Raw genomic sequence first — 144,179 nt, forward strand, 5'->3', positions numbered from 1 at the left:
TTTTATCTCTCTTAGTTCTGGGTGTTGGCTGGGCTCATCTAGATGATTCTTGTAGGAGGTTTCTCAGGTGGTTACAGTCTTGCAGTGTCTGAGGTTGTAATCATGTGGACATATGTGGTGATTGGTTTGGGAAAACTCAAACTGCTGGAGGGCTGGAACCACTGGGACTTCTTAGGCATATCTATGTATGTCTCCATAAATGATCATTTATCATGGAGGCTTTGGGTATGGTACAGGGATCCACGGTGCACAGGGAGACATAGAGATGACATGCGGAGAGAGAGAGAAAAAGAGAGAGTGAGACAGACAGACTGACAGAAGACTGAGACAGAAAGAGAAGCAGAGACAGAATGTGTTGCATTTTGTAACTGAGTCGTGGAGGTTAGGCTGAAACATTTGTGAGAGTTATTAAAGTTCAAGAGAAAGGAAATTACTTGATGGGAGAGCTGTCCATGTATTTGTAGTCATGTCTCAGAAACACTACAAGTGTAAGTATAGACACAAGCCAGCAGGGGTCCCTAAGCTATTGTAAAATTCATTTAATCTTGAAATTCAAACCACAGCAAAGTCATGAGGTTTTTGTGAGTTAGGATTTTTAGAACAATTGGAATTATAAATATATACTGAAATATATTTATTTATAATAACAAAAATACACAGTAGGTGTCCTAAAAAAAAGGCCCTTGTTTGCTATATTGTATAGTATGCCAGATTTCCAGTCATTCAAGTGTTTTGCTTTTTGTTTTAATTTTTAAATTTTATTTTATTTTTGGCTGTGCCATCAGGGATGCGAGATCTTAGTTCCCAGACCAGGAATCGAACCTGTGCCCACTGCAGTGGAAGCGCAGAGTCATAACCACTGGGCAACCAGGGGAGTCCCCAGTTCAGGTGTTCTGAATGAAACTAATATATTGATAACATGATATGAAAATCTTTGAAATTAATATCTTGAAATATTAAGAACTTAATATCTTGAATCATGTCTATTTCAACAGTTATTTAAAATCAAATAATTAATAACTGAAAACCTTACTGTGAAAGGTCAAGTAATGAAGAAGTATATAGAATAAAATTTAAATTCTCTTCATTGGAAATTCAGTATATTCTTAAGCTCACTTCTGCTGTGGTATACAAATTTACACATATTTACTTATATTTAATTTTATGTCCAAAGAAGAGTGTCATGCTTATTTTTTGTAATTTGGGGAACTTGTTCTTTATTTAGTAATGTGACATGGAGAGTATTCAGCAATATTGCCCATAACCTATCTGTTTTCTCTCATGACTATATAACCCATACTCATGTTGTAGGTAAGTGTGTTCACAAACTGATCGCCATTGAAGTGCTAGTGGGAATATTCAGAATACAATTATGAACATGTGCAAATCTTTCTGCATGACAGAGTCCTAGATGTAGAGTTGCAATGTAAAACAGTGGGTTTGCATTTCATGTAAAGGGTATTTCCATATTACACTCCCTCAAATTTAGTCCCACCAGATTATTTGTTCTGCAAATCAGTTGTAGGAAAATTATGTGTTGACTTAATTTCCATTTCCCAAAGTACCAGTGACCTTTGTCACCTTTTATATGTCATTGGCCATTTCACTTCCATGAATTTCCTGTTCATATTCTGTCCTTTCATACTGGAGTATTTGACTTTTCGTTAGAGATTTTTAGTCATTCTCACTGTACAGTGACTACCAGTCCTTTGTCTGTTACAAGTGTTGTCATATAGATTTGAGGAAAAGTATGTAAGCCTATATGCATGACTCAATATTTTCTACTATGGCAGCATATTATTATGTTTTCTATTAGATCTACTTTTCTTTAAACGTATGCCAATTATCTAGAGGTTTTCTATGAGAAATTCTATGGTATATATTCCCTTATAATTCCCCAGGCATCAATGTTTTAATTTATTTTTAAAATAAATTATGCTTTAGGCTGATGAATGCTTTGTCATATGATGTGAATGGTGGTCCCCTTGACCAATAAGACAAGTATGTGTTTTCTCACCGGAGCACTTTGGTGATAAAGTGCTTTCCAGATGTGCAGTTTTCAGGAATGCCTTCAGATTGCTTTCATTGAATCCACCAATTTTCCATAAAACTTATGTAATTTTTGTATTCTGCTCATTGTTACTGATTATGTCAGTCACAGTGAGCCTAGGTTTAAAGAAAATGACATCTGTATCATTTTTTGTTTCATGGTAAAGGATTGAAAGTTTACATATAAGTATTATGGGAGGAACTAGGAAATAGGCTCCTAAGGAAGAGACAAATGATGAGACATGCTCATTTAAACCGTTGTACAGTATATTGCAATATAGTAATCTCTAATTCAGTCTGTGTTCTACAAACACATTGAATTTCACAATCTATCTGCAAGTAGCTAGGTGATGCTGTGTCTTGTTTTACAGGAATATGTAGATATAGATGTGTATATAGATATAGATAAGATCTGTCGGTAGATTCAGGTTCATTTGGAATGAATGAAAATTCAGTAAGTCCCTTTAGAGTACAGGTTACATATTTTCTTAATATACAATTGAGAACTTAAAATGTTATCAAAGGCTGAGTATGAGAGTGAAAATAATCAGGCGACTATTTTTTAAGTTGGAAGAGAAAGAGATATATGTCATGAAATCAAAGATTTTCACCAATACCTCAATTTTAAAATAGGAAGCAGGTAACTAAATATTGTAGTCATATTTATAATTCCACAAACATTCTGCTGGCAAATGAGTTAAAATGGATGAAGGCACATGGCTTGCCATGGCTTTAGTTAAGTAGTGATGCTGACGTTGGATGCACAGTAAAAACCAAAAAGATTTAGTGGTCTCACAAATGAAATGAGGGGGTGAAACTTTTTATATAATTCCAATTATTGAACAGTTCCTGTAGCAGGGAAAAACTATAAAATTCTGCACCAAAAGGAAGTTAAAAATTCTAACTATCATTTGGATGCTATGAGTAGACTTATTGTTTTTGGGTCTATGCCCAACATGTGAAACACAGTTAAATTCAATCATTTCTTTTCAGTATAACTTTTGAATTAAAATAGTAAGTTTAAATACGTACCCATATAATTTTATTATTATTTTATTTTTCACCAATTTTTCCCTTGGCATGACATACTTCTATCTCAGTTAGAAAATCCCTTGAAAATGAATTTTGATCTGAGATGCTAAATTGTGAGGAGTCATTTTGTCACAAGAGGATGGGAACCTTATCATAACTCTTTCTTGCTGGAATAAAAACTGGAGGAGTTCCCTCTATGTGGTGTACCTGCTTCAGGACCCAAATATAGCTACTCATTTTTCCTCTTGTCTCCTGTTTTAGCAAACTTCCAGTAACAAAACAGACAACATTTTGTGATGACAAACACAGCAGATGCCACACAGGCCAGCAGGAATCCAATCACATCCAAAGAGTGGTACTGGAACCAGGTGAGGTCATGGACGGCTGGCCGCAGGTGCTTGGCTCCTTTGTGGCGCATGACAAACTCGATCCAGAAGACTGCTCGGTCTAGTGGCTTCACTGGCTGATCATGTTGAATGGTTGATAACCACATCATCTTCTCTTTGTACCTGAAGGAAAAGCAAATAGATGCCAATTTATAAAATGAGCTAGAAAAGATAAATATGTGAAATTTTCTTGTAGATGGTAACACTGAGTGCCACATTCTCCACAGAGTGGAAGAAAATTAGATTATTTTCTCCTGAAGTGATTACTGAGATCTTAGCTTATGGGTTAGAATTTGTTAAATCCATAGAATTTCAAGCCATAGAGAAAAGAGACAAAATGGGAGAGCACAAGAGTTTGTAGTGTGAAGAATGGAATGAGTTAAGTCCCAAAGGAAAAAAAGGAAGAAAAGGAAATCTATGATTTGTGTGTTCAAAGTTTGAATTATCTAGTGAGGAATTAGTAATAGCCCTGGTGGACCAGTTTTAAAATGCTGTCATAATCCAGAGATCGCAGGTAAATTTATGCTGAGGTTCAGAGACATGTCCAGGCAGGGCTGATGTTACGTGAGTGAAATAGTGGTTGAAAGTGTGTACGTGAATTGCCTCAGTTTGATTCCTGATTCTGACTCTTAACCTTGCTGCCTGATTTTTATTCTTTCTGTTCCTCAGTTTTTCATGGTTATATGGAATGGATAGGGATAGTACCCTATCTGATTATTTTGAGGAATATTGTATTGATTCTTAGAGGTATTCTTAGACTCTCGGTAAATGTCTGCTATTGTTGTTGTTGTTTTTCTTGTTAGTTATTTTACAATCTGGAGAATATTCAACAGTTCACTTTTAGGCTTTGCAGTTACATTTGTTTCTACAATTGTTAAAATCATCATGGACTAATAAACAAGGAAAACAGACAAATAAGGAGGTATGGCTCATGGAGTCTGAATCATAAAGTGCTGTAGCATGGCGCTGTAGCAAATTCCCTTGTGGTCCAGTGGTTAAGAATCCATCTGGCAATGTAGGGGATGTGGGTTCAAGCTCTGGTTGGGGAACTAGGATTCCACATGCCATGGTGCAACTAAGCCCAAACACCACAACCAGATAGTTGGTGGGCTGCAACTAATGAGCCTGTGTGCTGTGAAGCCTGCAGGCCACAACTAGAGAGAAGCCCACACACTGCAATGAAGAGCTCTCATTCCGCCAGGAAAGATTCCGAGTCTTGCAACTAAGACCCAAGGCAGTCAATAAATAAATAAATAAATAAATATTTTAAAAAAATGGAGTTAACTTCTCTCCATGTTCTATTAAAAAAAAGGGGGGGAGCACTGGGTTTCTGAGAGGAGGGCAGTAACCCAGAAACATTTTTGTAATACAGTAGGGAGCCACTGAAATGTTACAGTTACTTTATATGTGTTTAAAGGACTTAATATAATGTGTAGTGTATCACGAACATTCAGTATATGGCAATTAATAAGCTATCTTCATTTGTTTGACACCAGCTTTACATTATTGAAATAATGTATAAAGATACTAGAGATGTACATTTATATAAAAACACTAAATGAAAGATGTTTCTTAAAAAAAAGAAGAAAATGTACTTCTTATGCCACACATTTAGGACAACAGCTGTTCTAAAATTAAAATTAAATAACACTGCTTATAAAACACAAATTGCACTGTGCTATTATTACCAACACACTCTCAAAATGTTTTCTTTACAAAGTCATTATGAAACAAAAGGGGCAAATATATACATCATATTGTGATATTAATAGTAATTGTATTACTGAGATTCATGTCTAAACTTAAATGATTTGGAAACCAAATATTTGTTTAAATATTTATTTATTTATAATTTACTTTTATAGACTGTACCGGGTCTTAGTTGCGGCATGCTGTGGGATCTAGTTCCCTCACCAGGGATCGAAGCTTGGCCTCCTGCCTTGGGAGCACGGAGTCTTACACACTGGACCAGGGAAGTCCCTGGGAACCACATATTTTTGGTTTCAAAAAATTTGGCTTTTCCACAGGAATATCCCAACATATTTCTTCCAAATAACACAAAAGAAGCACAACCAAAAGAACTCAGAATATACTTACAGTTAGAGGTAGGATGTACATAGTTGCAATTGAGTAGATTAGAAAGTTCTAGTTGTTTACCACTTATCAGTGATGGGATCAAAATATTATTACAGACATGCAGATATAGAGAGTAATCTATTGGTTACCAGGTTTGGGGGGAGTAGAAATACATCGGTTGGAGAGTAGGAGGCAAAAAGTACTGGGAACAACATAAGCTAAAGGATGTGCTGTACAACACTGGGAACATAGCCATTATTTTGTAATAATTTTTACTGGAAAATAACCTTTAAAATTGTGTAAAAACTTTTTTAAAGAGAAGGAATATCCCAACATACCCCTTCCAAGTCAATAAGGTTTAAATTTTACAACTCTTCCAAATAAGACAAAAATGATCACAATTGAAAAACCTAAGAATATACCTACATTTATAAGTACCATCTGCACAGTCAAAACTGCGTAATTAGAAGGTGTTAGCTGTTTACCATCTATCAGTGATGGGGTCATGAGTATTCCTATAACATTCATGGTTCCCTACTTTAACTTTGTTCTCCATGCTTCCTCTTAATCCTTCTATGACCATTTCAGTGATCCTTCTCATTCTAATGATTAGGTCTTTCAAAATTTCTCCACTATCTTTAAACCACTGACAAATCTTTCCCCTCAAACCATGAAAAACATCTTAACGTGACACTCACAATAGGTTACTGCGGACTGTTTTCAAAGCATTGAGCAAATCTTACGCCTCACTGTGCTTATGCGAAGACTCACTGCTGCCTCCCTGGCCTTCGGATGAGAACTTCTCTAGAAATAGGAGCTAGTAAAAAATTATACTCACGAAGGATTGTTAATGACTTCCTTCAATGCAGCAAGGAAATCGACTCTTGTCATTGTTTCCAAATCCAACCTGACAGCTGCTCCCTTGGCCTTCATCTGAGCAATGTTATGAGGTTGATCAGCAAACAAAGGAAGGCCCACCATAGGGATCCCGTGGTAGATGGCCTCATAAATGCCGTTGCTTCCACCATGAGTTACAAAAGCTTTGGTTTTTGGATGACCTAGGATTGAGTGAATTTCAATAAAATTGTTCCTTTTAAGTCTTGGAAATAAAATGAGAAATGGGCATTATAAGGCAACTGAAAGAAGCAGTGTCTTTTTGGTAACAGATTATTGCACATATGAAATTGCTTTTAAATTGCTCTCAGAACTCAGAGAAGAGACTGCTATGCCTGCTGACAGGGTAAGTGAAGACTTCATGCAATAAGTGTTGTGGCACTTGAACTTCACAAATGAGTCCAGGATTGGCAAGTGGACAACTGCAAAGAACATTTGGGGTAAAAGAAACCACGTCTCTTTTACAAAAAATGGGCCTGAGGAGGGCATGTCAGAAATACATTTTCTTAAAGAAATTGTGAAGTCATTTTGTGTGATAAGCAGGGTGTCAGGGGAAAAGAAGGGTAATGGTGGTGGCATTGGAAGCAGAAGAAGGAAAAGCTATATTTTATCATGAAGTATTTTATCACTTCATGATTGTGGATTTGTTCTTACAGAAAATGGAGAGTCCCTGGTAATAAAAGGGAGCTGTTACTTTTAGTAGCATTTACCATACCCCTGCAGAGGGGAAAAGATAGGTATAAGGAAAGAATCCAGAGGCAGAGCAACAATCCAGGAAGTGATTGAGAAGTTCACTGTGGGAAGTAATAACAGCCGAAATAAAGATTCTGGCCATGAGGGATGTGACCATGCCAACTGTTAGTCATTCTTATTTTATCCCCTAGCATAGGAAATAAAAATAAAGTAGTAAAGTTTTCTTTTCGAGTGTTACAATACTTGCTTGATGAGTTTGTTTCCTACTGAAGTACTATCACTCTGCTCAGCTGTTTCTCACGTTTTCAGTATTTGTTCTGCCAAGTCTTACCGAGAAGGTCATTCTGGGGGATCCACTTATACAGCCGAGTATTGGGCCCTAGGGTGTCTGGTTTCTTGCCATCGTATCTCCACAGAACCTGTTAGGGTAAAGGAAACACCTTATCCATGAGTTCAACTTCAAAGTTACAGCATTAGAATTCTAAAGAGATCAAAATACATCTCATTACATGTCTTGCACATGAGTAGTAAGGGAATGAGGACAAGACACCTTAAGTGATGGTAACTATTAATACACTGACATAAATAGGAATACGTACTTTTGATGTACCCATGATGTGCACATGATGGCATAGACAAATGAGATTTTCAGTGATCTACTGAAATACTGAAAACATTCTTAGATGGTCTTATTTTGATTCCAAGAAGACAGTGACAGATTACAAATGATCTACACATTTATTTGCTTTATTTTAGGTACTAGGTATCGTTTTCAAATTTAATATTCACTGATTTATTTCTTCTTGCCTGTTATAGAAGGGAGTTTCTTATATTCACTCATCAATATAACAAGTTATTTTATTAGAATTTCACATTTTGATTGCAAAGAGGACAATGCATGCAATCAGCCACTTAAGAGAAATAAATATTTCTGCTTTTTTATAATTTATTAACAATAAGTTAATTAGTGCTGCCTAGGAAGTGTAACTTCATTTAGATTAAAGTTTTAAGCACGACCTCAGACAACAGTGGCAACTGGAATTTTTTTATGTGAATCCAGAGTATTACTACTATTACTAGGCTTGAAAATGTTTTACATTCAGAAAAGAAGAGCAGGTGGGTAATTTGTGAATGACAATAAGGCTGCTGAAAATGTTCCAAATTGCAATGCTAAAATTTATTCACCTGACCCTGAAGACTTCAACAATGAAGCACAAAGCATTGATAGCATTGATTAATGTGGTCTCTAGGTCTAATACTGAAATAAGGCATTTCAATTTTGGAACTCTAGGCAATTGTTATGAACTGGATTATAATTTACTAGTGTTTAGCTTCTCTTGACTGTGTGATCAAATGTAAAGTAACTTTAGTTTCTCAGCAAAATACTAGCATAGGTATTTAGGAGACGAGTATAATATCAGATAGCAAACTAAAAAATTAGTTTACAAATATCCCAAGACCCAAGAGGTATTTAATATATTAGAAAATAAGTTACTACTCAATTTTATGGAGAAAGAGGCAGCGGAGTCTTTTCCATGCCAGTCTTGCTTATGCTTGACTCCTTCTTAAAGTTTCTCTCCTTCCTCAATCAAGAGGAGTAATGTGATAGGTTAGAAGCAGAGTCCTTTAAGAGCTAGACTGTACAGTGCACAGGGTTCACCTTAAGGGCAGGACCTCATCTTTACCCTTTCTCTTCTAGCTTCCTGCTTCAGACTTTGCCATGTCCAGTCAACCAGAGAGGCTGATGTTTCTCTCTCTCTAAATCATTCTGGCTGGATGGGTATCTGGAAACAGACTGGGGAGTCCTGGCCATCCTTTCTGTGAATAGCACCCTGAAAAGCACACTGAATAAGGCTGTTGCAAAATTTAGGGGATGTAAAAGGGGCCAGGATTACCTGGCAAATATAACCTGCAAGAAGCACTCTTGATTTTTATCAATATTGTGTAACATTATTGCATGACTACATTTACTGTTAAAATCTAACTCCTGAGAACATCCGTATGTGTATCATTTCTTCAGGAGTCTTTAAAGGAAAAGGAGCAAATGACAAGGCAGAGTTTGGTGATTTCTTTTCCTGTTATTTCCTTTCTGTTATTACAATACAATTATAATAACAACATTCACACTGCATCTCTTAAATATTGTTCTTTTTGATTACAATGTTAATCTAAAATTAATATTGATCAGAGACACTCCCTGTACTACTTTAGCTCCTGCCATGTGTATTTTGGTTTTTATATATATCTGAGATAAGTTGGAGCTATCATAGTAGTTTACCTTCCTGATAGAAAATATCTAAAATCAGACCTTTTATAGAGTTTAACAGATTCATTAAATAGTTGTCCACTCAAGTTACTGTGTGTACCTTTTGTGGAATCTGGGCAAGGGCTGATGCAATCGTATTGGCTCTTTCTTCTGTCATGTTACTGACCATTGACCCCAAAGAAAACACCACAATACCATTTTTTCCAGAGCTCTGCACAAACTCTTCCATTTCCTGTGAAAAAAGAATTTGCCCCATCACGAAAGAGCGACAGCATAACAAACATTATTGAAGGGATTTCTACAAGCAACTAAAGAGAGAAAATCAGATATAGTCTGGAATTACTAAAGTAGTGGTTGTTGTTTTTTTAAAAATATTATGGTAAAATACACGTAACATAAAATTTGCTGTCAATCATTCCGAAGTGTATAGTATAGTAGTATTAAGTATATTCACATTGTGCCACCAATCTCCAGAACTTTTTCATCTTGCAAAACTGGAATTCTATGCTCATTAAGAAACTCTAGTTTCCTCTCTCCCTAACCCCTGGCAACCCTCATTCTACTCTGTTTCCACAAATTGACGAGTCCCGGTATTTCTTACAAGTTTAATTGTACAGTATTTGTCTTTTTTGTGACTGGCTTATTTCAATCAGCTTAAGGGTCATTTATGTTGTGACATGTGAGAATTTCCTTTTAAAGGTTGAGTAATATTCCATTGTTTGTATATCTGACATTTCCTTTAATGCTTTATCTGTTGATAGACACTTGGGTGCTTCAACCTCTTTGCTCCTGTGAGTGGAGCGCTTATGTACATATTGTCCAAATATCTCATTGGATCCTCATTTCAATTCTTTTGGATATATACCCAGAAGAGGAATTGCTGGGCCATATGGATAGACAGGTTTTATATTAGAAAGTGTGCATTACTCTTACATACTGTATAGTTAGTTTATAGAATGATTTCTCTCCCTCCCTGCCACCCCGCCCTATGTTTCTTGAACATGCTAAATTCACATCTTGGACTTTGGTCGGTTGCGTTATTAAATATTCAACACTGAAAAATTATTATTAAATTTTTTGAGGAAACGCCTTTGTTTTCAGTAAGGACTTTTTGTTTGTTTGTTTGTTTCAACAGACCTCATCCCCGAGGTCCTAGGGAAGAAAATGGGTGATATGAGGTCAATTTCTTCTATTATGTATATTTGTGCAAATGTGTTTGTGTATAAGCAGGAAATGAGACAGAGCCAGTACACAGTAGTGATGAGGAGATCCTGCTAAACAATATTATATTGTCTTCATCAATCATGTTATTAACTACTAACACAGATTCTTGGAAGGAAGCTACACTGCAGGGTTTAACTCACATTTAAATCTTTATTATTACTGGTCTACAAAATCATTTATTTATTCCAGACAGACTTTCTTGAGAATTATTTTAGATTAGTCATGGGTATTTCATTTCCATGACGGTTAGCTCTAGGAAAAATTTATGATTTCAATCATTTTATGTGTATCATTCACTCAGCTCTGTAATCCTTATTCCTTACCTTAAATTTTGCCATAATTTCCCAAACTCTCTCTCTAAATTACTAATCACTGACATTGAGGAGTCTGGTATTGTAGTTTGGAAGTTCTGTGAAACAGTGAGTCTTATTTATAACCCAGAAATATACTTGTATATTTACATATTTGAGCAACCATATTGCTGGGTTAGTTTATGTATGACACAGTTTGTCCTGAAGTCATTTTGTAAAATATTATTGATGTCACAGTAGCATGTGCTATACCCAACTGCTATGAAGGACCCTCATTATCACTAACTGAGTCCACCAGGGAGCACTTGCCCCACAGTCGGAGAGGTACCCCAGGGCTTGCTGCAGCAGAGATCTGGTCACATTTTGAATAGTTCACTTCAAGTTAAATAAAGCTCCTGGTGAATCTGTATTTGCCTGGAATTGCTTCTGAATTATTTTGTTGTGTATTCTTTGATCCTTTCTAATTAAAAAAATTTTTACTTGCTATAACAGAATAAGTCCACATTGCTCAATGTTTGCTATTAGAAATGTAGAGAAGCAAAATTTTCCTGAATATCTGGTCAAAACCATATACTCATCTTTTCTTATTTCTTTTTTCTGTTTTAAATGCATTATTCCTTTCTCTCTGGAGAATAACGACCCAACTCTTCCATCATAAAATGTATACTTTCTGATCTAATTATTGTGTATAATTTTGCAAAACTATTTTTTAACAGAAACGAGTAAAGAGGGAATTTTGCAAACATTAACTTTGAAGACTATATTTGAAGGGTATTTTTCAAAAGTATGGTTTCAACCTCTTGATACCAGTCTTAATGTTAAGGTCACTGAACTTTCTTAAGGCTCACATGATATATCCAGGTAATGTTTGTATTTCCAGGGACATGTAGTAACATTCCAAGTTACTTGTCTTCAGTGTTTTGTCTCATTGGCTTGCTATCCAAAGCTGCTTCTTTTGTGCTGTTAAAGATGCATCCATTTAGTATTATTGTAATCCATCCTATCTCTACAAATTAATCACTGATGTGGACTGGTTCATTTCATTCTCTGCATCTTTATGAGAATAATATAAGCTCATGCAAGAAAATATGCAAAAGTATGAAAAACTATATAAAAGGAAATAAGATTTACTAAAACTCTGCATCCAGAGATATTCTCAGTTTCAAATTCATATGCTTTCAGAAAAGGTTGAAATATATTTGACATATAACATTATGTAAATTTTGGTTTATAATGTGATGATGTGATACATTTATATATTGTAATATGATTGCTATTTTAATGATGGTTTGAACTTCCATAATATCATATAATAATAATTTCTTTTTTATGTGGCTGGATAAAGAAACATCTAGCCTCTTAGCAAGTATGATGATTATAATAAAATATTTCTGTCTGTATTCACTATTCTATATCTTAGCTTTCTAGGACTTATTTACTAAGAGATGCAATTTTGTATCCTTAAGCAACATCTCTCCTATTCTCCCACCACTCAGCCCCTGGTAACCACCATACTACTCTCTGTTATTATGAGTTTGGCACTTTTAGATTCCACATATAAGTGATATCATACAATATTTGTCTTTGTCTTTTCAAAAAGATAAAAAAGTTGAAAACCTTTAGCTAGACTAACCAAGAAAAAAAAGACTCAAATAAATAAAATTAGAAATGAACTGATATATAAAATACATAAGATCCTAAGAGACTACTATGAATAATCACATACTAACAACTTACATACCTGAGAAGAATGCTTAGCTTCTTAGAAACACAACCTATCGAGACTGAGTCAGGAAGAAGTAGAAAATCTAAACAGTCATAATGAGTAAAGAGATTGAATCAGCAATCAAAAACATTCCAACCCACAAAACCTCGGGACTAGATGGCTCCACTGATGAATCCTATGAAACTTATAGAATAATTAATGCCAGTCCTTCAAAAAACCTTTAAAAATTAAAGAGGAGGGAGAGAATGTTACAAACTCGTTCTATGAGGTCAATGTTACCCGGATACCAAGTAGATAAGGACATTACAAGAAAAGAAAACTATAGGCCAATATATGGACTGAATGTGGAAGCAAACATTCTCAGCAAAATATCAGCAAGCCAAACTCAAGAACACATTAAAAGAATTATATACCAAGACCAAGGGTGATTTATCCCTGGGATGCAAGGATGGTTTAATGTATCCAAATTAATAATTGTAATACATTGCATTAATAAAATGAAATTTAAAATAACTCGATCATCTCAATAGATGTACAGGAAACATTTGACAAGCTACAACATTTTTTCATGATAAAAACCCTCAACATATTGGGTATAGAAAACACGTAACTCAATGTAATAAAGGACACATATGACAAACTCAAAGCTAACATTATACTCAACAGTGAAAATTTGAAAGCTTTTTCTCTAAGATCAAGAAGAAAACAAGGATTCCCACTCTCACAGTGAGTCAACATAGTACTAGAAGGTCTAGCTAGAGCAACTAGGCAAGACAAAGAAATAAAAGGTATCCTGAATAGAAAAGAAGTAAAATTTTCATTTTTGCAGAAGACATGATTTTTTGTACAGAAAATCTCACAGATTCAACCAAAAACCTGAACTAAGCAACAAATTCAGTAAAGTTGCAGGATACAAAATCAACATACAGAAATCAGTTCCATTTGTACATACTAAGAATGAAACATCTGAAAACACTGTCCCGTTCACAATAGCATCAAAAACAAGAAAATAACTAGAAATAAGTTTAACCAAAGAAGTGAAAGATCTGTACGGTGATAACTACAAGACTTTGTTGTAAGAAATAGAGGAAAAGGGTAGAAAGATGGTGGCAGAGTAGAAGGATGTGGTGTGTGTCTCTCTCCACAGATGCATCAGGAATACATCAATAGATGGAACAATTCTCACAGAAAACTGGCTGAAAACTAGCAGAAGACCTTGCACACTGAAAAGGACTATAAATATCCCAACATAACTGGGTAGGATGAAAAAAGAAAGGAAGAAGAGGAGGAGAAAAAAGGGAGGGGAACTGCATCCCAGTGTGAGAGAGCCAAAGTAGAGAAGAGATTCTCAAATTCAGGCGAAACCCTGACAGGGAAACCCCCTCTTCAATGGGGGCAGAAGGGAGGCATTTGGGGCAGTCCAAAGAGGGTGAAGCAGCTGATCTGTGGCAGACGGGAAAGAGTGAGAGACATATAGAAGGTCTGTGCCACGGCGCTGCATGCCCCGGACTGAGACATGTGTTCACAGATGTGCAGAGGTTCTGGGAGCTGGAGGAGCGTGGGGATCAGAGAACAGGCCAAGGGTGAGAACCATTGTTGGCTGTGGGGAGACAGACTGAGGGAATGGGAGGAAAGAAATCCGCAGCAGGGAATGCCTGCCAGGGAAAACTGGGGTGCCACGGTAACAGGGCATTACTGCTGAGTCACACACAGGGGGAGGAGCCATTATTGTGGCCACTCTCTCAGCTCCTGCGAGAAACAGTAAAGGAAGACCCCTCTGGGCCTGGCTGTCCAGTGCCAGTTGACAAGTAATAGAAAATGACCCTCAAGGGACAGCCCTAGCATACCTGCTGATGAGAGCCAAAAAGTGTCTGGCCGGGGTGGGCCATCTCTAGGGACATGCCTCTTACAGCCGTGCCCACCAGCTTCCCTGTGTAGTTGGCACCACCACCAGGGCTCCCACAATACAAGCAGGGTGTTACTGATGACTCATATGCAGGGCAAGGAGCCACTATTGTACCTTCTCTCTCCTCACACACCAGTGCCTACAGACGAACAATAAAGGAAGCTCCACTGGTTGTAGGGTAATACAAAAAGACCCCTGATGGCTGGCCTTCATGCAGCTTATGCCGGTCTCCAGGAAAGAGCCACACTAAGGCCAGACTTCCTACACTCATGGCCACCGGCATCCCTGCACATTTGGCATCACCCCTGGGGCTCCCGCAATCCAAGCAGGGTGCTACTTCTGAGTCACTCACAGGGAGAAGAGCCACTGTCATAGCCTCTCTCTCCCCACATGCTGGCACCTGCAGATGAACACTAAAGGAAGCCCTCACAGAGGCAGACCCAAGAACTCCAAAGCAGCCTCAGGACCAGCATCCTGTGGTTGGACCACACACAGAGGTGGGTAGAAAATCAAAGCTGAACACCAGGAACATGGGGACTAAGGAAGAGGCTCTAGAATCTTTCCATCAGCTATACAAGCTGCAGACTAAATCCCTGCAATCAGCTAGGTAGACTCTATGTCTTTGGAATATCTAAGTAGACAATGAATGCTCCCACAAATATAAAAGGTCTATCTCTGGCAGTTGTGGACTTTGGGAGCAAGCACATGCAGAAATTGGGCCTGATAAGAGTCAAAGTGGAAACCATAGGACTCATAGCAGGTCCAGAGCCCAACCCAGAGGCAGAGGAGGGCCTCTTGGGGAGGCGAAGGTGGCCTGTGGCTCAAGGTGTGTACAAGGGCTCAAGGTGTGTACAAGGACACTTATAGCTGAAACCCCAAGGAAACAGAATTATTATTATTAGTTCTATTGATTTGATCCATTCTGTTGGTTTTGGTTTTGTTTTCTAAACAGTTTTAGTCATGGGATTTTTGTGGTTTATAACATTTTTTTAAATTATATTTTTTATTTTTATTTTTATCATTATCCATTTCTATATATTTCTATTCCTAGTTGGCTTTTCTGTGGTTGAGTTCTTTTTGCTTATCTTTTTTTGTCTTCTTTATCTTTAATACATTTCTAATTTATTTTTTTTCTTTTTATATTTCCATTTATAATATGCTTTTCTGTTGCTCTGTGTTTCATCCCATTTTATTTTATTTTACTTTATTATCTTATGTTTTTAAACATTATTATCGATCTGCTCTGTTTCCTTGCTTTATTCTTCAGTTGACACACTGCTTTGGGTTTTGTTTTTAGGTTTTATCTTATCTTAGTTCCAATGCTAATTGTTAGATTTTGTTTTGGGGATCATCAGTCTATCTGGTTGTTCTTTTTGCCCTTTGTTATATTTGGTCCTTGTTTCTCTTTGGTCCCTGTTATATTTGGTCCTTGTTTTCCCAGTTTCTCTGGGGTTTTGTTTGTCATTTTTTTCCTCTTTCTTTTCTCTTCCTTTTAACATTTTTTTTTATATGTTTCCATTACTATGTTGCTCTTCTGTTTTTCTGTCTTCTTTCCCCTTTCTCTCTCTCTCTCTTTTTTAAAAGCCATTCTTGTTGGTTTGTTTTGTTTCTTTGCATCATTCTTCAGTTGGCACTCTGCTTTTGTTTTGTTTTTTTGGTTTTGAATTTTTGTTGGTTTTCTTTTTAATTTTCTGATTTCATTCTGAGGTTCTTTTGTCTGGTTGCTCTAGTGCTTTATGTTTTATTTGGTTCTGTTTTGTTTCTCTTGTGAGTGTATGTGTTTCCTGGTTTCAGTATTTGGCTGTTTGATTTAACTTTTTACCATGAGTCTGGGACTTAGTTAATCTTTTTTAATACCCTTTATTAATGGGACGAGGGACCTGTGGGGTCTTGATTCCTTGACCAGAAGTCAGGCCTGAGGCTCTGGGGAGGGAGCACAGAGTCTAGGATGCTGGACCACTAGAGAATCCATGGCCATAAGGAATATTAATCACAGACACCTGTCACAGAGGTCTCTATCAGAGTCTAAGACCCAGCTTTGCCTGACTGGCTGCAGCTGCCAGTGCTGGATGCCTCACACCAAACTACAAATAAGACAGGAGCACAAACACACCCATTAGTACACAGACTACGCAAAGTCATACTAAGCCCACAGATACCCCAAAACACACCACCTGACACAGACCTGCTCATCAGAGGGAAAAGACTCAAATCCATCCACCAGAATGGAGACACCAGTCCCTCCCATCAGGAAGCCTACTCAAAACACTGGACCAACCTCACCATAGTGGGCAGAGAACAGAAACAAGAGGAATTATGACTAGGCAGCCTAGGGAAAGAAGATCTCAAAAACTGTGTATTAGACAAAATGTGATAGCAGAGAAATATCTTCCAGGCAGATGAGCAAGATAAAAACCCACAAGACTAAATAAATGAAGAAGAAGTAGGCAAATAGAGTGAAAAAGAATTCAGAGTAATGATAGTAAAGATGATCCAAAATCTTGAAAACAAAATAGAGAAAATACAAGAAATGTTTAACAAGGACCTAGAAGAATTAAAGAGCAAACAAACAGTAATGAACAACACAATAACTGAACTTAAAAATACTCTAGATGGAATCAACAGCAGAATAACTGAGGCATAAGAATGAGTAACTGGGCTGGAAGATAGAATGATGGAAATAACTGCCACAGAGCAGTAAAAAGAAAAATGAATAAAAAGAATGGAGGACAGTCTCAGAAACCTTGGGGACAACATTAAGCACACTACCATTCGAATCATAGGCTTCCCAGAAGAAGAAGAAAAATAGAAAGGGTCTGAGAAAATTTTTGAAGAGATTATAGTTGAAAACTTCTCCAACATGGGAAAGGAAATAGTCAATCAAGTCCAAGAAGTGCAGAGAGTCCCATACAGAATAAACCCAAGGAGAAACATATTAAGGCACATATTAATCAAACTAATGAAAACTAAACACAAAGAAAAAATATTAAAAGCAGCAAGGGAACAACAAATAACATATAAGGGAAAACCCATAAGGATAACCCATAAGCTGATCTTTCTGCAGAAACTCTGCAGGTCAGAAGGGAGTGGCAGGATATATTTAAAGTCTCAAAAGAAAAAACCTACAGTCACGAATACGCTATTCAGCAAGAATCTCATTCAGATTTGACGGAGAAATCAAAAGCTTTACAGACAAGCAAAAGTTAAGAGAGTTCAGCACTACCAAACCGGCCTTACAACAATTGCTAAAAGTACTTCTCTAGGTAGGAAACACAAGAGAAGGAAAAGACCTACAAAAACAATCCCAAAACAATGAAGAAAATGGTAATAGAAACATGCATATCAATAATTACCATAAATGTAAATGGATTAAATGTTCCAACCAAAAGACACAGACTGGCTGAATGGATACAAAAACAAGACCCTTATATATGCTCTGTACAAGAAACCCACTTCAGACCTAGGGACACATACAGACTGGAAGTGAGGGGTTGGAAAAAGATATTCCATGCATATGGAAGTCAAAAGAAAGCTGGAATAGCAACGCTCATACCAGAAAAATTGGGATTAAAATAAAGACTATTACAAGAGACAAGGAATGACACTACATAATGATCAAGGGATCCATCCAAGAAGAACATATAACAATTGTAAATATTCTATGCCCCCAACATAGGAGCACCTGAATACATAAGGCAAATGCTAACAACCATAAAAGGGGATATTGACAGTATCACAATAATAGTAGGAGACTTTAACACCCCACTTATATCAATGGACAGGTCATCCAAGCAGAAAATAAATAAGGACACACAAGCTTTAAATGACACATTAGACCATCTCAACTTGATATTTATAAGACATTCCATCCAAAAACTGCAGAATGTACTTCCTTCTCAAGTGCACATGGAACATTCTCCAGGATAGATCACATCTTGGGTCACAAATTAAGCCTCGGTAAGTTTAAGAAAATTGAAATCATATCAAGCATCTTTTCCAACCACAATTCCATGAGACTAGATATCAATTACAGAAAAAAAGCTGTACAAAATACAAACGTATGGAGGCTAAACAATACACTACTAAACAAGCAAAAGATCACTGAAGAAATCGAAGAAGAAATTAAAAAAAATAATTAGAAACAATGACAATGAAAACGCAATCACCCCAAACCTATGGCATTCAGCACAAGCAGTTTTAAGAGGGAAATTTATGGGAATACAACCCTACCTCAAGAAACAAGAAAAATATGGAATAAACAACCTAACCATACACCTAAAACAATTAGAGAAAGAACAACAACAAAAAAATCCCCAAAGTTAGCAGAAGGAAAGATATCATAAAGATCAGATCAGAAATAAATGAAAAAGAAATGAAAGAAAAAAAAAAAGCAAAGACCAATAAAAGTAAAAGCTGGTTCTTTGAGAAGATAAACAAAATTGATAAACCATTAGCCAGACTCCTCAGGAAAAGAAAGGCAGAATACACAAATCAACAGAATTAGAAATGAAAAGGGAGAAGTAATAACTGGCACCACAGAAATGCAAAAGATCATGAAAGACGACTACAAGTAACTGTATGCCAATAAACTGGACAACCTGGAAGAAATGGATAAATTCTTAGAAAAGTACAATATTGCAAGCCTGAACCAGGAAGAAATAGAAAAAGTAAAGAGAGCAATCACAAGCACTGAAATTGAAACTGCGATTAATAATCTTCCAACAAACAAAAACCCAGGGCCAGATGGCTTCACAGGAGAATTCTATCAAACATTTCGAGAAGAGCTAACACCTATCCTTCTCAAACTCTTCCAAAATATAGCAGAAGGAGGAACACTCCCAAACTCATTCTACAAGGCCACCATCACCCTGACTACCAAAACCAGACAAAAATGTCCCCCCCAAACCAAAAAAAGAAAGTTACAGGCCAATATCACTGATGAAGAAAGATGCAAAAATCCTTAACAAAATATTAGCAAAGAATTTCCAGCAGCACATTAAAAAGATCATACACCATGATCAAGGGTTTATCCCAGGAATGCAAGGATTCTTCAATATATGCAAAGCAATCAATGTGATACACCATATTAACAAACTGAAGGATAAAAACCACATGATCAACTTAATAGATGCAGAAAAAGGTTTTGACAAAATTCAACATCCACTTAAGATACAAACTCTCCAGAAAGTGAGCATAGAAGGAAGTTACCTCAACATAATAAAAGCCATATATGACAAACCAACAGCCAACATCATTCTCAATGGTGAAAAACTGAAAGCATTCCCTCCAAGAAAAGGAATAAGACAAGGGTGCCCACTCTCACCACTATTATTCAACATAGTTTTGGAAGTTTTAGCCACAGAAATCAGAGAAGGAAAAGAAAGAAAAGGAATCCAAATTGGAAAAGAAGTAGGAAAATCGTCACTTTGCAGATGACATGATATTATACATAGAAAATTGTAAAGGTGCTATCAGAAAACAACTAGTGCTAATCGATGAATTTAGTAAAGTAGAAGGATACAAAATAAAGGCATAGAAATCTCTTGGATTCCTATACACTAACAATGAAAAATCAGAAAGAGAAATTAAGGAAACACTCCCATTTACCATTCCAATGAAAAGAATAAAATACCTAGGAATAAACCTGCCTAAGGAGGCAAAAGACTGTACAGTATGCAGAAAAGTATAAGACACTGATGAAAGAAATCAAAGATGACACAAACAGATGGAGAGACATACCATGTTCTTGGATTGGAAGAATCAACATTGTGAAAATGACTATACTACCCAAAGCAATCTACAGATTCAATGCAATCTCTATCAAATTATTAATGGCATTTTTCACAGAACCAGAACAAGAAATTTTACAATTTGTATGGAAACGCAAAAGACCCTGAATAGCCAAGTCAATCTTGAGAAGGAAAGACAGAGCTGGAAGAATCAGACTCCCTGACTTCAGACTATACTACAAGCATACAGTGATCAAGACAGTATGGTACTGGCACAAAAAGAGAAATATAGATCAATGGAACAGAATAGAGAGCCCAGAGATAAACCCATGCACCTACGGTCACCTTATCTTTGACAAAGGAGGCAAGAATATACAATGGAAAAAAGACAGCCTCTTCAATAAGTGGTGCATGTAAAAGAACATATTAGAACACTTCCTAACACAACAGACAAAAACTGAGTGTTTTAAAGATCTAAATGTAAGGCCAGACACTATAAAATTCATAGTAGGAAACATAGGCAGAACATTCGATGACATAAATCACAGCAAGATCCTTTTTGACCCACATCCTATAGTAATGGAAATGAAACCAAAAATAAACAAATGGCACATAGTGAAACTTAAAAGCTTTTGCACAGCAAAAAAACCCATAAACAAAATAGGAAGACAACCCTCAGGATGGGAGAAAATATTCACCAACATAGCAACCGACAAAGGATTAATCGCCAAAATATACAAGCAGCTCATGCAGCTCAATATCAAAAAAACAAACAATGTAATCCAAAAATGGGCAGAAGACCTAAGTAGACATTTCTCCAAAGGAGACTGGCAGATGATGAAGAGGCACACGAAAAGATGCTCAACATCACGAATTATTAGAGAAATGCAAATCAGAGCCACAATGAGCTATCACCTCACACCAGTCAGAATGGCCATCACCAAAAAATCTAGAAACAATAAATGCTGGAGAGGGTGTGAAGAAAAGGGAACCCTCCTGCACTGTTGGTGGGAATGTAAATTGGTACAGCCACTATGGAAAAAAGTATGCAGTTTCTTTAAAAATCTAAAAATAGAGCTACCATATGACCCAGCAATCCCACTACTGAGTATATACCCTGAGAAAACCATAATTCAAAAAGATATATGAACCGCAATGTTCACTGCAGCACTATTTACAATAGCCAGGACATGGAAGCAACCTAAATGCCCATCAACAGGTGGATGGATAAAGAAGATGTGGCACATATATACAATGGAATAATACTCAGCTATAAAAAGGAATGAAACTGAGTTATTTGTAGTGAAGTGGATGGATCTAGAGCCTATCTTACAAAGTGAAGTAAGCCAGAAGGTTAAAAACAAATACCATATGCTAATGCATGTATATGGAATCTAAAAAAATGGTACTGATGAACCAACTAGCAGGGCAAGAATAAAGATGCAGAAGTAGAGAATGGACTTGAGGACGGTGGAGGGAGGGGAAGCTGGGACAAAGTGAGAGAGTAACATTGGCATATATACACTACCAAATGTAAAATAGATATCTAGTGGGAAGCTGCTGCATAACACAGGGAGATCAACTCGATGATTGCTGATGACCTAGAGGGATAGGATAGGGAGGGTGGGAGGGAGATTCAAGAAGGAGGGGGTATGGGGACATATGTATAAATATAGCTGAATCACTTTGTTGTACAGCAGAAACAGGCACAACGGTATAAAGCAATAATACTCGAAATAAAAAAAAAGAAAAAAAAATAGAAGAAAATCCAAGTAAATGGAAAGTCATCCCGTGTTCATGGATCAGAATAATTAACATTGTTAAAATGATCACACTACCCAAAGCCAAAGGCATCACACCTCCCAGTTTCAAATTATATTGCAAAGCTGCAATATTTCAAAGAATATTTTACTAGCCAAAAAAGAGGCATATAGAGCAGTGGAATAGCATACAGGGTTTAGAATTAAAACCCTGAATGTACAGTCACCCAACATTCAACATGGGAGACAAGAACACCCAAGTGGGAAAGAATAGACACTTCTTTCTCCTCTGAGAAAACTGGACAAACATATGCTAAAAAATTAAAATGAAACCCCAATCTTACACCACTCACAAAAATAACTCAAAATGTATCAAAGACTTAAACATAAGACCACACATCATAAAACTCCTAAAAGAAAACAGAGGAATGAAGCTCCTCAGCATTGGTCTTGTAAATGAGTTTTTCAAAATGACATCAAAACCACAACAAAAGAAAAAATCAACAAATGGGACTACATCAAACAAAAGCTTCTGCACAACAAAAGAAACAGTCAATGAGATGAAAATGCAACCTACAGAATGGGAGAAAAGATTTGTAACCACATAGTGAATGAGGGGTTAATAGCCAGAATATATATGGAACTCATAAGACAAAAAAATTCAATTAAAGAATGCGCAGATGAACAAAATAGACATTTTCCAAAAAGATGTCCAAATGGCCACCAGGTATAGGAAAAGATGCTCAACATTACTAATCATCAGGGAAATGTATTTCAAAACCACAATGAACTATTACCTCAAACCTGTTAGAAAGTCTACAACCAAGAAGAGAAAAGTGTTGGTGAGAATGTGGAGAAAAGTGAATGCCTGTACACTGTCAGTGGGAATGTAAATTGGTGCAGCCCTTACAGAACACGGTATGAAGGTTCCTAAAAAAATTAAAAATAGATCTACTATATGATTCAGTAATTCCACTTCTGGGTATATTGCCAAAAGGAAATAAAAACAAGATATCAAAGAGATATGTGCTCCCATTTTTATTGCAGCACTATTCATAATAGCCAAAGGAAACAAATGCCCATCAATGGATGAATCATAAAAAAGATGTTTAATACACACACACACACACACACACACACACACACACACACACACACACATGCTCAGAATGGAATGTTATACACCCAGGAGAAAGAAGGAAATCTTGCCATTTTCAACAACATGAATGGACCTTGAAGACATTATACTAAAATTTGTGTTCTCATTCTAATCTTTATTCTACTCCTATAGTTAAATATGCATTATGATGTTTTGAAAATTGTAATTCCAGATTATATTCTCTTTTTAACTTTCAAGAAAATTGTGATCTTATTATATTTATTATTTCCCAACTAAACATTTTATTATGGCTGATTTAGTGTAGTTAAGCATCTTTGAGAAAACATACATTTATACATACATTCATTTATATTGTTGAAGAAGGGTCTTCATTTTAGCTACAGCACTGGTGAAGAGCCTCAAAATTTACAAAAAAATTTCAGCATTTCATCTTGCTCATCTGATTGTCAGACCCTTAAAACTTTTAATAGTAAAAAAATTAAATGTATTAAATTATATTTTATTAAATTAATTTTTATTAAATTATTTTTATTAAATTATTTTAAATTAATAAAACTTTAAAATTTACCTTTAAAGCACTCCATGGGATATCTACTCTTTAGGACTTTGCTAGAGAGTATAAGCTTGATGTTTAGCATATTCTTTTCAGTTAAATTTGGAATTAGATCCAGGTGGCTGGCACATGTAATGACATTAGCTAGTATGTTTTCTGAATCACCGAGTATGGTCCAGACACATCTAGATATTTCGTGTGTACTAACAAAGTTTTTCCACACAACAACAATATGAGGTTGGTCCTTTACTATGAGTAAGTGTGGTCATACCTCTATGAACACCGTATTCTACTTTTCACTCATTGTTGCCTGTATCTTGCAACAACCTGCTAAATGGTCTCCTTTCCACTCTTGCCCCTTTATAATCCAACCCAGTGACTGCATCTTGTGTTTCTTTTTATTTTTTAAAAATTATGTAAGCGTATCTCTTTCATTCTTAATCCTTTCAAAGTTCTTCCCAGTGCCCCTGTTAGAGGTTTCACACTCCTTATGAATGTCTGTTTCCAGCTTACCTCTCCAGCATGATTTGCCTCTTTATTCAGCCTCTTGCTGTTTACACTAAACTGGGACATCTTGGAAACTGTCAATAACCACCTGCTTTTCTTTTGCATCTTCCTCCACCTCTGCCCTATCCCTTCTGTTTATGCCTGAACATCCTTCAGATCTCACCTTAATTATCAACGATACTTTCTATATTCATGCTGGATATGTTTTCAGCATTGTGGTCTTTCCTTTTCATAGTACTTTGTACACACTTTTTATTACTTGTTTGTATTTTGTCTTTCCAGATAGAGTGTCAGGTGGCAGAAACTGTGTCTACACCATTTCTCTATATTAGCACTGACTTATGGAATATGCTATATATGTAATTATCATAATATAATATAATATAATTTATATAATCATATATACATTATTTATATAATAATATAATATAAATATAATTATCCTTTAATGAATGTCTGATGCTTTCTTATGTGTTGAGTAATGAAGCCATAATTTAACTGACATATTCTCAGTGTCCCAAATATGCTAGTTTATTCTGTAATGATAATGAAATTCAGATACTTGTGTTGGTATAGAAATACATGAGTTTCTAACTGGAATATCGCTTTATCCAGCTTCCCACATCTGACACTGTAATCAAACATTCTAAACAAGGAATACAGAATTATTCCTATTGAAAATGCAAAGTCAACAAAGCACAACAAAGAGGAGTAGGTGACCTTAGGCAGAGGTTTGGCAGGTTTGCAGTGGAGGCCTCCAACAAATTGAAAATTTGGTAGCAGTGGGCGCGGGAATGCAAAATCCCAATAGGTTCGAATGAGCCATATTTCAGCTTTCCCCATTGTCTCTGATAATGTAGTGGGTCTTCCTGTACGTGAAAAAGAAAACAACAACAACAACAACAAATGTTGGATCAAATGAGAATATTGCCATGTGTGTCTATTAGGTAATTTTTGTAAAGGAGCTTGGAATGATGCGGTCAAAGATGTTTGAATGCATCTGTTCTTTGATAAAGCAAACATATATGTATGTGTATAATATATAACATAACATAGTATAACGTACTATAGGATAACATACTACAGTATAACATGATATAGTAAACTATACTGTACTATAATATGGAAACTGAGCTACACAAGTAGAAACAATTTCTAAATGCTGCCTAGATACTTGTGCTATAAATATGTGTGTCAGTTCTTCAATCTACCTGTCTTCATTTTTCAAGACACTTTATGAGGTTTCTAGTGACTTTTTTTAAGTTCGAAGAAGTTTTGTAAGTTGTATAGATAATGGCTTGTAGAAGTTCTAAGTGTTTCAATTTGCAGTTTATGACTTCCTGATGTCCTATACTAGTAATGGGTTACAGAGTTCTACCTTACCCTATAATTGTTTCCATAATGTTTGTAAGATTGATGGGTGGTTTTATATTTTTATTTCACCCTTTCACTTATTTCAGACAAAATTCTGTGACTTTATACAAACTCACCTTCGAAGGAAATAGGAAAGCTAGGACTTAATGCTACCAAGTAAAAACATGACTTACCTAGTACTTCACTGTAAAACTGATTCCATTTCTTCTCATTAAAGGTCTGAAAGCAGAAGTCAAAATAAAGTACATATATCATATTTTTAACCCTCTCCATGAATGTCATTGGATCACTTAATTCTGAAAACATAACAGGTACATAGGATGGTGGGAAAGGAAGTCTTCCAGTATACTTTTCAATTGAATAGCCAGGTGAGGAGTAGAGACTGTACATGAAAGGTATTTTAAGTATCTCAGCCAGCAGCTCACCACAGGGTCCAACGGCATCTGCAAGAACGATATCAAACTTTGATTCCTGTAGTTTTGTCATAAGTTTCTTGTTGGAAACAACTTCTTTACAGTTCTTCATAAGCATATCAGAATATTCCCAAAATAAACTTTTCACTGTTGACAAATTGGTCCAAAAGGAACTTTTTGCTGCATGTGTCCATTTCCTGATAAAAAGCTCATTAAAATACTCAAGATCATCTTTAGTGAAAGATGCAGGGAAAATCTCAAATTTGATAGCAGATGGTTTGTTGGAATCGATAAGAAAGGAAACTGAAGATGTTAGAACAGTCACCTCATGACCCCTCGTGACAAGTTCATCCAGAATTGTCTTCATGTTCATCCAATGACTATATTCCATTGGCCACACCAGCACCTTCCCACAACTCCCAGAGCTAAAGTAGCAAGTCAGCTGTATTAGCGGCAGAAGTGAGAGCCATTTCACAGACATCTTGTTCATAGGCAATACTTCAAAAAAATACTATATCCTCTTGCTATTGTGCATGCTTACATCCAGAAGAAATCAATCAGGAAGTTAAATTATAACTCCTACACCTCAAGTAAATATATTCTATGAAGAGTCAGCAGCTGTGGACAGCAAGTCAAAGGGCAAAGTGTAGAACACTTCATGTTTATACAGTGTGTTTAATTATGTTTGTCAGCGATAATATCAAAAAGTCAAATACTTTGCACATGCAAATCATCTATATTATGTAAGAGAAAAGGCTAATGTAAAAAAAAAGCAAGTGAGAGGCTCTGTGTCTGCAGTCTCCTTGACACAGAATTAGAGATAAGGTGACATCAACAAGATGCAGGGTTAGGAGGTCCCAGCACTTGTATCCCCCTCCAAAATAACAAAAACAATAAATGAACAATTACAACCTGATGTAAATTGCTTTGGGAAAAAGTTCTGGATTACAATAAAAAAGCAGCAGAAACCGTGCAGATTGCAAAAACTGAGGGTGACTATGTAGAAAAGGGTGGGAAAGAGTTTACCTGGATCACCCCATCGTCCAGTTCAGATATCCCTTCAGGGGATTTCTGCCCATGGAGAAAAATATAGGAGAAGAACTCTAGCAAGCCTCACCACCATAGACGTTTGCAGCCTTTGTTACTGAGGACTTCCACAGTCTTCACCAACACTGATTACAGATGATACGCAGAGCTTCTGTGTCTTTCCTGAGACTGAGAATGTCACTATGCTGAGACCTGATCTTGGGGCCCCATCTTTCCTGTACTTTGCTTTTCCTGATTGAGTTGCCATGGTGCCTTACCATCTACTCAACTGGAGCTTGTGCTCTGCGCCCTGCCCCCAGGTTCTAAGTCAGTCCTTTGACTTGCCATAACTGGGACAATGCTGCTATTTCTTTGGACCTCAGCCTGTATGCCTAGTTGTAGTTTTGACTGGCCATTACCTAGGCTGAGCTGTTGCTGTTTTACACACCTTTCCTGGGTCCTAGCTGGGTCATAGCTTTAACCTATCATTGCTGGGGCTACAGCTGATACTCAGCACCTCACCCTGGGTCCTAAGTCAGCACTCTGACCCACCATTACGACGGTCACACCACTGCTGCTCTGTACCCCACACATGGGTCCTGACACATGGCTCTAACAGGTCATCACTGGGAACAGGCTGCTGATGTTCTGACTTCCCTGGGGCCAGAAGTAGAACTCTGACCCACCATCCCCAGGCTGTGCTGTTACAGCACCCTGACCCTGGGCCTAAGCCATTGCAGAACCCTGGCATCTCAGGGTCTGTACCACGGCTACATACCTCCTTCCCGCCCCAACTCTCAAATATATTAACTATGTCATATGCCTAGAAATACAACTATATACATGTTTCATATTCTTGCTTTTTATATTTGTTAAGAGAAGAAAGGAAAAGATATATGCACTTATACTCTCTTACATAATTACTTATCTTTACCAGTGCTCTTTTTTAAATGGTGGTTAGAATTGTAGTCTGGGTTTACTTTCTTCAGCCAGAAGCCATGCTTCAGTTTTTTTTATAAGGCAGATTTTCCAGCAATGAATTCTTTTTTGGGGAGATAGGGGGCAGAGGACTATCTGGATTTTGCCCTCATTCTGAAAGATACTTTTATTTGAAAAAGAATTTTTGGTTGACAGTTTTGTCTTTCAGGACTTTGAATATGTCCTCCCACTGCCATACAGCATCCATTGTTTCTGATGAGATTTACATAGTATGTTGGCATTTGCCTGTAAGGATGAATTATTTTTTTTAGTGCTTCAGGATTTTCTGTCTTTAGCTTTCAACATTTCACTAGTGTCTGAGTATGGCTCTCCTATGTTTATCCTACTTGGAATTGGTTGGACAATTGGGATATGTAGATTAATATTTTTCATCATAATTGGGATGTTTTTAGGCATTATTTTTTTGAATATTTTGCTCTGCTCCTTGTTCTTCTGGCACTCCTCCTTGGTGTACGTTAGTGTGCTTTATTATGTACCACCATTGTCTAAGCCTATGTTCATTTCTCTTTATTCTTTTTCTCTCTGTTCTTTGGATTATGTTATCTTATTGATCTATCTGCAAGTTTGCTGGCTTTATCATCAGCTTCTCAAATCTACTGTTGACTCCCTCTAGGGAATTTTTCATTTCAGATATAGTCATTTTTAAATCCAAAATATCCATGTGTTACTTTTGTAAAGTATGATTTCTATCTCTTCTTTATAGACTCTGTTAAATGAGACACAGTTATTAACACTTTCTTCTTCAAGTACAGTTTCCTGAAGGTAGGTTGCATGCTTCCAAGATTTTACCTATTTCTTCTAAGTTCTCCATTTTGTAGGAATATAATGATTCACAATAGTCTCTTATGATCATTTATATTTTTTTATTGTAGTTTCTCATTTTATTTATTTGAGTGTTTTGTCTTTTTTCTAGTTTCCTTTGGGTCACTGAACACATTGACTTAGGCTACTTTGAAGTTTTGCCTGTTAGAGCCAACCATTAGGCCCTCTCACAGGCAGTTTTTACTGCTTGCCTTTTTCCACATGTATTTCACATGTTTGTATTTCTTTATATGTCTTGTGAAATCATTGTTAAACTGTTACACTTAGACAATGGAGTGTAGCAACTCCAGGTCTGTGTATTGTTAGTAGTATTCTTTCAGTGAGGACAGGAACTATTTTAGTGAAGTCTCTTTCCCCTACAGTGTAAAGCCTCTGATGCAGCTGTTTGGAGGGTGCAGCCTCAGGCATATTCACATTTCCTGGGCTGATAGTGGTTTCAGTAGGGCACTCTTTTTGACTGTCTCTTTCCTTACTGTTAGCTTTCACCAATTGTTGGGTGATTGTGCTATAGCTTTTGATAATATCTTGGAAAGATAAATTGCTCCAGAGCCCGACCCCCAAAAGTTCATTCTCTTTTGCAAGAATACTTTAGACGTCAGTGTTTGAGGTGTGTTCTGACCTCAAGACGGCTCTTAGCTGTGTCTTTCTCTGGTTTTCCCTGATAGGTTAGCTTGCCAATGGTTTAGCTTGTATCTGTCATGAAGCAACCAGCTTCATCTTAACTGCTTACTAACAAATCTTTCATAGCTTGAGGGCACACTTAGGCTTGACTTTCCTATAATGTGCTCCAAATGAAGTGAGTTCCTTGGGAATAGGTTGGAGCTGTCTGTTTCCTGTCCTGTGTCACCCTCTGGTCAAAGTCTCTGAACCTTGGCTTCCAGAGATGCAGAGAGAGACAGTGGCACACATCTCCCTCTGAGTGACATCTGTTCTTTGGGTGCAAAGCGTAGGCTCTATTTTTAGTTTTCCATTTTCATCATGGAACCTCCATGCTATGAATGAGCTGGGGCAACGACTTTTTGGGGTGCATTATTCTCAATATGCTGTGCCTGAATAGAACCTCTGCCCTGTGAGTGTGGCTTGGGGGTAAGAAGGGAGAACCTCGTTGGCCGCACTTGTTTGAAACAGCATCTGTAACACATAGCTGGGATGTGTGTGTGAGAGAAAATCAAGTGACTTGACCCTTCTAAGAAGATACCATAGCACTCAAATGGGAGCTGTGGGAAGTGAGAGCTCTGTGTTCTTTCCGAACCTGTTTGGAGTGGAGACTGTTACTCTGAGTAAAGAGGGTGAAAGGGAGGAGGGTGCGATTTAATTGCCATAGGCTCTTACTTATTTTCAAGTTAGTGTATTTTCTTGAAAAAATGTGTTTTTTATTTGCTGTACTTCTTAAGGACAATGTTTAGATGCTTTAAATAGTTGTATTAAAAATTATTTTCTCTAATTATTCTTGTTTCATGTGGGAGCTGGTCCATGGAACATGTCAGGCTGCCACTGAGGAACTGGAAGATTCAAGGTGTTCTTGTAAGTTTTCTTTGCATTCTGCTGCTTTAATGCATGCTGTGTTCTTGCATATATTCAGCAGAAGAACAATCAAGTAATTAAAAGTAAAATTTAATACATCAGATAATTTTAATTTAAGATCAAGGAGACATGTAAAAGGTATGAAAGGAACATCTGGTTGAAGTTATATTCTTGTATGTTTTTCATTTTTTATTTTTATTTTTTGGCTTTATTTATCATGCTGTACAATGATGCTACCTCAAGGCCACTTTGCTAGTGCCTAGGGGATGGGTGAATGGGCAGTAACTGTCTAGTTATAGAGTCTCTTTTGGGTGATGAAAATACTCTGGATCTGGATGGGGTGACAGTTGCACATCATTGTGAGTGTGTTAATTAAAACCGAATTGTAGACCGTATAGTGGTTAAAAGGTGAATTTTGTGTTATATGAATGTTACCTCAATGGTAAATGCAAATGCCTGGCCAGATTTGGCCCAGAGGCCATGATTTAACAGCCCTTGATCTGTAACATAAATTTGTTCATTTATTACTTATTTATTCAATTTACAATACTGTGTTAGTTTCAGTGGTGCAGCATACTGATTCAGTGTTCATGCAGATTATATGTCATTATACAGTATTACAAGACAGTGGTATAATTCCTCATGCTATACAGTAAATCCTTGTTGCTTATCTATTTTGTGTATAGCAGTTTGCATTTGTTAATTCTGCAATCTGTCCCTCTCCCTTTTCTCTCCCTTTTAGTAACCATAAATTTATTTTCCATATCTGTGAGTCTGTTTCTGATTTTTATGTAGAGTGTTGTTTTATTTTTGATTCTACATATAAGTGATCATATAGTATTTGTCTTTCTCTGTCTGATATTTCACGAAGCATAATATTCACAGTGTCCATCCATGTTGCTGTAAACAGCATTATTTCATTCTTGATTATGGCTGAGTAATATCCATTATACATATATACCCCATCTTCTGAAGCCAACTGTCTGCTGGTTGGGTGTATGGGTTTCTTCCAAGTCTTGGTTTTCTGAAGTAGTGCTGCTGTGGACATTGGGGTTCATGTATCCTTTCAAAGTAGAGTTTTCTTTTCTTCTGGATATATGCTGAGGAGTGGAATTGTTCGATCATATGATAGTTCTATTTTGAGTTTTTAAGAAACCTGCATTGAATTTTCCATAGCAGTTGCAACCGTTTACATTCCCACTTACAGTGTAGGAGTGTTCCCTTTTCTCTACATTCCCTCTAGAGTGTACTCTTTGTAGACTTTTTTGTGATCGTCCTTTTGACTGGTGTGAGGTGATACCTCCATTGTGGAGTTGATTAGCATTTCTCTAATAATTAGCAATGTTGAACATGTTTTCATATGCCCCTTAGCCATCTTTGTCTTCCTAGGAAAAATGTGTCTACCAGTCTTAAGCCCATGTTTTAACTGGATTGTTTATTATTTTGATATTGAGCTATATGAACTTTTTGTATATTTTGGAAATTAAACCCATGTCAGGTACATTGATTGTAAATATTTCCTTCCATCCATAGGTTGTTTTTTCATTTTGTGGATGGTTTCCTTTGCTTTAAAATCTTGCAAATTTAATTAGGTCCAATTTGTTTATTTTTGCCTTTATTCCTTTTGCCTTAGGAGACTGATCCAAAAACCTATTGCAATGATTTATGTCAAAGAGTGATTTACCCTTGTTCTCTTCTGAGGGTTTTAAGGTGTCATGTCTCACATTTAGGTCTTTAAACCATTTGGAGTTTATTTTGATATATATTTTCTGGGAATGTTCTAATCTCATTGTTTTAAATGTGCCTTTCCAGTTTTCCCAGAAGCACTTATTGAAGAGACTGTCTTCTCTCTGTTGTATATTTTTCCTGCTTTGTCATAAATTAATTGACCACAGATGTGTGGGTTTATTTCTGGGCTCTCTATTCTGTTCCATTGATGTATGTGTCTGTTTTTGTACCAATACCACACTGTTTTCACTACTGTAGTTTTGTGGTATAGTCTGAAGTCTGGCAGGGTTATACCTCCAGCTTTGTTTCTTTTCCCCAGGATTGCTTTGGCAATTCTAGGTCTTTTGTGGTGCTGCATAAATTTTGGGATTATCTGCTCTAGTTCTGTGAAAATTGTCCTGGGTATTTTGATAGGGATTGCATTAAATCTTTAGATTCCTTTGGGTATTATGGCCTTTTTAACAGTGTTAATTCTTGTAATCCCATATCATGGAATACCTTTACATTTCTTTGAAACATCTTCAATTACCTTCATCAATGTTTTATACTTTTCAGGATATAGGTCTTTCAGCTTCTTGGTTAAGTTTATCCCTAGGTTTTTTTCTTTTTTTTTTGGGGGGGGCAGTGCGATTTTAAAAGGACATTTTCTTAAACTTTCTCATTCTGATATTTCAAGAGTAGTGTATAGAAAAACAACAGATTTTTGTATATTAATCTTGTATCCTGCTACCTTTCTGCAATCATGTATTAGTTCTAATAGGTTTTGTGTGGAGACTGTGTAGAGGGTTCTCTACACAGAGTATCATGTCATCTGCAAACAGTGACAGTTCTACTTGTCTTCCGATTTGGATACATTTTATTTCTTTTTTTATCTGATTGCTGTGTCTTGTACTTCACATAGTGTGTTGAATAGAGGCAGTGAGTGTGGCATCCTTGTCTTGTTCCTGAACTTAGAGATAAGATTTTCAGCTTATCACTGTTTAGTATTAGGTTTGTTGTGAGTTCATTATTAATGACCTTTATTATGTTGAGAAATATTCCCTCTGTACCCTCATTGATGAGAATTTTTTATCATGAATAGATATTGGATTTTGTCAAGTGCTTTTTTTTTGTATCTAGTGAGATACTCATGTGATTTTTACCTTTCCTTTTGTTAATGTAGTGTATCACATTGATTGATTTGCATATGTTGAACCATTCTTTTGAGCATGGAATGAATCCAACTTGATCATGGTGAGTGTTCTTTTTCATGTGTAGGATAGCATGTTTTATATTATCCTGTAAATCATTTTTGCTGTTGTTTTTACAATATGTTTATCTACCTGTTATTAATTTCTTTTTTTTAAAATTCTTTATGGGAGTCTAATTGTTTTATACTGTAGTGCCATTTTCTGCTGTACAACACAGTGAATTGGCTGTATTTATACATATATCCCCATGTCCCCTCCCTCCCACAATTCCTTCGCACCCTCCCAATCCTCCCCTCTAAGTCATCACCAATCATCCAGTTGATCTCCCTGTGTTATGCAGCGGCTTCCCACTAGCTATCTGTATTGCATTTGGGAGTATATATATGTCAATGCTACTCTCTCACTTTGTCCCAGCTTCCCCTTTGCCCCACTCCCCAGGTCCTGATATCCTTTCTGTTCATCTGCATCTTTATTCTTGCCCTGCCACTGGCTTCTTGCTGTTCCATTTTTTTTTTTTAGATTCCATATATATGTGTTAGCATGTGGTATTTGTTTTTCTCATTCTGGCTTACTTCACTATGTATGATGGACTCTAGGTCCATCCACCTCACCAAAAATAACTCATTTTCATTCCTTTTTATGGCTGAGTAACATTCCATCATATATATGTGCCACATCTTCTTTATCCATTCATCTGTTGTAGGGTATTTAGGTTGCATCTATATTCATCAGTGATATTGGCATGCAATTTTCTTTTTTTTTTTTGACATCTTTTTCTGGTTTGGTATCAGGGTGATGGCAGCCTCATAGAATGAGTTTGGGAGTGTTCCTCCTTCTGCTATATTTTGGAAGAGTTTGAGAAAGATAGGTGTTAGCTCTTCTCTATGTGTTTGATAGTTTTGCCTGTGAAGCCATCTGACCCTGGGCTTTTGTTTGCTAAGATATTTTTAATCACAGCATCAATTTCAGTGCTTCTAATTGCTCTCTTCGTATTTTCTATTTCTTGCTCAATGAGCCTTGGATGATTTTACTTTTCTAAGAATTTATCCATTTCGCTCAGGTTATCCAATTTATTGGCATATGTTTGCTTGTAGTAGTCTCTCATTATCTTTTGTATTTCTGTGGTGTCATTTTTTACTTCTCCTTTTTCATTTCTAATTCTGTTGATTTGCATATTCTCCCTTTTTTCCTGATGAGTCTGGCTAATGGTTTATCAATTTTGTGTATGTTCTCAAAGAATCAGCATTTACTTTTATTAATGTTGCTATTGTTTCCTTCATTTCTTTTCCTTTATTTCTGATCTGATCTTCATGATTTATTTCCTTCTGCTCACTTTGTGGCTTTTTACTTCTTTCTCTAATTGTATCCCATAAATCTTGTATGGTAATTTCATTTTTTTTATTTGTTTTTTTTTTTTTTTTAGTTTGCTTTTCAAATGGGGTCATTTTCACTGTTTTATTGTCCAGATGACTTATTTATTCGGTATCATTTAGTCAGCTATTCATTGCTTATAGATGGCTTTTTATCTCAGAATTTGAATTGTCTATTTTTGTTTGGTTGATCTTTATAATTTCTAGCTCCTTGTTACAGTCATCTGTGCTTACATCTATAATTTTTATTAACCCAATTAGCATTTTTACTACCTCCTTCTTGAACCCATGGTCTGGCAGAATGTAGATACCTATTTCACTGTTTATTCTTTCAAGGGATTTCTCTTGTTCTTCTAATTGGGAGTGTTTGCTCTGCCTTTTCATGTCACTTAACTTTCTCTGTTCTATGAATTTAGGAGAAGCAATTCTCTACTGTGGTCATGAAGGGGTGTTTTAAGTGTAAGTGTCCCTGTGTAGACTGCATGTTTCTGATGTCTTTGGTGTGAGCACTGGTTTGGGAATGGATGTCAGCCACATTTTTCATCCAGGCATGCTGGCTGTTACCACCTTGATCGGGGGCATTGTTGGTGTTGTAGTGTCGAAAACCTGTGCAGGATGTGGGGCAGGACTACCTCTCTGCTACATGGCTGTCACTGCCCTGTCTGGGGTAGAATATGATCCTTGTTTTTGGGGGTAGAAACCCTGGGATTCAGGCTCATTCATGGTCTTTTCACATTGATTTTGTTCCTTACCCCAAGGACAGAGAGTGCTGAAGCCTGTGAGGTTTGTGTGCTCACAGATGTCCAGTGTAGCACCTTTGTATTCATCTGTGGCTCTACTAGTGTGCAGCCCAAGTTCATGTCCCCACCCTTGTTGTGGTTTTCCCAGGCATAGCACAATGTGTGTGTGGAGTAGGTAGGGCCAGAGCACTTGATCAGCTGGTAGATGGGCTATGGCATGCTCATCATAGTGCCTCTTGAAACAATGCCTAATAAGTGTCAACAAGGCAGCGGTCATGCCACCTGGACCACACTCAAGGCCCCAAGATTTATCTGCAAAGCTAGACTAAGTTTTTTCCCAGCTGACCCAGATCCTGTGCCATGCTGTTGTGTGAAATGAACAGGGCTGAGATATTTGCCCTGCTTGGATTCACCAGTATGGCTAGGTAACAGCTGCCAGTGTAGAGCTTCTCCTTGCTGTTTGTGGGCAAGCCAGTGCCTGTGCCCACTCTGAGAGCAGAGTCTAGGCTTCTCCACCTTGCTTTTGTCTCAGGAGTTCTCCCAGCAACCAATGGGCTTCTTTTTTCAATCTAGGACCCCAAGACTGGGACACCCATTGTGTGCCTCAACTCCTTAGTTCCCCAGGGGGAGGGCCCACCTGTAAGGACTTTCTATTTTTTTCAGATCGCTCCCAGGGTCAGAGGTCCCAATCCTATGCCTTTTTTGTCCTACCTGTTTACGTGGAGAACTTTCTTGCAGCTATATTTCTATAGGAGTTCCCCCAGGCTCCAGTTAGTTATCTGAGAAAATTATTCCACATGAAGATGTACTTCTGATGTGTTTGTGGGGGATGTGAGCTCTACAACCTCCTACCCTGTCATCTTGATCCAGTCGTATACCATGAATTTAATTCTTGCATATTTAATTTCTGCATATTGAACAGGAAATGCTTTTTATTATCATTAGAAACATGTTATATTACAAATGAAAGACTAAAATCATTGTGGAAATGATGTTATACATTTAAATGAGAATAGTTAATGCAAATTACATTTCACTCTATATAGCAACTATTTAGTGCTTTACAATGGTAATATATTCAGACTTCCACAATCCCATGAAGTAGGTGATACCATTACTTTATCTGCGTTTCACTGGTGAAGCAGCTGATTCTTAGGAAGGTTAAGTAACATGTCCGGCCCCACATAACTCTGTAGTAGCTTTTCAGCGAGGTAAATCCAGACTATCTGCATTCAGAGGGCAATCTCTTAACCATTATGGTCCGGTGGCTCCCCTTTCTGGGTCACAGTTCCTTTCAAAATGTAATATTGATAGTTTCCCATTATTAAGATATATCTTAACTATTAGGACGAAAGTATAATTATTGTTCCAGTTATGTATTAGTACAAAAAACTGCCCTTAAATGCACCATCTTAGAACAACAATACTCATTTCATTTTTCTCTGTCTTAGTTCTGGGTGTTGGCTGGGCTCATCTAAACAATTCTTATGGGGGGTTTCTCAGGTGGTTACAGTCTTGTGGTGGCTGGAGGTGTAATCATGTGGACATATGTGGTGAGTGGTTTGGGAAGACTCAAACTACTAGAGGGCTGGAACTACTGGGACTTCTTAGGCATATCTATGTATCTCTCCACAAATGATCATTTATCATGGAGACTTTGGGTATGGTACAGAGATCTATGGTGCACAGGGAGACATAGAGATGAAATGGAGAGAGAGACACACATAGAAAGACAGACAGACAGATGGGCAGAAAGACCAAGACAGAAAGAGAGGCAGAGACAGAATGTGTTGCATTTTGTAACTGAGTCTTGGAGGTTAGGCTGAAACATTTGTGAGAGTTATTAAAGTTCAAGCGAGAGGAAATTACTTGATGGGAGAGCTGTCAAAGTATTTGTAGTCATGTCTCAAAGACACTACAAATATAAGTATAGACACAAGCCAGCAGGGGTCCCTAAGCTATTGTAAAATTCATTTAATGTTGACATTAAAACCACAGTAAAGTCATGAGGTTTTTGTGAGTTAAGATTTTTACAACTATTGGAAATATAAATATTTTTTTATGATAATAAAAATATGCTGTAGGTGTCCTAAAAAAAAGGACCTTGTTTGCTATATTGTATAGTATGCCAGATTTCCAGTCATGTGTTTTGTTTTTTTTTAATTTTTAAATTTTATTTTATTTTTGGCCGCAATGTAAAGGATGTGGGATTAGTTCCCAAACCAGGGATCCAAACTGTGCCCTCTGCAGTGGAAGCGCAGAGCCTTAACCACTGGCCCATCAAGGAAGTCCCCAATTCAAGTGTTCTGAATGAAACTAATACATGGATAACATGACATGAAAATCTTAGAGCTTCATATCTTGAGATATTAAGAACCTAATATCTTGAATCAATATGTCTATTTCAATAGTTATTTAAAATCACATAATTAATAAATGAAACCATTATAGTGAAAGGTCAAGTAATGAAGAAGTATATAGAATAAAAATTTAAATTCTCTTCATTGGAAGTTCAGTATATTCTTAAGATCATTTCCGCTGTGGCATGCAAATTTACACATATTTACTTATATTTAATTTTATGTCCAAAGAAGAGTGTCATGCTTATTTTTTGTAATTTGGGGAACTTGTTCTTTACTTAATATATGACATGGAGAGTATTCAGCAATATTGCCCATAATCTATCTGTTTTTTCTCATGACTATGTAACCCATACTCATGTTGTAGGTAAGTGTGTTCACAAACTGATCGCCATTGAAGTGCTAGTGGGAATATTCAGAATATAATTATGAATATGTGCAAATCTTTCTGCATGACAGAGTCCTAGATGTAGAGTTGCAATGTAAAACAGTGGGTTTGCATTTCATGTAAAGGGTATTTCCATATTACACTCCCTCAAATTTAGTCCCACCAGATTTCTTGTTCTGCAAATCAGTTGTAGGAAAATTATGTGTTGACCTAATTTCCATTTCCCAAAGTACCAGTCACTTTTGTCACCTTTTATATGTCATTGGCCGTTTCACTTCTGTGAATTTCCTGTTCATATTATTCATTTATTTTCATAGTGGACTGCTTGATTTTTAATTGGAGATTTTTAGTCATTCTCACTGTACAGTGACTACCAGTCCTTTGTCTGTTACAAGCGTTGTCGTATAGATTTGAGGAAAAGTATGTAAGCCTACATGCGTGACTTAACCATATTTTCCACGATGGCAACATAATGTTCTACTTTTCTACTTTTCTATTATTTCTACATTTTTCTTAAAATGTGTCAATTTTCTTCAGGCATTCTATGATAAATTCTATGGTGAATTTTCCTATACTTCCCCAAGTATCTATGTTTTAATTTATTTTTAAAATATATTATGCTTTAGGCTGATGAATGCGTTGTCATATGACGTGGATGGTGGTCCTCTTGACCAATAAGACAACTATGTGTTTCCTCACCTGGAGCACTTTGGTGATAAATTATTTTCCTGATGTGCAGTTTTCAGGAATTCCTTCAGTGTGCTTTCATTTGATCCCTCACTTTTCCAAAAAATTTATGTAAGTTTTGTATTCTGCTCATTGTTACTGATTACGTCAGTCATAGTGAGCCTAGCTTTAAAGAAAATGATGTCTGTATCATTTTTTCTCATGATAAAGGATTGAAAGTTTACATATAAGTATTATGGGAGGGACTAGGAAATAGGCTGCTGAGGAAGAAACAAATGATGAGACATGCTCTTCTAAACTGTGGTATAGTATATTGTAATATAGTAATCTCTAATTCAGTCTGTGTTCCACAAACACCTTCAATTTCACAACGTATCTGCAAGTAGCTAAGTGATGCTGTGTCTTGTTTTTCAGAAATATATAGCTATAGATGAGTATATAGATATAGATAAAATCTGTAGGTAGATTCAGGTTCATATGCAATGAATGAAAATTCAGTAAGTCCCTTTAGAGTACAGGTTACATATTTTCTTAATATACAATTGAGAACTTACTTCCATTATCAAAGGTTGAATATGAGAGTGAAAATAATCAGGTGAATATTTTTATAGGTGGAAGAGAAAAAGAGAAATATGTTATGAAATCAAAGATTTTTCACAAATACCCCAATTTTAAATAGGAAGCAGGTAACTAATATTGTAGTCATGTGTCTAATTCCACAAACAATCTGCTGGCAAATGAGTTAAAGTGGATGAAGGCACATGGCTTGCCATGGCTTTAGTTAAGAAGTGATGCTGACATTGGATGCATAGTAAAAGCCAAGGAATTTTAGTGGTCTCACAAATGAAATGAGGGATGAATCTTTTTATAGAATTCCAATATTGAACAGTTCCTGCAGCAAGAAAAAACTATAAAATTCTGCATGAGAAGGAAGTTAAAAATTCTGACTATCATTTGGATGCTATGAGTAGACTTGTTACTGCTCTTGTGTCTATGCCCAACATGTGAAGCACGGTTAAGTTTAAGAAGTTCTTTTCAGTATTACTTTTGAATTAAAATAATTTCTTTTCAGTAAAAATCTCAGTACATACCCTTATAGTTTTATTTTCATTTAATTTTTCACCAATTTTTCCCTTGGCATGACATATTTCTATCTCAGTTAGAAAATCCCTTGAAAATGAATTTTCATCTGAGATGCTAAATTGTGAGAAGTCGTTTTGTCACAGGAGGATGGGAACCTTATCATATCTCCTTCTTGCTGGAAGAAATTGGAGGAGTTCCATCTATGGGGTGTACCTGCTTCAGGACCCAGATGTAGCTACTCCGTTTTCCCCTTCTCTCCTGTTTTAGCAAACTTCCAGTAACAAAACAGACAACATTTTGTGATGACAAACACAGCAGATGCCACACAGGCCAGCAGGAATCCAATCACATCCAAAGAGTGGTACTGGAACCAGGTGAGGTCGTGGACGGCTGGCCGCAGGTGCTTGGCTCCTTTGTGGCGCATGACAAACTCGATCCAGAAGACTGCTCGGTCCAGGGGCTTCACTGGCTGATCATGTTGAATGGTTGATAACCACATCACCTTCTCTTTGTATCTGAAGGAAAAGCAAATAGATATCAATTTACAGAATGAGCTAGAAAAGATAAAAATGTGAAATTTTCTTGTAGATGGTAACACTGAGTGCCACATTCTTTCACAGAGTGGAAGAAAAATACATATTTTCCCCTAAAGTGATTATTGAGATCTTAGCTTATGGGTTAGAATTTGTTAAATCCATAGGACTTCAAGCACCAGGGAAAAGAGAGGAAATGGGAGAGGACAAGAGTTTGCAATGAAAAGAATGGAATGAGTTAAGTCCCAAAGGAAAAAAAGGAAGCAAAAAGAAATTCATGATTTGTGTGTTCAAAGTTTGAATTATCTAGTAAGGATTTGGTAACAAACCTGGCAGACAAGGTTTAAAATGCTGTCATAATCCAGAGATAGCAGATAGACCTATGCTGAGGTTCAGAGACATGTCCAGGCAGGGCTGATCTTATATGAGTGAAATAATGTTTGAAAGTGTGTACGTGAATTTCCTCAGTTTGATCCCTGATTCTGACTCTTAACCTTGCTGCCTGATTTTTATTCTTTCTATTCCTCAGTTTTTCATTGTTATATGGAATGGATAGGGATAGTACCCTATTTGATTATTTTGAGGAATATTGTATTGATTCTTAGAGGTATTCTTAGACTCTCAGTAAATATCTGCTATTGTTGTTGTTCTTTTTCTTGTTAGTTATTTTACAATCTGGAGAACTCTCAACATTTTACTTTCAGGCATTGCAGTTACATTTATTTCTACTGTTGAAATCATCATGGACTAACAGACAAGGAGGAAGGAGGCGGAAGGAGGTATGGCTCATGGAGTCTGAATCATAAAGTGCTGTAGCATGGCACTGTAGCAACTTCCCTGGCAGTCCTGTGGTTAAAAATCTGTCTTGCAATACAGGGGACACTGTTTTGATCCTGGTCTGGGAAGTAAATCCCACATGCTGTGGGGCAACTATGCCCGTTTGTCACCACTGATACGCCTGTGTGCTCTGAAGCCCACGGGGCACAACCAGAGAGAAGCCTGCACACCTCAACAAAGAGCTGGCAGCCTGCAACGAAAGATTCTGAGTGCTGCAACTAAGATTCAAGGCAGTCAAAAAATAAATAAATAAATAAATATTAAGAAAAAATAACAGTGGAGGTAACCTCTCTCCCTGTTCTGTAAAATACATAGGGAGATCTCTGGGAGCACGGAGCTTTTGAGACGAGGGCAGTAATTCAGAAGCATTTTTGTAATACAATAGGGATAGACGACAATGACAGAGTTACTTAATACGTGTTTAAAGGACTTAATACAATTTGTAGCATATCATGAACATTCAGGACATGGCAGCTAATAAACTATCTTCATTTTTTGACACCAGCTTTACATTATTGAATTTAAATAATGTGTAAAGATACTGGAGAGATGTACATTTATATAAAAACACTAAATGAAAGATATATTTCTTAAAAAAAAAAGAAGCAAATGTGCTTCTTCTGCTGCACATTTCGGACAATAGCTGTTCTAAAATTAAAATTAAATAACACTGCTTATAAAACACAAATGTTCATTGCTATTATCACCAACACACTCTCAAAATGTTTTCTTTACAAAGTCATGAAACAAAAGGGGGAATATCTACATCATATTTGTGATATTAACAGTAACTGTATTATTAACATACATGTATATCCTGAAATGATGTGGGAACCAAATATTTGTTTAAATATTTATTTAGTTATAATTTATTTGTATAGGCTGCACCGGGTCTTAGTTGCGGCATGCTGTGGGATCTAGTTCCCTCACCAGGGATCAGACCCGGGCCTCCTGCATTGGGAGCACAGAGCCTTACACACTGGACCAGGGAAGTCCCTGGAAAGCACATATTTTTGGTTTCAGATAATTTGACTTTTCAACAGGAATATCCCAACATATTTCTTCCAAGTAACACAAAACAAGCACAACCAAAAGAGCTCAGAATATACTTACACTTATAGGCAGGATGTATATAGACGCCATTGAGTAATTTAGAAAGTTCTAGTTGTTTACCACTTATCTGCGATGGGATCAAAATATTATTACAGACTTGCAGATATAGAGAACAATCTATTGGTTACCAGGTTTTGGGGGGGGGGGTAAAAATACATCGGTGGGGGAGTAGGAGGCAAAAAGTACTGGGAACAACATAAGCTAAAGGGTGTGTTGTACAACACTGGGAACATAGCCATTATTTTGTAGTCATTTTTACTGGAAAGTGACTTTAAAAGTATGTAAAATTTTTTTAGAGAAGGAATACATACCCCTCCCAAGTCAATAATGTTTAAATTTTACAATTCTTCCAAATAAGACAAAAACGATCACAATTGAAAAACCTAAGAATATACCTACATATGTAAGTACCATCTACAGAGCCGAAACTGGGTAATTAGAAGGTGCTAGCTGTTTACCATCTATCAGTGATGGGGTTAAAATATTAGCATAGAAACATTGGAAAGTATTAAATGTAATGGGAATTTGAGATTGATTAAGTCAAGGTGGTTTACTGAAAAGAAACCATGTTACAAGAGTTTAAAACAGTTGAGGAGTTCACATGCTGACAGAAAGTAAAGTGGGCAGATGAGTACTCCTATAACATTCATGGTTCCCTACTTTAACTTTGTTCTCCATGCTTCCTCTTAATCCTTCTATGACCATTTCAGTGATCCTTCTCATTCTAATGATTAGGTCTTTCAAAATTTCTCCACTATCTTTAAACCACTGACAAATCTTTCCCCTCAAACCATGAAAAACATCTTAACGTGACACTCACAATAGGTTACTGCGGACTGTTTTCAAAGCATTGAGCAAATCTTACGCCTCACTGTGCTTATGCGAAGACTCACTGCTGCCTCCCTGGCCTTCGGATGAGAACTTCTCTAGAAATAGGAGCTAGTAAAAAATTATACTCACGAAGGATTGTTAATGACTTCCTTCAATGCAGCAAGGAAATCGACTCTTGTCATTGTTTCCAAATCCAACCTGACAGCTGCTCCCTTGGCCTTCATCTGAGCAATGTTATGAGGTTGATCAGCAAACAAAGGAAGGCCCACCATAGGGATCCCGTGGTAGATGGCCTCATAAATGCCGTTGCTTCCACCATGAGTTACAAAAGCTTTGGTTTTTGGATGACCTAGGATTGAGTGAATTTCAATAAAATTGTTCCTTTTAAGTCTTGGAAATAAAATGAGAAATGGGCATTATAAGGCAACTGAAAGAAGCAGTGTCTTTTTGGTAACAGATTATTGCACATATGAAATTGCTTTTAAATTGCTCTCAGAACTCAGAGAAGAGACTGCTATGCCTGCTGACAGGGTAAGTGAAGACTTCATGCAATAAGTGTTGTGGCACTTGAACTTCACAAATGAGTCCAGGATTGGCAAGTGGACAACTGCAAAGAACATTTGGGGTAAAAGAAACCACGTCTCTTTTACAAAAAATGGGCCTGAGGAGGGCATGTCAGAAATACATTTTCTTAAAGAAATTGTGAAGTCATTTTGTGTGATAAGCAGGGTGTCAGGGGAAAAGAAGGGTAATGGTGGTGGCATTGGAAGCAGAAGAAGGAAAAGCTATATTTTATCATGAAGTATTTTATCACTTCATGATTGTGGATTTGTTCTTACAGAAAATGGAGAGTCCCTGGTAATAAAAGGGAGCTGTTACTTTTAGTAGCATTTACCATACCCCTGCAGAGGGGAAAAGATAGGTATAAGGAAAGAATCCAGAGGCAGAGCAACAATCCAGGAAGTGATTGAGAAGTTCACTGTGGGAAGTAATAACAGCCGAAATAAAGATTCTGGCCATAAGGGATGTGACCATGCCAACTGTTAGTCATTCTTATTTTATCCCCTAGCATAGGAAATAAAAATAAAGTAGTAAAGTTTTCTTTTCGAGTGTTACAATACTTGCTTGATGAGTTTGTTTCCTACTGAAGTACTATCACTCTGCTCAGCTGTTTCTCACGTTTTCAGTATTTGTTCTGCCAAGTCTTACCGAGAAGGTCATTCTGGGGGATCCACTTATACAGCCGAGTATTGGGCCCTAGGGTGTCTGGTTTCTTGCCATCGTATCTCCACAGAACCTGTTAGGGTAAAGGAAACACCTTATCCATGAGTTCAACTTCAAAGTTACAGCATTAGAATTCTAAAGAGATCAAAATACATCTCATTACATGTCTTGCACATGAGTAGTAAGGGAATGAGGACAAGACACCTTAAGTGATGGTAACTATTAATACACTGACATAAATAGGAATACGTACTTTTGATGTACCCATGATGTGCACATGATGGCATAGACAAATGAGATTTTCAGTGATCTACTGAAATACTGAAAACATTCTTAGATGGTCTTATTTTGATTCCAAGAAGACAGTGACAGATTACAAATGATCTACACATTTATTTGCTTTATTTTAGGTACTAGGTATCGTTTTCAAATTTAATATTCACTCATTTATTTCTTTTTGCCTGTTGTAGAACGGAGTTTACTTATATTCACTTATCAACATAAAAAGTTATTTTATTAGAATTTCACATTTTGATTGCAAAGAGGACAATGCATGCAATCAGCCACTTAAGAGAAATAAATATTTCTGCTTTTTTATAATTTATTAACAATAAGTTAATTAGTGCTGCCTAGGAAGTGTAACTTCATTTAGATTAAAAATTTTAAGCACGACCTCAGACAACAGTGGCAACTGGAATTTTTTTATGTGAATCCAGAGTATTACTATTATTACTAGGCTTGAAAATGTTTTACCTTCAGAAAAGAAGAGCAGGTTGGTAATTTGTGAATGACAATAAGGCTGCTGGAAAAGCTCCAAATTGCAATGCTAAAATTTATTCACCTGACCCTGAAGACTTCAACAATGAAGCACAAAGCATTGATAGCATTGTTTAATGTGGTTTCTAGATCCAATACGAAAATAGCAATCAATTTTGGAATTCTAAGCAATTCTCATGAACTGAATTATAATTTACTAGTGTTTAGCTTCTCTTTGCTATGTGAAAGAATGCAGAGTAACTTTAGTTACTGAGGAAAAAGTTAGCATAGTTGATTAGGAGAAGACTACAATATCAAATAGCAAACTAAAAAATTAGTTCACAAATATCCCAAGACCCAAGGGGTATTTAATATATTAAAAAATAATTTACTACTCAATTTATGGAGAAAGAGGCAGCGGAGTCTTTTCCATGCCAGTCTTCCTTATGCTTGACTCCTTCTTATAGTCCTTTCTTTGTCAATCAAGAGGAGTAATGTGATAGGTTAGAAGCAGAGTCCTGTAAGGGCTGGACTGTACAGTGCACGGGGTTCACCTTAAGGGCAGGACCCCATCTTTACCCTTTCTCTTTTAGCTTCCTGCTTCAGACTTTGGCATGTCCAGTCAACCAGAGAGGCTGATGTCTCTCTCTCTAAATCATTGTGGCTGGTTGGGTATCTGGAAAAAGCTTGTTAGTCTTGATCATCCTCTCTGTGAATAGCACCCTGAGAAGCACACTTAATACTGTTGTTGCAAAATTTAGGGGATGTAAAAGGGTCCAGAATTACCTGGCAAGTATAACCTGCAAGAAACACTCCAGATTTTGATCAATATTGCATGTAACATTATTGCATAACTACATTTACGGTTAAAATTTAACTCCTGAGAACATCTGTATGTGTATCGTGTCTCATGAGTCCTTCAAGGAAAAGAAGCAAATGACAAAGCAGAATTTGGTGATTTCTTTTCTTGCCCACAATACTATTATCATAACAAAATTTACACTGCATCTCTTAAATATTGTTCTTTTTGATTACAATGTTCATCTAAAATTATTATTGATCAGAGACACTCTGTACTACTTTAGCTCCTGCCATATATATTTTGGTTTCTATATATATCTGAGTTAAGTTGGAGCTATCATAGTAGTTGTTTTCCCAATAGAAAATATCTAAAATTAGACCTTTTATAAAATTTAACAGATTCATTAAATTGTTGTCCACTGTGAAATTATTGTGTGTACCTTTTGTGGAATCTGGGCAAAGGCTGATGCGATTATATTGGCTCTTTCTTCTGTCACCTTACTGACCATTGACCCCAAAGTAAACACCACAATACCATTTTCTCCAGAGCTCTGCACAAACTCTTCCATTTCCTGTGAAAAAGAATTTGCTCCATCACTAAAGACTAACAGCATAACAAACATTATTGAAGGGATTGCTACAAACAACTAAAGAGAGAAAATCAGTTATAGTCTGGAATTGCTAGAGTATTGCCTGTTATTTTTTGTTTTGTTTTGTTTTAAATATTATGGCAAAATACATGTAACATATAATTTACTGTCAATGATTCCTAAGTGTATAGTATAGTAGTGTTAAGTGTATTCACATTGTACCACCAATCTCCAACACTTTTTCACCTGGCAAGACTGAAAGTCTATGCTGATTAAGAAACTCTACTTTCTGTTTCCACAAATTAACTAGTCTGGATACCTCTTATAAGTTGAGTTGTACAGTGTTTGTCTTTTTTGGACCTGGCTTATTTCACTCAGCTTAAGGTTTATTCATGCTGTGACATGTCAGAATTTCCTTTTGAAGGTTGAGTAATATTCCATTGTTTGCATATCTGACATTTTGTTTATTGCTTTATCTGTTGATAGACACTTGTGTGCTTCAACCTCTTTGCTCCTGTAAGTAGAGCTTTTACCTACGTGTTGTGCAAATATCTCATTGGGATCCTCATTACAGTTCTTTTAGGTATATACCCAGTAGAGGAACTGCTGGGCCATATGTCTAGACAGGGTTTATATTAGAAAGTGTGCTTTATTCTTACCACATACCATAGTGAGTTTATAGAATGATTTCCCTCCTCCTGCCCCACCATGTTTCTTAAACACATCTTGGGCTTTGATCACTTGTGCTATTAAATATTCAACACTAAAAAAATTAGTTTTAAATTGTTTGAGGAAACTCCTCTGTTTTCCGTAATGGCTGTTTTTTGTTTGTTTGTTTGATTTTGTTTTTGTTTTCATTTTTGTTTTTAACAGACTCATTCCAGAGGTCCTTAGGAAGAAAACTGGTGATATGAGGTCATTTTCTTCTATTATGTATATTTGTGTAAATGTGTTTGTGTACAAACAGGAAATGAGATAGAGCCAGTACACAGTAGTGAAGAGGAGATCCTGCTAAACAATGTTATACTCAGTCTTCATCAATCATGTTATTAATTACTAACACAGTTTTTTGGAAGGAAGCTACACTGCAGGGTTTAACTCAATTTAATTCTTTATTGTTATACATCTACTAAAGCATTTATCTATTCCAGATAGGCTTTCTTGAGAACTATTATAGAGTGTCATGGGTATTTCATTTCTGTGACTGTTATAGTTAACACCAAGAAAAATGTATGATTTGAATCACTTTATGTCTATCTGTCACTCAGCACTGTAATCCTTATTCATTGACTTAAATTTTGCCGTAATTTCCCAAACTCTCACTCTAAATTACTAATCACTGACATTGAGGAGTCTGGTATTGTAGTTTGGAAGGTCTGTGGAACAGTCCTGTGAGTCCTATTTATGAGTCCTATTTATAACCCAGAGATATACTTGTGTAGTTACATATTTGAACAACCATATTGCTGGGTCACTTTACGTATGACACCATTTCTCCTGAACATATATTGTACAATGTAATTGATGTCACAGTAGCATGTGCTACATCCCACTGCTGTGAAGGACCCTCATCAGCACCTAACTGAGTTCACCAGGGAGCACCTGCCAAACAGTGGGAGAGGTACCCCAGGGCCCTCTGCAGCAGAGATCTGGTCACATTTTGAGTAATTCACTTCAAGTTAAATCAAGCTCCTGGTGAATCCATATTTGCCTGGAATTGTTTCTGAATTATTTTGTTTTGCTGTCTTTGATCCTTTCTAATTAAAACAATTGGTATTTTCCATTATCGAATAAGACCACATTGCACAATGTTTTCTGTTAAAAATGTAGAGGAGAAAAAGTTTCCTGGATATCTGGTCAAAACCACATACTCATCTTTTCTTATTTTTTTTTTCTGTTTTTAATTCATTATTCCCTTCTCTTTGAAATATAGTGACCTATCACTTCCATCATAAAATATATGCTTTCTGGTCCCAATTATTCTGTAAATCCTCTTTGCAAAACTATTTTTTAACAGAAAAAAGAGGGCATTTTTTCAAACTTTAACCTTGAAGACTCTATTTGAAGGGCATTCTTCAAAAGTATAATCCCAACCTCTTGATACCAGCCTTAACATTAAGGTCATTGAACTTTAAGACTCACATGCTATATCCAGCTAATGTTTGTACTTCCAGTGACATGTAGTAGCATTTAAAGTTACGTGCCTTCAGTGTTTTGTCTGATTGGCTTGCTACCCAAAGCTGCTTCATCTATGCTGAGAAAGATGCATCCATTTGGTATTACTGTAATCCATCCTATCTCTACAAATTAATCACTGTTGTGGACTGGTTCATTTCATTTCCTGACATCTTTATGAAAATAATATAAGCTCATGGTAAGAAACTATGCAAAAGTATGAAAAACTATATAAAAGGAAATAAGATTGACTAAAACTCTCCATCCAGAGATATCCTTAGTTTCAAATTCATATGCTTTTAACCTAAATGTAAGGCCAGACACTATGAAACTCCTAGAGGAAAACATAGGAAGAACACTCTTCGACATAAATAACAGCAAGACCTTTTTTGATCCAACCCCTAGACTAATGGAAATAAAAACAAAAATAAATTAGTGAGACCTAATGAAACTTCAAAGCTTCTGCACAGCAAAGGAAAGTGTAAGCTCAACGAAAGGACAAACCTCAGAATGGAAGAAAATATTTGCAAATGTATCAACAGACAAAGGATTAATCTCCAAAATATATAAACAGTTCATGCAGCTCAATATCAAAAAAAAAACAAATAACCCATTCAAAAAATGGGCAGAAGACCTAAGTAGGCATTTCTCCAAAGAAGACATATGGATGGCCAAGAGGCACATGAAAAGCTGCTCAACATCACTAATTATTAGAGAAATGCAAATCAAAGCTGCAATGAGGTATCACTTCACACCAGTTAGAACAGGCATAATCAGAAAATCGACAAACAGTAAATGCTGGAGAGCATGTGGAGAAAAGGAACGCTCTTGCACTGTTGGTGGGAATGTAAATTGATACAGCCACTATGGAGAACAGGATGGAGGTTCCTTGCAAAACTAAAAGTAGAACTACCATATGACCCAGCAATCACACCACTGGGCATATACCCAGAGAAAACCATAATTCAAAAAGACACATGCACTCCCATGTTCACTGCAGCACTATTTACAATAGCCAGGACATGGAAGCAACCTAAATGCCCATCAACAGATGAATAGATAAAGAAGATGTGGTACATATATACAATGGAATATTACTCAGCTGTAAAAAGCAATGAAACTGGGACATTTGTAGAGAACTGGATGGGCCTGGAGACTGTCATACAGAGTGAAGTAAGTCAGAAAGAGAAAAACAAATACCATATATTAACACATATATGTGGCATATAGAAAAATGGTACAAACCAAGCAGTTTGCAAGGCAGAAATAGAGACACAGATGTAGAGAACAAACATACAGACACCAAGTCGGGAAAGCGGGGAGGGTTGGCGGGAAATGAATTGGGAGATTGGGATACCAAATTGTACACTCTAAATATATGCAGTTTATTGTATGTTAACTGTATCTCAATAAAAGTTCTTAAAAAATTCAAATGCTTTTAGATAGGGTTGAAATATATTTTACATATAACATTACGTAAGTTATGGTATATAACATGATGATTAGATACATTTATATACTGTAATATGATTGCCATTTTAATGATTACTCAAAGCTCCATAAAGTCATACAAGTATAATTTCTTTTTTTGATGCTGGATAAATTAACACCTAGCCTCTTAGCAAGTATGTTGATTATATTAAAATATTGTTGTCTATATTCACTATTCTGTACCTTCGATTTCTAGAACTTATTTTCTAAGAGATGCAATTTTGTATCCTTAAACAACATCTCTCCTATTCTCCCACCTCTCAGCTCCTGGTAACCACCATATTACTCTCGTTATTACCTATACTTATATTATGTATATTACTCTTGTATGATGTAATTACTCGTCAGTGCGAGTTTGGCATTTTTAGATTCTACATGTAACTGATATCATGCATTATTTGTCTTTCTCTATGTGTTCCAGAAAGATAAACAAAATTCAAAACCTTTAGCTAGATTAACCAAGAAAAAAAGATGCAAATAAATAAATTAGACATGAATGAGGACATGTTACAACTGATACATAAAATACATAGGATCCTAAGAGACTACTATGAGTAATTACATGCTAACAACTTCCATACCTGAGAAGAACGCTTAGCTTCTTAGAAACACAACCTACCAATACTGAATCAGGAAGAATTAGAAAATCTAAACAGTCATAATGAGTGAAATGATTGGATCAGTAATCAAAAACCTATCAACACACAAAACCTCGGGACTATGTGGCTCCACTGATGAATCCTATGAAACATTACAGAGGAATTAATGTCAGTCCTTTAGAAAATCTTTAAAAATTAAAGAGGAGGGTGAGAACATTTCCAAACTCATTCTACGAGGCCAGCGTTACCCTGATACCAAGGAGATAAGGACATTACAAGAAAAGAAAACTATAGGCCAATATCTGGACTGAATGTAGAAGCAAACATTCTCAACAAAATATCAGCAAGCCAAATTCAAGAACACATTAAAAAGATTATATACCAAGACCAAGTGGGATTTATCCCTGGGATGCAAGAATGGTTCTATGTACCCAAATTAGTAACTGTGATATATTGCATTAATAAAATTAAATTTAAAATAACTTGGTCATCTCCATAGTTGTACAAAACACATTTGACAAGGTACAACAGGTTTTCATGATAAAAACCCTCAACATTTTGGGAATAGAAAAACCATATCTCAATGTAATAAAGGACATATATGACAAACCCAAAGCTAACGTTATACTCCAAGTGAAAATTTGAAAGCTTTTTCTCGAGGAAAACAAGGATGCCCACTCTCACACTGATGCAACATAGACAAGAAGTTCTCGCTAGAGCAGGTAGGCAAGACAAAGAAATAAAAGGCATTCTGAATAGAAAAGAAGAAGTAAAATTTTCATTTATTGCAGAAAGCATGATTTTTTGTACAGAAAATCTCACAGATTCAACCAAAAACCTGAACTAAGCAACAAATTCAGTAAAGTTGCAGGATATAAAATCAATATACAGAAATCAGTTCCATTTGTATGTAGTAACAATGAAATATCTGAAAACACTATCCCATCCACAATAGTATCAAAAACAAGAAAACAGCTAGAAATAAGTTGAACCAATGAAGTGAAAGATCTGTACAGTGATAACTACAAGAATTAGTTTTAAGAAATAGAAGAAAACACAAATAGATGGGAAGTCATCCTGTGTTCAGGGATCAGAAGTATTAATTGTTAAAATATTCATGCTGCCCAAAGCTAAAGGCATCACAGCTCCCAATTTCAAATTATATTACAAAGCTGCAATATTTCAAGCAATATTTTACTGGCCAAAAAATAGGCACATAGACCAATGGAATAGCATACAGGGTTTAGAATTAAAACCCTGGATATACAGTCCACCAGTGTTCAATCAGGCAGATAAGAATACCTAATAGGGAGAGAAGAGTCCCTTCTTTCTCTTCTGAGAAAACTGAATAAACATATTCCAAAAAATAATGAGACCCCTATCTTATACCACTCACTAAAATAACTCAAAATGAATCAAAGACTTAAACATAAGACCAGATACCATAAAACTCATAAAAGAAAAGATAGAAATGTAACTCCTTGGCATTGGTCTTGAAAATGGTTTTCTTGATATGGCATCAAAACCATAAAGAAAGAAAGTCAACAAATGGGACTACACAAACTTGAAAGCTTCTGCACAGCAAAAGAAACAAGCAACAAGATGAAAATGGAACCTACTGAGTGGGAGAAAAGTTTTGTAACCACGTATTGAATGAGGGCTTAATAGCCAGGATATGTATAGAACTCATGCAACAAAAAATTCAATTAAATGATGCACAGATGAACAAAATAGACATTTTCCAACAAAGACGTCCAAATGGCCACCAGATATAGGAAAAGATGCTGAACAGTACTAATCATCAGGGAAATGCATTTCAAAACCACAATGAGCTATTAGCTCGAAGCTGTTAGAAAGTCTAGAGCCAAGAAGAGAAAAGTGTTGGTGGGAATGTGGAGAAAAGTGAATGCCTGTACACTGTCAGTGGGAATGTAAATTGGTTCAGGCCTTATAGAACACAAAAGAAGTTTCCTAAAAGAATTAAAAGTGGATTTACTATATGACTTAGCAATTCCACTTCTGGGTATATTGCCAAAAAGAAATAATAAGAAGAAATCAAAGAGATATATGTGCTCTCACGTTTCTTTCAGCATTATTCAGAATAGCCAAGGGAAACAACTTAAGTGCCCATCAATGGATAAATCATAAAAAAGATGTTTAACACACACACACACACACACACACACACGCTCAGAATGGAATGTTATTCACCCATGAGAAAGGAAATCCTGCCATTTTTGACAACGTGGATGGAGCTTGAAGACATTATGCTAAAATTTGTGTTCTCATTCTAGTCTTTATTCTACTCCTATAGTTAAATATACATTTTGACATATTTTGGAAATTGTAATTCTAGCTTATATTCTTTTTTTAACCTTCAAGAAAATTGTGATCTTATTATACTTGTTATTTTCCAACTAAATATTGTATTATAGCTGATTTAGTGTAGTTAATCATTCTTTGAGGAAACATTTATACATAGATTCATTTATACTGTAGAAGAGTGGTCTTCATTATAGCTAGAGCACTGGTGGAGGGACTCAAAAATTTACAAAAATATTTCAGCATTTCCTTTTGCTCATCTGATTGCCAGACCCTTATAATTTTTAATATGAAAAAATTTAAAGGTATTAAATTATATTTTATTAATTTAAATGTTATTAAATTAAATTATTTTATTAGCCTAAATTATTTTAAATAAATAAACTTTAAAATTTATCTTTAAAGCATTCCATAGGATATCTACTCTCTAGGACTTTGCTAGAGAGTATAAGCTTGATGTTTAGCATATTCTTTTCAATTAAATTTGGAATTAGATCCCTGTGGCTGGCAAACATTGTGTTATTGATAGTATGTAATAGTAACAAAATAACAATAATGACCTCAGCTACTATTTTTTCTAGATCACCATGTACGTGCCAGAGATATTTTGGACATTTCGTGTATACTAACAAAGTTTTTCCACACAACAGCAATATGAGGTTGGTCTTTTATTATAAGAGTAAGTGTGGTCATGTCTCTATGAACACTGTATTCTAGTTTCCCTCATTGTTGCCTGTATCGTGCAACAACTTGCTAAATAGTCTCCTTTCCTACTCTTGCCCCTTTACAATCCAACCCTCTGACTACATCTTGTGATTTTGTTTTAGTTTTTAAAAAATATGTGACCATAGCTCTTTCTTTTGTAATCCTTTCAATGGTCTTTCCAGTGCCCCTACTAGATGTTTCAAACTCCTTGTTAATATGTGTTTCCAACTCACCTCTCCAGCATGATCTGTCTCTTTACTCAGCCTCTTCCTGTTTTGACTAAACTTGGACATCTTGGAAACTGTCAATAACTACTCTATCTGCTTTTCTTTTGTATCTTCTTCCACGTCTGCCCTATCCCTTCTGTTTATGCCTGAACATCCTCCAGATCTCACCTTAATTATCAACGAATCAGAGATACTTTCTATATTCATGCTGGATATTTTCTTAGCATTGTGGTCTTTCCTTTTTATAGTACTTTGTACACACTTTTTATTACTTGCTTGTATTCTGTCTTTCCAGGTAGAGTGTCAGGTGGCAGAAAATGTATATATACCATTTCTCTATATTCACACTCACTTCTGGAATATGATATGTATGTAATTATACAAATATAATATAGTTTAATATAACATGATATATTATTTACATAATCATATATACATTATTTATATGATTTTATAGCTAGAATTACCCTTTAATGAATGTGTGTTGCTTTATTAGGTGTTGAATGATGAAGCCATACTTTAACTGACATATTCTCAAAGTGTCTCAAATATCCTAGTTTATTGTGTAATGAAAATGAAATTCAGATACTTGTGTTGGTATAGAAATATATGAGTTTTGAACTGAAAGGTCACTTTATCCAGCTTCCCACATCTGACTTTCTGTAACGTAACATTCTACATAAGGAATGTGGAATTATTCCTATTGAAAATGCAAAGTCAACAAAGCACAACAAAGAGGAGTAGGTGACCTTAGGAAGGGGTTTGGCAGGTTTGCAGTGGAGGCCTCCAACAAATTCAAAATTTGGTAGCAGTGGGCGCGGGAATGTAAAATCCCAATAGGTTCGAATGAGCCATATTTCAGCTTTCCCCATTGTCTCTGATAATGTAGTGGGTCTTCCTGAAAGTAAAAACAACATGAAATGTTAGATCAAATGAGAATATTGCCATGTGTGTCTATTAGGTAATTTTTGTAAAGGAGCTTGGAATGATGTGGTCAAAGGTGCTTGAACGGGTTCTTTGATACAGCAAACATATGTATGTGTATAATATATAACATAACATAGCATAATATGATATATTATAACATAATATACTCTAGTGTAATATAATATAATAAAATATAATATGGAACTGAGCTACACAGTTAGAAACAATTTCTAAATGCTACATAGATACTTGTGCTACAAATGTGTGTAATTCTTCAATCTAGCTGTCTTCATTTATCAAGACATTTTATGAGGTTTCTAGTGACTTTTTTTTTTAAGAACTTTTATTGATATGCAGTTAACAGACAACAAATAACATATATTTAGAGTGTACAATTTGGTGTCCCAATCTCCCAATTCATTCCCCCCCAACTCTCCCCACTTTCCCCACTTGGTGTCCATGTGTTTGTTCTCTACATCTATGTCTCTATTTCTGCCTTGCATTTCCTCTTTCATAGTTGTTAGCATTTGCCTTATGTATGGAGGTGCTCCTATATTGGGTGCATATATATTTATAATTGTTATCTCCTCTTCTTGGATTGATCCCTTGATCTTTATGTAATGTCCTTTCCTGTCTCTTGTAACATTTTTTATTTTAAAGTCTATTTTATCTGATATGAGTATTGCTACTCCAGCTTTCTTTTGATTTCCATTTGCATGGAATATCTTTTTCCATCCCCTCACTTTCAGTCTGTATGTGTCCCTAGGTCTGAAGTGGGTCTCTTGGAGACAGCATATATATGGGTCTTGTTTTTGTATCCATTCAGCCAGTCTGTGTCTTCTGATTGGTGCATTTAGTCCATTTACATTCAAGGTAATTGTCGATATGTATGTTCCTATTACCATTTTCTTAATTGTTTTGTTGTTGTTTTTGTAGGTCCTTTTCTTCTCTTATGTTTCCCGCTTTGAGAAGTTCCTTTAGCATTTGTTGTAGGGCTGGTTTGGTGGTGCTGAATTCTCTAAGCTGTTGCTTGTCTGTAAAGCTTTTGATTTCTCCATCGAATCTGAATGAGATCCTTGCTGGGTAGAGTATTCTTGGCTGGAGGTTCTTCCCTTTCATCACTTTAAATATATCATGCCACCCTCTTCTAGCTTGCAGAGTTTCTGCTGAGAAATCAGCTGTTTACCTTATGGGAGTGCCCTTGTATGTTACGTGTCATTTTTCTCTTGTTGCTTTTAATAACATTTCTCTGTCTTTCATTTTTGTCAACTTGACTAATATGTGTCTTGGCGTGTTTCTCCTTGGATTTATCCTGCCTGGGACTCTCTGTGCTTCCTGGACTTGGGGAGCTATTTCCTGTCCCATGTTACAAAAGTTTTCAACTATAATTTCTCCCAATATTTTCTCAGGTCGTTTCTCTCTCTCTTCTCCTTCTGGGGCCCCTATAATATGAATGTTGGTGCACTTAACATTGTCCCAGTGGTATCTTAGGCTGTTTTCAGTTCTTTTCATTCTTTTTTCTTTATTCTTTTCTGCATCAGTGATGATCACCATTCTGTCTTCCAGGTCACTTATTCATCCTTCTGCCTCAGTTAATCTGCTATTGGTTCCTTCTAGTGTATTTTTCACTTCCGTTATTGTGTTGCATATCTCTGTTTGTTTGCTCTTTAATTCTTCTAGGTCTTTGGTAAACTTTTTGATCTTTGCCTCCAGTCTTTTTTCAAAATCCTGGATCATCTTCACTATCATTATTCTGAATTCTTTTTCTGTAAGGGTGCCTATCTCCTCTTCATTTAGTTGTTCTTCTGGGACTTTATCCTGTCCCTTCATCTGGTACAAATTCCTCTGCTTTTTCATTTTCTCTATCTTTCTGTGGCTGTGGTTTTCAGTTCCACAAGACGAAATACTGCTGATACTGCTTGATACTGCTTTCTGCCCTCTTGTGGAGGAAGCTATCTAGGAGCCTCCTGTGTGCTTACTGATGGGAGGGACTGAAGGTGGGTAGGGCTGGGTGGGCGGAGCTCAGTAAACCTTTAATCTGCTTGTCTGCTAATGGGTGGAGCTGTGTTCACACCTTGTTGGTTGTTTGGCCTGAGGCCACCTAGTGCTGGAGCCCACAGGCTCTTTGGTGGGGCTAATGGCAGACTCTGGGAGGCTCACACCAATAAGCACATCCCAAAACCCCTGCTGCCAGTGCCCCTGCCTCCTCCGTGAGCCACAGCTGCCCCCCCCCCACCTCTGCAGGCAACCCTCCAACACCAGCAGGTAGGTCTGGTTCAGTCTCCTATGGGGTCACTGTTCCTTCCCCCTGGGTCCTGGTGAGCACATTTTCTTGTGTGCCCTCCAGGAGTGGAATCTCTGTTTCCACAAGTCCTGTGGAGGTCCTGCAATCAAATCCCACTGGCTTTCAGAGTCTGATTCTCTGGGGATTCCTCCTCCCATTGCTGGACTCCCAGGTTGGGAAGCCTGACATGGGCTCAGAACCCTCACTTTAGTGGGTGGACTTCTGCAGTATAACTGTTCTCCAGTTTGTGAGTCACCCACCCAGCATTTATGGGATTTGATTTTAATGTGATTGCACCCCTCCTACCATCTCATTGTGGCTTCTCCTTTGTCTCTGGATGTGGGGTGTCTTTTTTGGTGAGTTCCAGTGTCTTTCTGTTGATGATTGTTCAGTAGTTAGTTGTAATTCTGGTGCTCTTGCAAGAGGGAGTGAGCACACGTCCTCCTACTCTGCCATCTTAATCTGATCTCTATCCTAGTGACTTCTTTTAAATTAAAGAAAGCAGTTTTGTAAGTTGGATAGATAATCGCTTGCAGAAGTCCTAAGTGGTTCAATTTGTGGTTTATTACATCCTGGTGTCCTATACAAATAATGAGCTACAGAGTTCTACTTTATAATGTAAGTGTTTCCATAATGTTTATAAGATGGATGGGTCAATTTTTATTTTTATTTCACCCTTTCACTTATTTAGACAAAATTCTGTGACTTTATATTTATACAAATTCACCTTCAAAGGCAAAAGGAAAGATAGGACTTAATGCTACCAAGTAAAAACATGACTTACCTAGTACTCCACTGTAAAACTGATTCCATTTCTGCTCATTAAATGTCTTGAACCAGAAGTCAAAGTAAAGTACATATATCATATTTTTAACCCTCTCCATGAATGTCATGTGATCACTTAATTCTGAAGTCATAACAGGTACATAGGATGGTGGCAAAGGAAATCTTCCACTAAGCTTTTCAATTGAATAGCCAAGTGAGGTGTAGAGACTGTACATGAAAGGTATTTTAAGTATCTCAGCCAGCAGCTCACCACAGGGTGCAACGGCATCTGCAAGAACGATATCAAACCTTGATTCATGTAGTTTTGTCATGAGTTTCTTGTTCGAAACCACTTCTTTACAGATGTGCAGAAGCATATCAGAATATTTCTCAAGTAAACTTCTTATTGGTGAAAAATTAGGCCAAAACGAATTTTTTGACATATTTGTCCATGTTGTGATCAAAAGGCTGATGCTATTGTCAAATTCATCTTCATTTAAAGATACAGGGAAAGTCTCAAACTTAATAGCAGATGGCTTTTGGGGATCAATAACAACAGAAGCTGAAGATGTCAAAACAGTGACCTCATTACCTCTTGTGACAAGTTCATCCAGAATTGTCTTCATATTCATCCAAGGACTATATTCCATTGGCCACACCAGCACCTTCCCACAACTCCCAGAGCTAAAGTAGCAAGTCAGCTGTAGTAGCAGCAGAAATGAGAGCCATTTCACAGACATCTTGTTCACAGGCAATACTTTAAAATATTTACCGTATCTACTTGCTATTGCGCACGCTTATATCCAGAAGAAATCAATCAGGAAGTTAAATTATAACTCCTACGCCTCAAGTAAATATATTTGATGAATAGTCAGCAGCTGTGGACAGCAAGTCACAGGGCAAAGTGTAGGACACTTCATGTTCATACAGTGTGTTTAATATTGTTTCGTCAGTGGTAGCATCTCAGTGTCAAAAACCTTGCACTTGCAAATCATCTATATTATGTAAAAGGCTAATGTAAAAACATAGCAGGTGAGAGGCTCTTGGGTCTGCAGTGTCCTTGACACAGAATTAGAGATAAGGTGACATCAACAAGATGCAGGGTTAGGAGGGCCCAGCACTTGTATCCCCCCAAAACGGCAAAAACTTAAATGAATAACTAGAGTCACTTTGGGAAAGTTCTGGACTGCAATGAAAAAGCAGCAGGAACCCTGCAGGCTGTAAAACCTGAGGAGGACTGTGTAGAAAATGGTGGGAAAGATTTCACCTAGTCACCCCATCATCCAGTTCAGGGGAGCTTGGCATGGCAAGGATCTCCTCAGGGGATTTCAGCCCATGGAGAAAAATAGAGGAGGAGAACTCCAGCAAGCCTCACCACCGTAGACGTTACAGCCTCTGCTACTGAGGACTTCCACAGTCTTCACCAACACTGATTACAGGTGGCATGCAGCCGCTTCTGTGTCTTTTCTGAGGCTGGAAATGTCGCTATAGTGAGACCTGATCTTGGGGCCGCATCACTCCTGTACCTTGCTTTTCCTGAGTGAGTGGCCACAGTGCCTTACCACCTGCTTAACTGGAGCTTGTGCTCTGTGCCCTGCCGCCAGGTCCTAAGTCAGCACTCTGACCTGCCTTTACCTCAGTCACACCACTGCTGCTCTGTACGCCATGCGTGGGTCCTGACACATGGCTTTAACAGGTCATCACTGGAAACCTGCTGCTCATGTTCTCTGACTTGCTCTGGGGCCAGAAGTGAAACTTTGACCCATCATCTCCACACTGTGCTGTTACAGCCCCCTGCCCCGGGGTGTAAGCCATTGCAGAACGCTGTCATCTCAGGGCCTATGCCACTGCTGCATACCTCCTCCCCCACCCCAGCTCTCAAATATAGTAACTATATGTCATATGCCTAGAAATACAAGTATACACGTGTTTTATATTTTCCCTTTTTATATTTGTTAAAGGAGAAAGAAGAGGATATATGCACTTATACTGTTTTACATAATTACTTACCTTTGCAAGTGCTCTTTTTTTACATGGTGGTTAGAATTGTAGTCTGGTTTTACTTTCTTCAGCCAGAAGCTGTCCTTTAGTTTTTTCTGTAAGAAAGATTTCCCAGCAATGAATTCTTTTTTGGGGAGATAGAGGGGTAGAGGACTTTCTGTGCTTTGCCCTTATGTTTGAAAGATAGTTTTGTTTGATATAGAATTTTTGCTTGACAGTTTTGTCTTTCAGGACTTTGAATGTGTCATCCTACTGCCTTACAGCATCCATTGTTTCTGATGAGATCTAAATAGTATCTTGGTATTCACCTGTAAGGATGAATTATTTTCCTGTTAGTGCTTCAGGATTTTCTGTCTTTAGCTTTCAACATTTCACTAGTGTCTGAGTATGGCTCTCCTATGTTTATCCTACTTGGAATTGGTTGGACAATTGGGATATGTAGATTAATATTTTTCATCATAATTGGGATGTTTTTAGGCATTATTTTTTTGAATATTTTGCTCTGCTCCTTGTTCTTCTGGCACTCCTCCTTGGTGTACGTTAGTGTGCTTTATTATGTACCACCATTGTCCAAGCCTATGTTCATTTTTCTTTATTCTTTTTCTCTCTGTTCTTTGGATTATGTTATCTTATTGATCTATCTGCAAATTTGCTGGCTTTATCATCAGCTTCTCAAATCTACTGTTGACTCTCTCTAGGGAATTTTTCATTTCAGATATAGTCATTTTTAAATCCAAAATATCCATGTGTTACTTTTGTAAAGTATGATTTCTATCTCTTCTTTATAGACTCTGTTAAATGGGACATAGTTATTAACACTTTCTTCTTCAAGTACAGTTTCCTGAAGGTAGGTTGCATGCTTCCAAGATTTTACCTATTTCTTCTAAGTTCTCCATTTTGTAGGAATATAATGATTCACAATAGTCTCTTATGATCATTTATATTTTTTATTGTAGTTTCTCATTTTATTTATTTGAGTGTTTTGTCTTTTTTTCTAGTTTCCTTTGAGTCACTGAACACATTGACATAGGCTACTTTGTAGTTTTTCCCTGTTAGAGCCAACCATTTCATTAAGTCCCTCTCTCAGGCAGTTTCTATTGCCTGCCTTTTTCCACATGTATTTCACATGTTTGTATTTCTTTATATGTCTTGTGAAATCATTGTTAAACTGTTACACTTAGACAATGGAGTGTAGCAACTCCAGGTCTATGTATTGTTAGTAGTATTCTTTCAGTGAGGACAGGAACTATTTTAGTGAAGTCTCTTTCCCCTACAGTGTAAAGCCTCTGATGCAGCTGTTTGGAGGGTGCAGCCTCAGGCATATTCACATTTCCTGGGCTGATAGTGGTTTCAGTAGGGCACTCTTTTTGACTGTCTCTTTCCTTACTGTTAGCTTTCACCAATTGTTGGGTGATTGTGCTATAGCTTTTGATAATATCTTGGAAAGATAAATTGCTCCAGAGCCCGACCCCCAAAAGTTCATTCTCTTTTGCAAGAATACTTTAGACGTCAGTGTTTGAGGTGTGTTCTGACCTCAAGACGGCTCTTAGCTGTGTCTTTCTCTGGTTTTCCCTGATAGGTTAGCTTGCCAATGGTTTAGCTTGTATCTGTCATGAAGCAACCAGCTTCATTTTAACTGCTTACTAACAAATCTTTCATAGCTTGAGGGCACACTTAGGCTTGACTTTCCTATAATGTGCTCCAAATGAAGTGAGTTCCTTGGGAACAGGTTGGAGCTGTCTGTTTCCTGTCCTGTGTCACCCTCTGGTCAAAGTCTCTGAACCTTGGCTTCCAGAGATGCAGAGAGAGACAGTGGCACACATCTCCCTCTGAGTGACATCTCTTCTTTGGGTGCAAAGTGTAGGCTCTATTTTTAGTTTTCCATTTTCATCATGGAACCTCCATGCTATGAATGAGCTGGGGCAATGACTTTTTGGGGTGCATTATTCTCAATATGCTGTGCCTGAATAGAACTTTTTAAAAAAATTTATTTTATTGAAATATAGTTGATTTATGTGTTAATTTGTTGTGTATTGCAAGGTGATTCAGTTGTATATATATACACACACAGATTCTTTTTCATATTCTTTCTTATTATGGTTTATCACAGGATAGATATTGAATAATACAGTTCCATGTGCTATACAGTAGGACCTTGTTTTTTCCCCTTTCTATGTATAATAGTATGCATCTGCTAACCCCAAACTCCCAGTCTATCTTCCATCCTCCTCCCCCTTGGCAATCACAAGTCTGTTCTGTATGTTTGTGAGTCTGTTTCTGTTTCGTACGTAAGTTCACTTGTGTGTCATATTTTAGATTCCAAGTGTAAGTGATATCATATGGTATTTGTCTTTCTCTTTCTGACTTACTTTATTTACTTAGTATGATAATCTCTAGGTCCATCCATGTTGCTGCAAGTGGCATTATTTCATTCTTTTTATGGTTGAGTAGTATTCCATTGTTTATAAGTACCAAATCTTCTTTGTCCATTCATCTGTTGGTGGTCACTGAGGTTGTTTACACATCTTGGCTTTTGCAAATAGTGCTGCTTTGAGCATAGGGGTGCATGTATCTTTTTGGATTATAGTTTTGTTTGATATATGCCCAGGAGTGGAATTGCTGAATCATATGGCAACTCTGTTTTTAGTTTTTTGAGGAACTTCCTTACTGTTTTCCAAATTACATTCCCACCAACAGTGTAGGAATTCCCTTTTCTCCACATTCCTTCCAGCATTTGTTATTTGTAGGCTTTTTTTTTTTTTGAGATTTATTATTTATTTATTTATTTATTTTTGACTGCATTGGGTCTTCATTGCTGTGTGTGGGCTTTCTCTAGTGTGACGAGCAGGGGCTACTCTTTATTGCAGTGTGCAGGCTTCTTGTTGCAGTGGCTTCTTTTGATGTGGAGCACAGGCTCTAGGTTCATGTGCTTCAGTAGTTGCAGCACGCAGACTCAGTAGTTTTGGCTCATGGGCTTAGTTGCTCCTTAGCATGTGGGATCTTCCCGCACTAGGGATTGACCCCATGTCCCCTGCATTGGCAGGTGGATTCTTAACTGCTGCACAACCAGGGAAGTCCCTATTTGTAGACTTTTTTATAATGATGGCCATTCTGACTGGTGTGAGGTGGTACCTCATTGTAGTTTTGATTTGCATTTCTCTAATAATTAGTGATGCTGAGCATCTTTTCAGGTGCTAGTTGGCCATTTGTATGAATTCTTTGGAGAAATGTCTATTTAGGTCTTTTGCCTGTTTTTCAATTGTGTTGTTTGTTTCTTTTTTGTTATTGAGTTGTATGAGCCATTGGTATGTCTTGGAAATTAAGCCTTTGTTGGTCGCATCGTTTGCAAATACTTTCTCCCAGTCTTTAGGTTGTTGTTTTGTTTATGATTTTCTTTGCTGGGCAAAAGCTTGTAAGTTTGATTAGGCCCGATTTGTTTACTTTTGCTTTTGTTTCTGTTTCCTTGGGAAACTGACCTAAGAAAACATTGGTACAATTTATGTTAGGGAATGTTTTGCCTATGTTCTCTTTTGGAAGTTTTATGATGTTATGTCATATATTTAAGTCTTTAAGCCATTTTGAGTTTACTATTGTGTATGGTGTGAGAGTGCCTTTCTAACTTCACTGATTTACATCTGCCTGTCCAACTTTCCCAACACCACTTGCTGAAGAGACTGCCTTTTCTCTATTGTATATTCTTGCTTCCTTTGTGGAAGATTATTTGACCATAGTTGTGTGGCTTTATTTCTGGGCTCTCTATTCTGTTCCATTGATCCATTTGCCTGTTCTTGTGCCAAAACCACACTGTTTTGTTTACCGTAGCTTTGTAGTCTTTTCTTAAGTCTTGGAGGGTTATGCTTCCTGCTTTGTTCTTTTTCTTTTTTCTTTCATTCACTTTTTTTTTTAAATATTTATTATTTATTTATTTATTTTATTTTTGGCTGTGTTGGGTCCGTTGCTGTCTGCGGGCTTTCTCTGTTGTGGTGAGTGGGGGCTACTCTTTATTGCAGTGCACCAGTTTCTCATTACAGTGGATTATCTTGTTACGGAGCATGGGCTCTTGGCATGCAGGCTTCAGTAATTGCAGCATGTGGACTTGGTAGCTGTGGCTTGTTAGCTCTGGAGCACAGGCTCAGTAGCTGTAGGGCACTGGCTTCGTTGCTCCATGGCATGTGGTATCTTCCAAGTCCAGGGGTCGAACATGTGTCCCATGCACTGGCAGGTGGGTTCTTTTCTCTTAAAATAATTAATTAATTAATTAATTTTTTGGCCCTATATTGGAATATAATTGCTTTACACTCTTGTACCAGTTTTTGAGGTACACCAAAGTCTATCAGCTGTATTTATACATATATCCCCATATTCCCTCCTTCTATTACTCCCTCCCACCCTCCCTGTCCTAGGCCTCTAAGGCATCACCCATCATCGAGTTGATCTCCCTTTGTTATACAGCAATGTCCCACTGGCTCTCTATTTTACAATTGGTAGTGTATATCTGTCTATGCTACTCTCTCACTTCGTCCCAGCTTCCCCTCAACCCCCGACCCCCCAACCTCATGTCCTCCAGTCCATTCTCTACATCTGCATCCTTATTCTTATCCTGTCACTGGGTTCATCAGTACCATTTTTTTTTTTTTTTTTTAGATTCTGTATATATGAGTCAGCATACAATATTTCTTTTTATTTTTCTGGCTTATTTCACTCTGTATGACAGATTCTAGGTCTATCCACCTCATTACATATAGCTCCATTTCATTCCTTTTTATGGCTGAGTAGTATTCCATTGTATATATGTGCTACATCTTCTTTATCCATTCATTTGTTGATGGGCGTTTAGCTAGCTTCCATGTCCTGGCTATTGTAAACAGTACTGCAATAAACATTACAGTACACGGTTCTTTTTGGATTATGGTTTTCTCTGGGTATATGTCCAGTAGTGGGATTACTGGATCATATGGTAGTTCTTTTTTAGTTTTTTAAGGAACCTCCAAACTATTTTCCATAGTGGCTGTACCAACTTACATTCCCATCAACAGTGCAGGAGAGTTCCCTTTTCTCCACACCCTCTCCAACATTTATTGTTTCTAGACATTTTGATGATGGCCATTCTGACTGGTGTGACGTGATACCTCATTGTGGCTTTGACTTGCATCTCTCTAGTGATTAGTGATGTTGAGCATCTTTTCATGTGTTTGTTGGCCTTCTGTATGTCTTCTTTGGAGAAATGTCTATTTAGGTCTTCTGCCCATTGTGGATTGGGTTATTTGCTTTTTTGGTATTAATCTGCATGAGCTGCTTATATATTTTGGAGATTAATCTTTTGTCAGTTGCTTTGTTGGCAAGTATCTTCTCCCACTCTGAGGGTTGTCTTCTTGTCTTGTTTATGGTTTCTTTTGCTGTGCAAAAGCTTTTAAATTTCATTAGGTCCCATTTGTTTATTCTTGATTTCCATGATTCTAGGATATGGGTCAAAAAGGATCTTGCTTTGATGGATGTCATAGAGTGTTCTGCCTATGTTTTCCTCTAAAAGTTTAACAGTGTTTCACCTTACATTTAGGTCTTTAATCCATTTGGAGTTTTTTTTTGTGTATGGTGTTAGGGAGTGTTCTAAGTTCATTCTTTTACATGTAGCTGTCCAATTTTCCCAACACCACTTATTGAAGAGGCTATCTTTTACATTGTATATTCTTGCCTCCTTTGTCAAAGATAAGGTGCCCATATATGCTTGGGCTTACCTCTGATTTCTCTATTCTGTTCCACTGATCTTCCTATTTTTGTGCCAGTACCATACTGTCTTGATCACTGTGGCCTTGTAGTATAGTTTGAAGTCAGGAAGCCTAATTCTATCAATTCCATCTTTCCTTCTCAAGATTGCTTTGGCTATTCAGGGTCTTTTGTATTTCCATACAAATTGTAAGATTTCTTGTTCTAGTTCTGTGAAAAGTGCCATTGGAAATTTGATAGGGATTGCATTTAATCTGTAAACTGCTTTGGGTAATACAGTCATTTTCACAATGTTGATTCTTCCAATCCAAGAACATGGTATGTCCCTCCATCTGTTTGTGTTGTCTTTGATTTCTTTCATCAGTGTCTTATAGTTTTCTGTATACAGTTCTTTTGCCTCCTCAGGCAAGTTTATTCCTAGGTATTTTATTCTTTTGGTTGCAAAGGTAAATGGGAGAGTTTCCTTAATTTCTCTTTCTGCTCTTTCATTGTTCGTGTATAAGAATGCAAGAGATTTCTGCACGTTAATTTTGTACCCTATTACTTTACTGAATTCATCAGTTAGTGCTAGCAGTATTCTGCTAGAGTCTTTTGGGTTTTCTATGTATAAGATCATGTCATCTGCAAAGAGTGACAATTTGACTTCTTCTTTTCCAATTTGGATTCCTTTTCTTTCTTTTTCTTCTCTGATTGCTGTGGCTAAAACTTCTAAGACTATGTCGAATAATAATGATGAGAGTGGATACTCTTGTTTTGTTCCTGTTCATAGAGGGAATTCTTTTAGTTTTTCACCATTTAGAATGATGTTGGCTTTTGGTTTCTCATATATGGCTTTTATTATGTTGAGGTAATTTCCTTCTATGCCCATTTTCTGCAGAGCTTTTATCATAAATGGATGTTGAAGTTTGTCAAAACCTTTTTCTGCATCTATTGAGATGATCATATAGATTTTTGCTTCAATTTGTTGATATGATGTATCACATTGATTGATTTGCATATATTGAAGAATCCTTGCATCCCAGGGATAAACCCCACTTGATCATTGTGTATGATCTTTTTAATGTGCTGTTGCAGTCTGTCAGCTAGTATTTTGTTGAGAATTTTTGCATCTATATTCATCAGTGATATTGGTCTGCAATTTTCTTTTTTTGTGACATCTTTGCCTGGTTTTGGTATCAGGGTGATGGTGGCCTCATAGAATGAGTTTGGGAGTATTCCTCCTTCTGCAATATTTTGGAAGAGTTTGAGAAGGATAGGTGTTAGCTCTTCTCTAAAGGTTTGATAGAATTTGCCTATGAAGCCATTTGGCCCTGGGCTTTTGTTTGTTGGGAGATTTTTAATTATAGCCTCAATTTCCATACTTGTGATTGGTCTATTCTATTTTCTCTTTCCTCATGGTTCAGTCTTCGAAGATTGTACTTTTCTAAGAATTTATCCATTTCATCCAGGTTGTCCAATTTATTGGCATATAGTTGCTCGTAGTAGTCTTTCATGATCTTTTGTATTTCTGTGGTGTCTGTTGTTACTTCTGTTTTTTCATTTCTAATTCTGTTGATTTGCGACTTCTCCCTTTTTTCATGATGAGTCTGGCTAATGGTTTATCAATTTTGTTTATCTTCTCAAAGAACCAGCTTTTAGTTTCATCAATCTTTGCTATTGTTTCCTTCCTTTCTTTTTCATTTATTTCTGATGTGATCTTTATGATTTCTTTCCTTCTGCTCACTTTGGGGTTTTTTTGTCCTTCTTTCTCTAATTGTTTTAGGTGTAAGGTTAGGTTGTTTATTCAATATTTTTCTTGTTTCTTAAGGCAGGACTGTATTGCTATAAACTTCCCTCTTAGAACTACTTTTGCTGTGTCCCATAGGTTTTGGGTTGTTGTGTTTTCATTGTCGTTTGTTTCTAGATATTTTTTGATTTCGTCTTTAACTTCTTTAATGATTTCTTGGTTGTTTAATAGTGTATTGTTTAGCCTCCATGTGTTTGTATTTTTTGCAGTTTTTTTCCTGTAATTGATATCTAGTCTCATGGCATTGTGGTCTAAGAAGATGCTTGATATGATTTCAATTTTCTTTTATTTACTGAGGCTTGATTTGTGTCCCAAGATGTGATCTATCCTGGAAAATATTACATGTGCACTTGAGAAGAAAGTGTATTCTGTTGTTTTTGGATGGAATGTCTTATAAATATCTATTAAGTCGAGATGGTCTAATGTGTCACTTAAAGCTTGTGTGTCCTTATTTCTTTTCTGTTTGGATGATCTGTCCATTGATGTAAGTGGGGTGTTCAAGTCTCCCACTATTATTGTGTTACTGTTGCTGTCCCCTTTTATGACTGTTAGCATTCCCCTTATGTATTGAGGTGCTCCTATGTTGGGGGCATAGATATTTACAATTGTTTCATCCTCCTCTTGGATGGATCCCTTCATCATTATGCAGTGACCTTCCTTGTCTTTTGTAATAGTCTTTATTTTAAAGTCTAATTTTTCTGGTATGATTATTGCTACTCCAGCTTTCTTTTGACTTCCATTTGCATGGAATATCTTTTTCCATCCCTTTACTTTCAGTCTATATGTATCCCTTAGTCTGAGTTGGGTTTCTTGTAGGCAGCATATAGAAGGGTCTTGTTTTTGTATCCATTCAGCCAGTCTGTGTCTTTTGGTTGGAGCATTTAATCCATTTACATTTACGGTGATTATTGACATGTATGTTTCTATTACCATTTTCTTAATTGTTTTGGGATTGTTTTTGTAGGTGTTTTCCTTCTCTTGTGTTTCCTACCTAGTGAAGTTCCTTTAGAAATTGTTGTAAGACTATTTTGGTGGTGCTGAATTCTCTTAACTTTTGCTTGTCTGGAAAGCTTTTGATTTTTCCATTGAATCTGTATGAGTTTCTTGCTGGGTAGAGTATTCCTGGCTGTAGGTTTTTCTCTTTCAGGACTTTCAGTATATCCTGCCATTCCCTTCTGGCCTGCAGAGTTTCTGTAGAAAGGTCAGCTGTTATCCTAATGGGTTTTCCCTTATATGTTATTTGTTGCTTTTCTCTTGCTGCTTTTAATATTTTTTCTTTTAAAAATTTTTTTTCATTTGATTAATATGTGCCTTGGTGTATTTCTCTTTGGGTTTATTCTGTATGGGACTCTTTGCATTTCTTGGATTTGGTTAATTATTTCCTTTCTGATGTTGGGGAAGTTTTCCACTGTAACCTCTTCAAATATTTTCTCAGACCCTTTCTTTTTTTTCTTCTTCTGGGATTCCTATGATTCAAATGTTGGTGTGCTTAATATTATCACCAAGGTCTCTGAGACTGTCTTCCATTCTTTTTATTCTTTTTTCTCTTTCCTGCTCTGTGGCAGTTATTTCCCCCATTCTATCTTCCAACTCACCTATTCATTCTTTTGCCTTAATTATTCTGCTGTTTATACCTTCTAGAGTATTTTTAATTTCAGTTATTTTGTTGCCCATTGCTGTTTGTTTGTCCTTTAGTTCTTCTGAGTCCTTATTAAGTGTTTCTTGTACTTTCTGTATTTTGTTACTGAGATTTTGTATCATTTTTACTATCATTACTCTAAATTCTTTTTCTGGCTTTTTTCCTATTTCCTCTTCATTTATTTGGTGTTGTGTTTTTTTTTTTTTTTTTCCTTCTCCTTTGCCTGCAAGGTGTTTCTTTGTTTTCTCATTTTGTCTAATTTATAGTATTTGCTGTTTCCTTTCCTTATGCTGCCTAGTAGTAATTCTTTTTGTTTCTGTTCTCTGCCCCCTGTGGTGAGGTTGGTTCAGTGTCTTGAGTAGGCTTCCTGATGTGAGGGACTGGTGCCCGCGTTCTGGTGTGTGGATCTAAGTCTTTTCCTTCTGATGAGCAGGTCCATGTTAGATGGTGTGTTTTAGGGTATCTGTGAGCTTAATATGGCTTTAGGTAGTCTGCGTGCTGATGGGTGGGTTTGTGTTCCTTTCTTGTTTGTAGTTTGGTGTGAGGTATCCATTACTGGTAGTTGCAGGCAGTCGGGCAAAGCCATGTCTTAGACTCCAATAGAATCTGAATTATCTGTGGTTAGTCTTCCCTGTGGCTGAGGACACTCTAGTGTCCTAGTGTCCTGGACTCAGTGCTTCCTCTCCAGAGCCTCTGACTTGACTTCTGGTTGAGGAATCCAGACTCCAGAGGTCTCTCATCCCAGCAATAAAGGGGATTAAAAAAGACTATCCAACCCCCAGACTAATAGTAAAAGGTTAAGTCAAACAAATACTGAATGAAGGAAACATACTCGCAGAAGAAACACAAAAACCAAACCCAATAGAACATAAAACACAGGAACATCCTGACAGAAGAACCCCAGAATGCAATCAGACAGTCAAAGAGAAAACCAACAAAAATTAAAAACAAAACAAAACAAAATACAAAAGAAAACAAAACAAACCAGGAAATTGTCAAATAGCAGACCAGATATAACACGGACCAAATGGAAACAGGGAGCAAATATAACAAAGAGAAAGAGAACAAGCAGACAGATTGAAGACCCCCAAAATGAAATCAAACAATTATAATTAGAACTAAGATAAAGACAAAATGTAAAATCAAAAACCAAAGCAGTGTGTCATATGAAGAATAAAGCAAGGAAACAGTGCAGACCAATAATATTGATTAAATATATAATAAGATAAAATAAAATAGAAAGGGATAAAACATATTGCAACAGAAAAGCATAGTATGACTGGAAATATAAAAAGAAAAAGAAAAAAAGAAATGTATTAAAAATAAAGAAGAAAAGAAGATGGGGAGATAAACTCAGCACTGCAAAAAAGCTAGCTAGAAATAGAAATGTATGAAAAAGCTAAAAATAGAAGTAAGAAATAGAATAAAAAACATGTTATAAAATGTGAAGATTTCTTAGGACTAAGACCATAATAAACAAACAAACAAAAAAGTTAGAACTGACCACAGAATGGATCAGATCAATAGAATTAATAATAATAATTCTGTTTCCTTGTGTTCTCAGCTGTATGTGTCCTTGTACATGCCTTGAGCCTCAGGCCACCTTTGCCTCCCCAAGAGGCCCTCTTCTACCTCTGGGTTGGACTCTGGATCTGCTGTGGGCCCTATGGGGTCCACTTAGGCTCTGATCTGGCCTAATTCTTGTGTGTGCTCATTCCCACAGTCCACAGCTGCCAGAGCTAGACCTTTTTCATTCATGGGAATATTCATTGTCTACTCAGATATTCCAAAGACATAGGGTCTACCTAGATGATCATGGGGATTTAGTCTGCAGCATGTATATCTGATGGAAAGATTTTAGAATCTCTTCCTTAGTCAACCTGTACCTGGTGTTCAGCTTTGGTTTTGTCCATGCTTCAGCATGTGGTCAGAGTCTGGTCCTGAGACTGCCTTGGAGCTCTTTGCGTCTGCCTCAGTGAGGGTTTCCTTTATTGTTCATCTGCAGAGGGAGGTGTGTGGGGAGAGAGAGGCTTTGATAGTGGCTCCTCTCCCTGTGTGTGACTCAACAGTAGCACCCTGCTTGGATTGTGGGAGCTCTGGGGGTGACACTGAATGTACAGTGATGCCATCGGCCGTGGGTATAGGAAATCTGGCCTTAGCGTGGTTCTTTACTGGTGCCTGGCGCAGATGGGCAGCGCTTGGGGGATTTTTGTATTGCTCTGCAACTAGCAGAGCTTCCTTTATTGTTTATCTGTAGGAGCTGGTGTGTTGGGAGAGAGGGTACAATACTCGTTCCTTCCTCTGTGTGTGAGTCAGTAGTAGCACCCTGCCTGTGTTGCAGGAGCCCTGGTGGTGGTGGCGGTGCCTATTAAAGAGAGAGGCCAATGGGCTCGAGTGTAAGCAAAATGTCTTCAGAGGTGGGCCATGCTGCAGACGTCTTCTGGCTCTTGGCTGCAAGGCATACCAGGCCATCACCCCAGGGAGCTTTTTCTATCCCTTGTCAACTGTGACAGCCAGGTCCAGAGGGGGCCTCCTTTTGTTTGTCACAGGCATTGAAAGAGAGGCTACAACAGAGGCTCCTCCCTCCTGTGTGTGAGTCAGCAGTAGCACGCCACCACCATGACCACCCAGCCTTCCACTGTAGGCATTCTCTGCTGCAGATTTCTTCCCTCCTATCCCCTCAGTCCATCTTCCCACCACCAATGTTTCTCACCCTGAACCAGTTCTCTAGTTCCCATGTTCTAGCTCCCAGACCCCCTGTACAGCTGCAAACCCATGTCTCACTCTGGGACATGCAGAGCCATGGTACAGACCCTCTGTTTGTTTCTCACTTTTTCCTGTCTTCCACATATTGACTGCTTCACCCTCTTTGGACAGTCCCAAATGCCTCCTTTCTGACCCAATCAAATTCCCCGTTGGCAAGAGGGTTTCCTCATCAGATAAGGGGGGTTCTCCCTGAATTTGGCAATCTCTCCTTTATTTCAGCTGCCCCCACCCCAGGGTGTAGGACCTGTTCCTTTCCTTTCTTCTCCTCCTCTTTTTCCCCTCTGTCCTACCCAGTTATGTTGGGATCTTTGCAGTCCTTTCTGGTGTTCAAGTTCTTCTGCTAGTGTTCAGCTGGTGTTCTGTGGGAATTATTGCATCTTTTGATGTATTCCTGATGCATCTGTGGAGAGAGATGCATTCCACGTCCTTCTACTTCGCCACCATCTTTCTGAATTGATGAGAAATTTTTTTGTCATGAATAGATATAGGCTTTTGTCAAGTTCTTTTTTTGTATCTACTGAGATATTCATGTGATTTTTAGTTTTTCTTTTTTTAATGTAGTATATCACATTGATTTGTTTGCATATGTTGAACCATTGTTGTGACCATGGAATGAATCCAACTTAATCATGGTGTATGTTGTTTTTCATGTACTGTTGGACTCAGTTTCCTAATATTTTGTTAAGGATTTTTCCATTGATATTCATAAAGATATTGTCCTGTAATTTTTTGGTAATGTCTATGACTGCTTTTGGTATCAGGGTAATGGGGGCCTAATAGTGTGAGTTTGATAGTGTTCCCTCCTCTTCAATTTTTTGGAATAGTTTGCAAAGGATAGGTTCTTCTTTATGTGTTTGGTAGAATTCCCCAATGGTGCTGTCTTGTCCTGGACTTTTGTTTCCTTGTTTTTTTTTCTCTTATTACAAATTCAATTTCAGTTCTAGTGATTGGTCTGTTCAAATTGTCTGTTTCTTCTTTACTCATTCTGGGTGTCTGAATGTTTATAAAATTTTGTCCATTTCTTCTAGGTTGTCCAATTTGTTGACAACCAACTGTTCAGAGTATTCTCTTATGGTTTTTAGTATCTCTGTGGCATCAGTTTTTAATCCTCCTCTTTCATTTCTTATTTCGTTTTTTTGTGTCCTCTCTAATTTCTTCTTGGTGAGTGTGGCTAAAGATTTGTCATTTTTGTTTATCTTTTAAAAAACCAGCTGTCAGATTTCTTAATCTTTTCTATTTTTGTTTTTTGTGAATCTATGTATGTTTTCAATTTATGGTTACCATGGGATTTATTTAAGTTGATCCATAAGTATGCTTACTTGCTTTAAACTGATAGTCACTTAAGTTCAATCACACTCTAAAAGATCTGTATTTTTTTGCTCCTCTTCTCATTTTGAGATTTTGATGTGCTATTTTCATTATCATCCTGCTTATTTTTTGACTGTTTATTGCAGTTATAATCACTTTTTTCATTTTTTGTTTGTTTTTTAATCTATGTACTGGTTTATTTACCTGATCTTCAGCACTTACTATATATTTGCCTTTCTTATTGGGGTTTTACCTTTTCAAAGATTTTTGCTTCTTTTACATTTAAGGAACATCCTTCAACATTTCTTTTAGGATAGGTTTAGCACTGCTGAATTCTTTTAGTTTTTGCGTGTCTGAGAAATTCTTTATCTTCCCCTCTTTTCTAAATAATAATCTTGCTGGGCAGACTATCCTAGGTTGCAGGGTTTCCCCATTGAGGACTTTGGATATACCATGGCCCTTGGTTTAGACCTGAAACACCTCTCTCAAGAAATCAGCTGATAGACTTATGGGGGTTCCCTTGAAAATGAGTCTTTGTTTTTTCTCCTTGCATTTGAATTCTGCCTTTATCATTAACTTTCACCATTTTAATTATTATATGTCTAGGTGTGGGTCTGTTTGGGTTGATTTGTTTCATATGCTTTCTGCTTCCTGAATCTGGACATCTATTTCCTACTTTAGGCTTGGGAAATTTCCATCCATAATTTCTTCACATACATTTTCAATCCCTCTCTTTGTCTCTTCTCCTTCTGGAAACCTTATCATGTGTAAGTTGGCACATTTTATATTATCCCATAAATCTTGTATGTTACTTTCATTTTCTTTTTCATTTGTTTTTTCGTCTGATGTTCTGATTGATGTTCTGGTTATTTTCACTACTTTATCTTCCAGATGGCTTATTTGTTCTGTATCATTTAGTCAGCTATTCATTGCTTATAGATGGCTTTTTATCTCAGAAATTGAATCATCTGTTTTTGATCAGTTGATCTTTATAATTCCTAACTCCATGTTACAGTCATCTGTGTTTACATCTATAATTTTTCTTAATTCAACTAGCATTTTTATTACCTCCTTTTTGAACACAGGGTCTGGTAGTCTGGTGATAACTCTTTCATTATTTATTCTTTCAAGGGTTTTCTCTTGCTTTTTTAATTGTGAGTGTTTTCTCTGCCTTTTCATGTCACTTAACTTTTCTGCTCTATGAATTTAGGAGAAGCAATTCTCTACTGTGGTCATGAAGGGTTGTTATTAAGTGTAACTGCCCCTGTGTAGACTGTATGTTTCCAATGCCTTTGGTGTGAGCACTGGTTTGAAAACGGATGTCAGCCACATCTTTCATCAGGGCGTGCTGGCTGTTATCACCTTGATCAGGGGTGTTGTTGCTGTTGGAGTATCTAAAACCTGTGCAGGGTGTGAGGCGGGTCTACCTCTTTGATACATGGCTGTCATTGCTCTATCAGGGGTAGGATGTGATCCTTGGTTTTGAGGGTAGAAGCTCTAGGGATCAGGCTCATTCAGAGTCTTTTCACATTGATTGTGTCCCTTACCCCAAGGGCAGGGAGTGCTGAAGCCAGTGAGGTTTGTGTGCTCACAGATGTCCGATATACCACCTTTGTAGTCGTATGTGGCTTTGTTCATGTGCAGCCCAATTTTGCATCCTCTTCTTGTTTTGGTTGTCCCAGATATAGCACAAAGCGGTGCTGTGGAGTAGGTGGGGCCAGAGCTCGTCAGCTGGTAGATGGATTGTGGCATACTGGTTGTGGTAGCTCTTGAAACTGCCTAACAAGCACCAACATTGGCAGTGGCCTCCCTACCTTTATCTCATGGCTTTAGAACCCATACCTATGTTGTAGTTGTGTGTTTACTTACTGGTAGCCATTTAAGTTCTAGTAGGAATATGTAGAATATAATATTGAACATCTGCAAGTCTTTTTCCATGATGAATTCCTAGATGTAGAGTGGCAATGTCAACAATATATTTAAATTATATTTAAAAGAGTTTTTCCATATTCTACTCCCTCAAAAATAGTCCTACCAGATTACTTATTCTGCAGAACATTTGTAGGAAAATAATTTATTGACTCAGTTTTCATTTCCAAAGGGACAAGTGAACTTTGTCACTTTCTATGTATCATTGATCATTTCACTTCTGTGAATTTCCTGTTAATATCCTCATTTATTTTCATATTGGACTGTTTGAATTTTTGTTGGAAATTGGTAATATTTCTCACTATACAATGGCTACTAATCATTTTTCTGTTACAAACATTGCCACATAGATTTGAGGAAAATTATGTAAGCCTATATGTGTGATTTGACAATTGTATCTAGTATGGAAGTATGTTAGTTCTACTTTCCTTTAATAATGTGTCAAATATTTAGAGGGGTTGTATGGAAAATTCTATGGTAAATTTTCCTATTATTCTCCAAGCAACAATGTTTTAATTTATTTTTAAAATACATTATGCCTTAGACTGAAGAATATTTATCATATGATGTGGATAGTCATCCTCTTGAACAATAAGGCAAGCATACTTTTCCTTATTGGACCACCTTGATGAAAAAGTACTTTCCTGATGGGCAGTTTTCAGGAGCGCCTTCAGATTGCTTTCATTTGATATACCAATTTTACATACAATGTATATAATTTTTGTATTCTGCTCATTGTTGCTTTATGTCAGTCATAGTGGGACTTGGTTTAAACAAAATGTGTATATTATTTTTTGTCATGACAAAGGATAAAATTTTATATATAAGTGCTATGGGAGGGATAGGACAATAACCTCTGAGGAAAGAGACAAAAGAATGAAAAATGCTGATCTTAAAGTGTGGTTATACAGGATAACAGTCATTATTTCAATCTGTGTTTAACATAAACATTGAATTGCACACCATACCTGCAAGTAGCTAAGTGACGCTATGTCTTGTTTTGAAAGAATATTTATAGATATGGATATGCATGTAGATGTACATATTGATATAGATAAGATACATAGATATATGCAGGGACATTTGGAGAAAATGAAAATTTCATAAGTCCCTTTAGAGTACAGGTTATAGGTATTTTTTAATATACAGTTGAGACCTTACATCCCTTATCAAAGGCTGCATATGGGAGTGAAAACAATCAGGTGAATATTTTTAAAGATCATGAGAAATAGAGTATTAGGTCATGAAATCAAAGATATTCAGAAATAGCTCAATTTTATAATATTAAGCCAGTAGCAGCTGTTAATTTCTAATTCCATAAAGGTTCCACTGGGAAATGAGTTAAACTGGATGAAGGCAAATGGCTTGCCATGGTTTTAGGTGAGAAGTGATGCTAAGGCAGGATGCACAGTAAAGACCAAGACGTGTTAGAGGTCTCAAAAATGAGAAGGAAGGGTGAATCTTTTTATATAATTCCAATTATTGAGTAGTTTCTATAGCAAGATAAAACTATAGAATTCTGCACCAAAATGAAGTTAAAAATTCTGAATATCTACCAAATAATGCATACTCTATGAGTAGACATGTTATCTATGCACAGCATGTGAAACAGTTAAATTCAATAATTTCAGTATAACTTTTGAATTAAAAATATAAATTTCAATATATACCCCAATAGATTTATTTTTATTTTATTTTTCACCAGTTTTATTCTTGGCATGACTTATTTCTAAATTTTAAACAGGAAGAAATTCCCTTGAAAACAAATTTTGACCTGAGATGCTAAATTGTGAAAAGTCATTTTGTCGCAGGAGGACAGGAACCTTATCATAACTCTTCTTGCTGGAATAAACTGGAGGAGTTCCATCAATGGGGTGTACCTACTTCAGCTACTCCTTTTTGTTCTTTTTTCCTGTCTTAGCAAACTTCTGGCAACAAAACAGACAACATTTTGTGATGACAAATACAACTGTTGCCACACAGGCCAGCAGGAACCCAATCACGTCCAAAGAGTGGTACTGGTACCAGGTGAGGTTGTGAGCGGCTGGCCGCAGGTGCTTGGCTCCTTTGTGGCGCATGACAAACTCGATCCAGAAGACTGCTCGGTCCAGGGGCTTCACTGGCTGATCATGTTGAATGGTTGATAACCACATAGCATTCTCTTTGTAGCTGAAGGAAAAGCAAATAGATATCAATTTATAGAATGAGCTAGGAAAGATAAATATGTGAAATTTCATGCGGATGGTAAAAATGAGTGCCACACAGAATGGAAGAAAAATAGATTATTTTCCTCTGAGGTGATTATTGAGATCTTGGCTTATGGGCTAGAATTTGTTAACTGCATAGGATTTCAAGCTATGAAGAAAAGAGAATGTGGGAGAGGACAAGGTTGTGTAGCTTAAAAAATTGAATAAGTTAAGTCTCAAGAGAAAAAAAAGAAAGGAAAAGAAATTAACGATTTGTATATTCGAACCTTGAATTATCTAGTAAGGAACTGTTAATAGACCTGGTGGACAAGTTTTAAAACACTGTGGTAATCCAGAGATAGCAAGTAAATCTGTGATGAGGTTCAGAGACACTTCCAGGCGGTGCTGGTCAGGAGTTGGTGTTGACTTTATCTTAGTGAAGTCATGGTTGAAAGCACACAAGTGCATTGTCTCGGTTTGATTGCTGACTCTGACACTTACCTTGTTGCCTGCTTTTTTATTCTTTCTCTTCTCCAGTTTTTATTGTTAAATGGAACGGGTAGGAAAAATACCTTATCTGATTATTTTGAGGAGCAATATACCGATTCTTAAAGGTATTCCTAGCATACAGTAGATTCTCAGTAAATGTTTGCTACAATCAATTGTTATTGTTTGTCTTGTTAGTCATTTTGGAATCCAGAGGAGGCTCAACATTTCACTTTCAGGCATTGCAGTTACAATTGTTTCTCCTTGAAATGATTATGGACTAACAGGCAAGGAAGGAGGAGGAATAAAGAGATATGTCTCACCAATTCTAAATAACAATGTGCTATAACATGGCACTGTAGCAATAACAATGGAGGTAACTACTCTTCCTGTTCTGTAAACAACACAGGGAGAGTACTGGGTTTTTGAGAGGAGGGCAGTATTCTGGAAACATTTTTGTAATACAATAGTGAAAGACTGTAATGAAGAAATTACTTAATATTTGCTAAGGACTTAGTACAATGTGTAGAGTATCATAAACATTCAATATATATTAGCTAATAAATTATCTTCATTTTTTGAAACTAGCTTTACATTATTAAAATTAACAAATTATAAGTATACTAGAGAGATATACTTTTACATAAAACTGCCAGATGAAACACATATATGATTAAAAAAAGAAAATGTTCTTATGGTGTTCATTTAGTATAATAATTGTGATAAAATTAAAATTAAATAACACTGCTTTTAAAACACAGTTGTCCACTGTGTTATTATACCAACATATTCTCAAAATGTTTTATTTCTAAAGCAGGGGAAAACATATATCATAGTTATGATAGTAATAGTAATAGTATTACTGAAATTAAAGTAAATCATGAAATGACTTGGAACCAAATATTTCTGGTTTCAGAAAATTTGGCTTTTATATAGGACTATTCCAACATTTCTCTTCCAAGTCAATTACTTTTTGATTTCAGAACTCTTCCAAATAAGACAAAAACAAGCACAACCAAAAGAACTAAAAATGTACCCACATTTATAAGTAGTATGTTCATAATTGTAATTGGGTACTCAGAAAGTTCTAGATGTTTACCTTTTATCAGTGATGGGATCAAAATATTAGCATAAAAATAGGAATTTGAGATTGACTAGGTCATGGTGGTTTACTGAAAATAAACCGTCTTAGAAGAGTTTAAAATAGTTGAGGAGTTCACATGCTGAAAGAAAGTCATAAATGTGCAGACGAGTACTCCTATAACATTCATGGTTCCCTACTTTAGCTTTGTCCTCAGTGCTTCCTCTTCATTCTTCTGTTACCATTTCTGTGATTTTTCTCATTCTAATAATTAGCTCTTTCAAATTTTTCCATCATCCTTAAACCTTTGACAAACCTTTCCCCTAAAACCACTGAAAAAAACTTAATGGGGACCTCATGATAGGTTATTGTTTACTATTTTCAAAGCGTTGAACAAATCTTAACTTCTCACTGTGTTTATGTCAAGACTCCTTGCTGCCATCATGGTCTTCAAATGAGAAGTTCTCTAGAAAAAGTATCTAGTAACAAAAATTACACTCACAAAGGATTATTAATGACTTGCTTCAATGCACTGAGCAAATCTGTTGTTGATATTGTTTGCAGGTCCAATCTGATAGCTGCTCCCTTGGCCTTCCTGTTAGCGATGTTATCAGGTTGATCCTCAAACAAAGGAAGGCCCACCATAGGGATCCCGTGGTTGATGGCCTCATAAATGCCATTGCTTCCACCATGAGTTATAAAAACTTTGGTTTTTGGGTGACCTAGGATTGAGTGAATTTCCATAAAATTATTAATTATGTCTTAGAAATAAAATGAGAAATAGGCATTATAAGACACTGAAAGAATGATAACAGATGATTATACACCTGAAATTGCATTTAAATTGCTTTCAGAACTCACAGCCAGAAACCCCTTAGTCTGCTGGAGAGGTAAGTAAAAACTTCATGAAAGAAGTGCCTTGTCACTTGGAATTCACAAATGAATTAAAGATTGGCATGTGAACAAATTGAAAGAACATTCTGGGTAAAAGAAAGTAGATGAACAACAACAACAACAAAAAATGGGAGAGGGCATGTCAGAAATATATTCTATTAAAGAAATCCTGAAGTCATTTAGTCTGATAGGAAGGGTGTCAAGGCAATAGGAAGGGTAATGGTAGTGGCAATGGACCAGAGGAAGGAAGAGCTACATTGTGTTATAAAATGTGCAGTTGCTTCAAGAAAAAGATTGTGATACAAATGAACTTATTTACAAAATAGTCTCATAGACTTAGAGAATGAATTTATGGTTACCAAGGGGAAGGGTGAGGGGAAGGGATAGATTGGGAGTTTGAGATTGACATGTACCCACTGCTATATTTAAAATGGGTAGCCAATAAGGACCTACTGTAAACAAAAAACAACAAAAAAGAGAAAGATCATCTATTTGTCCCTCTAGAAAATAGAGAATCACTGATAATAAGAGAGAAGCTGCTATTTTTCAGTAGCATTTAAAATATCTCTACAGAGGGGACAAGATAGGTATAAAGAGATAATTCAGAGACAAAACAACAATCCATGAAGTTATTTCAAATCTCACTGTGAGCAGTAATTAGAATCAAAATAAAGATAGATATTTTGATTTTGGTCATAAGAAATGTGTCATGTATAATGAAATGCTAATTGTTATATTTTCTCCCTTTTTTCACCTAGGACTGGGAATAACACTGAAGGAGTAATGTTTTCTTTTTGAGTTTTTCAATAATAAATGCTTGATAAGTTTGTTTCCTGTTTAAGTATTATCATTCTGCTCAGCTGTTACTCATGTTTTCAGTAGTTGTTCTGCCAAGTCTCACCAAGAAGGTCATTCTGGGGAATCCACTTATACAGCTGCGTATTGGGTCCTGAGGTATCTAGTTTCTTGCCATTGTATCTCCATAGAACCTGTTAGGGTAAAGGAAATACTTTATTCCATGAGTTGACTTTCAAAGTCATAGGAATAGAATTCTATAGAGATATAAAGACATCTAGTTAAATGTTTTCCATATGACAGATAAGGAAATGAGGATCAGAGATCTTAAGTAATAACTACTAATGCAGTGACTTAAATTGGAATGTTACTGACCAGGGTTCTTGGCTTCCTTAATCAATAGAAATTGACTAGAGGCCAGACAAGAAATTCAGGCAAGGCTTTATTGGGGTCCCTGTTGCAGCAGAGGAGAACAAGAACAAACAACTTGTTCCCTTGCTTGCTTGCTCCTTGGTGGGTGCAAGCTTGTTCCTTACCTGGGGTGAAGGTAGGGTGTGTCCAGGGGTCAGGCCAGAGAGGTGATAGGTGTTTTGCCCACCACTCCGGTGGTGTTGTGTGCAGGTGGCATGCTTAGTACCCTGCTTTTGTTCCTGACACCCTGTTTTTGCTCCAGGCTCTTCAAAAGTGACAGTTGGATTTTATATCTTTTGGGTGAAGAGTTTGTCCCAACTGTGCATGCACACAGTTATGTTTAGTCCCATACAGTTTGTTTGCATTTTGTTGCTAGAGGAGAGGTGTGTCCAGGTGCAAGCACTGCAGCACTGCAGCACTGCAGCAGAGGGTCCCAGATCCCAGGCCTGTCTCAGAAATGCCCACGTTTTACATACTAATTACTATGTTCATTCAGGTACAGTATGCAATCACAAGATTTCACACATGATGCCATAGACAAATGAGATTTTCCTTGACAAATTTAAATATTTAGGAAATTGTTAGGTGGTCTTGATTCTGTTGCCAAAAAACAGTGGCAAATGACTAATAACCTATACATTTATTTTGCTTTATTTTATAAATTAGCTTTCCTTTTCATATTTAATAGTCATTTATTTCCTTTTGGCTTATAATGTGGTGTTTACTTATATATAGTTGCTAATATAATTTATTTTATTAGAGTTTTACATCTTTTGACTTACAAAAAGTAAAATGCATGCAATTAGCTGCTTATGAAAAATAAATATTTCTGCTTGCTATAATTTATTAATAAGTTAATTAATGGTGCTTAGGAAGTATAATTTCTTTTAGATTAAAATTGCTAACCACTTCTTCCACAAAAAAAATGACTCTTGCCAATTTTTGACACGAATCCACTGTATTACCACTATTACTAAGCTTTAAAATTGTTTAAATTTAGAAAAGAAGAACCAGTCAATAATTTGTAAGTAACAATAAGGCTGTTGAGAAGACCTAAATAGACATTTCTCCAAAGAAGACATACAGATGGCCAACAAACACATGAAAAGATGCTCAACATCACTAATCATCAGAGAAATGCAAGTCAAAGCCACAATGAGGTATCACCTCACACCACTCAGAATGGCCATCATCACAAAGTCTGGAAACAACAAATGTTGGAGAGGGTGTGGAGAAAAGGGAACTCTCCTGCACTGTTGGTGGGAATGTACGTTGGTACAGCCACTATGGAAAACAATTTGGAGGTTCCTTAAAAAACTACAAATAGAACTACCATATGATCCAGTAATCCCACTCCTGGGCACATACCCAAAGAAAACCATAATCCCAAAAGAAACTTGTACCATAATGTTTATTGCAGCACTCTTTACAATAGCCAGGACATGGAAGCAACCTAAATGCCCATCAACAAATGAATGGATACAGAAGATGTGGCATATATATACAATGGAATATTACTCAGCTATAAAAAGGGATGAGATGGAGCTATATGTAATGAGGTGGATAGAACTACCATCTGTCATACATAGTGAAGTAAGTCAGAAAGAGAAAGACAAATATTGTATGCTAACTCACATATACGGAATCTAAAAATGGTACTGATGAACTCAGTGACAAGAACAAGGATGCAGATACAGAGAATGGACTGGAGAACTCGAGGTATGGGAGGGGGCGGGGGGTGAAGGGGAAACTGAGATGAAGCGAGAGAGTAGCACAGACATATATATACTACCAACTGTAAAATAGTCAGTGGGAAGTTGTTGTATAACAAAGGGAGTCCAACTCGAGGATGGAAGATGCCTTAGAGGACTCGGGCAGGGAGGGTGGGGGGGACTCGAGGGGGGGGTGTCAAGGAAGGGAGGGAATATGGGGATATGTGTATAAAAACAGTTGATTGAACCTGGTGTACCCCCCAAAAAAATAAAAAAAACAAACAAAAAAAAAAACAATAAGGCTGTTGAAAAATTCCAAAATTGTGATGCTAAAATTTATTTGATTGACCCTGAACACTTTAACAATGAAGTAGAAAGCATTAACAGCAATGATCATGCCTAGTTTCTATGCCTAGTACCAAAATAAGATAACAATTTTGGAATTCCCAAGCAATTCTCATAAACTAGATTATAATTTACTAGTGTTTAACTTCTCTTTGCTATATGAATGAAAAATAACTTTAGGTTCTCAGCAAAAAAGTTAGCATAGGTGATTAGGGGAAGACTATAATATTAAATAGAAAACTAAAAAGTAGTTTACAAATGTCCAAAGACCCCAGGGGTGTTTTATATATTAGAAAATAAGTTACTACTATATTTTATGGAGAAAGAGGCAGCAGAGTCTTTTGCATATCAGTCTTCCTCATACTTGACTGCTTCTTACAGTCTCTTCTTCTTCCTCAATCAGGAGGAGTAATGTGATAGGTTAGAAGCAGAGTCCATTAAGGGCCAGACTGTACAGTGCACAGGGTTCACCTTAAGGACAGGACCCCAGCTTCACCCTTTCACTTTTAGCTTCCTGCTTCAGACTTTGGCATGTCCAGTCAACCAGGGAGGCTGATGTTTTTCTCTAAATCACTGGCTGGATGGTTATCTGGAGGCAGCTTGGTGAGACCTGGTCATCGTTTCTCTGAATAACACCCTGAAAAGCACACTGAATAGGTCTGTTCTAAAAATTAAGGGAAGTAAAGTGGGCCAGTACTACCTGCTAAGTACAAACTGCATGGTGCATTCTGGACTCTTATAAATATTGCTTAACATTATGGTACTAGTACAACTACTGTTAAAATTTAAATCCCAAGAACAACTGTATGTGTACAGTCTCCTCAGGCATCCTTCAAGGAAATGGAGCAAATGACAAGGCAGAATTTGATGATTTCTCTACCTGCTCACAATGCCATTACAATACCAAAATTCACACTGCATCTCTTAAATATTGTTCTTTTTGATTACAATGAATCCAAGGTTATTGTCAATCAAAGACACTCTTTTTACTATAGGAGCACCTGACGTGTATATTTTGGTTTAAATATATCTGAGATAAGTTGGAGCTATTATAATAGTTTACCTTTCTTGAAGAATATGTATGTAGCCAGACCTTTTACAGAATGTAAGTCTCATTAAATCGTTGTCCAGTATTGTTACTCTATGTACCTTCTGTGGAATCTGGGCAAGGGCTGATGCAATTGTATTGGCTCTATCTTCTGATATGTTAGTGACCATTGACCCCAAAGTAAACACCACAATACCATTTTCTCCAGAGCCCTGCACAAACTCTTCCATTTCCTATAAAAAAAAAATTTTCTCCATCACAAAAGAGCTACAGCATAGTAAACATCGAAAGGATTGCTACGAACAGCTAAAGAGAGAAAATCTGATATTCTGAGGAATTATTAGTGTAGTAGCTTTTAAAAAAATGTGATAAAATACACATAAGATAAAATTTACCATCTTAATCACTTCTAAGTGTACAGTTGAGTAGTGTTAAGTAGATTCACGTTGTGCAACCAACCTCTAGAACTTTTTCATCTGGCAAAACTGGAAGTCTACGCTTATTAAGAAATTCCATTTTCCTCTTGCTTCAGCCGCTGGCAACCTTCATTCTTCTCTATGTTTCTGCTGAGACCAGCTCCGCAACTCGAGGTGAGTGACGGGTGCCGCAAGCTTGAAGAAAACACAGACACAGACTGAAGAGAAAAGTGGGATGGGGGGGGGGGCTCAAGACCTCTCGGATCAAGAGCCTTGCTGACTCATCCCAGGTTGCTTTTATTGAGTTCTTCAGCTAACATTCTCAGGTTACACCCATAAACAATCAAAGGCCTCACATGACTGGGGCAATTATCTTTGTTTGCCTCCTGGGTCCGAGTTGCGCAGGTGTGGATTTGAGCTGGGCGTGGAGAGCAAAACAGCCCTGGAGGCAGGAGACCTCTCTCAGATATTAGGGGTCTGTGCCCCACCCCTGTTGGCCCCTCTGCGACTGTGCCTGTCTTAGGTTGTTCCTCCCTTGAGGAATCTTACCCGTCTCTGGCTAACCAGTCATCCTCCAGGGCCAAACAGGGTGATATAAGGAAGGCTCTATGCACCATCCCTGTTGGCCCCTCTGCGGCTGTGCCTGTCTTAGGTTGTTCCTCCCTTGAGGAATCTTACCTGTCTCTGGCTAACCAGCCATCCTTCAGGGCCAAACAGGGTGATATTAGTCTCCACGCCCCGCACCCTCAGCTCCTCCACTGCTCAAGCAGGACATTCTGAATCCCATCGCTCGGCCCACGTACTTTAACATTTTCAAGGTTTCAGAAAGGCTCCTGAATGTCTTCCCACATGTTTCTACAAATTTGATTGGTCTAGATACCTCATATAAATTGAATTGTACAGTATTTGTCCTTTTTAGATTGGCTTATTTTACTTAGCTTAAGGTAAACCCACAGTGTGCTGTGTGTCGGAATTTCCTTTTAAAGGCTGAGTAATATTTCATCGTTTGTAGATACCACATTCTGTTTATTGCTTTATCTGTTGATGGACACTTGGGTCACTTCAACCTCTTGGCTCTTATGAATAGTGCTTTCATGCACATGGTGTACAAATATCTCATTGGGATCCTAATTTCAATTCTTTTGGGCATATACCCAGAAGAGGAGTTGCTGCATCATATGGTTATTTATTTTTAATTTTTTGAGGAAACTCCATAATGTTTTCAGTAATGGCTGTTTTTTAACAGACCTCATGCCTAAGCTCTTTGGAAAGAAGATGAGTGATATGAAGTCAATTTCTTCAATTCTGTGTATCTTTGCACCTGTTTGTGTATGTATAAGCAAGAAATGAGATAGAGCCAGTACACAGCAGTGATGAGGAGATGCTGTTAAACAATTTTGTACTCAGAGTCTTCATCAGTAATGTTATTGATTACTAATATAGATTCTTGGAAGGAAGCCACACAGCAGGATTTAACTCACATTTAATTCTTTATTATTATAGTTCTACTAAATTATTTATTCCAGGCAGACTTTCTGGAGAATTATTTTAGTTTAGTCATTAGTATTTCATTTCCATGACTATTAGCACTAAGAAAAATTTATGATCAGAATGACTTTATGTCTATCATTCTCTCAGCTCTGTAATCCTTATTCCTTACCTTAAATTTGCACAATTTTCCTAACTCTTTCCCTAAATTACTTATCACTGACATTGAAGAGTCTGATATTGTAGTTTCAAATTACTGTATATTGTCCTATAAGGCCTATTTGTAACCCAACAGTCTCATACTGAGTCCTTTTTATAACCCAGAGGTATACTTGTGTAGGTACATATTTGAATGTCTCTCTTGTTGGGTTAGTTTACATATGGCAGCCTTTGCCCTGAAATCATTTTGTATAATTGATGTCACAGTAGGATGTACTATATGCAACTGGATGCAGGGACCCTCATCATCATCTCACTGAGTTCTCCAGGGAGCACCTGCCCCACAGTGGGAGAGGAACCCGAGGGCTTTCTGCAGCAGAGATCTGGTCACCTTTTGAGTAGTTCACTTCAAACTAAATACAGCTTCTAGTGAAATTGTATTTGCCTGGAATTGTTTCAGAATTATTTTGTCTCCTGGTCCTTCATACTTTCCCATACAAAAAAAAATTGTTACTTTCTATGCTAGAATAATTCCACATTGTTTAGTGCACTTTATTACAGAAAAAGTAGAGAGGAAAAATTTTCCTGTATATCTGGTCAAAACTATATATTCATCTTTTAATTTTCTCTTTTCTGTTTTAAACTCATTATTCTTTTCTCCCTGGAAAACAATGACTCGAGCCTTCCATCATAAAATGTATATTTTCTGATCCTAATTATTGTCATAAAACTTCTTTTAAGAACTATTTCTAACAGAAGAAGAAAAGAGGAATTTTTTTCAAATTTTACCCTTGCAGACTATATTGTGTCGGGCATTCTTCAAAAGCATAATTTCACTTTGATATCAGTTTCAATATTAAGTTCGCTGAACTTTTCTGTGATTACCATGGTGCATCCAGGTAACGTGTGTATTTCCAGTGACCTGTAGCACCATTTAAGTTACCTGTCTTCAGTGTTTTGTCTCATTGTCCTGCTATCCAAAACTGCTTATTTCTTTTGTGGAAAATGCATCCCTATCATATTATTGAAATATGTCCTTTCTTTAAAAATGAGTCACTGATGTGGACTATTTATTCTCATTCTCTGAAATCTTTATGAAAATAATATGAGCTCATAGTGAAAAAAGTATGCAAATATAAAAAATTATAAAAATGAAATAAGATTTACTCATATTTGCCATTCAGGGATATCCTTAGTTTAAAATTCATATGCTCTTTTTAAAGATGAAATATATTTGATATAAAACATTATGTAATTTAAGGTGTATAATGTATTGACTTGATACATTTATATGAATATATTGTAATAGGATTTTCATTTTTTGTGATAGTTCACACCTCTATTATGTCATATAATTATCATTTCTTTTTTGTGGTTGGAATAATTAAGATGTAGTCTCTCAAAAAGTTTGATGATTATAATATTGTTGTCTATATTCACTGTACTGTACCTTAGAGCTCTAGGACTTATTTTTCTATGAGATGCAAGTTTGTACCCTTAAAAGACAACTCTCCTATTCTCCTACCCATCAGCTCCTGGTAACCACCATATTAGTCTCTGTTTTTACAAGTTTGATTTTTTAGATTCCATATACAATGGATATCATATGGTATTTATCTTTTTCTGTCTTTTCAAAAGTGTAAACAAAAATGACAATCTTTAGCTAGATTAATTAAGGAAGGAAGAAGACATATAAATAAAATCAGAAATGACATTACAACTGATACTCTATAAATACATAGGGACATAAAAGACTACTATGTAGAATTATATGTCAACAAACTACATTACCAAGAAGAATGAATAAATTCCTAGAAACACACAATCTATCACGACTGAATCAAGAAGAATTAAAAAATCTGGATAGTCATAATAAGCAAAGATATTGAATGTTTCAAAAATCTCCCAACACAGAAAATCCCAGGACCAGATGGCTTCACTGACAAATTCTATAAAATATTTAGGGAATAATTAAGGCCAGTTCTTCAAAAACTCTTCCAAAAAATTAAAGAGAAGAGAGGAAACACTTCTAAACTCATTCTACAAAGCCAATATTACCTTGATACCAAATTGTTAAGGACATTAGAAGTAAAGAATGCTATAAGCCATTATCCAGGATGAATATAGAAGCAAAAATTCTCATCTATAGATCAGCAAGTCAAATTCAAGAACATATTAAAAGGATCATGTACCATGACCAAGCAGGATTTTTCCCTGGGATGCAAGGATGGTTCAATGTATTCAAGTCAATATATGTAATGCATTGCATTAATAGAATGAAATTAAAATAACCTGATCATCTCAATAGATGTAAAATAACATTTGACAAGATACAACATCCTTTCCTGAAAAAAACCTCAACATATTAGGTGTAGAAGGAATATACTTCAACAAAGATGTGATACATACCATACACACACACACACACACACACACAAAACTGAATGTTTTTCATCTATGAGAAAGAAGGAAATCCTGCCATTTTTGACAACATGGATGGACTTTGAGGGCATTATGCTAAAATTTGTGCTTTCCTTCTAATCTTATTCTACTCCTATAACTAAATATACATTGTGACATATATTTTGAAAATTGTAATTCTAATATATTTTTATTATACAAGAAAACTGTGATCTTATTATATCTATTATTTTCCAACTAACTCTCATACTATAGCTGATTTAGTGTAATTAAATATTCTTTGATAAAATGATTGTAACGGTGTGATATGCACACTGTAATTTATTTAATTATTGCTTAATTTTGGATATTTACATTACATCTAGTGATGGTTTTAATGAATCACTGCCCAAAATATTGTTTTTGCACATCTTGATTATTTTTCTCTGTATGGTTTCATAGGAGTATACTATGAGGTCAAAGGCTATTAGCATCTTCAAGATTCTTGAGGCATTTTGCCAAATGTCTTACAGTTCTTTAAAAATTACGGAAATTTTCTGAGAACCTAATGATGAATGGAAAAGTTAGTAGTTTGAAGGAATAGTTTCTTTATATAATGAGGTCTTCACAGTCATTGACTTGGATTTAAATCTTGTTTTGCAACTTAATAACAACAGCTACTATTACTAATTAGTATCATTATCCTACTATTCATCTTTTTTTTTTTTGTCCTTATTCCTCTCCTCCTAACCTTCCCTCTTACTAACACTGCCACTTTTCTGCAATGAGAATGGGAACATCTTTCAAAATATAGGGTTAGATAGAATAGAACTTTCACTAATCATCTCAGTCTTTGGATACTGTGAAAGTTGCAAACAATTTGCAATCCACAGAGGTATTGAATTTTACTCTTGAAAAAAAAATCAATTTAATTTTTGCACCAAGAAGAAGACAGAAGGAAGTCCTAAGAGATCACAAAATGGTCGCTAAAGATTGTTTGCTTCCTATTTATGTCTTAAGTTAATTGAAAAGAGATCATATCAACTTAAAAACCAGATTAGATTCTTGCTTTCTTTTATAAGGAATAGCATCCTATAAACTAAGGAGAATTCTTTGTAATTTTAAACTATGAGAAGTTTTCAGATTCAAGTGGTACAAATTATTTGTTCTTTAGTGTATGTGCAGAATTTATGGTTCTTATAGAGGCAGTGTAGATTCTCTGTGCCCATTCTGTCAGGCAGCTATGATATTAAGATGTACATTCCTTAAGGGAGCTTTACTGAGGTTTTCCATAGGGTTGGTGTAGGCAGAAAACACTAAGTTCTCTCTTTTATTCTGTAAGTTGTAAAACCCTGGGATTTCAAATGAGGAATGGCTTAAATATTAATGTGAAAGCTAGGAAATGCTGAATTTGGCTGCAAAAATTGTTAGGTCATACATTTATATTGTTGAGGAATGGTCTTCTTTTTGGCTAGAGCACCAGTGAAGAGCCTCAATCCCTAGAAAAGAATTTTAGCACTTCATCCTGCTCATCAGATAGCCAAATCTTAAAAAATTCTTAACATTAAAATTTTTTAATTGGGTATTATATTATGTTTTTTTAACTTAAATATTATTAAATGTATTTAATTTTTAATTACCTTTATTTTTCACTTAAAAAACTTTTAAAATTTACTTTTAAACAACTCCTTGGGATACATACTCTCCAGGACTTTGCTAGAATATATAATAATGATGTATTGGAAAACAAGTTTCTATTAATTTAGAAATTAGATCCAAGTTGCTGGTACACATTGGGTTATTGATAATAGGGAATAGCAACAAAATAACAATAATGACAATAGTTAATATTTCTTCTGGATCACTGAGTATGTGCCAGAGACATTTTGGATGTTTCATATGTACTAACAAATTTTTCCCCACAACAATATGATGTTGGTACTATTATTATAAGAGTTAGTGTCTCTATGAACATTGTATTCTAGTTTCCCATTACTGATGCCTGTATCTTTCAGCAAGTTACTAAATGGTGTCCCTTTTCACTCTTACCCCTTTACAATCCAACCCAGTGATATGTCCCATTTTGGTTTTTTTTCTTAATGTGATCATCTCTCTTCCTTTCTTTACTCTTTTAATTTTCTCCCTAATGCTCCTACTAGATATTTTAAATTCCTTATAATTATCTATCTCCAACTTAACTCTCCAGCATCATCTGACTCTTTACTCAGCCTCTTCCTTTTTAGACTAAACTTAGACTTCTTGGAAACCATCATTATACCACTCTACCTGCTTTTCTTTTGTGTCTTCCTCCACCCCTGCCCTACCCTTCTACTTATTCCTGAACATCCTTCAGATATCACCTTAATTATCAATGCCTCAGGGATAATTTCTATGATTCCTGCTGGATATTTCCTTAGTATTGTGGTCTTTCCTATTGTAACAATTTCACACATTACTTTTTAATTACTTACTGGTATGCTATCTCTCCAGGTAGATTGTCAGGTGGCAGAAACTATGTCTACACCACTTCTCTGTATATTAGCACTTACTTCTGGAATATGCTAGTCATTTTATAATTATTCTTTTAATTTTTATAATAATTCTTTTAATAAAGTCTGATGCTTTATTATGTGTTGAATAATGGTCATAATTTTACTAACATATTCTCAAAGTCTCCCATATATCCCACTTTATTCTGTATTGATAACGAAATTCTAATACTTGTGTTGTATAGAAATAAATATATGAGTTTCTAATTGGAAAGTCACTTTATCTAGCATCCCACATGTCTCTCACTGTAACTAAACATTCTAAATAAAGCAGACAGGATTATTCTTATTGGAAATGCAATGTAAACAGAACAAAATAAACTGGAATAGGAACCTTAGGCAGGGGTTTGGCAGGTTTGCAGTGGAGGCCTCCAACAAATTCAAAATTTGGTAGCAGTGGGCGAGGAAATTCAAAATCCCAATAGGTTTGAATGAGCCACATATCAGCTTTCCCCATTGTCTCTAATAATGTAGTGGGTTTTCCTGGAAGGAAAAACAAAAATAACAATAAGAGATCAAATGAGAATATTGCCATGTGTATATATTGGGTAATTTTTGTAAAAGAGCTTGGAATGATGTAGCCAAAGATGTTTGAAAGTGTTCTCTGATAAAGCAAATATATATGTATATGTATAGTATATAATATATTTTATCATATCATAGTATGTCATATCATATCATATCATATCATATATCATATCATAACAATAATACAGAAACTGAGCTACACAAGTAGAAACAATTTCAAAATGCTACCTAGATACTTGTGCTACAAATATGTGTGTCACTCTTCAATCTTCATTTATTAAGACATTTTATGAGATATCTAGTCACTTTTTTTAAGTTAAAAAAAGTTTAGTCAGATGGATATACAATTGTTTGGAGAAGTCCTAAGTGTTTCAGTTTGTGGTTTATGACTTTCTGGAGTGTGTGTATGAGTAATGGGTAGCAGCATTATACCTTACCCTATAATTTAATATTTCCATAATATTTATGAGATCACTTTATATTTTCATTTCATTGTTTCATTTATAAGAGGTAGAGTTCTGTGACTTTATACAAACTCGTCTTCCAAGGCACTAGGAAAGTTAGGACTTTGTGTTACCAACTAAAAACATGACTTACCTAGTACTTCACTATAAAACTGATTCCATTTCTTCTCATTAACCACCTGGAACCAAAGTCAAAATAAAGTATATATACCATAATTTTTACCCTCTCCATGAATGTCATTCAATTACTTAATTCTGACATAATAACAGGTACATAGGAAGGTGGAAATGGAAGTCTTCCACTATGCTTTTCAAATGAATAGCCAGTGGAGAAGCAGAGACTGTACACTAAAGGTACTTCAAGTACCTCAGCCAGCAGCTCACCACAGGGTCCAATGGTATCTGCAAGAATGATATTAAAACTTGATTCATGTAATTTTGTCATAAGTTTCTTGTTGAAAACAACATCTTTACAGATCTTCATAATAACATCAGTATATTCCAAAAGTAAACTGCTCACTCTTGAAAAACATGCCCCAAACGAATCTTTTGGCAGATATGTCTATTTCACTATCACACGCTTGGTGAGATTCTCAAAATCATCTTTAGTTAAAAATGCAGGGAAAGTCTCAAACTTGATAGCAGATGGTTTTTTGGGATCGATAAGAATGGAAGCGGAAGATGTCAGGACAGTCACCTCATGACCCCTCGTGACAAGTTCATCCAGAATTGTTTTCATGTTAATCCAATGACTGTACTCCACTGGCCACACCAGCACCTTCCCACAACTCCCAGAGCTAAAGTAGCAAGTCAGCTGTAGTAGCAGCAGAAATGAGAGCCGTTTCACAGACATCTTGTTCATAGGTAATACTTAAAAAAATTTGCCATATCTACTTGCTATTGTGCATGCTTATATCCAGAAGAAATCAATCAGGAAGTTAAATTGTAACTCCTGCACCTCAAGTAATTACATTATATGAACAGTCAGCATCTGTGGAAAACAAGTGAAAGGGCAAAGTGTAGAACAATTCAAGTTTACACAGTGTGTTTGATATTGTTTCATAAGTGCTGTCACCCATCTAAAAGTTAATGACTTGGCAAATCAATAATATTATGTAAGAGAGAAGACTAGTGTAACAACAGTGGCAAGTGAGAGGCTCTTGTGTCTGCAGTCTCCTTGACATAGAATTAGAGATAAGGTGACATTAACAAGATGGAGAATTAGAAGGACCCAACACTGTATCCCCCCACAAAAACAATAAAAATAATAAATGAAAAACTACAAACCAATGTAAATTACTTTGGGAAAGCTCTGGACTATGATGAAACAGCAACAGAAACCCTGCAGACTGCAAAAACTGAGGATGACCATGTAGAAAAGCTTGGGAAAGATTTTATCTCTGTCACCTCATCCGCCTGTTCAGAGCAGCTTCTCACCAGCAGAGATTCCTTCAAATGGATTTCACCCCATGGGGAGAAAGAGAGCAGGAGAATCCTTGCAAGCCTTACCATCATAGACATTTGCAGCCTTTGCTACTGAGGACTTGCACAGTCTTCATCAACACTGGTTCCATTTCACAGAGCTGCTCAGAGTCCTTGCTGCTGTGTCTTTTCTGAGGCTGAAAGTGTTGCTGTGGTGAAACCTGACACTTGGGGCCCCATTACTCCTGTACCTTGCTTTTCCTGATTGAGTTGCCACGGTGCCTTGCTATCTATGCAATGAGCTGCTGCTCTGTGCCTTGCTCCCAGGTTTTAAGTCATTGCTTTGTCTTGCCATGCCTGGGACCATGCTGCTGTTGCTTGGACCTCACTCTGTATTTCTAATTGTGGCTGAGCTGCTGAGCTACACACCATTCCTAGATCCTAAGTCATGGCTTTAACCTATCATTGCTGCGGCTAAAATGCTGCTACTTTGTACCTCACCCTGAATTAAGGTACTGACCCACAATTACCACAGCCACACTGCTGGGGCTCTTTACCCTACCCCATGGGTCCTGACTTGTGACTTTATCAGGCCATCACAGGGAACATGCTGCTGCTGTTCTGTGACTTCCACTAGGGCCAGTATTGGAATCTTGACTCACCAACCCCAGGCTGTGCTGCTTACAGGACCCTGGACCTCTGGGTCTAAGCCACTGTTGAATTCTGTCATCTCAGGGCCTATATCACTGCTGCATCCCACTCACCCCTCAAATATATTAACTATATGTTAAATGCCTAGAACTAATGTTTTACATGCTTGCTTTTTATATTTATTGAGAAGAAAGAAGGTATATGCACTTGTACTGTCTTGTATAATTGCTTATCTTCATCAGTGCTCTTTTGTTTATCATGGTGATTAGACTTGTGATCTGGATTTACTTTTTTCAGTTTGAAGATCTTGCTTCAGTTTTTCCTATAAGATAGATTTCCCAGCAATGAATTTTGGGGGTGGGGAGGTGGGGGAAGAGAAATGTCTGTATTTTGTGTTCATTCTTGAAAGATAGTTTTGGTTTGATATAGAACTTTTGGTTGACAGTTTTGCCTTTCAGCACTTTGAATATGTCATCCCACTGCTATAGAGCATCCATTGTTTCTGATGAGATATAAGTGGTATCTTATTGGAGTTCCCTTGTATGGATAAATTACTTTTCTTTTAGTGCTTCAAGATTTCCTATCTTTAGACTTTCAGCATTTCACTAGATCTGTGTATGGCTCTCCTATGTTTATCCTAGTTGGAATTGGTTGAATAATTAGGATACGTAGATTGATGCCTTTCATCAGATTTGGGATGTTTTCAGGCATTATTTTTAAAACATTTTGCTCTGCTCATTTTTCTTCTGACACTCCCATTTTGTGTATGTTACTGACCTTAATTATGTCCCACAATTCTCAACTCCTCTGTTCACTTTTCTTCATTCTTTTTTCTCTCTGTTCTTTGGATTGTATGATCTTATTGATCTATCTTCAAGTTTGCAGGCTTTTTTAAATCAACTTTTTCAAATCTACTATTGACATCCACTAGTGAATTTTTCATTTCATATATTGTAATTTTCAACTTCAAAATTTCTATTTGTTACTTTTCTAAAATATGAGTTCCAATTCTTATTTATAGACTCTTTTAGATGGGATATGGTTATTATACCTTTCTTTGCTTGTAAAGCATGGTTTCTTTAAGGTAGATTGTGTGCTTCCAAGAATTTATCCATTTCTTCTAAGTTGTCCAGTTTGTTGGAAAATAATGATTTGCTATAGTCTCTTCTGATCATTTATATTTTTAATTTTAGTTTCTCTATAATTTATTCGAGGTTATATCTTCTTGATAGTTTCCCTTGGGTCATTGAACCCATTGACAAAACTACGTTGAAATTTTTCTGTGTTAGAGTCAACCACTAGTTCCCCTCACAGACAGTTCCTATTGCCTACCTTTTTCCCCATGTAGGTTGCATTTTCTTATTTCTTTATACATTTCCTAAAGTGTTTGTTAAAAACTGTTACATTTAGACAATAGAGTGTAGCAACTGTGGATACTAGTCCTCTCCAGTTCCATGTATTGTTACTGCTATTTGTTTAGTGGCTACACGGACTATTTTAGTGGAGTTTATTTCCCCAACAGTGTAAAGGCTCTGGTGTGGCTACTTGGAGGGTGCAGCCTCCAGCATATTCACATTCCTTGGGCTGATAGTGGTTTTAGTAGGGCACTCCTTTTAACTGTCTGTTTTCTTACTGTTAGCTTCCACCAGTTGTGGGTAATTGTGTTACAGGCTTTTTGTTTTTTTTTAAAATAATATCTTGGGAGCATAAATTGCTTCAGTGTCCCACCCCTAAAAGTTCATCCTCTTTTGCAGGGATACTTTTGGAAGTCAGTATCTGAGGTATGTTCTGACCTCTAGGATGGCTCTTCTTAGCTGTGTCTTTCTCTGGTTTTCTCTGATAAACTTGCTTTCCAATGGTTTAGCTTGTATCTACTATGAAGCAGCCAACTGCCTTTTAAATGCTTACCAACAAATCTTTCATTGTTTGAGCACACACTTAGGCTTGACCTTCCCATGGTCTGTTTCAAATAAAGTGAGTTCCTTGGGAACAGCTTGGAGCTCTGGGTTTTATGTCCTGAATCTCCCTATGGTCAAACTCTCTGAATCTTTGCTTCCAGAACTGGGGACAGGGACAGTGGCACACTTCTCTCTGAGTGACATATCTGCTCCAGCAGCAAGACAGTAACTTCTATTTTTAGTTTCCCTGTTCCCTCATGGAAACTTCATCCTATGAATGAGCTGGGGCAATGACTATTTGGGGTTCAGTAGTCTCCATATGCTGTGCCTGAATAGGAGCTCTGCCCTATGAGTGGGGCTGGGGGGAAGAAGAGAGAACCTTCTCAGCCACACTTGTCTGGAACTTACCCTCTGTTACACATAGGGTGTGTGTGAGAGAGAAATTCAAGTGGCTTGACCCTTCTAAGAAGATACAATAGCACTCAAATGAGAGCTGTGGGAAGGGAGAGATCTGTGTTCTTTCTGAACCTGCTTGGAGTGGAGTCTCTCACTCTGAGTAAAGAGTGTGAGAGAGGGAGCAGGTTGAGGTTCAAATGGCACAGGCTCTCACTAATTTTACTGTTAATGTATTTCTGGAATAAATGTTTATTTGCTGTATGTCTTTAGGACAATTTCTAGACACTTTAAATAGTTGTCTTAAAAAATAATTTAAACTCATTATGCTTGTTTTCTGTGGGAGCTGGTCCATGAACATGGCATGCTGCCATTCAGGAAGTGGGAGGTTCAAGGTGTTCTTGAAAATTTTCTCTGCATTCTGCTGCTTTTATACATGCTGTGTTCTTGCATACATTCAATAAAAAAGCAAAAATAAAATTCAGAGAACTTTAAGAACCAAGAAGACATGTGAAAGGTATGGAAATGAAGGTACAGTCTTGTATGTCTTTTTTTTTTTTTTTTCTGGCATGACTTTACATGCTATAGAGTGATGCTACCACAATGCCAACATGCAAGTGCCTCAGGAAAGGGTGAATGGGAAGTAACTGTCTAAGGGGTAAATAGGTTCTTTTGGGTGATGAAAATACTCTGGATGTAGTAGGGGTGACAGTTGCACATCATTGTGAGAGTGTTAACTAACAGTGAAGTGTACAATTTCCAATGATTAAAAATGTGAATTTTGTCTTATATGGATTTTACCTCAAAGGTAAATACAAATGGTTGGCCAGATTTGGCCCTGAGGCCATGGTTTAACAGCCGTTATTTGTATTATTTCTTTATTTACTCACTTATATTGAAGTGTAGTTGATTTACAATATTGTGTTAGTTTCAGTTGTGCAGCATACTTATTCAGTGTTTTTGCAGATTATATTCCATTATAGATTATTACAAGATAGTGGATGTAATTCCCAGTGCTATACAGTAAATATTACTACTTGTTACTTATCAATTTTGTTTATAATAGTTTGTATCTCTTAATCCCATAATCTGGCCCTCTCTACTCCATCTCCCCTTTAGTAACCATAAATTAATTTTATTTATCTGTGAGTCTATTTCTGTTTTTTATATATATATAGTTTCATTTGTTTTATTTTTTAGATTCAACATATAAGTGATATCATACAATATTTGTCTTTCTCTGCCTTTCTTATTTTACTAAGCATAATATTCCCAAGGTTCATCCATGTTGTTGCAAATGATATTATTTCATTCTTGCTTATGTCTGGGTAATATCCACTGTGCATGTATACCACATCTTCTTAAGCCTGTTGTCTTCTGATGGGCACTTGGTTTCTTCCATACCTTGGCTATTGTAGATAGTGCTGCTATGGACATTGCAGTTCATGCATCTTTTTGAAATAGAGGTTTTTTTTTTTTTTTTTTTTCCCCAAGATAAATGCCAAAGAGTGGAACTGCTGGATCATATAGTAGTTCTATTTTTAGTTTTTTAGGACCATCCATACCATCTTCCATAGTGGATGCACCAATTTAGATTTCCACTTATGGTGTAGAAGTATTCTCTTTTCACCACATTCCCTCCAGAATTTACTATTTGTAGACTTTTTGATGATGGCCACTCATATATATATATGTTTTTGGGCAAATACCACACTGTTTTCATTACTGTAGCTTTGTAGTATAGACTGAAGTCTGGAAGGTTTATATCTCAAGCTTGGTTCTTTTTTTATGAGGACTGCTTTGCCAGTTCTAGGTCTTTTGTGTTTCCATATACATTTTAGGATTATCTGTTCTAGTTCTATGAAAAATGTGCTGGGTATTTTGATAGAGATTTCATTAAATCTGTAGATTGCTTTGGGTACTTGACCATTTTAACAATGTTAATTCTTTCAATCCAGTAGCGGGGAATATCTTCCCATTTCTTTGAAACATCTTTTTCCTTTATCAGTGCTTTTTTCTTAGTTTTCAGCATATAGGTCTTTCACCTCCTTTTTTAAATTTATATCTGGTATTTTATTTATTTATTTATTTTGGATGCAATTTTAAACAGGATTTTTTTTTTCTTTATAATTCTGATATTTCAATATTAGTGTATAGAAAGGCAACAGATTTTTTTTAAGCTCTTTATTGGAATATAATTGCTTTACACTCTTGTACCAGCTTTTGAGGTACACCAAAGTGAATCAGCTGTATTTATACATATATCCCCATATCCCCTCCCTCCCATAACTCCCTCTCGCTGTCCCTGTTCTGGCATCACCCATCATCAAGTTGATCATGCTTTGTTATACAGCAACTTCCCATTAGCTCTCTATTTTACAATTAGCAGTGCATATATGTCTATGATACTTTCTCACGTTGTTCCAGCTTCCCCTTCACCCCCCACCCCCCACCCCCGTGTCCTGCAGTCCATTCTGTGCATCTGCATCCTTATTCTTGTCTTATCACTGGGTTCATCAGTACCATTTTTTTTTTTCAGATTCCGTATATATAAGTTACCATATGGTATTTGTTTTTCTCTTTCTGGCTTACTTCGCTCTGTATAACAGACTCTAGGTCTATCCACCTCATTACATATAGTTCAATTTCATTCCTTTTTATAGCTGAGTAATATTCCATTGTAGATATATGCCACATCTTCTTTATCCATTCATCTGTTGATGGTCATTTAGGTTGCTTCCATGTCCTGGCTATTGTAAATAGTGCTGCAATGAACATTATGGTACATGTTTCTTTTGGATTATGGTTTTCTTTGGGTATATGCCCAGGAGTGGGATTACTGGATCATATGGTAGTTCTATTTTCAGTTTCTTAAGGAACCTCCAAACTGTTTTCCATAGTGGCTGTACCAACTTACATTCCCACAAACAGTGCAGGAGAGTTCCCTTTTCTCCACATCCTCTCCAACATTTGTTGTTTCTAGATGTTTTGATGATGGCCATTCTGACCAGTGTGAGGTGATACCTCATTGTGGCTTTGACTTGCATTTCTCTGATGATTAGTGATGTTGAGCATCTTTTCATGTGTTTGTTGGCCATCTGTATGTCTTCTTTGGAGAAATGTCTATTTAGGTCTTCTGTCCATTTGTGGATTGTGTTATTTGCTTTTCTGGTATTAAGCTGCATGAGCTGCTTGTATATTTTGGAGATTAATCCTTTGTCCATTGCTTCTTTAGCAAGTATTTTCTCCCTTTCTGAGGGTTGTCTTCTTGTCCTATTCATGGTTTCTTTTGCTGTGCAAAAGCTTTTAAGTCTCATTAGGTCCCATTTTTTTAATACTTGATTTTATTTCCATTACTCTAGGATGTGGGTCAAAAAGGAACTTGCTTTGATGGATGTCATAGAGTGTTCTACCTATGTTTTCCTCTAGGAGTTTTATAGTGTCTGGCCTTACATGTAGGTCTTTAATCCATTTGGAGTTTATTTCTGTGTATGATGTTAGGAAGTGTTCTAATTTTATTCTTTTACATGTGGCTGTCCAATTTTCCTAGCACCACTTATTGAAGAGGCTGTCTTTTTTCCATTGTATATTCGTGCCTCCTTTGTCAAAGATAAGATGCCCATATGTGTTTGGATTTACCTCTGGGTTCTCTATTCTGTTCCATCAATCTTCCTTTCTATTTTTGTGCCACTACCATACTGTCTTGATCACTGTGGCCTTGTAGTATAGTTTGAAGTCAGGTAGCAAAATTCCACCAACTCCATCTTTCCTTCTCAGGATTGCTTTGGCTATTCAGGGTCTTTTGTGTTTCCATGCAAATCGTAAGATTTCTTGTTCTAGTTCTGTGAAAAAGGGGCAACAGATTTTTGCATGTTAATTTTGAATCTTGCTACCTTGCTGAAATCATATACTACTCCTAATAGTTTTTGTGTGTAGACTTTAGGGTTTTTTGCATAGAGTTTCACATCATATGCAAATAGTGACAATTTTACCTCTTCCCTTCCAATTTGGATATTTTAAATTTCTTTTTCTTATCTACTTTCTGTGACTCGGACTTCACAAACCATGTTAAATAGAAGCAGTGAGTGTGGCATCCTTGTCTTGTTCTTGAATTTAGTGATAAGCCTTTAAGCTTATCACTGTTCAGTGTTATTTTTGGTGTGGGTTTCTCATTGTTGGCTTTTATTATGTTGAGTTATGTGCCCTCTGTACCCACTTTGAATAGAAATTTTTTCATGGATGGGTGTTGAATTTTTTGAAATATTTTTGTTGAGATGTTCATGTGATTTTTGTCTTTCCTTTTGAAAATGTGGTGTATCATATTGATTGATTTATATATGTTGAGTCATCCTGTGATTTTGGAACTAATCCAACTTAATCATGGTGTGTGTTCTTTTTTATATATTGTTGGATTCAGTTTTCTAATATTTTGTTAGGATTTTTCTATCTATATTCACCAAATATATTGGCCTGAGACTTTGTGTGTGTGTGTCTTTGATTTTGATATCAGGATAATTGTGGCCTCATAGAGTGAATTTGTGAAATTTTCAATTTTTTGGAATAATCTGAGAAGGGTAGGTATAGCTTCCTCTTTATATGTTTGATTTAATTCCCCAGTGAAGCTGTCTGGTCCTGGATTTCTGTTTCCTGGGAGCTTTAAAATTTCAAATTCAATTTCACTTCTACTGATCTGTCTGTTCAAACTGTTTCTTCTTGACTCAGTCTTGAAGGGCTGTATGTTTCTGGAAATTTGTCCATTTATTCTAGATTGTCCAGTTTGTTGACAACTAACTTTTCAGAGTGTTCTCTTATGACCTTTGGTATCTCTGTGGTGTCAGTTGTTATTCTTCCTCTTTTGTTTCTTATTTTGGGTCTTCTCTCTATTCTTCTTGATGAGCCTAGCTAAAGATTTTTCATTTTTCTTTATCTCTTAAAAACACAGCTGTGAGCTTTATTGAAATTTTCTATTTTTTTAAATCTCTATTTTAATGATTTCCTTTCTGGCCTTTATTATTTTCTTTCTTCTGCTGGCTTTGGGCTTTCTTTGTTCTTCTTTCTCTAATTCCTTTGTTGTTTCTTTAGGTTGTTTGAGATTTTTCTTGTTTCTTAAGGAAGGGCTGCATCACTTTGAACTGCCCTCTTTGAACTGTTTTTGCTTCATCCCACAGATTTTGGAAAGTTTTGTTTCCATTTTCACTTGTCTCAATGTATTTTTCTATTTCCTCTTTGATTTCATCATTGACTAACTTGTTTTAGTAACATGTGGTTTATTCTCCACATTTTTTGTTCTTTTCCCATTTTTTAGTTGATTTCTAGTTTCATATAATTGTGTCTGGAAAAAATGCCTGATATAGTTTCTATCTTAAATTTTTTAGGCTTGTTTCATGACCTAGTATGTGACCTCTATTGGAGAACATTCCATGTCTACTTGAAAAGAATGTGTATTCTGCTTTTTTGAGTATAATGTACTATAGATATCAACTAAGTTTAACTGGTCTATTGTGTTATTTAAGATCATTATTGCCTTATTTTTTGTGTGGATGATCTGCCCATTGATGTCGATGGGGTGTTAAAGTCTTCTACTATTACTGCATTGTTGTCAAGTCTCCTTTTATGTCTGTTAGTATTAGCTTGACATATTTAGGTGCTCCTATATTGGGAATGTATATGTTAACTAGAGTAATACCTTCTTCTTGTTTTCATCCTTTTATCATTATATAGTGCCCTTCTTTGTCTTTAGTTATGGCCTTTCTTTTAAAAGTATGATATGAATTTTGCTACTGTCACTTTCTTTTTGTTTCCATTTGCGTGAAATACCTTTTTCTATCCCCTCACTTTCAGTCTGTGTCTTTTGCACTGAAGTGGGTCTCTTGTAGGCACCATATTGAAGGGTCTTTTTTTTTTTTTTTAATACAATCAGACACTCTACATCTTTTGGTTGGAACATTAAGTTCATTGACATTTTAAGTAATTGTTGACAGATATGTACTTACTGCCACTTTATTACTTGTTTTTTAGTCATATTTGTAGTTCTTATATATTCATTCCTGATTTTAGTTTTCTGTTGTGGTTTGATAATTTTCTTTTGTAGTATGCTTGGGTTCCTTTATTTTTGGTTTTATCTATTGTAGGTTTTTGATTTGTGGTTACCATTGAGTTCATGTATATTGACCGATAATTATATTTACTTCCTTTAAACTAATAGTCATTTACGTTCACTCATATTCTAAAAGCTCTACAATTTTTACTCCTCTCCCCCACCTTTTTGTTTTTGATGTCATATTTTACATCTTCATGCTTATCCTCTTACTGTTTACTGTAGTTGTAATTTCTCTTACATTTTTTATGTCTTTTAATCTATGAACTGGCTTATTTAAATGATCTTCAATCCTTATTTATATTTGCCTTTCTTATTATGATTTTCCTTTTCCTATAGGTTCTTACTTCTTTTGTATTTAGAGAAGACCCTTCAACATTTTTTTAGGGTAGGCTTATTATTGCTAAGTTCTTTTAGTTTTTGCTCATCTGAGAAGTCCATCTCTCCTATTCTAAATGATTATCTTGCCATGTAGAGTATCCTAGGTTGCAGGTTTCCCCATTCAGAACTTTGAATAGATCATGCCACTCTCTTCTGGCTTGAAAAGTTTCTGAAGAGAAATCACATGACAGCCTTATAGGGATTTCCTTGTATATGACTCTTTTATATTCTCTTCCTGGCTTTGGAATTCTGTCTTTATATTTAACTTTTGTGGTTTTAATTTTTTTTTATTGTTTTCAAATTTTATTGGAGTATAAGTATAGTTGATATACAATGTTGTGTTAATTTCTGCTGTACAACAGTTATTCAGTTATACATATCTTTTTCATATTCTTTTCCATTATGGTTTATCACAGGATATTGAATATAGTTCCCTGTGCTATACACAAGGACCTTGTTGTTTATCCATTCCATATAAAATAGTTTGTATCTGCTAATCCCAAACTGCCAGTCCTTCCCTCTCCCACCTCCCCTCCCCTTGGGCAAACACAACTCTATTCTCTGTAACTGTGAGTCTGTTTCTGCTTTGTAGATAAGTTCATTTGTGTCTATTTTATTTTGTTTTATTAAATTTTATTATAGTGTAGTTGATTTACCATGTTGTGTTAGTTTCTGCTGTACAGCAAAGTGAATGTTATACATACACATATATCCACGTTTATTTAGGTTCTATTCCCATATAGATCACTAAAGAGTATTGAGTAGAGTTCCCTGTGCTATACAGTAGGTCCTTATTAGTTATCTATTTTATGTATAGTAGTGTGTATATGTCAACCCCAGTCTCCCAATTTCTCCCTTTTCCCTTTCCCCCATGGTAACCATAAGTTTGTTTTCTACATCTAGGACTCTATTTCTGTTTTGTAAATAAGTTCATTTGTACCAGTATTTTCTTAGATTCCACATATAAGCTATATAATATGATTTGTCTTTCTCTGTTTGACTTACTACACTTAGTATGATAATCTCTGTCTATCAATGTTGCAACAAATGGCATGATTTCATTCTTTTTTATGGCTGAGTATTATTCCCTTGTATATAAGTACCACATATTCTTTATCTGGTCATCAGTCAGTGGATATTTAGGTTGTTTCCATGTCCTGGCTATTGTAAATAGTGCTGCAATGAACACTGGGGTGCATATATCTTTTTGAATTATGGTTCTCTCCAGATATATGCCCAGGAGTGGGATTTCTGGATCATATGGTAGCTCTATTTTTAGTTGTTTTTTTTTTTTTTTGTAAGGAAACTCCATACTGTTCCCCATAGTAGTTGTGCCAATTTACATTCCCAGAAACAGTGTAGGAGGGGTCCCTTTCCTCCACACCCTCTCCAGCATTTAATGTTTAGCTTTTTTGATGATAGCCATCCTGACTGGTGTGAGGTGATACCTCATTGTAGTTTTGATTGGCATTTCTCTAATAATTATTGATGTTGACTATCTTTTCATGTGCTTTTTAGCCATCTGTATGTCTTCTTTGGAGAAATGTCTTTGATCTTCCACCCACTTTTTGATTTTTTTTTTTTTTTGGTTTTTTGATATTGAGCTACATGAGCTGTTCATATATTTTGGAGATTAATCCCTTGTTAATTTCTTCTTTTGCAAATATTTTCTCCCATTCTGTGTGTTGTCTTTTTGTTTTGTTTATGGTTTCCTTTGCTATGCAAATTCTTTTAAGTTTAATTAGGTCCCATTTGTTTAATTTTGTTTTTATTTTCATTACTCTAAAGGTGGATCAAAAAAGATCTTACTGCAATTTATGTCAAAAAGTGTTCTGCCTATGTGTTCCTCTAAGAGTTTTATAGTGTCTGTCCTTACACTTAGGTCTTCAATCCATTTTGAGTTTATTTTGTGTATGGTGTGAGGGTGTGTTCTAATTTCACTTTTTTGCATACATACAGCTGTCTAGTTTTCTCAGACCACTTATTGAAGAGACTGCCTTTTCTCCATTGTATATTCTTGCCTCCTTTGTCATAGATTAGTTGACCATAGGTGCATGGGTTTATCTCTGGACTTTCTATCCTGTTCCACTGAGCTGTGTTTCTGCTTTTGTGCCAATACCATACTGTTTCTATTACTGTAGCTTTGTAGTTTAGTCTGAAGTCAGGGAGTCTGATACCAGCAGTTCCATTTTTCTTTCTCAGTATTGCTTTGGTTATTCAGGATCTTTTATGTTGCCATATAAATTTTAGAATTTTTTGTTCTAATTCTGTGAAAAATGCCAATGGTACAGAAGTACACTTTTCCTCACCCAGACCACCTTGATCAAAAAGTACTTTCCTTATGTGCAGTTTTCAGAGTGCCTTCAGATTGCTTTCATTTTTTTATGAATTTTACATACAATTTATGTAATTTTTGTAGTCTGCTCATTGTTGCCTTTGTGTCAGTCATAGTAGGCTTAGATTTAAAGAAAACGTCTATATTATTTTTTGTCATGACAAAGGATAAAATTTTTATATATAAGTGCTATGGGAAGGGTGGGGTGAAAGGCTCTGAGGAAAGAGACAAAAGAATGAAAAATCTGAATTGTGGTTATACAGAATAATAGTCATTATTTCAATCTGTGTGACATAAACATTGAATTTCACACCATACCTACAAGTTGCTAGGTGATGCTGTGTCTTGTTTTGAAAGAATATATATAGTTATGGATATGCATGTAGATGTAGATATAGATATAGATAAGATACATAGGTATATAAAGGGACATTTGGAGAAAGTGAAAATTTCATAAGTCCCTTTAGAGTACAAGTTATATATTTTTAAAAATATACAATTGAGACCTTATATCGCTCATCAAAGGCTGCATACGGGAGTGAAAACAATCAGGTAAATATTTTCTTTTTCTTAAAAAGAATCTGCTTTTAAATAAAGGTGGAGCAGAGACTCTTGCATTTTCTTGGTAACTGGAAGGGAAGGGAAGGCTTGGATATTCATTCAGCTTTTATTTATATTCTTTGTCTTCTAGATGTTAAGATAGTGCAAATAAAGAACCAACTCTCTGTCCAAAACAATAGGAAAGTTAAAGGCTAACTTCACAAAAGTAGGCAGTTTCAGAAAAGTAAACCAAAATTGGACTAACCTAATGAAATGACAATAGGAGAAAAATAAGAGAGTAATTTGCAATTTTTATTTAATTAAACTGTTTTTCATTTCAGTATTAATGTATGAACTTTATACTGAGCCTCTGTAGGTTCAAATAGAGTTACTAGTGAATCGGAGAGAGTCCGGGGGCAGAAGGCAGAGGGGAAGGTAGGAAGGAGAGTGACACGCTAAACACTTGGACTGACCTTGAGCATTGAACTTTGACATGGCAGCAACCACATCAGATGTTGCCAATATTTAGAGAGCACAGGTCTAAATAATCCTGATTGATCTCAAAGTACACTCTTTTCTCTTCCTTTTTCTCTTTTCTAGCATCTCTTCTTTACTGCCCCACATAATGAAACACACCCACAGTCAGATGCCAGACTGAGGCTATTCTCAGGCTCTAAAATTACCCAATGTGCCACTGATTAAAACCATCACTCGGAGTCCTTCCAGAAGTCAACCTCAGGGAGTTAGAAATAAGTATGTGATTCTCTTTATAGACTGACACATGAATTATGAATTTGCCTTTTAATGAAAGACATTTAATATTTTATTTCTTAGTCTGGAAAAATAGAATACTTTCAGGATGAGAAATGTCACTCCCCACCCTTGAAGCCATGACAGACATTCTTAATCAATCTCTGCACTCCCTCTCTTGGGTCCTGGTCTTGGCCTCAGATTAATTTAGAAAACACTGCTTCAGGCAGCAGCTACCAATCGGTTGGAGTAGGTTTGTAATGGAAACCTCCTTACCATCTTTGCACTACATGGCATTCTGTTTTACCTTATCACTATATATTTAATAGCAAGATCTTCTCACATGTTGTCCTACGTGTATGATATGCCTTAAAAATTATGTATTTAAAATTAATAGAAGCATTAATTAAGTTAATAAGTTAAGTGAGACTGCATAGTTATCATTGTTTTGGTGAACCAGGCTTAAAATGCACCATTTAATTTACATCGGAGACCTATGTATTGGAATAGATATCAGCCAAAAATTGTACAAATCTTTTTATACAATTTAATATCAGGGGCTATTGTTTTATGGATTTTAAAAAATGTTAACTAACCAGCTTTGGAATTTTGTAAGGGAAATGGGTAACTCTGAGATATAAAAGTGGTTAAAAAAAAAAAGAATGTGTAGCGGGTCTGGAGTGCAGAGAAAGGCATAAATGACTAAATGAAACAGTTCTTTCCCTCCCCTGAGGGCTGCTCCTCTCTCTCTCTGTCTCTCTCTCTCTCCCTCACATATACCCACCCCACACACAAAACAGAAATATTTGGTATTTCATGAAATATGCCTTGCATATGGGGAGAGTCTTCACTCATCAGTCTTATTTGTGTCAAATGTTTTTCAGGTTTTAATGGAAAAGTCAGAATGGGAATCTTAAAAAAGGATTTTGGAATCAAAAACCCTTTTGTACCAATCTTGGTGTGCCATTGCTACTTGCCTGAAGAAAGTTGGGAAAATAGTTTACCATATCAAAGTCTTGGTTTCTTCAGGAAAATGGCTGCCTTGGTAATAATATTTATCTTTCAGGGTTTTTATGAGGATGAAATGAGTGAACTTTTCTCACAACACTTTAAAATTGTCATGCACTGAGAAATATGAGCTATTTTTTTTTTTGGAAGTCTTTTTCTGTTGGTTCTTTTTTTTTTTCTCTTAAGCTCTTTATTGGAAAATAATTGCTTTACACTCTTGTACCAGCTTTTGAGGTACACCAAAGTGAATCAACTGTATTTATACATACATCCCCATATCTCTTCCCTCCCGCAACTCCCTCCTGCTCTCCCTGTCCTGGCCCTCTAAGGCATCACTCATCATTGAGTTGATCTCCCTTTGTTATACAGAAACTTACACTACCAACTGTAAAATTGCTGTATAACAAAGGGAGATCAACTCGATGATGGGTGATGCCTTAGAGCTATTTTTGATAAATGGTATATGGAGTGCTTATAAAAATGTAAAACACACTGCCAGTATCTATTATTCATCAACATTATTATTAACATTTATTTTCAACTTTGAATTGAAGTTTTAAAATACAGAACTTTCTATGTATTGTCAATATTACTTATGTACAACACCATTGAATTTAGGTAATGCTTTATCAGGTGAATATTTTTAAAGGTGATGAGAAATAGAGAATTAGGTCATGAAATCAAAGAGTCTCAGAAATAGCTCAATTTTTTAATAGGAAGCAGGTAGCAGTTGTTATATTTCTAATTCCACAAAGATTCCACTGGGAAGTGAGTTAAACTGGATGAAGGCAAATGGCTTGTCACGACTTTAGGTAAGAAGTGATGCTAAGGCTGAATGCACAGTAAAGACCAAGACATGTTAGAGGTCTCAAAAATGAGAAGGAAGGGTGAATCTTTTTATATAATTCCAATTATTGAGTAGTTTCTATAGCAAGAAAAAACTATAGAATTCTGCACCAAAATGAAATTAAAAATTCTGAATATCTACCAAATAATATGGATGCTATGAGAGGACTTATTGTTCTTGTGTCTATGCACAACATGTGAAGCACAGTTAAATTCAATGATTTCTTTTCAGTATAACTTTTGAATTAAAAATATAAATTTCAATATATACCCCAGTAGATTTATTTTTATTTTATTTTTCACTAGTTTTATTCTTGGCATGACTTATTTCTAACTTTTAAACAGGAAGAAATTCCCTTGAAAACAAATTTTGACCTGAGATGCTAAATTGTGAAAAGTCATTTTGTCACAGGAGGACAGGAACCTTATCATAACTCTTCTTACTGGAATAAACTGGAGGAGTTCCATCAATGGGGTGTACCTACTTCAGCTACTCCTTTTTGTTCTTTTTTCCTGTCTTAGCAAACTTCTGGCAACAAAACAGACAACATTTTGTGATGACAAATACAACTGTTGCCACACAGGCCAGCAGGAACCCAATCACGTCCAAAGAGTGGTACTGGTACCAGGTGAGGTTGTGAGCGGCTGGCCGCAGGTGCTTGGCTCCTTTGTGGCGCATGACAAACTCGATCCAGAAGACTGCTCGGTCCAGGGGCTTCACTGGCTGATCATGTTGAATGGTTGATAACCACATGGCATTCTCTTTGTAGCTGAAGGAAAAGCAAATAGATATCAATTTATAGAATGAGCTAGGAAAGATAAATATGTGAAATTTCATGCGGATGGTAAAAATGAGTGCCACACAGAATGGAAGAAAAATAGATTATTTTCCTCTGAGGTGATTATTGAGATCTTGGCTTATGGGCTAGAATTTGTTAACTGCATAGGATTTCAAGCTATGAAGAAAAGAGAATGTGGGAGAGGACAAGGTTGTGTAGCTTAAAAAATTGAATAAGTTAAGTCTCAAGAGAAAAAAAAGAAAGGAAAAGAAATTAACGATTTGTATATTCAAACCTTGAATTATCTAGTAAGGAACTGTTAATAGACCTGGTGGACAAGTTTTAAAACACTGTGGTAATCCAGAGATAGCAAGTAAATCTGTGATGAGGTTCAGAGACACTTCCAGGCGGTGCTGGTCAGGAGTTGGTGTTGACTTTATCTTAGTGAAGTCATGGTTGAAAGCACACAAGTGCATTGTCTCGGTTTGATTGCTGACTCTGACACTTACCTTGTTGCCTGCTTTTTTATTCTTTCTCTTCTCCAGTTTTTATTGTTAAATGGAACGGGTAGGAAAAATACCTTATCTGATTATTTTGAGGAGCAATATACCGATTCTTAAAGGTATTCCTAGCATACAGTAGATTCTCAGTAAATGTTTGCTACAATCAATTGTTGTTGTTTGTCTTGTTAGTCATTTTGGAATCCAGAGGAGGCTTAACTTTCAGGCATTGCAGTTACATTTGTTTCTCCTTGAAATGATTATGGACTAACAGGCAAGGAAGGAGGAGGAATAAAGAGATATGTCTCACCAATTCTAAATAACAATGTGCTATAACATGGCACTGTAGCAATAACAATGGAGGTAACTACTCTTCCTGTTCTGTAAACAACACAGGGAGAGTACTGGGTTTTTGAGAGGAGGGCAATATTCTGGAAACATTTTTGTAATACAATAGGGAAAGACTGTAATGAAGAAGTTACTTAATATGTGGAAAAGACTTAATACAATATGTAGCATATTATGAATATTCAGTATATGTCAGGTAATAAATTATCTTTATTTTGGCACCAGCTCTACATTATTAAAATAAAAAAAAAATAAAGATATTAGAGAGATGTAAATTTATCTAGCTGAAAGGTACATTTCTTAAAAAAGAAGAAAATGTGCTTCTTACGCTGCTCATTTAGGACGATAGTTGTGCTGAAATTAAAATTAAGTAATACTGTTTTTAGAACACAAATGTTCACTTCGCTATTATTACCAACACATTCTCAAAACATTTTCTTTACAAAGTCATTATGAAACAAAAAAGAAAATATATACTTCATCATTGGGATATTAATAATAATTGTATTACCAAAATTCATGTTTATCCTGAAATGAATTGGAAGTCAAATATTTCTGGTTTCTGAAAATTTGGCTTTTAAAGAGGAATATTCCAACATATCTCTTCCAAATAAGTCAAAAACAAATGCAACAAAAGAACTCAGTACTACATTTATGACTAGTATCTACATAGTTGTAATTGGGTAAATTAGAAAGTTCTAGTTATTTACCATTTATCAGTGAAGGGGTAAAATATTAGCATAGAACATTTGGAAAATGTTAAATGTAAAAGGGATTTGAGAAGATTATGTCATGGTAGTTTACTAAAAATAAACCATCTTAGAAGAGTTTAAAACATTTGAGAAGTTCACTTGCTGATAAACAGTCCTAAGTGGGCAGATGAGTACTCCTATAACATTCACAGTTCCCTACTTTAACTTTGTTCTCAATGGCTCTTCTTAATTCTTCTGTTACCATTTCAGTGATTCATCTTGATGATTAGCTCTTTCAAAAGTTCTCCACTATCCTTAAACCTCTGACAAACCATTCCCCCACAACCACAGAAAAAAGCTTAATGTGTCACTCAAAATGGACTTTTGATGACTGTTTTCAAATTGTTGAGCAAATCTTACTCCTCCTTGTGTTTATGTTCAGATTCATTGTTACCTGCCTGGCCTTCATATGAGCACTATTCCAGCAATAGTATCTAGTAAAAAATATATATACTTACAAAGGATTATTAATGACTTGTGTCAATGCATTGAGCAAATCTGTTGTTGACATTGTTTGCAGGTCCAATCTGACAGCTGCTCCCTTGGCCTTCACATGAGCAATGTTATCAGGTTGATCAGCAAACAAAGGAAGGCCCACCATAGGGATCCCATGGTAGATGGCCTCATAAATGCCATTGGTTCCACCATGAGTTATAAAAGCTTTGGTTTTTGGATGACCTAGAATTGAGTGAATTTTGGTAAAATTAATAATTATAATTCTTAATAATAAAATGAGATATAGGTATTCTAAGGCAACTGAAAGAAGCAGTGTCTTTTTCATAACAGATGATTATACACATGAAACTGCATTTGAATTGCTTTCAAAACACACAGACAGAAGCCCCTAAGTCTGCTGCAAAGGTAAGTGAAGATTTCATGAAAGAAGTGCTTTTTTTTCATGAAGTCTTCACAAATAAATACAAAGTCGGCAGGTGAACAACTTGAAAGAGCATTCTGGGTAAAAGAAACCACATGCGCAATAAAAGGGATAGGGCATATCAGAAATATAACCTCTAAAAGAATAACGAAGCCATTTAGTCTGATAGGAAGGGTGTCGGGGCAACAGGAAGGATAATTAATGGTAGGGGCACTGGAACCAGAGGAAGGAAAAGCTACAATTTTATCATGAAATGTGTTATCACTTGATGAAAAAGATTGTGGATATTTTCTTATAGAATATGGAGAGTCACAGGTAATAAAAGAGGAGCTCTTATTTTTAAATAGCATTTAAAATACCCCCACAGAGTAGAAAACATAGGTGTAAAGAGAGAATTCAGAGACAGAACAGCAATGCACAAAATTATTTAAAAATTCATGGTGAGAAGTAATTACAGCCAAAATAAGTGTATTTTGATTTTGGCTATAAGGGATGTGACCATGTATAATACAATGCCAGCTGTTAAATTTTCTCCTTTTTTTCCTCTAGGGCTGGAAATAACAATGAAGGAGTAAAGTTTTCTTTTGAGCTTTTCAATAATAAATGTTTTATAGGTTTGTTTCCTGTTGAAGTTCTATCACTCTGTCAGTGAGTACTCATGTTTTTAATATTTGTTCTGCCAGGTCTTACCAAGAAGATCGTTCTGGGGGATCCACTTATACAGCCGAGTATTGGGTCCTAGGGTATCTGGTTTCTTGCCATCGTATCTCCATAGAATCTGTTAAGGTAAAGAAAATACCTTATTCCACAAGTTGAACTTCAAAGTCATAGTGTTAGAATTCTAAGGAGATCAAAATACATCTAATTAAATGCCCCCTGTATGACAGATAAAGAAATCAGAATATGAGATCTTAAGTGATGATGTTGACTAAGGTGCTATTTAAACAGGAACACGCATTTGATGTACTCATTTTTAGGTTCAGTCAGAGATGGAGTGCAACCATGACATCTCACACATGATTGCAGAGACCAAGTAGATTTTCAATGACAAAGTTAAATATTTAAGACATTTTTAGATGGTCTTATTTCTAGGGCAGAAAGACAGTGGCAAATTACTAGCAACCTACATATTTATTTTGCTTTATTTTGTATACTAGCTCTCATTTCAAATTTAATATTCACTGATTTATTTCTTTTTGACTGTTATAGAAAAGTTTACTTATAACCACTTGTTACTATAACTTGTTTTATTAGAATTTTACAATATTTGATTACAAACAGGAAATTGCCTGCAATCAGACACTTAAGAGAAATAAATATTTGCTTTTCATAATGGATTAATAATGTTAATTTTGCTTAGGAAATATAACTTCATTTAGATTATAAATTGTTAAGCATTACTTCCTAGAAAAATGACAATTGTTAATTTTTGACACGAATCCAGAATATTACCACTATTATTAGGCTTGGAAATGTTTTACATTTAGAAAAGGAGAGCCCAGTGTTATAAGTACCAATAAGGCTGTTGAAAAAGTTCCAAAATTATTTGCTAAAATTTATTCAACTCACCCTGAACATTTTAACAATGAACACAAAGCACTGACAGCATTGATTGATGTGGTTTCCATGCCCAGTACCAAAATATGGACCAATTTTGGTTTCCCAAGCAATTCTCATAAACTGGATTTATAATTTCCTAGTGTTTAACTTCTGTTTGCTATGAGAATGTAAAGTAATTTTAGGTTCTCAGCAAAAAATTAACATAGATGTTCAGGAAAAGACTACAATATCAGATAGCAAACTAAAAAAGTAGTTCACAAATAGCCAAAGACCACAGGTATATTTAACACATTAGAAAATAAGTTACTACTCTGTTTTATGGAGAAGGAGGCAGCTGAATCTTTTCAATGCTGGTCTTCCTCATGCTTGACTCCTTCTTATAGTCCCTCTCCTTCCTCAATCAGGAGGCGTAATGTGATAGGTTAGAAGCAGAATTCATTAAGGGCCAGATTTCATAGTGCACAGGGTTCACCTTAAGGGCAGGAACCCATCTTCACTCTTTCTGTTTTCCTGCTTTAGACTTTAGCAGCTTTCAGTCAACCAGCGAGGCTGATGTTTCTCTTTCTCTAAATCATTGTGGCTGGATGGGTATCTGGAGGCAGGTTGGGAAACCCTGGCCATCTTTTCTCTGAATAGCACCCTGAAAAACACACTGAATAGGGCTGCTCCAAAATTTAGGGGAAGTAAAAGGGGCTGAGATTACCTGGCAAGTACAAAATGTATGATTCATTGTAAACTAGAATTGCTTAACATTATTGTACAATTACACCTACTGTTAAAAATTTATATTTGTACCATGTCCTCAGGAATCCTTCAAGGAAAAGAAGCAAACGACAAGGCAGAATTTGGTGATTACTCTACCTCTCCACAATACCATTATAATACCAAAATTCACACTGCATCTCTTAAATATTTTTATTTGTGATTACAATGTTAATTCAAATTTATTGTTAATTGAAGATACTCTATGTACTCCTTTGCCATCTCCCATGTATATTTTAGTTTTTATATAAATCTGAGATAAGTTGGAACTATCATAATAGTTTATCTTTCTTGAGTAATATATCTATAATCAGATCTTTTTGCAGAATTTAGCAGTCTCCTTAAGTACCTGTCCACTATTGTTACTTTATCTACCTTTTGTGGAATCTGGGCAAGGGCTGATGCAATCGTATTGGCTCTTTCTTCTGTCAGGTTACTGACGATTGACCCCAAAGTGAACACCACAATACCATTTTCTCCAGAGCTCTGGACAAATTCTTCCATTTCCTGTGAAAAAAATATTTGCTTCATCACAAAGTAGCAACAGCATAGCAAATGATATTGAAAGGATTGCAACAAACACCTAAAGAGAGAAAATCAGATATAGTCTGGAATTACTAGAGTAGTGGCTTTTAAAAAAATATTGTGGTAAAATAAATACAACATAAAAGTTACCAACTTAATCATTCCTAAGTGTATGGTTCCATACTAAGTATATTCACATTGTACAGCCAATCTCCAGAGCTTTTTCATGTGCCGAAACTTGAAGGCTATGCCCACTAAGATACTCCATTTTCCTCTTTCCCCAGCTCCTAGCAACCAATGCCCTATGTTTCTACCAATTTGACTAGTGTGGATACTTCATATAAGTTGAATTGTACAGCATTTGTCTTTTTGGACTGGCTTGTTTCACTTAGTGTAAGGTTCATCCATGTTGTGTCCTGTGTCAGAATTTCCTTTTAAAGGTTGAGTAACACTCCATTGTTTGTATCCACCGCTTTATGTTTGTTGCTTTATCTGTTGATGGACACTTGGGTTGCTTCAACCTCTTGGGTTTTGTGAATAGTGGTTTCATAAACATGTTGTACAAATATCTCATTGGGATCCTCATTTCAATTGTTTTGGATATATACCCAGAAGAAGAATTGCCACTTTGTATGCATTGACAGGTTTTATATTAGAAAGTGTGCATTATTCTTATCACGTATTATATAGTTAGTTTATAGAGTGATTTCCCTCCTGCCCCCTTGATTCTTGAACATGCTAACTGCACACTTGGAGTTTGGTCAGTTGGGCTATTAAACACCAAAAAAAACTTTTTTTTAAGACTTTTTGAAGAAACTCCAAATTGTTTTCAATAATGGGTGTGTTTTAACAGACCTCATCCCTGACGTCCTTGGGAAGAAAATGGGTGTTATGAGGTCAATTTCTTCTATTATGTACATATGTGCAAATGTGTTTGCGTATAAGCAGGAAATGAGTAGAACCAGTACACAGTAGTGACAAGGAGATTCTGTTAAACAATATTATACTCAGACTCTTCATCAATCATGTTAATAATTGTTAACATAGATTCTTGAAAGGAAACTACACTGCAAGATTTAACTCACATTTAATTCTTTATTATTATAGGTCTACTAAATCATTTATTTATTTCAGGCAGACTTTCTGAATAATTATTTTAGATTTTACTTTAGTCATTAGTATTTCATTTCCCTTACTAGGAGCACTAAGAAAAATCTATGATTCAAATGAGTTTATGTCTGTCATTCTCTCAGCTCTAAAATCTGTACTCCTTACTTTAAACTTTGTCATAATTTCCCCAACTCTCTCTCTAAATTACTAACCACTGATACTGAGGAGTCTGGTTTCTAGTTTGAAAGTTCTGTGAAACAGTCCTATGAGTCCTATTTATAATCGAGAGATATACTTGTGTAGTTACATATTTGAGTGACCATATTACTGGGTTAGTTTACATATGACACCCTTTGTCCTGAATTCATATTGTATAACTAATGTTACAGTAGGATGTTCTATGTGTAACTGCTGTGAAGGACCTTCATCATCACCTCACTAAGTCCCCCTGGGGACCCCTGCCCCACAGTGGGAGAGGTACCTCAGGGCTTTCTGCAGCAGTGATCTGGTCATCTTTTGAACAGTTCACTTCAAACTAAATAAAGCTCCTGGTGAATTCGTATTTGCTCGAATTGTTTTTGAATTATTTTGTGGTTCTTGATCCATTTCAATTAAAAAATTGTTACTTTCTATACTAGAATAATTCCACATTGCTCAATATACTCTATTACAAAAAAATGTAGATGAGAAAAATTTTTCTGAATATCTGGTCAAAACCATATGCTCATCTTTCCTGATTTCTTTCTTTTGTTTTAAATTCACTATTCTCTTCTCTCTGGAGATAATGACTGAATCCTTTGATCATGGAATGTATACTTTCTGACCCTAATTATTGTCATATAACTTTTTTAAAAACTATTTTTAATAGAAAAAACAAAAGAGGAAAATATTTCCAAACTTTAACATTGCAGACTACATGTTGTGCAGCACATTCTCCAAAGGTACAATTTCACCCTGATAATATCAGTCTCATCATTAAGGTCACTGAACTTTCTTATGACTCTCATGGTGCATCCACATAATATATGTATTTCTAGTGACCTGAAGCAGCATTTAAAGTTACCTGTCTTCAGTTTTTTGTCTCATTGACTTGGTACCCAAAAGTGCTTTATCTATGCTCTGAAAGATGCATCCATTTGGTATTATTATAATATATCCCTTCTTCACAAATTAATCACTGATGTGGACTGGTTATTCTCATTCTCTGACATTTTTATGAAAATAATATGAGCTCATGGCAAGACAATATACAAAAGCATGAAAAATTATAAAAAAGGAAACAAGATTTACTCTCCATCCAGGGATATCCTTAGTTTCAAATTCATATATTTTTAGAAAATGTTGAAATATATCTGATATATAACATTATAAAATTTAAGGTGTATAATGTGTTGATGTGATAATTTATCTATTGTAATATGATTGCCATTTTAATGTTGGGTCAAACTTCTATCATGTTCAGTAGTTATCATTTCTTTTTTTGTGGTTGGAATAATTAAGATCTAGTTTCTTGGAAAGGATGATGATTATAATATAATATTATTGCCTATATTCACTATTCTGTACCTTAGATCTCTAGGACTTATTTACTACAAGACGCAAGCTTGTACCCTTAAACAACATCTCTCCTATTCTCCCACCCTTCTGCCCCTGGTAACCCCCATACCACTTCTGTTTTTACAAGTTTGGCATTTTTAGAATCCATGTACAACTTATGTCATACAGTACAGTATCTTTCTCTGTCTTTTCAAAAAGATAAAAAAAATTGACAACCTTTAGCTAGACTTACCAAAAAATTAAAAGACTCAAATAAATAAAATTAAAAGTGAGATAGAAGACCTTGAAAAAGATGATGGAGGAGTAGGAGGTAGAGATCACCTTCCTCCCCACAAATACATCAAAAATATATCTATTTGTGGAGTAGCTCCTGCAGAACACCTTCTGAATGCTGGCAGGAGACCTCAGACCTCCAAAAAGGCAAAAGAATTCCCACGTAATTGGGTAGTGCAAAGGAAAGAAGGGAAAAAAAGACACAAAGGAATCCTGAGGAAATCAGCCCCTCTGGGAGGGAGCTATGAGGGGGGAAGACTCCCACACTGGGGAGCCCCCTCACTGGTGGGGAAGGACAGGAGGAGCCTCAGAGCCCCCAGAAGAGAGAGCAAAAGCAGGTGTGTGGAGGGCAGAGTGGAAAGATCCCTGCAGGAGAATTCAGGCTGCACTCCCTAGCCAGAGAAGTTAACCTGCTCACCCATGGTGGTGGTGGGAACTGGGTGCCGAGGCTTGGGCTTCAGAGAACAGACAGACACCAGGGAGAGAACTGGAGCTGGCTGCATGAGAACAGCCTGAGGGGCAGATGCACCAGCTAGCTAGTAGGGAGTTTGGGGAAAATCCTGGGCCAGATGGAGAGGCAGAGGACCTTTGTTTTGGAGTGCTTGGGAGGAGCTTCCCTCTCCACAAACTCACAGGCTGTGGAGTGGTGCGACCCGTGGCTGCGGGACCAAAAGGCCTGCCTGCTGCCCCCTGCCCCCGCCCTGCCACGAGCTGCCAGGCCATGCTGCCCATCTGCCCTATGTGCCGTCAGGCCCTGCCACCTGCCCACCTACTGCTGACAAGGGTCCTGTGTTTAAGGCAAGTTATTAGCCACACCCTCCCGACAGTAGGTGAAGCCCACCAACACCAAGGGTCCCGCGTACAGGACCAGCTTCCCTGGGAGGATGCACAGCACACCTCAGGCTCAGGCTGACCTCTGCTGCTACAAGCACTCCTGCAAATTTCAATTAGACTGCCATATCCCTCCCTCCCCCTGACCTGAAGTTGCACATGAGCCCCAGTCACCCTCTTTCACCCCCTCTTGCCTGGGTGGGGAACTGACTCCTGAGAGCAACCCACATGCAAAGAAGGGACCAAAAGCAAAACTGATCCCCAAGGACTGCAGGGCCAAAGAAGAGAAAGGGAAACAGCTGCAGGAGGAGCAGATTTAATACCCACAATAGGCTTGATAGACCCTGCATATGTGGATCACCTGAATAGACAAGTGTTTCTACAATAGAGACTGTAGACATAGGGGGCAACTGGTGACTGTGGGGACAAATACATACAGGACTAATACCAGATCACAGTCTGAGCTCTCCATAGTCCTCGCCACAGCAGGTGCAGAGGCCTACCTAGAAGTATTGGAGGACTTCTTGGTATGTTTGTCTTGTATCTGGTCTTAGGTATTTGTTAGTTTAATCTTTACTGTATATATTGGTATGTGGATTTACTTGTAATTGGTATGAGTACTCACTTCTTTCTTTTCTTTGCTCTCTATTTTTCTCTTCTCTTTGTTTTCTTTTCCTCTTCTCTTTTTGCAAATGCAAGTGTGCACATCTCCTTGTGTGATTTTGACTGATTAGAGTTGCTTTTACCACCAGTCTTGGGGGGGGGGGTCTGTCTGTCCTTTCCCTTCTTCCTTTTTTCCTCCTCTTGTTTCCTTGCTCTTCTTCTACCTCTTTTTTCTCCATGCTGTGCAGCTTCCAGGTCCAGGTGCCTCAGCGGGGGGTCAAACCTGGACCTCTGAGACAACAGAGTGGAGTCCAGGACATTGGACCACCAGAGAACTCCTGACTCCATGGAATATTAATCAGCAAGTGCTCCTCCAGAGTTCTCATTCTCAACACCAAGCTCCAAATCCAACCAAAGGCCAGCAAGTTCCAGTGCTTGATACCTCAAGCCAAACAGAACAGAGACAAGAGGAATTACTACTAGGCAGCATAGGGAAAGGACACAGCAAATACTATAAATTAGACAAAATGAGAAAACAAAGAAACACCTTGCAGGCAAAGGAGCAAGATAAAAACCCACAAGACCAAATAAATGAAGAACAAATTGGCAAATTGCCTGAAAAAGAATTCCACTTAATGATAGTAAAGATGATCCAAAATCTCGAAAACAAAATAAAGAAAATAAAAGAAACATTTAATAAGGACCTAGAAGAACTAAAGAGCAAACAAACAGTAATGAACAATACAATAACTGAAATTAAAAATACTCTAGATGGTATAAGCAGCAGAATAACTGAGGCAGAAGAATGAGTAAGTGAGTTGGAAGATAGAATGGTGGAAATAACCACCACAGAGCAGGAAAAAGAAAAAAAGAATAAAAAGAATGGAAGACAGTCTCAGAGACCTCAGGAATAACATTAAGCCTACCAACATTCGAAGCATGGGACACCCATAAAGAGAAGAAAAAAAGAAAGTGTCTGAGAAAATATTTGAGGAGATTATGGTGGAAAACTTCCCCGACATGGGAAAGGAAATAGTAAACCAAGTTCAAGAAGTATGGAGAGTCCCATACAGAATAAAACCAAGGAGAAACACACCGAGGCACATATTAATCAAACTAATGAAAATTAAACACAAAGAGAAAGTATTAAAAGCAGCAAGAGAAAAGAAAGAAATAACATATGAGGGAAAAACCATAAGCATAACAGCTGATCTCTCTGCAGAAACTCTGCAGGCCAGAAGGGAGTGGCAGGAGATAATTAAAATCTTGAAAGAGAAAAACCTACAGCCAAGAATACTTTACCTAGCAAGAATCTCACTCAGATTTGACAGAGAAATCAAAAGCTTTAAAGACAAGCAAAAGTTAAGAGAATTCAGCCTCAGCAAACCAGCCTTACAACTGTTAAAGGGACTCCTCTAGGCAGTATTCACAAGAGAAGGAAAAGACCTACAAAAACACAGCCAAAACAATTAAGAAAGTGGTAATAGGAACATACATGCCAATAATTACCTTAAATGTAAATGGATTAAATGCTCCAACCAAAAGACACAGACTGGCTGAATGGATACAAAAACAAGACCCTTCTATATGCTGCCTACGAGAAACCCACTTCAGAACAAGGGATCCATATAGACTGAAAGTAAAGGGATGGAAAAAGATATTCCATGTAAATGGAAGTCAAAAGAAAGCTAGAGTAGCAATATTCATATCAGACAAGTTAGAACTTAAAGTAAAGACTGTTACAAAAGATAAGGAAGGATGCCACATAGTGATCAAGGGATCAATTCAAGAAGAAGATATAACAATTATAATATCTATGGACCCAACATAGGAGCACCTCAATACATAAGGCAAATGCTAACAGCCATAAAAGGGGAAATGGACAGTAACACAATAATAGCAGGAGACTTTAACATCCCACTTACAACAATGGACAGATCATCCAAACAGAAAATAAATAAGGAAACACAAACTTTAAATGACACATTCTAACATCTTGACTTAATTGATATTTATAAAACATTTAATCCCCAAACTACAGGATACACTTCCTTCTCAAGTGCAAACAGAACATTCTCTAGAATAGATCACATCTTAGGTCACAAATGAAGCCTTGGTAAATTCAAGAAAATTGAAATTGTATCAAGCATCTTCTGTGACCACAACACCATGAGACTAGATATCAATTACAGGAAAAAAACTGCAAAAAATACAAACACATGGAGGCTAAACAATATGTTATTAAACAACCAAGAAATCATTAAAGAAATCAAAGAGGAAATCAAAAACACCTAGAAACAAATGACAATGAAAACACGAAGACCCAAAACCTATGGGACACAGCAAAAGAAGTTCTAAGAGAGAAGTTTATAGCAATAGAATTCTACCTCAAGAAACAACAAAAATTTCAAATGAACAATCTAACCTTCCACCTAAAAGAATTAGAGAAAGAAGAACAAAAAAACCCCAAAGTGAGCAGAAGGAAAGAAATTATAAAGATCAGAACAGAAATAAATGAAAAAGAAATGAAGGAAACAATAGCAAAGATCAATGAAACTGAAAGCTGGTTTTTTGAGATGATAAATAAAATGGATAAACCATTAGCCAGACTCATCAGGAAAAAAAGGAAGATGCAAATCAACAGAATTAGAAATGAAAAAGGAGAAGTAACAACTGACACTGCAGAAATACAACAGATCATGAGAGACTACTACAAGCAACTATATGCCAATAAATTGGATAACCTGGATGAAATGGATAAATTCTTAGAAAAATACAATCTTCCAAGACTGAACCAGGAAGAGATAGAAAATATGAACAGACCAATCACAAGCACTGAAATTGAGACTGTGATTAAAAATCTCCCAACAAACAAAAGCTCAGGGCCAGATGGCTTCACAGGCAAATTCTATCAAACATTTAGAGAAGAGTTAACACCTATTCTTCCCAAACTCTTCCAAAATATAGCAGAAGGAGGAAAACTCCGAAACTCATTCTACGAGGCCACCATCACCCTGATATCAAAACCAGGCAAAGATGTCATAAAAAAAGAAAATTACAGGCCAATATCACTGATGAATATAGATGCAAAAATCCTCAACAGCATAGTAGCTAACAGAATCCAGCAGCACATCAGAAGGATCATACACCATAATCAAGTGGCGGGTGTATCCCTGGAATGCAAGGATTCTTCAATATACACAAATCAATAAATGTGATACATTATATTAACAAATTGAAGGATAAAAACCATATGATCATCTCAATAGATGCAGAAAAAGCTTTTGACAAAATCCAACATCCATTTATGATAAAAACTCTAGAAAGTGGGCATAGAAGGAAGTTACCTCAACATAATAAAAGCCATTTATGACAAACCAACTGCCAACATCATTCTCAATGGTGAAAAAATGAAAGAATTTGCTCTAAGGACAGGAACAAGACAAGGGTGTCCACTCTTACCATTATTATTCAAAATAGTTTTGGAAGTTTTAGCCACAGCAATCAGAGAAGAAAATGAAATGAAAGGAATCCAATTTGGAAAAAAAGAAGTAAAATTGTCACCCTTTGCAGATAACATGATATTGTACATAGAAAACCCTAAAGACTCTACCAGAAAACTGCTAGCACTAATTGATGGACTTAGTAAAGTAGCGGGATACAAAATTAATGTGCAGAAATCTCTTGCATTCCTCTACACTAACAATGAAACAGTAGAAAGTGAAATTAAGGAAACAATCCCATTCACCATTGCAACAGAAAGAATAAAATACCTAGGAATAAACCTGCCTAAGGAGGCAAAAGACCTGTATGCAGAAAACTATAAGACACTGATGAAAGAAATCAAAGATGACACAAACAGATGGAGGGACATACCATGTTCCTGGATTGGAAGAATCAACATCGTGAAAATGACTGTACTACCCAAAGCAGTTTACAGATTCAATGCTATCCCTATGAAATTACCAATGGCATTTTTTACAGAACTAGAACAAGAAATTTTATGATTTGTATGGAAACACAAAAGACCCCAAATAGCCAAAGCAATCTTGAGAAGTAAAGATGGAGTTGGAGGAATCAGGCTTCCTGATTTCAGAGTATATTAAAAGGCTACAGTGATCAAGACAGTATGGTACTGGCACAAAAATAGAAAGGTAGATCAATGGAACAGAATAGAGCGCAGAGAGATAAACCCACAAACATATGGGCACCTTATCTTTGACAAAGGAGGCACGAGTATACAATGGAAAAAAGACAGCCTCTTCAATAAGTGGTGCTGGGAATATTGGACAGCAACATGTAAAAGAATGAAATTAGAACCCTTCCTAACACCATACACAAAAATAAACTCCAAATGGATTAAAGACCTACATGTAAGGCCAGACACTATAAAACTCCTAGAGGAAAACATAGGTAGAACAGTCTATGACATTAATCAAAGCAAGATCCTTTTTGACCCACCTCCTAGAAGAATGGAAATAAAATAAAAAATAAGCAAATGGAACCTAATGAAACTTAAAAGCTTGTGCATAGCAAAAGAAACCATAAACAAGACAAGAGGACAACCCTCAGAATGGGAGATAATATATCCCAATGAAGCAACTGACAAAGGATTAATCTCCAAAATATACAAGCAGCTCATGCAGCTTAATACCAAAAAAGCAAACAACCCAATCCAAAAATGCGCAGAAGACCTAAATAAACATTTCTCCAAGGAAGACATACAGATGGCCAACAGAAACATGAAAAGATGCTCAACATCACTAATCATTAGAGAAATGCAAGTCAAAGCCACAATGAGGTATCACCACACACCAGTCAGAATGGCCATTATTGAAAGATCTAGAAACAATAAATGCAGGAGAGGGTGTGGAGAAAAGGGAACTCTCCTGCACTGTTGGTGGGGATGCAAATTGGTACAGCCACTGTGGAAAACAGTTTGGAGGTTCCTTAAAAAACTAAAAATAGAACTACCATATGACCCAGTAATGCCACTCCTGGGCATATACCCAGAGAAAACCATAATCCAAAAAGAAACATGTACCATAATGTTCATTGCAGCACTATTTACAATAGTCAGGACATGGAAGCAACCTAAATGCCCACCAACAGATGAATGGATAAAGAAGATGTGGCACATATATACAATGGAATATTACTCAGCCATAAAAAGGAAAGAAATTGAGTTAGTTGTAGTGAGGTGGATGGACCTAGAGTCTGTCATACAGAGCAAAGTAAGCCAGAAAGAGTAAAACAAATACTATATGCTAACTTATATATATGGAATCTAAAAAAAGTCGCACTGATGAACGCAGTGACAGGGCAAGAATGAAGATGTAGTTGTAGAGAACCGACTTGAAGACATGGGGTGGAGGGCAAAGGGGAAGCTGGGATGAAGTGAGAGAATAGGATTGACATATATACACTACCAAATGTAAAACAGATAGCTGACAGGAAACTGCTGCATAAAACAGGGAAATCAACTTGATGATGGGTGATGATTTAGAGGGATGGGATAAAGAGTGTGGGAAGGAGTCGTGGGACTATGAGGACATGTGGGGATATATGTATAAATTCAGATGATTCACTTTGTTATACAGCAAAGACTGGCACAAGAGTGTAAAGCAATTATATTCCAATAAAGAGCTTTAAACAAAAATGAGATAGGAGACATTATGACTGATACTACAAAAATACATAGGGTCATAAGAGACTACTATGATTCATTATATGGTAACAAATTACATACCAGAGAGTAGATAACTTCATAGAGACACACATCCTACTAAGACTAAATTAGAAAATGTAGAAAATCTGAACATTCATAATGAGTAAAGATAGTGAATCAGAAATTGAAAATCTCCTAACACACAAACCCCAGAACCAGATGGATTCGCTGATGAATTTTATGAAACATTTAAAGAAAATTAATGTTAGTCCTTCAAAATATCTTCCAAAAAATTAAAGAGGAGGGAGGGAAAATTTCCAACTCATTCTATAAGGCCAGTATTCCCCTGATAACAAATAGATAAGAACATTACATGAGAAGAAGATTATAGGCTAATATCCAGACTGAATATAGATGTGAAAATTCTCAGCAAAACATAAGCAAACCAAATTCAGGAATACGTTTAAAGGATTATATACCATGACCAAATAAGATATATCCTTGGGCATGCAAGGATGGCCCAACATACCCAAATAAATATTTGTAATACATTGCATTAATAGAATGAAATATAAAATAATTTGATCCTATCAATAGATGTACAAAAAACATTTGACAAGTTACAACATTCTTTCATGATAAAAATCCTTATGTATTGGGTATAGAAGGAACATAGCTCAATGTAATAAATGCGATATATATACAAACCCGAAGCTAACATTATCCTCAACAGTGAAAACTTAAAAGCTTTTTCTCTAAGATCAGGAACAAAACAAGGATGCCCACTCTCTCACTGATTCAACATAGTACTAGAAGTCCTAGCTAGAGCAACTAGGCAAGACAAAGAAATAAAAGGCATCCTAATCAGAAAGGAAGAAGTAAAATTGTCTTTTTTTGCAGAGGACATGAATTTTTGTACAGAAAATCTCTTAGATTTAACAAGAAACCTGAACAAATCAACAAATTTAGTAAAGTTTCAGGATATAAAATCAGCATATAAACATCAGTTTCATTTGTATGTACTAATAATGAAACAGCTGAAAAACCTACCCCATCCAAAATAGAATCAAAACCAAGAAAATAACTAGAAACGGGTGTAACCAATGAAGTGAAAGATCTGTACAGTGATAACTATAAGACTTTATTGAAAGAAATAGAAGAAAACACAAATAAATGGAAAGACATCCTGTGTTCATGGATCAGGAGATTAATATTGTTAAAATGTCCACTCTACCTGAAGTCAAAGGCATCATACCTCCAAATTTCAAATTATTCTACAAAAGTATAGTATTTAAAACAATACGGTACTGTCCTAAAAATACACACCTACCGATGGAGGATAACACAGGGCCCAAAATTAAATACCTGCATATATAGCCAGCCAAAACTCAACAAGAGAGCCAAGAACACCCAATGGGGAAAAAACAGTTACTTCTTTCGCTTCTGAGAAGACTGGATAAACATATGCAAAAAAATGAAATGAGACCCGTATCTTACACCCTTACAAAAATTAACTGAAAATTTATCAAGACTTAACCATAAGACCGGATACCATAACACTCATACAAAAAAAAACATAGAGATGATGCTCCTTGACAGCAATTTTGAAAATAATTTTTTTGGGATATGACATCAGAACCACAACAAAAGAAATAAATTCAACAAGTGGGATTACATCAAACTCATAAGAGTCTTCACAGCAAAAGAAACAATCAACAAAATGGAGGTACAACCTAGAGAATGGCAGAAAATTTTTGCACCCACATATTTGATGTGGAGTTAGTAGCCAAAATATATATAGAACTCATAAAACTGAACAACAATAAAAATTTGATTAAAGAACAGGTAGATGAACAAAACAGGTATTTTCCAAAGAAGAATCCAAATGGCCAGCAGGTATTATGAATGTATGAAAAGATGCTCAACATCACTAATCAGGGAAATGAAAATCAAAGCCACAGTGAGGTATCACCTCACACCTGTTAGAAAGTCTACCATCAAGAAGATAAAAGTGTTAGTGAGAATATGAATAAAATTGAATGTTTTTACACTGTCAATGGGAAATGTAAATTGGTTCAGCCCTTATGGAAAACAAAATGAAGATTCCTAAAAAAATTAAAAATAGATCCACTATATGATCCAGGAATTCCACTTCTGCCTATATAACCAAAAGAAATAAAAACAAGATGGCTATGAGTTATATGTGCCCCTGTGTTCATTGCAACAATATCCATTGTAGCCAAGGGAAACAAATTAAGTGCCCATCAATGGATGAATCCATATCATAAGACGTGATATATATACACAAACACACACATGAACACACACATACACTCAGTAGGTTATGTTATTCACCCATTAGAAAGAAGGAAATCCTATCATTTTCAACAACTTGAATGGACATTGAGGACATTATACTAAAATTTGTGCTTTCATTCTATCTTTATTCTACTCCTATAATTAAATATGCATTATGATATGTATTTTGAAAATTATAATTACAGCTTATATTCTTTTGTGTCTTACAAGAAAATTATGATCTTATTATATTTATTATTTTCCAACTAAACCTAATATTATAGCTGATTTCATGTAATTATTATTTGATAAAATGATTGTAATGGTGTGATATGCACATTTATAAATTATTTAACTATTGCTTTATTTTTATTATTTCCAGAGTTGACGGTTTTGAATTACTGCCCAAAATATTGTGTTTGCACTTCTTGATTATTTTTCTCTGTGTAGTTTCATATGAATATACCATGAAGCCAAAAGCTATAAGGATTTTTAAGATTCTTGATGCATTTTGCCAAATAACCTAATTCTCTAAAAAGTACAGAAATTTTCTGAGAATCTAATAATTATTGGAGGAGTTAGTAGTTTGAAGGAACAGTTTTTTTTTTATACAATGAAGTCTTCACAATCATTGACCTGGAATTAAATCTTGTTTCTTCAACTTGATAACAACAGCGACTATTACTAATTTATCATGATTATACTACTCTTCATGCTTCTCTTTATCCTTCTTCCTCCTCTCCAAACCTCCCCTCTTACTAACACTATCACTTCCCTGAAATGAGAGAGTGGAAATGATTCAAAAATAGGGTTAGATAGCATAGAATTTTATCTTATCTCAGGCTTCAGATACTGTTAAAATTACCATAGATAACCCAAACAACTTGCAATCAAACAGATATTGAATTTTACCCTTGAAAAAGATATGTTTCATTTTGCCACCAATAAAGAGTAGACAAAGTGCTCTATTAAGAGACCACAAAAAAGTTGGCTAAAGAGTGTTTGCTTTCTATTTATGTCTTAAGTTAATTTGAAACAGGTTAGATTCTTGCTTTCCTTCATCAGGAATAGTTCCTATAAATAAAATTCTTGATAATTTGAAACTACAGGTAGTTTTAGATTCAAGTGGTAGAAATTATTTGCTCTTTATTATATGAGCATAATTTATCATTCTTAAATATGCAGTGTAGGCTCTCTGTGCTCATTCTGTCATGCATCGATGATGTTGAGACCTGTATTCCTTAAGGGCGCTTTACTGAGGCTTTCTATAGGGTTAGTGCAGGCAGAAAACACCTGTTCTGAGAGATCAGGTTATCTCTTTTATGTTGTAAGATGTCAAACACTGGGATTTCAAATGAAGAATGGTCTAAATGCTGGTGCAAAAGCAAGTAATGTTGAATTTGGCTGTAAACATTATTAAGGCATACATTTATATTGTTGAAGAAGGGTCTTCATTTTATCTAGAGCACTGGTGAAGAGTCTCAATCCTTACAAAAAATATTTTAGCCTTTCATCTTGCTCATCTGATTGCCCAAATCTTAAAACATTCTTAACATTAAAAAAGTTTAAATTAGGGGAGAAAAGATGGCGGTGAAGTAGAGGGACGTGGAATGCATCCCTCTCCACAGATGCATTGGGAATGCACCAGAAGATGCAATAATTCCCACAGAGAACCAACTGAACACCAGCAGATGACCTCGGACACCAGAAAGGACTGCAAGGATCCTGACATAACTGGTAGGGAGGCATCTAAGATGGATCAAAGAGAGTGTAGCAGCTGAGCTGTGGCAGATGGGAGGGAGTGAGAAACACATGGAGGGTCTGCACCACAGCTCAGTGTTCCTGGACTGAGATGTTGATTCACAGCTAAACAGAGGGTCCAGGAGTGGGAGCGTGGGAACTGGAGAACTGGTTCAGGGTGAGAAACATTGTTGCCAGTAAGGAGACAGACCGAGAGGACAGGAGGGAAGAGACCTGCAGTGAGGAGTGCCTGTCCCTGAGAGCTGCCCAGCCATGATGGCAGCTGGATGCTGCTGGCTCATGGGTGGGGGGAGGAGCCATGGGCATAGCCTCTCTCTCTCTCTTTTGGCATCTGCAATGGGCAGAGGAGGGACCCCTGTGGGCCAAGCTAAGGCACACAGGCATAACAAGGACCCTCAGGCCCTCGGGCGGGGCTGACTTAAAACCCCAGCAGGCAGCAGAGAGCAGGCTTAGAGTGCCTGCAACAGGGAGGCAGATGAGAAAAAAATATCCCAGAGAGAGGCCCAACTCTGAGACTTTCTGTTTACACCTGAGCCACCGGAGTCCCTCTGCAACAGGACCTCCAAGCCCTACTGAAACGACAGTGCACCACTGCTCACTCACTTCCAGGGGAAGGAGCCACTATTGTACCCTCTCCCTCTCCACACACCAATGCTTACAGACGAACAATAAAGGAAGCTCTGCTGGTCACAGAATAATGCAAAAAACCCAAGGTGAATAGAAGGACAATTACAGCTGAGACTCTAAGAAAACAGAAATATTAGTATCAATTCCATTGAACCGGTCCATTCTGGGATCAGTTCTAGTTTTTTTTTTTTTTCTTTATTAAATACGATCTTGGTCCTAATGGATCTACAAGTTTTATAACATATTTTTTATTCTATTTTTATTTTAACCTTTTTATATACTTCTATTTCTAGCTAAGGTTTTTGTAGTACTGATTATATATATCTCTCCTACCTTCTTTCCATTTCTATCTTTTATACATTTCTATTTCTATCTTTTTATTTGCATATTTCCAGTCACACTACACTCTTCTGTTGCCCTGTCATCCATCCATTTTTAGTTTATTTTAACTTAACATACTTATAAGCAACACTATCGATCTGCTCAGACTCCTTGCTCTATTCTCCAGATGACACACCACCCTGGTATTTAATATTAGGTTTTTGTCTTTATCTTAGTTCTTAGTATAATTGTCTAATTTCATTCTTAGAATCTCCATTCTGTCTGGTGGTACTCTAGCTCTTTTTTATATTTGATCCTAGCTTTCAATATCTCCCTGGATTTGTGTTTGTGTATGTGTGGTGTTATTTGTTTGTTTGTTTGTTTTTGCTTTTTTTTTTTTTTTTGTTCTGTTTTGGTTTTGAATTCTGGTTGGTTTTCTCTTTGAATATTTGATAGCATACTGGTGTTCTTCTGTCAGGTCTTTTTAGTGCCTTATGTTATATTGGATGCAGTAATTGTGTGTCTTATATATGTATGTGTTTCCTAGACATAGTATTTGTTTGACTCAACACTCTGCCATCAGTCTGGGGCTTGGACAGTCTTTTTTAAACTCCTCTATTGCTGGGACAAGAAACCCCTGAAGTTTGGACTACCATGAGGAAACAAAGAAACACCACACAGGCAAAGGAGTAGGAAAAAAACCCAAAAGACCAAATAAATGAAGAGGAAATAGGAAAAATGCCTGAAAAAGAATTCAGAGTAATGACAGTAAAAATGATAGAAAATCTCAATAAGAAAATACAGAAAGTACAAGAAACAGTTCATAAGAACTCAGAAGAACTAAAGAACAAACAAACAGCAATGGATAACAAAATAACTGAAATTAAAAATACTCTAGATGGTATAACCAGCAGAATAACTGAGGCAGAAAAATGAATAAGTGAGTTAGAAGATAGAATGGGGGAAATAAGTGCCACAGAGCAGGAAAAAGAAAAAAAAAGAATAAAAAGAATAGAAGACAGTCTCAGAGACCTCAGTGATAACATAAAGCATACCAACATTCAAATCATAGGCATCTCAGAAGAAGAAGAGAAAAGGAAAGGGTATGAGAAAATATTTGAAGAGGTTATAGTGGAAAACTTCCCCAACATCGGAAAGGAAATAATTCACCAAGTCCAAGAAACACAGAGAGTCCCATACAGAATAAACCCAAGGAGAAACACACCAAGGCATATTAATCAAACTAACAACAATTAAACAAAAGGAAAAATATTAAAAGCAGCAAGAGAAGAGCAACAAATAATATATAAGGGAAAACCCATAAGGATAACAGCTGACCTTTCTACAGAAACTCTGCAGGCCAGAAGGGAATGGCAGGATATACTGAAAGTCTTGAAAAAGAAAAACCTACAGCCAGGAATATTCTACCCAGCAAGAATCTCATTCCGATTTGAAGGAGAAATCAAAAGCTTTCCAGACAAGCACAAGTTAAGAGAATTCAGCACCACCAAACTAGCTTTACAACAACTGCTAAAGGAACTTCTCTAAGTAGGACACACAAGAAAAGGAAAACACCAACAAATACTATCCCAAAACAATTAAGAAAATGGTAAGTGGAACACACATGTCAATATTCACCTTAAATGTAAATGGATTAAATGCTCCAACCAAAAGACACAGACTGGATGAATGGATACAAAAATAAGACCCTTCTATATGCTGCCTACAAGAAACCCACTTCAGACCAAGGGATACATATAGACTGAAAGGAAAGGGATGAAAAAAGATATTCCATGCAAATGGAAGTCAAAAGAAAGCTACAGTAGCAATACTCATATCAGACAAATTAGACTTGAAAGTAAAGACTATTACAAGAGACAAGGAAGGACACTACATAATGATCAAGGGATCCATCCCAGAAAAACATATCACAATGGTAAATATCTATGCCCCCAACATAGGAGCACCTCAAAACATAAGGCAAATGCTAACAGTCATAAAAGGGGAAATGGACAGTAACACAATAATAGTGGGAGACTTGAACACCTCACTTACATCAGTGGACAGATCATCCAAATAGAAAATAAATAAAGACACACAAGCTTTAAGTGACACATCCGACCATCTTGACTTAATTGATATTTATAGGACATTCCATCCAAAAATGACAAAATACACTTTCTTCTCAAGTGCACATGCAATATTTTCCAAGATAGATCACATCTTGGGTCACAAATCAAACCTCAGTAAATTCAAGAATATTGAAGTCATATCAAACATCTTCTCTGATCACAATGCCATGAGACTAGATATCAATTACAGGGAAAAAACTGCAAAAAATACAAACACATGGAGGCCAAAACAATACACTGTTAAACAACCAAGAAATCATTAAAGAAATCGAAGATGAAATCAAAAAATATCTAGAAACAAATGACAATGAAAACACAACAGCCCAAAACCTATGGGATGCAGCAAAAGCAGTTCTAAGATGGTAGTTTATAGCAATATAGTCCTACCTTAAGAAACAAGAAAAATATTGAATAAACCACTGAACCTTACACCTAAAACAATTAGAAAAAGAAGAACAAAGAAACCCCAAAGCTAGCAGAAGGAAAGAAATCATAAAGATCAGACCAGAAATAAATGAAAAGGAAAGGAAAGAAGCAATAGCAATACTTAATGAAACTAAAAGCTTGTTCTTTGGGAAGATAAGCAAAATTGATAAACCATCAGCCAGACTCATCATAAAAAAAGGGAGAAGATGCAAATTAACAGAATTAGAAATGAAAAAGGAGAAGTAACAACGGACACCTCAGAAATACAAAAGATTATGAGAGACTACTACAAGCAACTATATGCCAATCAATTGGATAACCTGGAAGAAGTGGATAAATTCTTAGAAAAGTACAATCTTCCAAGACTGAACCAGGAAGAAATAGAAACTATGAACAGATCAATCACAAGTACGGAAATTGAGGCAGTGATTAAAAATCTCCCAACACACAAAAGCCCAGGGCCAGATGGCTTCATAGGTGAATTCTATTAAACATTTAGAGAAGAGCTAACACCTATCCTTCTCAAAATCTTCCAAAATATAGCGGGACGAACACTCCCAAACTCATTCTACGAGGCTACCATCACCCTGATACCAAAACCAGGCAAAGAGGTCACAAAAAAGAAAATTACAGACCAATATCACTGATAAATATAGATGCAAAAATGCTCAACAACATACAAGCTAACAGAATCCAACAGCACATTAAAAAAATCACGCACCATGATCAAGTGGGGTTTATTCCTGGGATGCAAGGATTCTTAAATATACGCAAATTAATCAATGTGATACATCATATCAACAAATTGAAGGATAAAAACCTTATGATCAATCCCAATAGATGCAGAAAAAGCTTTTGACAAAATCCAACATCCATTTATGATAAAAGCTCTCCAGCAAATGGGCATAGAAGGAAATTACCTCAACAGAATAAAAGCCATATATGAGAAACCAAAAGCCAACATCGTTCTAAATGGGGAAAAACTGAAAGAATTCCCTGTAAGAACACAAACAAGACAAGGGTGTCCACTCTCACCATTATTATTCAACATAGTTTTGGAAGTTTTAGCCACAGCAATCAGAGAAGAAAACGAAATAAAAGGAATCCAAATTGGAAAAGAAGTAAAATTGTCACTCTTTGCAGATGACATGATCTTATACATAGAAAACCCTAAAGACTCTACCAGGAAACTGCTAGCACTAATTGATGAGTTTAGTAAAGTAGCAGGATACAAAATTAATGCACAGAAATCTCTTGCATTCCTATACACTAACAACAGAATAGCAGAAAGAGAACTTAAGAAAACTCTCCCATTTACCATTGCAACAGAAAGAATAAAATACCTAGGAATAAACCTGCCTAAGGAGGCAAAAGATCTGTATGCAGAAAACTTTAAGACACTGATGAAAGAAATCAAAGATGACACAAACAGATGGAGGGACATACCATGTTCCTGGATTGGAAGAATCAACATTGTGAAAATGACTGTACTACCCAAAGCAATTTACAGATTCAATGCTATCCCTATGAAATTACCAATGGCATTTTTTACAGAACTAGAACAAGAAATCTTATGATTTGTACAGAAACGCAAAAGACCTCGAATAGCCAAAGCAATCTTGAGAAGGAAAAATGGAGTTGGTGGAATCAGGCTTCCTGACTTCAAACTATATTACAAGGCCATAGTGATCAAGACAGTATGGTACTGGCACAAAAATAGAAAGGAAGATCAATGGAATAGAATAGAGAACTCAGAAGTAAGCCCAAACACATATGGGCACCTTATCTTTGACAAAGGAGGCACGAGTATACAATGGAAAAAAGACAGCCTCTTCAATAAGTGGTGCTGGGAATATTGGACAGCAACATGTAAAAGAATGAAATTAGAACACTTCCTAACACCATACACAAAAATGAACTCCAAATGGATTAAAGACCTACATGTAAGGCCAGACACTATAAAACTCCTAGAGGAAAACATAGGCAGAACACTCTATGACATCCATCAAAGCAAGATCCTTTTGGACCCACCTCCTAGAATCAGGGAAATAAAATCAAGAATAAACAAATAGAACCTCATGAAACTTAAAAGATTTTGCACAGTGAAAGAAACCATAAACAAGACAAGAAGGCAACCCTCAGAGTGGGAAAAAATAGTTGCCAATGAAACAATGGACAAAGGATTAGCCTCCAAAATATACAGGCAGCTCATGCAGCTTAATACCAAAAAAGCAAATAACCCAATCCACAAATGGGCGGAAGACCTAAATAGACATTTCTCCAAAGAAGACATACAGATGGCCAACAAACAAATGAAAACATGCTCAACATCACTAATCATTAGAGAGATGCAAGTCAAAGCCACAATGAGGTATCTCCTCACACTGATCAAAATGGCCATCATCACAAAATCTAGAAACAACAAATGTTGGAGAGGGTGTGGAGAAAAGGGAACTCTCCTGCACTGTTGGTGGGAATGTAAGTTGGTACAGCCACTTTTGAAAACAGTTTGGAGGTTCCTTCAAATCTAAAAATAGAACTACCGTAGGATCCAGTAATGCCACTCCTGGGCATATACCCAGAGAAAACCATAATCCCAAAAAAATGTGTACCATAATGTTCATTGCAGCACTATTTACAATAGTCAGGACATGGAAGCAACCTAAACGCCCACCAACAGATGAATGGATAAAGAAGATGTGGCACATATATACAATGGAATATTACTCAACCATAAAAAGGAATGAAATGGAGCTATATGTAATGAGGTGGATAGACCTAGAGTCTGTCATACAGAGTGAAGTAAATCAGAAAGAGAAAGACAAATATTGTATGCTAACTCATATATATGGAATCTAAAAATGGTACTGATGAACTCAGTGACAAGACAAGAATAAGGATGCTGATGCAGAGAATGAACTGGAGAACTCGAGGTTTGGTGGGCAGGGGGTGAAATGGAAGCCAAGACGAAGTGAGAGAGTAGCATAGTCATATATACACTACCAATTGTAAAATAGCCAATGGGAAGTTGCTGTATAAGAAAGTGTGATCAACTCGATGATGGATGATGCCTTAGAGGACTGAGACGAGGAGTGTGGGGGGGAGTCGAGGGATGGTGAGAATATGGGGATATGTGTATAAATACAGATGATTGACCTTGGTGTACCTCAGAAACTGGTACAAGAGTGTAAAGCAATTATTTTCCAATTAAAAAAACTAAATTAAATTTAAAAAAATAAAAAAATAAAAAAGTTTAAATTAAATGTTATATTTTATTTAGAGTATATTTTATTACATTTATTAAATTATTTTTATTAACTTAATTTTTAAATTAAGTAAACTTTTACAATTTACTTTTTAAACACTCTATGGAATTTCTGCTCTCTAGTGTTTTGCTGGGTAATATAATCTTGATGTTTTGGAAAATCATTTCAATTTCAATTAGGAATTAGATATAGGTGGCTGGCACACTTTGGGTTTTGATAGTAGGTTATAGTAACAAAATAACAATAATGACAATAGTTAATATTTCTTCTTGATCACTGTGTGTGTGCCAGTGGATGTTTCACATGTAATATCAAATTTTTCCCCATGACAATAGCATGAGGTTGGTGCTTATTATTATAAGAGTTAGTGTGGTCATATCTCTATGAACATTGTATTCTAGTTTTCACTCATTGTTGCCTGTATCTCACAACACCCTGCTAAATGGTCTCCTCCCCACTCTGGCCCCTTTGCAATCCAACCCAGTGACTGCATCTTGGTTGTTTTTTTTTGTTGTTGTTGTTTGTTTTATAAAAAAATGTGATCATCTCTCTCTTTCTTTACCTTTTTAAGGTTCTCCCTAATATCTCTACTAGATGTTTCAAACTCCTTGTAATTATCTGTCTCCAACTTATGTCTCCAGCGTCATCTACCTCTTTACTCAGCCTCTTACTGTTTAGACTTGGATTTCTTTGAAAATGTCATTACTACTCTACCTGCTTTTCTTTTGTATCTTTCTCCATATATGACCTATCCCTTCTACTATTCCCGTACATCCTTCAGATTTCACCTTAATCAGTGCCTCAGAGGTACTTTCTATGATTCCTGCTAGACATTTCTTTAGCACTTTGGTCTTTCCTATTGTATCACTTTTTATTATTTGCTTGTATTCTGTCTTTCTACGTAGAGTCTTTGGTGGCAGAAACTGTCTATACCATTTCTCTATATTAGTACTCACTTCTGGAATACTCTAATCATTTTAAAATTAGTTTTAATGAATACCTTATTATTATGTATTAAATTATGAAGGTCTTAATTTAACTGACATATTCTCAAAGTTTCCCAGGTATCCCACTTTATTTTGCAATGATAATGAAATTCAGATACCTGTGTTGGTATAGAAATAAATGAGTTTCTAATTGGAAGGCCATTTTATCCAGCTTCCCACATCTGACTCAATCAACACAACATTGTAAAGCAATTATACTCCAATAAAAAAAAAAGTTCATGAATTAAAAAACAAATTCTAAATAAGCAAAGAAGAATTACTCCTATTGAAAATGTGAAGTCAAAAAAGAACAACAAAGAGGAGTAAGTTACCTTAGGCAGGGATTTGGCAGGTTTGCAGTGGAGGCCTCCAACAAATTCAAAATTTGGTAGCAGTGGGCGAGGAAAATCAAAATCCCAATAGGTTCGAATGAGCCACATTTCAGCTTTTCCAATTGTTTCAAATAATGTGGTGGGTCTTCCTGAAAGAAAAAACAAAAACAAAAACAGCAACAAATGTTAGCTCAAATGAGAATATTGCCATATATATATTAGGTAATTTTTGTAAAGGAGCTTGGAATGATGTGACCAAAGATTTTTAAATGTGTCTGTTCTTTGATAAAGCAAACATATATGTATGTGTATAGTATATATCATAATATAGTATATACAATATAGTATAATATAATATAATGTAATTAATATAATGTAATATGGAAACTGAGCTACACAGGTAGAAACAATTTCTAAATGCTACTTAGATATTTATGCTACAAACATGTTGTTTGTAATTCCTTAATCTACTTGTCTTCATTTATCAAGACATTTTATGAGGTTTCTAGTGACTTTTTAAGTTAAAAATGAAGTTCTGTAAGTTGGATGTAAAATTGCTTGGAGTTGCCCTAAGTACTGCAATTTGTGGTTTATGACTTCCTGGCGTCCTGTACTAGTAATGGGCCACAGGGCTATACCCTGCCTTATAATTTAATATTTCCATAATATTTATGAGATCATTTTATATTTTCATTTCATTGTTTCACTTATAAGAGACAAATTCCTATGACTTTATACAAACTCAGCTTCCAAGGCACTGGGAAAGTTAGAACTTCATACTACCAACTGAAAACATGGCTTACCTAGTACTTTGCTGTAAAACTGATTCCAGTTCTTCTCATTCAATGTCTGGAACCAAAAGTCAAAATAAAGTATGTATATCATATTTTTGACCCTCTCCATGAATGTCATGTGATCACTTAATTCTGAAAATATAACCGGAACATAAGATGGTGGGAATGGAAGTCTTCCACTAAACTTTTCAATTGAATAGCCAGGAGAGAAGCGGAGACTGTACATGAAAGGTACTTTAAGTACCTCAGCCAGCAGCTCACCACAGGGTCCAGCAGCATCTGCAAGAATGACATCAAACCTTGATTCATGTAGTTTTGTCATAAGTTCCTTGTTTGAAACAATATCTTTACAGGTATTCATAAGCATGTCGGAAAATTCCCAAAATAAATTTTCCACTGATGATAAATATGTCCAAAATGAATTTTTTGCCATATATGTCCATTTCTCAACCAAATGTTTCGTGATATTCTCAAAATCATCTTTAGTTAAAGATATAGGGAAAGTCTCAAACTTAATAGCAGATGGTTCATTGGGATCAATAAGAACGGAAGCTGAAGATGTTAGAACAGTCACCTCATGACCCCTTGTGACAAGTTCATCCAGAATTGTCTTCATGTTAATCCAATGACTATATTCCACTGGCCACACCAGCACCTTCCCACAACTTCCAGATCTAAAGTAGCAAGTCAGTTGTAGTAGCAGCAGAAGTGAAAGCCATTTCATAGACATCTTGCTCCCATGCAATACTTTTAAGAAATGCTCTATCCTTTTGCTATTGCTCACATTTATATCCAAGGAGAAATCAATCAGGAAGTTAAAATTTAACTCCCAGAACTTAAGTTACTAAATTTTGTGTATAGTCAGCAGCTGTGGAAATCAAGTGAAGGGGCAAAGTGTAGAATACTTCATGATTATACAGTATGTTTAGTATTGTTTTGTCAGTGCTACCACTGATCTAAAAGTCAATGAGCTTGCACATGCATATCAACTATATTATGTGAAAGAGAAGACTAGTGTACCAACAGTGGCAAGTAGAGGCTCTTGTGTCTGCAGTCTCCTTGACACAGAGTTAGGGATAATGTGACATCAGAAAGATGGAGAGTTGGGAATTCCAAACACTTGTATCCCTCAAAAAACAACAAAAACAATAAATGGACAAGTACAAACCAATGTAAATTACATTGGGAAAGCTCTGGACTACAACAAAGAAGAAGCAGAACCATGCAAAATGCAAAAACTGAGGATGGCCCTGTAGCAAAGCTTGGGAAAGATTTTTACCTCGATAACCACATCCTCTAGTTCAGAGCAGCTTGGTACCAGCAGGGATCCCCTCGGAGGGATTTCATTCCAGCAAGTCTCACCAACGTAGATGTTTGCAGGCTTTGCTATTGAGGACTTCTACAGTCTTCACCAACACTGGTTCCATTTGACAGAGCTGCCAGAATTCCTGCTACTGTCTTTCTTGTATTTTGAGCTGTATCTGTGGGGATGCCTGACCTTGGGGCCCCATCACCTCTGTAGCCTGCTTTCCTTGATTGTGATGCCATAGTGACCTGACATCTATGGGACTAGAGCTGCTGCTGTGTACTCTGACCCCAGGTTCTACATCAGTGCTTGGTCTTACCATAACAAAAGCCATGCTGCCCCTTCTTTAGACCTCACTCTGTGTTCCTAGTTGCAGCTTTGACTGTTTATTACCTAAGCTGAGCTGCCGCTGCTCTACAGCCTATTCTTGGGTCCTGAGTCTTGGCTGTACCCTAGTATTGCTTGGTCCATGCTACTGCTACGCTTCATCTCACACTGTGTGCTAAGTCATTGCTTTGACCCATCACTACTGGGAACACACCACTGCTGCTCTACAGCCTTCCTATGGATCCTGATATGTGGCTTTAACAGGCCATCCCTGGGACCATGCAATTGCTGCTCTATGACTTCTCCTAGGGCCAGAGTTGGAATTTTGACCCATCATCCCCAGGCTGTACTGCTGCAGGACCCTGTACCCCTGGGCCTAAGCCACTGCTGTACTCTGTCATACTCTGTACCACTGCTGCATTCCCCTCACCCCCATGTCACTGAGGCAAACCACAAGTATAGACCCCAGTTTCATGGGAGAGCTGCACATGATTGCACCTTAGAGACTGATACCACTGCCCCAGCAAATACACTTGCACCTCAGGGCCAAGGCAATGTAAGCCTGATCCAAGGTCCTTGGCTCAACTGCCTTTCTGAATGCCAATGTACTAGACCTGGTGCCAATAGTATCTCCTCAGTTACAACTAATTTCTATGGGCCCAAAAGGAGAACCCCAGGAGTAGGGACCTTAGAAGACTCCATCACCAAGTACCCCAATAGCCCTAGCCAACACTGCCACCACCAGAAGGACCTCTGTACCCTTGGTCACAGAAGAACCATGCAGTCTTCACAGACATTGATCTATGCTGATGGAGATGCACAGAAATTATGTGGCCATAGACACCCAAGAACAAAGATATTATACTCCACTCATCCAGCACCCTCACAGCCAACTTGAGGTGAAAGTTTTCCCCAACAAAGTGAGTTCAAAAAGGCCGGAAAAGTTGACAGCTACCTCTAATGCAGAGACATCAACAAAAAACATCAGAAACATGAAAAAACAATGAAATTAACATCACCAAAGGGACAAAAATTTTTTGAGTAATGGACCCCAAAGAAATGGAGATCTACAAGTTACCATAAAATAATTCAAAACAATTATTGTAAGGAAGCTCAGTGACATTTAAGAGGACACAGCCAATTCAATGAAATAAGGAAGAACAATGCATGAACAAATAAGAATTTGAAAATGAGAAAGGAATTATAAAACCAACTAAACAGAAACTTTGGAGCTGAAGAATACAATGAATTAAAGAATACAGTTGCTATCCCTAACTCTAACCCTTAAATTGTTTTAAATTAAATTAAATTAAATTAAATTAAATAACACAATAAATTAAAATGCAATGGAGAGCTTCAACAACACACTCATCAAATGGAAGAATCTTCAAATTTGGGGGTAGGTGTCTTGATATTATCCAGAGAAGAAAAAAGTAAGAAGAATGAAAAAGAATGAAGAAAACCTCTGTTAACTGTGGGGCACTATCAAGGAAACAGTATTCACATGTTAGGAATCCCAGAAGGAGAAGAGGGAGAGGAGCAGACAGAAAATTTATTTAAATAGTTAATGGATGAAAAATTCCCAAATCTGGGGAAAGCTGTGGCCATCCAAGTACATGAAGTTCAAATATCCTCAAATGGAGTCAACCCAAAGAGATCTTCACTGAGAGACATTATAGCCAAGCACTCAGAAATTGAAAACAAAGGCAGAATTTGGAAAGCATCAAGAGAAAAAAGATGGATCATATTCAAGGGAATGCTGATAATATCATCAGCAGATTTCTCAATAGAACCTTTTAAGCCAGAAGGGAGTGTATGATATATTCAAAGTGCTCAAAGGAAATACTGTCAGCCAAGAGTACCTTACTTGGAAAGTTGTCCTTCAGAAAGGAAGGAGAGGCAAAAACTTCCCTAGATAAAGAAGAGCTGAAGGAATTCATCACCACAGACTTGCCTTAGAAATAATGCTAAATGAGGTTCTTCAAGATGAAACAAAAGACACTAATTAGTACCAATGAAAACATATGACAACATAAAATTTACTGATAAAGGTAAATATATAATGAAACACAGAATGCTCTAATACTGCAATGTTAAACTCTACCACATAGATTAAAAAACAAACAAAAAAGTCTTAAAAATACCTATACCTACAATATTTTGTTAATGGATACACAGTACATGAATATATAAATTGGGACATTAACAACATAAAATGTGGAGGGGGCGTTAATATGTAGAACTTTTTCATGGAATAGCTATTAAGATGTTATCAGTTTAGACTGTTTTACTCTAAGATATATTGTGAAAGCTTCATGGTAAAAATAAACTGGAAACATAATAAATACACAAGGGATAAAGAGAAAAGAATAAAAGCATACTTCCCAAACATCAGCTTACAAAGACAGCAAGACAGAAAGAAAAGAAGAAACTACAAAAGAATCAGAAATCAATTTACAAAATGATTTTAATGTAAATAGATTACATTCTCCAATCAAAAGACACTGAGTGACTGAATAAATAAAAAAAAATAAGTAAACAAGATTCTACTATATACTGCTTACACAAGACTCACTTAAGTTTTAAAGGTACAGACTAAAAATGAAGGGATGAATAAAGATATCTCATATAAATGGGAACCAAAAGACAGCAGGGGTAATTATTCTTTTATTTTTTATTTTTTTTATTTTTTTGGGGGTACACCAAGTTCAATCATCTGTTTTTATACACATATCCCCGTATTCCCTCCCTTCCTTGCCTCCCCCCGCCTCGAGTCCCCCCCACCCTCCCCGCCCCAGTCCTCTAAGGCATCTTCCATCCTCGAGTTGGACTCCCTTTGTTATACAACAACTTCCCACTGACTATTTTACAGTTGGTAGTATATATATGTCTGTGCTACTCTCTCGCTTCATCTCAGTTTCCCCTTCACCACCACCCCCTCCCATACCTCGAGTTCTCCAGTCCATTCTCTGTATCTGCTTCCTTATTCTTGTCACTGAGTTCATCAGTACCATTTTTAGATTCTGTATATGTGAGTTAGCATACAATGTTTGTCCTTCTCTTTCTGACTTACTTCACTATGTATGACAGATTGTAGTTCTATCCACCTCATTACATATAGCTCCATCTCATCCCTTTTTATAGCTGAGTAATATTCCATTGTATATATATGCCACATCTTCTGTATCCATTCACTTGTTGATGGGCATTTAGGTTGCTTCCATGTCCTGGCTATTGTAAAGAGTGCTGCAATAAACATTATGGTACAAGTTTCTTTTGGGATTATGGTTTTCTTTGGGTATGTGCCCAGGAGTGGGATTACTGGATCATATGGTAGTTCTATTTGTAGTTTTTTAAGGAACCTCCAAATTGTTTTCCATAGTGGCTGTACCAACGTACACTCCCACCAACAGTGCAGGAGCGTTCCCTTTTCTCCACACCCTCTCCAACATTTGTTGTTTCCAGACTTTGTGATGATGGCCATTCTGAGTGGTGTGAGGTGATACCTCATTGTGGCTTTGACTTGCATTTCTCTGATGATGAGTGATGTTGAGCATCTTTTCATTTGTCTGTTGGCCATCTGTATGTCTTCTTTGGAGAAATGTCTATTTAGGTCTTCTGCCCATTTGTGGATTGGGTTATTTGCTTTTTTGGTATTAAGCTTCATGAGCTGCGTGTATATTTTGGAGGTTAATCCTTTGTCTGTTGTTTCATAGGCAATTATTTTTTCCCATTCTGAGGGTTGCCTTCTTGTCTTGTTTATGGTTTCATTCACTGTGCAAAAGCTTTTAAGTTTCATGAGGTCCCATTTGTTTATTCTTGATTTTATTTCCCTGATTCTAGGAGGTGGGTCAAAAAGGATGTTGCTTTGATGGATGTCATAGAGTGTTCTGCCTATGTTTTCCTCTAGGAGTTTTATAGTGTCTGGCCTTACATGTAGGTCTTTAATCCATTTGGAGTTTATTTTTGTGTATGGTGTTAGGAAGTGTTCTAATTTCATTCTTTGACATGTTGCTGTCCAATTTTCCCAGCACCACTTATTGAAGAGGCTGTCTTTTTTCCATTGTATACTCGTGCCTCCTTTGTCAAAGATAAGGTGCCCATATGTGTTTGGGCTTACTTCTGAGTTCTCTATTCTATTCCATTGATCTTCCTTTCTATTTTTGTGCCAGTACCATACTGTCTTGATCACTATGGCCTTGTAGTATAGTTTGAAGTCAGGAAGCCTGATTCCACCAACTCCATTTTTCCTTCTCAAGATTGCTTTGGCTACTCGGGGTCTTTTGTGTTTCCATACAAATCGTAAGATTTCTTGCTCTAGTTCTGTGAAAAATGCCATTGGTAATTTGATCGGGATTGCATTGAATCTGTAAATTGCTTTGGGTAGTACAGTCATTTTCACGATGTTGATTCTTCCAATCCAGGAACATGGTATTTCCCTCCATCTGTTTGTGTCATCTTTGATTTCTTTCATCAATGTCTTAAAGTTTTCTGCATACAGATCTTTTGCCTCCTTAGGCAGGTTTATTCCTAGGTATTTGATTCTTTTGGTTGCAATGGTGAATGGGAGAGTTTCCTTAATTTCTCTTTCTGCTCTTCCGTTGTTAGTGTATAGGAATGCAAGAGATTTCTGTGCATTAATTTTGTATCCTGCTACTTTACTAAACTCATCAATTAGTTCTAGCAGTTTCCTGGTAGAGTCTTTAGGGTTTTCTATATATAATATCATGTCATCTGCAAAGAGTGACCATTTGGCTTCTTCTTTTCCAATTTGGATTCCTTTGATTTCTTTTTCTTCTCTGATTGCTGTGGCTAAAACTTCCAAAACTATGTTGAATAATAGTGGTGAGAGTGGACACCCTTGTCTTGTTCCTGTTCTTAGAGGGCATTCTTCCAGTTTTTCCCC

The 144,179-nt window shown here is 36.4% G+C and overlaps 3 protein-coding genes and 1 pseudogene across 5 annotated transcripts; all 4 read right to left on the reverse strand.

Annotated features, from left to right (window-relative positions):
- Window positions 1-3,086: 3,086 nt before the first annotated feature.
- LOC130849092 (UDP-glucuronosyltransferase 2B18-like) lies at window positions 3,087-26,509 on the reverse strand. 2 transcript variants are annotated; one of them, XM_057727703.1, is made up of 7 exons: window positions 26,032-26,066; window positions 25,780-25,825; window positions 24,953-25,101; window positions 9,497-9,628; window positions 7,462-7,549; window positions 6,382-6,601; window positions 3,087-3,590 (listed from the first exon to the last, which is right to left on the reverse strand). In XM_057727703.1, exons 1-7 carry the CDS (start codon window positions 26,047-26,049, stop codon window positions 3,311-3,313), a joined length of 933 nt encoding a protein of 310 aa, XP_057583686.1. In that variant the 5' UTR covers window positions 26,050-26,066; the 3' UTR covers window positions 3,087-3,310. The 2 variants fall into 2 exon arrangements, with proteins under 2 accessions (XP_057583686.1, XP_057583685.1); XM_057727702.1 differs by having other exon boundaries at window positions 25,780-26,509.
- A 9,834-nt stretch (window positions 26,510-36,343) lies between these two features.
- Window positions 36,344-58,861, reverse strand: LOC130849093 (UDP-glucuronosyltransferase 2B4-like). 2 transcript variants are annotated; one of them, XM_057727706.1, is made up of 7 exons: window positions 58,136-58,861; window positions 54,890-55,038; window positions 46,472-46,603; window positions 44,460-44,547; window positions 43,380-43,599; window positions 40,150-40,451; window positions 36,344-36,709 (listed from the first exon to the last, which is right to left on the reverse strand). In XM_057727706.1, the coding sequence occupies exons 1-6, from the start codon at window positions 58,854-58,856 to the stop codon at window positions 40,172-40,174; spliced, it is 1,590 nt and encodes a 529-aa protein (XP_057583689.1). In that variant the 5' UTR covers window positions 58,857-58,861; the 3' UTR covers window positions 36,344-36,709; window positions 40,150-40,171. The 2 variants fall into 2 exon arrangements, with proteins under 2 accessions (XP_057583689.1, XP_057583688.1); XM_057727705.1 differs by lacking the exon at window positions 36,344-36,709 and having other exon boundaries at window positions 39,265-40,451.
- An 18,113-nt stretch (window positions 58,862-76,974) lies between these two features.
- LOC130849527 (UDP-glucuronosyltransferase 2B17-like) lies at window positions 76,975-93,084 on the reverse strand (annotated as a pseudogene).
- A 15,774-nt stretch (window positions 93,085-108,858) lies between these two features.
- LOC130849526 (UDP-glucuronosyltransferase 2B4-like) lies at window positions 108,859-138,397 on the reverse strand. The gene is made up of 6 exons (XM_057728491.1): window positions 137,650-138,397; window positions 136,847-136,995; window positions 114,506-114,637; window positions 112,499-112,586; window positions 111,390-111,609; window positions 108,859-109,322 (listed from the first exon to the last, which is right to left on the reverse strand). Exons 1-6 carry the CDS (start codon window positions 138,368-138,370, stop codon window positions 109,043-109,045), a joined length of 1,590 nt encoding a protein of 529 aa, XP_057584474.1. The 5' UTR covers window positions 138,371-138,397; the 3' UTR covers window positions 108,859-109,042.
- Between the last annotated feature and the right edge of the window lie 5,782 nt (window positions 138,398-144,179).

Source organism: Hippopotamus amphibius, chromosome 3 (genome assembly GCF_030028045.1).
Source record: "Hippopotamus amphibius kiboko isolate mHipAmp2 chromosome 3, mHipAmp2.hap2, whole genome shotgun sequence".
Taxonomy (NCBI): domain Eukaryota; kingdom Metazoa; phylum Chordata; class Mammalia; order Artiodactyla; family Hippopotamidae; genus Hippopotamus; species Hippopotamus amphibius.

Bases quoted from the DNA above. Each gene is read 5' to 3' on its own strand.
- LOC130849092 (XM_057727702.1), bottom strand. From the start codon at position 26,509: ATGAACAAGATGTCTGTGAAATGGCTCTCACTTCTGCCGCTAATACAG. The intron at 9,629-24,952 runs GTCACCTACTCC...CTTTTTTCACAG, and splicing joins CTGCCAAACCTCTGCCTAAG to GAAATGGAAGAGTTTGTGCA. The intron at 7,550-9,496 runs GTACACACAGTA...TTACCCTAACAG, and splicing joins TTGCCCAGATTCCACAAAAG to GTTCTGTGGAGATACGATGG.
- LOC130849093 (XM_057727706.1), bottom strand. From the start codon at position 58,856: ATGTCTGTGAAATGGCTCTCATTTCTGCTGCTACTACAGCTGACTTGC. The intron at 55,039-58,135 runs GTAAGTCATGTT...TTTTACTTTCAG, and splicing joins GTTTTACAGTGGAGTACTAG to GAAGACCCACTACATTATCA. The intron at 44,548-46,471 runs GTACACACAATA...TTACCCTAACAG, and splicing joins TTGCCCAGATTCCACAAAAG to GTTCTGTGGAGATACGATGG.
- LOC130849526 (XM_057728491.1), bottom strand. From the start codon at position 138,370: ATGTCTATGAAATGGCTTTCACTTCTGCTGCTACTACAACTGACTTGC. The intron at 111,610-112,498 runs GTAAGACCTGGC...ACTCAATTCTAG, and splicing joins CCCCCAGAACGATCTTCTTG to GTCATCCAAAAACCAAAGCT. The intron at 109,323-111,389 runs GTAAGTATATAT...CTTTTCCTTCAG, and splicing joins CAAGTCATTAATAATCCTTT to CTACAAAGAGAATGCCATGT.